This window comes from Gymnoscopelus microlampas (assembly GCF_963454915.1).
Source record: "Gymnoscopelus microlampas genome assembly, chromosome: 3".
NCBI lineage: Eukaryota > Metazoa > Chordata > Actinopteri > Myctophiformes > Myctophidae > Gymnoscopelus > Gymnoscopelus microlampas.
This window is the reverse complement of record NC_139940.1, coordinates 10,307,683-10,451,368: the sequence shown is the minus strand read 5'-3', so window position 1 is coordinate 10,451,368 and position 143,686 is coordinate 10,307,683. Positions and strand designations below refer to the sequence as shown.

At 42.2% G+C, this 143,686-nt stretch overlaps 9 protein-coding genes across 12 annotated transcripts; 5 read left to right on the top strand and 4 right to left on the bottom strand.

The window, feature by feature from the left end:
• The first annotated feature begins 116 nt into the window (after nt 1–116).
• On the top strand, nt 117–20,970 carry sphk2 (sphingosine kinase 2). The gene is made up of 8 exons (XM_084053400.1): nt 117–253; nt 3,319–4,874; nt 9,034–9,183; nt 10,190–10,284; nt 11,160–11,275; nt 12,438–12,641; nt 14,308–15,874; nt 17,337–20,970. The coding sequence occupies exons 2-8, from the start codon at nt 4,421–4,423 to the stop codon at nt 17,397–17,399; spliced, it is 2,649 nt and encodes an 882-aa protein (XP_083909526.1). The 5' UTR covers nt 117–253; nt 3,319–4,420; the 3' UTR covers nt 17,400–20,970.
• A 3,207-nt stretch (nt 20,971–24,177) lies between these two features.
• On the bottom strand, nt 24,178–25,710 carry LOC311041713 (fumarate hydratase, mitochondrial-like; the record flags this gene model as incomplete). The annotated part of the gene is made up of 1 exon (XM_084052192.1): nt 24,178–25,710. One exon carries the CDS (start codon nt 25,708–25,710, stop codon nt 24,178–24,180), a length of 1,533 nt encoding a protein of 510 aa, XP_083908318.1.
• Nucleotides 25,711–30,621: 4,911 nt separating this feature from the next.
• On the top strand, nt 30,622–49,101 carry cyth2 (cytohesin 2). The gene is made up of 12 exons (XM_084053405.1): nt 30,622–30,791; nt 36,659–36,809; nt 37,382–37,448; nt 37,788–37,906; nt 38,316–38,396; nt 38,621–38,733; nt 39,295–39,443; nt 40,217–40,328; nt 43,678–43,754; nt 43,887–43,958; nt 44,235–44,389; nt 45,110–49,101. The coding sequence occupies exons 1-12, from the start codon at nt 30,725–30,727 to the stop codon at nt 45,195–45,197; spliced, it is 1,251 nt and encodes a 416-aa protein (XP_083909531.1). The 5' UTR covers nt 30,622–30,724; the 3' UTR covers nt 45,198–49,101.
• A 1,272-nt stretch (nt 49,102–50,373) lies between these two features.
• LOC311041712 (uncharacterized protein) lies at nt 50,374–57,263 on the bottom strand (the record flags this gene model as incomplete). The annotated part of the gene is made up of 5 exons (XM_084052191.1): nt 50,374–50,583; nt 51,165–51,344; nt 53,225–53,478; nt 54,354–54,765; nt 56,553–57,263. The coding sequence occupies 5 exons, from the start codon at nt 57,261–57,263 to the stop codon at nt 50,374–50,376; spliced, it is 1,767 nt and encodes a 588-aa protein (XP_083908317.1).
• A 9,664-nt stretch (nt 57,264–66,927) lies between these two features.
• LOC311042589 (BAR/IMD domain-containing adapter protein 2) lies at nt 66,928–90,634 on the top strand. 2 transcript variants are annotated; one of them, XM_084053401.1, is made up of 15 exons: nt 66,928–66,994; nt 72,174–72,314; nt 72,749–72,824; nt 73,043–73,129; nt 75,620–75,681; nt 76,523–76,594; nt 77,609–77,746; nt 81,424–81,576; nt 82,192–82,368; nt 83,478–84,198; nt 84,510–84,723; nt 85,342–85,407; nt 87,063–87,318; nt 87,407–87,447; nt 87,687–90,634. In XM_084053401.1, exons 2-15 carry the CDS (start codon nt 72,267–72,269, stop codon nt 87,757–87,759), a joined length of 2,184 nt encoding a protein of 727 aa, XP_083909527.1. In that variant the 5' UTR covers nt 66,928–66,994; nt 72,174–72,266; the 3' UTR covers nt 87,760–90,634. The 2 variants fall into 2 exon arrangements, with proteins under 2 accessions (XP_083909527.1, XP_083909528.1); XM_084053402.1 differs by lacking the exon at nt 66,928–66,994 and adding an exon at nt 67,843–67,930.
• Nucleotides 90,635–92,116: 1,482 nt separating this feature from the next.
• LOC311042595 (NADH dehydrogenase [ubiquinone] 1 alpha subcomplex subunit 3-like) lies at nt 92,117–94,604 on the bottom strand. Its single transcript, XM_084053408.1, has 4 exons — nt 94,586–94,604; nt 94,258–94,326; nt 92,676–92,753; nt 92,117–92,297 (listed from the first exon to the last, which is right to left on the bottom strand). Exons 1-4 carry the CDS (start codon nt 94,590–94,592, stop codon nt 92,206–92,208), a joined length of 246 nt encoding a protein of 81 aa, XP_083909534.1. The 5' UTR covers nt 94,593–94,604; the 3' UTR covers nt 92,117–92,205.
• A 354-nt stretch (nt 94,605–94,958) lies between these two features.
• tfpt (TCF3 (E2A) fusion partner) lies at nt 94,959–110,496 on the top strand. The gene is made up of 7 exons (XM_084053406.1): nt 94,959–95,164; nt 96,098–96,199; nt 96,453–96,575; nt 97,313–97,383; nt 98,475–98,544; nt 99,595–99,753; nt 109,113–110,496. Exons 2-7 carry the CDS (start codon nt 96,098–96,100, stop codon nt 109,185–109,187), a joined length of 600 nt encoding a protein of 199 aa, XP_083909532.1. The 5' UTR covers nt 94,959–95,164; the 3' UTR covers nt 109,188–110,496.
• Nucleotides 101,094–107,699, bottom strand: LOC311042585 (activating signal cointegrator 1 complex subunit 3-like; the record flags this gene model as incomplete). Its single annotated transcript, XM_084053394.1, has 1 exon — nt 101,094–107,699. The coding sequence occupies one exon, from the start codon at nt 107,697–107,699 to the stop codon at nt 101,094–101,096; it is 6,606 nt and encodes a 2,201-aa protein (XP_083909520.1).
• Nucleotides 110,497–111,122: 626 nt separating the features above from the next.
• On the top strand, nt 111,123–126,448 carry cnot3a (CCR4-NOT transcription complex, subunit 3a). 3 transcript variants are annotated; one of them, XM_084053399.1, is made up of 19 exons: nt 111,123–111,264; nt 112,091–112,161; nt 112,602–112,669; nt 112,764–112,838; nt 112,966–113,055; nt 113,188–113,316; nt 114,388–114,483; nt 114,625–114,838; nt 115,840–115,967; nt 116,891–116,947; nt 117,343–117,411; nt 117,677–118,604; nt 119,203–119,308; nt 119,747–119,888; nt 120,873–120,972; nt 122,569–122,767; nt 123,217–123,349; nt 124,607–124,732; nt 125,674–126,448. In XM_084053399.1, exons 2-19 carry the CDS (start codon nt 112,137–112,139, stop codon nt 125,770–125,772), a joined length of 2,784 nt encoding a protein of 927 aa, XP_083909525.1. In that variant the 5' UTR covers nt 111,123–111,264; nt 112,091–112,136; the 3' UTR covers nt 125,773–126,448. The 3 variants fall into 3 exon arrangements, with proteins under 3 accessions (XP_083909525.1, XP_083909523.1, XP_083909524.1); XM_084053397.1 differs by having other exon boundaries at nt 114,619–114,838; XM_084053398.1 differs by having other exon boundaries at nt 111,130–111,264; nt 112,106–112,161; nt 114,619–114,838.
• Nucleotides 126,449–143,686: the final 17,238 nt, after the last annotated feature.

The window sequence follows — 143,686 nt, the reverse complement described above, 5'->3', positions numbered from 1 at the left end:
CTGTTCAGATATGGGAGGAGACAATATATTCTTTTACAGTAAGCAAGGCAAAGCTACCCTTTGTAGTGTAGCTGAACACTCACTGTGAGCAGTGAGAGCATGCACTTCCATGGTAAGGCAAGGCAAAAAAAGTTCCCTGTGTCGCTGAGCAGAGGGAGCGCAGACACTTCCTGAACAAGCAGTTCAGTCCAGAGGCTTCAGGGCCAAGAGGGTGCAAGCGACTTGTAACCGTCGCGGAGGGAGCAAAAATGAGGTAATTCTTTTCCGTCTTTTGTGTTTAGTCTACCGTATATTACATATTAGTCCAGCGCATGTCTCCTGTTTGTCCTGCTTTGGTAGATTTTAATTTAAGCCTTGTCTTGTTGGGCTTAGAACAATGAATAAGATGACTGATAGATAGTCTACAGGGAGAGAGATCAGATCACACGTTTCTTACAACACGGATAACGTTAATAACGACGGCTAGGCTAACCGTTATCATCTCCTCTCCTATCATCACATCTCCCGGTTGTCGAGCTTTAGGAGGCAGACTATGAACCTCCGACCCGTAGAGCCTACATGAGCTCTTTGTTTTTACCCACCAGCCCGTTAAACCTTGCGGCCAAGGAAGTTTAGAGAGTTGGTTGGTAGCTTTAGCCAACTAGCAAGACTGGCTGCTTGCTAGTGTACAGGCGTAACCTATTTATTGTTAAAATGTGAAGTATAAAACCTTCTGAAGCCAAAACCACAACAGTTACTGTATTTTGGCACTCCGTCAGTCATTGTTTTGGTTTGGGTCCAGGCACAATTAAGGGCCATTCACACTGAGCACTATAACTATAAAAATACAAATATAGTTTTAAAAATCGTTCTAAGTCAATTGTATGGCAGCGTTCACACCAACTATAAAAAAAATACAATGGTGAACTATATAGCTATATAGTTATAGTTATCTTTATAGTTATAGTACTCTGTGTGAATGGCACTTGGTAGCATGTTTCATTTGCTAACTAACTTGAGCTCACGTTAATATGATGGCACATATCGAGGGGAAAATATGTCTTTAAAAGTCTCACAAGCCTGAAAATGTAATTGTTGTTATTTTATTGGCCGTTGGCGTGAAACGTAGAATCCCCCTGCTGTTAATATGATGTCCACACAATATTTTGTTTTTAAAATTTCCTTCGAATATATACAAACATTTGCCTTTTTATTTTGCAACATTTTGATGCAACACACAAGGTACTTTTACACTTGACAGCTGTCAACAAGGTAACACTAGGTAGACCAGATGAACTAGTTTGTTTAGCTAGTTCACATGTTTAGCACAGTGTGAAGCCCACTTGTCTAAGCAGGTCTTTCTTGAGTCACAGCAATGGAAACAGGAGATGTTTTTTTGTGGCAAAAATGTTCCTTGCTTTGGTCACTCAGCAGGTCATTGTGTGCATGGGAGACAAAATTAGCCTGCTGGTATTATTGCTGCTGTGTCCCCGCCCTGTGTCAAGGACATTAAAAGTGCAACAATGGGCATCAGCAGAGTTGTATTATTTATCCGAACTGGACATCAGTCAAGTATTGATTTTGTCTGCAATGAAGTTTGCTTATCTCCCAGCTCTCATAAAACTTCATAGCAGGATTGAGGAACCTTATTTGTCTGGTGCTTTGAGTGACTGAAAAAATATTACAGCTACCCCTGATCTAATATTAATAACGTTTAGTCATCCCAAAGCCTAGGGCCCTGATGGCAAAGATCACCTTTAGTCTTCAGCCTGGACTTTGGAAGATGAAGGATTCTGATATAGATAGGAGGCAGACAGACCAAGTCGTGCTTTAAAAGTAATCAATATTTATGGATCATTCTGCTACAAGTTTAAACTGAACACACAAGTTTAGTTGAGATAGAATTAGAAATGAATCCTGTTGAGTGAAATATCTAGTGTACTATTTAACTTGGTTACTATCAATTGTATTAAATACATTGATAATTACTACAAGGGCTAATCGACAAAAGTCACTCTGGGTGATATGTTGCTTGCTGAGCTAAACTGTTATGAAAATATCATGACATCTCACACAAAAACCCAAGTGTTTTTAGACATTAGCCTAGAGCTGTCAAATTTGTAACTGCCATCAAACTTGAGACCAAATGTAGGCTACTTGTTCTAACTGTTGCTGACGTTTTAATTAAGGCGTTTCTTTGGAAAGGTATAGTAAATATCTTTTAACCACTTTAACACGGGCAAAGAAAATGGCATATCTACAAGTTCACAACACGTTGCAGTGCGATGTGTTGTGGGCTTGTAGATCAGCTAATATGGCTATTTGTTTCATCAATTATATACGGCTTGAATTGTCACGCAAAAGAAACCTAAAATAAAAATTAACAGTCAAGGCCGTCAAATGTGTATAATCTCAATTCAGGGTACAAATTGTAAAAGACATTGTGTTGTTGTAGGTCCCCTGGCAAATTAGAGAAGAAGAAAGTCTGTTATGTTCCTGTAACCTAACCTCTCATCCCAAAATGATGTGCTGCCTCAGCCGAGGCTGCTTGAGGATGTGTGATTCTGAGTCATTGTGGCTTTCATCAGTCACGACTGGGGTTAAAGTTCGTATCGGATAAATGGAGATCTTGTCTCTCTGTTTGCGTCACCCTCCTTGTACAATCTGTTCCACATATCAGGACGACTTTATTGTCCTACTTCCATTTCTGATAAATACTTTTGTGGCTATTCTCTAGTCAATGCCTCTTGCTTACTGCTGCTAAAGTTGATGTTGTGATCCAGGACTGCAGCCTTATTCCATGGATGCTCTTGTAAGGTTAATCTTTATAACGGCTTCAGTTCAATCTCAGAACAAAATTCAACAAATTGAAGGAAGTATCTGTGGGAAAACAGTGGGTTGGCATACCCAGTAATTTTTCTATGGTGTGGCTCTGTGAGTGTCTGTCTGTGTGTCCGGAGATAATCTCACAAACCAGTAGACCTATGTTGTTTATACTTATTGATTTGAAATACTTATTGATTTGAAATAATCTAACTTTAATTTTATAATGTAAGTCGAAGGGGCTCGCTGTGGGCTTGGCTGAAACCTTGCCAAAGTTTGGAGTCGTATGTCATAGATACATGAAAGATGACGGAAACACAGGTTAGCTACATGAGATCAACATTGGAGCCACACCGATCATGATTTAAAAAAAAAATCCTATTATAATATTGTAGATGAGAAAGTTGCCATGACCATGACCATGGATATATTTGTCTGTACTATTTGAACCACCAACAGTAAGTAAGTTTGTAGCAATGCTTGTTTAACCGTTTATCTCCTTCCTGTCCCCTACAGGAACACGCATCTATGGGAGGGAACATGAGGTTTGTCTCCAGCAGGACATGACCATGACTTAACACAGGGAACCGTCTGGAGCCGTCTCCGTTTTCTTTTTTCATGTATTCTTTTTTTGTTTTGTTTTGTTTGTCAACTGTTTACTTGTCCGGTGTCTTTCACCCTCCTGCTACGAGGAGCACATTCTAGAATGAAGCAAGGGTATTAATTTTGGATAAAGACTGCATCTGTGTCGCACTGCCTGCTGTTCACTCCGTGTATCTCAAGTTACGGGCACACGTATTATTATCTGTAGCATTAAATAATTATTTTTGGGCCAGCACTTACAACAAAATATTCCACACCAATATTTTTTTAAGTGTAAAATCTACGTAGCCTCCTTGTCAGAGCAAGGTGTGTTTTTTTATGTTTTTGTCTTAATAATCAGTGAATCCATTTTTAGGTCCAATGTTATGTTCCTGTATTGTCCCTTTTACTTTGTGCTTTATTTAAAAAGTCTGTATTGATGTCGCGTGACCGTTCTTAACTACAGTGAGCGCTTTTGAACTGTTAATTTAAACGTATCATTATTTGTACTTAAGTGATCTTTGTGTAAACACTCTTTAATTGACCTCCTACTGGAAAAAGTGGAATAGGGATTTGCCTGGGATCAGGTGTTTCTGAAGTGCTCTCCATCATTTGTCACTGGATAGTGCTGAGAAACTGTATAAACTGGTGGCACTTTAGACCAAACTGTCTCGGATTAGACAGGAGCTTTATGAATAAGACATAAGGACTGGCTATCAATAAGCTGCACTTAATGGAATTGCAGGATAAAACAGAAGCACCTTCAACTGGAAGCTGTTGTTTTGTTTCCCAGATCAATAAGCAAATGGCTACAAATAGTTTTTTGTCTTTTACATAATTTCTTGAATACAAGCACTGAAGAATGATTTTCAAGGACGATTCAGGGATGATGTTTAGTGACTGACTGACATCTTTAAAAGAGCGTGCCCAATTTACTCCTCCAAGACTCCTTTGAAACGGCTGCCGTCCGCTTGTTAGCAGAAACCTCTTACAGCCGTCCAAGGTCTTTTCCTTCGCTAAACCAAAAGCAGCCACCATGCGGTCCCCAGACCCACCTGTGCCATCCCCGTCAGAGGCCCTGCTCCACAGCCAGTTTGCAGACTGGGGGTCAGGCACTAACGGCAACAGCAACAGCTGTCCCAACAGCCCCGGCGGCCCCTCACCGGCTGCCTCCCCCACCACGGCACCGATCTCCAACTATGCCCTGACCCTCACCCACACGCACATCCACATTCAGCGCCTGTCGCCGCGGCCGGGCAAAGAGGCCCGTTTGCTGATGCCCCTGTCAGAGCTGGCCGGCTCCAGCTGCCCCCGGGCACCCGCGCCCCCGTTGCTGGTTCTGTACTGGTACCCCCCTGGCAAGAAGAGGAAAGGGGTGTCCAGACGCCGGCAGGTCAGGGCCTACCTGGCCGAGAGCAGGCCAGAGGCAGAGAAGTGGTCCGTGGCAGTGCAGTGTCTGCTGAGGGGGGTGGTCGTAAATCCTGAAACAGGTGAGTGTGCAATCTGTGCATATACGTGTGTGTGTGTGTGTGTGTGTGTGGGTATGTGTGTCAGTCCCCTTTTGTGGGGCTCAGTGCTTTTGACAGAAATGTTAATCCTAATTCCGTGATATTGGGACCATAATAATTGTTATCTATTGGGCAAACAGAATTGTTTTATTGGTGTTTTCACTTTGATGTCACGTTCAATCAACGGTTTCACCTTGATTGTCTTTCTTGACTTCAGTCAGTGACTGAGCTTGCTTTGTTAACAGTGTTTGGTGTATAGCAGCACTAACAGGAGTCACTCTGACAATTGTCGACTTGGCACATATGAATCTCTGGTTTATTTCTGTTACTGTACTACTAGAAGTCAAATGAGGTCTGTTTACCTCAGGTGACCAGGTTTATCCAGGTGTCTGATTCATGTTTGCTACAGTAGCTAGGCGACCTGCTTTCTCAAGAGCCTTCATGCAGGCAAGACGGTTGTATAAATACAGCAGTGTTAAAAAAAGCTAGACCTTTATTAATCCCGCCAGGATCAAGCTTCACCCAGATGATGGCTGCTTCATGTTGAGGGCACAGTGGAGGTGGGGGGGGGTGGCGGGTCTTGCTCAGGGACACACAGACTGGATGAATCGGTGACCTTCTGATTCCCACGTGGCCTCTCTACCCACTCAGCTATTGTCACCCATGTTGTGAATAACTTTAACCCAATATGCTTCGTTGACGGGGGACGGGGGGGTGGTCTCTACTTGTTCCCCTCCTTTTTTCCCTCTACACCAAATCTCTTTGCCGAAAATATACAAGCTCACAACGTTTTGTTTTGCAATGCGTTGTGAGCTTGTAGATCTACTATTTTCGTAGAATGTTCACCTAAGTTCACCTATTATGACATGTCCAGAAGGGAAGCTAGTGTTCATGTGGTTCAAGGATATGTAAACTAAGAGGAAACCAATGTTCTATGCCATAGTAGATGCCATAGATGCACTGGAAGGCAAACTGGGGCTCCCAAACTTCAACGCAATGCAGTTAATGAGAGCCGGCTGTACCAGCTTAAGAAAAAACACTTCTTAATGATTGCGACCTTTGTCAGATAATCGGTTAAGGAAAATAAAAGATAAAAGCAATAGTTGTTGTCTGATCTCTTGTTTTTTGATGTGTACACACTATATCATTTTATTGAGGCATATAAAGAGCACAGAGTACGTTTCTGACTGTATTCGCTCGAGCAGATTCCTCAGCTTTCCAGTCAGAAACGTACTGTGCTGTTTAAATACCTCAATAACATTTTGTACACACTTTAAAAAAAACAAGAGACCAGAACACAAAAGTGTGATAGGTCTTCTTTTATTTCTTTAAGGGTCACAATCATTAAAAGATGGTTTATTCATAATTTAATTGAAGTTGGTATTGCCGGAAGCTGGTATTGCCGGATCAAGAAAGTGATGTTTCTGTCTCCTCCTCCTTACCTACTGTATCTTTGATGTGGTTAAGGATGCATGCCAGATTCTATTCTTGCCATGCTAGCTTCATAGGACCACAATGAAAACAAGGCCACAGGGCTTTTTGTGTTATCCTTTAAGCAATGCTTGTTAAACTGTACTTGCCGTACGTAAGTATTCAATCAATCAATCAATCAATCAATCAATCAGATAAAGGTGGTCATGATGCAACTATTGCCAACACTAGTTACTTTTCCGAAATAGAAAGTATAAACACCTTTTTGGTGGTGGGGATTCATATTAACCAATCCCAACACAGGATGTCATACTTATTCCAAGCCTCAGGCACATTGATTTCTAACTTACTTTGTCTAACATTTAACCAATTCTCTCTCTCTTTCTCCATCCCTCTCTGGGTTGTTATCTGTCCTGCACTCATGGTCTGTATCATTGTAGTGTCCAGTGTAGAGACAGAAAGGGTGGGTCAGCTGCCATTTCCCACCCCTCCTACCCCACCAATAAACAGACAGACAGATACCACTGTCTACCCCTCTTGTCTGTGCGTAGGCCTCACCTTTCTCACCACTCCCATGGTTCTATTTACACGAGGCACATCCGACCGCCCGACCCCGTCTGTGTTTTCTTCCTGTCTTACTTCCTCCTTCCTATACCCACTCCTCTACCTCTCCCTAATCCCTCTGGCTCTATCTTTTGCTCCTCCATAGCAGCCTGACATGCACATCCGCGTACAGCTGATAACAGCCTGCCCATATCGGTAATTTGTCCCTTTTCTTAGAGCCTATCGCATTCCGTCGTCTTCCTCTCATCCCTGTCATACCTCCACTCTGTCACGGTACTGCCTGATGTCCACCGTTTTGCGCGCCCGCTTCCTTCCGTGATGTTCCTGTATGTGTGATTGAGTGAAAGAGTGCCGTTTGATCTCCCTCCCTGCATTCTTTGAGACATTGGGGAGACAGTGGCTCGGAGGGTTCCTATATCCTATTCGACCCTTGGGTTAGTTTCAAAGTGTACTTGAGCAAGGCACTTCACGCCTAACTGCTCATGATGAGCAAATTGGTGGCTTGCACGGTTTCCCCCGCCGTGTAATGCACAAAGCGCTCTGGATAAAGGTGCTATGTAAAAAGAAATGCACAATTTACAAACATACAGGAATGTGGGGGCATGGCCAAGCCAAATCAATCATTGTCTTGGAGGTGCAAACAATACCGGTATCTTGCCTTTGTGAGATTGCACACAGTGATATATTTTTCTGTCCTCTGGACAATAACAGTGTTTACGTATTGTAGTGCAGGGACCTGGAACAACATACACCGTCTTATGAAAAATGAAGATGGCACGTCCAAATATTTGTTTTTCAAGCCCACAAGCCACAAAAGGGAGCCAAATCCAATCCATTCAAGAAGTGCCTTTTGTTAGCATCTTCAACAACACTTTGACACTGTGGACAGCGATTCCCATCGCTTCCCCTATTCACACTTACTAGGGTGTGACGTAACTGTTGCTAAAAGAATACTGCGTGAACTTTGTGAACCCCCCCCCCCCATCTGAATAGTGCCATAACCACATTTAAACCGGGAAAGCATCCGTGTCATTTTTGAAAAATCTTGAAAGTGTGATAACTTCTGATTTAGAAGGCATTTGTAGAACTGGCCCCGTCTGTAGTGTCTCCTACTTTTTTCCTCTACACCAACTCCCCTCGCTGAAAATAGCCAATCTACAAGCTCACAATGCATCACAATGTGAGCTTGTAGATTGGCTATGTTCCCAAAATGTTTGCCTGTAGCATGACCCAGAATGGGGGCACTAGGGTTCATGTGGTTAATAATGACTGATAGATATTGGATACGCACCTCTCTCTGGCACTCTCAGTGATGGCTCATCTTGTTTCCCCACACCTGGGTAGTGGGTACTGTGTGCTATCTTTGTCTTCTTGAGTGTCTTACCTGAATGTAAATGATTCATAGATGCTGCTTCCTAAAGAGCAAGAGCGATGCACAGCAGTAAGCAGATCCTATGACATGAACAAGCAGTATTGAACTTGGATGTGCCAAAAGTCCCAGGCCGAGGGAACTCTGTAATGACAGCTAGAGAGGTTGATGAGGCTTTAGCAGTGTAATGACAATGTTTGTCCACTAAACATCCATACTTGAAATGCCTCCGAATTGTTGTATTTTCTCAAATTTTCCTTGGAACGCACAACTTTACAACATACCAACCCTATTTTCAAAAATGCCGATCGACAAGCTCACAACGTGTCATGGCGTGTTGTGAGCTTGTACATCACCTATTTTTGAAAATTATGAAATTATTCTGAAAACATTTAAAACATTTTTTTTTTACTTCTTGTATTGACAAAGTTATAAATAAGAGAATAATGGAGATGAGGTTATTTGGGTTAATTATGTTTCTTTGTACTGTTGAACATGCATTGATACTAAGAATATTTTTTATATCTTTAGTGAATAGGATATCTTTATCTGAATATTTTACGTTGTGTTTGTAGAAATCTGCCTCTGATGTAGAAGTATTTTAAATGCTTCCTTCCCAGCCATAATTAAATATTCCCCAGCCATAATTATAGTTTAGCTGACAACATCGGTAGCTTTCCTTTGCCAATGCAGTGAATTGCTGATTATGCCCTTTGCTTAGAATCAAGTTATTCTCACACTACATTTTGTAATGGACAAATATATTTTGCATTTCAGAATTCACACGAAGTCTGCTACCTCGACCCCGACGACTGATGCTATTGGTCAACCCTTTCAGTGGGCGGGGCCAGGCGATGCAGTGGTGTCAGACACACATCCTGCCAATGATCAGAGAGGCTAATATCAGCTACAACCTGATCCAGACCGGTAAACACACACGCACACACACACACACACACACACACACACACAGCAACATTAACTACAACCTGATCTAGATAGATTTAACACACACAGACAGACAGACACACACTCATACATCAAGTTTTGTTTGTGAGAAAGGTTGAGTGCCAGAGTGATTGAGCGTACAATTACATACTGTCAGAAAATTATTATTCCCTGGGAGGAAGGGGAGGGGTGGGTATGTTTACTGTCTAGTGTCAAACATCCATCTTGTTTTAGCCCAATTTGATCCACAGAGCCCCACAGAACTCTACACTGATGCATGCTATCTATGACTGGGGCGATATGGACAGAATCAAATCACTATATTTTTGTCTTGTGGCCATCCACAATGACATGAATCCATTTGAAAAAAAAGGATGGCTGATGCACAGAAAGTGGTGGCTTTTTACCCACCGAATAATCATTAAGAAATACCAGTTTCCATTGCATTAGTTTTGCTTTCCTGAACGGATTTGGATCGGATGCATCCCAAACGGACACACACACACGGACACACACACACACACACACACACACACACACACACACACACACACACACACACGGACACACACACACGGACACACACACGGACACACACACACCAAAATCACCAAAAACTCAAAAATCCGCTACAACCTGACAGATAACCACATAAAGCTTTATATACATCTCCGTACAACAAATAGGGAAAATAGCAAATATACAATGTCCCAACCCATCGTGATGTGATGTGAGATTGTAGATAATGCTATAGCTATTTTTGGGGAAAAAGTTAAATCTTCAGAAGATTTTCCCAACATTGGAACGCCAGGGTTAATATCGTTAAAACACACAGGTGTATTGATTGGCCTTAGTATATTTTCAGACCATGTGTCTGTTTTCAAACCAAGAAATACACTTTTAATGTCCACAAAACAAAAGCAGTGTTGTTGACTCCTGTGTGTTCAAACAAGTGCTTCATGTTTATCCTGTGTTGTTGTCTCAGAGCGCCAGAACCACGCCAGGGAGCTCATCAGAGAGATCCGTCTGCCGGAGTGGGACGGGATCATCATCATCTCTGGAGACGGCCTGCTGCATGAGGTGGGTCTCCAAGGGAGGGCAAATGTGCTTGTGTGTGTTTGCTTGTATTGCTATACTTGTATAGTACAATTTGGGAAATAGATATCGTGAAGACCATTTTCCTGGTCCTCACTAGAAAAAATGTTGTTTTATGGTTGGGGGGGAAAAAGATGTTTAGAGAAATGTTTACAATTAGAAAAAGGTTCAGGTTGGGGTTAGGATTAGTCACTTAGAACAGGGGTCTTCAACAGGGGGTCCGGGACCCCTAGGGGGTCCTCAGAGTTGCTACAGGGGGTCCGCCAAATCTCTCTGTGATAGGATCATTGTTTTTTACATTAACCACTTGAACCCTCGCATCCCTATTCTAAGGACAACTTTAGCCGAAAATAGCTGATCTACAAGCTCACAACGCCTCGCAGCGCGAGGCGTTGTGAGCTTGTAGATCGGCTATTTTCGGCGAAGAGGGGAAAAAAGAGCAGAGTGAAAGTGAAAGTATTGACGGTTTAAGTCGTTAAATGTCTGAAAATACACATTAACATGAATCCAAGATCTATGAAAAGCTTTAATAATCTGCAACACAATTTTATGTAATATATAGTGGGGGTCCCTGCTTCATCTCTCTCTCTCAGTTAAGGATCCTTGGCCTGAAAAGGTTGAAGACCCCTGACTTAGAAGTTAGGTTTAAGGATTAGAGTTATGCCTGATTCACGCATGTGTGTGTGTGTGTGTGTGTGTGTGTGTGGGGTCAGGTAAAAGGGCCTCGCATTTTGATGTGTACCTTTTTGTGTCAGTATTATGTGGGTGTTGATATGTCACTGCATCAATGTCCTCAGGACTAACTCCAGTACATCTAGACTAGAGACTAGAGTACAGGGTGACTGTGGCTGTGTGTGCAGGTAATCAATGGCCTGATGGAGCGACCGGACTGGGAACAAGCAATAAAGACCCCGGTGGGCATCCTGCCCTGCGGCTCTGGAAACGCCCTGGCTGGTGCCATCAACCACCATGCTGGGTAAGAGTTGCTTTCTGCAGGTCATTTTCCAGCTTGAGCTGAACATTTTTGTGACCCAGACACAACTATGTATCTGTTATGGAAGTCCTAGATGCGACACAAGGTAGCAATAGTGGTTAGGGCTGGGCAATATCGATATTTGTCTGGGGTTTCCATTGTAATATCTAATCCTGATAATGCATACCGGTAAGTGTATTTTCCTGGTTTCCCTATTTATACTTCCTAAAAGGTGTGTGTGTGGGGGGGGGGGGGGGGGGGGGTAATGACAACAATTGTGTGTATCTGCTGAGTCATGTGGACCAGCCCACTGTGAATTTATCAAGTGGTTTATAAATTTGTCAGCATTGATCAAGATAAATAGCCACTCTGTGAAGATGTGGAAAGTTTAATCAGGGCTGACCTTAGGACTCTAGACCCCTCCACACACACAACACAGATAAGTTGTGATATGTTGATATCGCTGTTAAGTCTGAAGTGATTGCACCATGTTAGTGTAATTGGGAAACTTACATAAGTGGTCACTTCCTCCCGATGACAACAATGTGTGAACAAATTCAAAGTTCGTTGGGGCCGCCGCTGGCCTAGTGGTTAAGGCGCATGCCACATATAGGCTCTAATGCAGCTTGACAGCGAGTCACGAGTTCGAGTCCCTAGCCTGACGACCTTTGCTGCGTGTTACTCCCTGTCCCTGTCAAAAAAGATATATTAAAAAATATTTCAATGTCAAGGCCATTGAGTTTGTGTGAGATGGGTTATGAGTTTTAGATTTTGTGTGTGTTATTTGCAGAATAACACTGTGCACAGGAATGCTTGGCACACCAAAGTCTTTGTAGTGGTGCTGGCCCACGGCAGAAGGATCCAAATGTCTAAGAGACAATAAAGTGGCCGCACACACTGGTAGCCAAAGTGCCAATATTTTATTCTGGACTGAATATTTGCAGAATAAACCACAGATCCTTTAACTTAAATCTGTTTGGCTGTCCCTTGTCCTCAGCAAAGAGAAAACAAGCATGTCTTTTTTTTTATCTCAATCTAGTTATCTGACAGTAAGTATATCTGTAAAGAGATAGAGAAAGGACTCTGTCTTGGGCTGTTGTTTGTCTTTTATCTGTATCTGCGGGCGATGGTGTGCAGTTTCACAGTTTGTTCTGTTGTTCCTCAGTTATGACATGTGCCTTCGCGAGCCACTCCTCCTCAACTGCTGCTTCCTGCTTTGTCGCGGCGGGGTCCGCCCCATGGACCTGGTCTCTGTGACAACCAGCCCCGACCCTTCGCATCACGGCCGCGGCCCCACCTCCAGACGACTGTTTTCCTTCCTGTCCGTGGCCTGGGGCTTCGTGTCCGACGTGGACATCGAGAGTGAGAGGTGTGTGTGGGAGGGACGGGGAGAGAGAAAACGAGAGAGGGAGGTTGGGAGAGAGGCGCTATGAGAGAGTAAGGTGTGTGTGTGTGTGGGTTTATGAGAGAGTAGGAGTAGTATGTGTAACTGCAGCATACTTGTTGTTGTTGTTGGACTTCATAAAGGTGGTGATCAGTCAGATTTAAATAATTATAGGCCAATATCAAAATTGTGCTGTCTAGCCAAGATCCTTGAATCCCTAGTCGGTTCCCAGTAACGTACATTCCTGAACACACACACCATACTCCAACCTCAACAGTCAGGGTTCAGACCAGGTCATAGTACTGTGACAGCTACAACGCTTGTCACAAATAACATACTAACTGGTCTAGATAATCACCATCACTGTGCAGCTATTTTTATTGATCTTTCTAAAGCGTTTGACACTGTGGACCATTATATTTTATTACAGAAGCTAGCCTCCATTGCCTTGGATGATCTCTCGGTGAGATGGTTTTCCAACTATCTGAAGGGTAAAACTCAAGCTGTTGTTGCTGATGGTTTTAAATCCAGTTCTTTGTCAATTGGTAAAGGTGTCCCTCAGGGTTCAATTTTGGGCACCCTTTTATTCACTCTTTATGTGAATAATATTGCACTGTGACTCACCTCTCCGGACTGGGATGTCCATTTTTATGCAGACGACACAATTTTATACAGTATTGGCCCAAGGCTGGAAGTGGCCACTAAAAATTTGCAGACTTCCTTCAATAGGTGTCAATGAGCTCTAATTAACCTAAAGCTTGTTTTAAACTCCAACAAAACAAAATGCATGGTATTTACTAGGTCTCCAAATATAAATCCCTTTACTGGTATTTACACTCTAAAAGGTGAACAAATTGAGCTGGTCACATCTTATAGATACCTGGGCGTTTGGCTAGATGCCAAACTCTCATTTAAGGTTCATGTGGAGAACCTAATAAAAAAAATGGACAAATTGGCTTCCTTTCCAGAAACGGGTCCTGTTTTTCTTTTACCAGCAGAAAGAGACAAAGGTTACTGGACATTCAACACGTTCACAAACACACATTAGATATACCAGTCCACGTAAGAGCAGTGAACAAGGAAAGACTGTTCCATGCAAACTTCAGGAATCTCTGAAACTGGTGCTTCTTGAGGACACACTACATAGTGACTGCACCTGTTTCATGTAACACTATGTTTATTTGCATCTGTGACATTGTAATGTGATTCAAATTCTTCAAGTTTGTTATCAGGGCTTCCTTGAAAAAGAGAGCTTGCTCTCAATGGGCTTACCTGAATAAATAAAGGAAAAAGAAAGAAAGAAGGACGACTTCGCCCATTATCAACCTATCTTCAAATAATTGGTTCTCACTAATGCTCATGATAATATGCTACCCTTTTTGTCTACTTGAAGTAGTGAAGTCGTCCTTTTAATTTTGCTTAGTTCTTGATAATTATTTAAAACTAGTCATTAAAATATTTAATGGATGCACCATGTGTGGTGTCTACTTATTTTATTCCACATATTTTACAGAACGATTGGCAAACTGGATCCAAAATTCCAAGTCCTCTTCACAATGGATAAACAAAGTTCTGGATGTATGTAAAATATGCTGTCAACACTGCTGATGTCTCGTAAAATAAAGATTTATCCCTCAACTTTCCCTTGCAGATATCGGGGCTTGGGCTCGGCCCGCTTCACCCTAGGCACTCTGGTGCGCATCGCCTCCCTGCGCTCCTACAAGGGCCGTCTGTCCTACCTGCCCCCCGCCATGGTCACCTCGTCACCCCAGGCCAGAAGGCCACTGTCCCGCAGCATCACAGAGGGGCTGGAGGGCTACTGCCGAACGCCCATCCACCGGACCTGCTCTGACATGGGCATCAGCGAACAGCTGAGCCTCCGCCGCGGCGAGGGAGAACGAGAACGCGAGCTGGAGAGGCAGAGGGAGAGAGAGCGGAGACGAGAGCGAGCCCGGGGTGGAAAAGCAGCAGGCGTGGTGCGGGCCAGCAGCCTGGCAGAAGACAGGGAGCGTGAGGGGGAGGCAGAGATGATGATGATGGGCATGGAGGATGGGGAGGAGAGGCCGGCCGCAGGATCCGAGGCGAACGAAAGGGACGGGAGGATGGAAGGAAGCCTGGAGGAGAGGGAAGACGAGGTTCGAGCGGAGCAGGACTCGAGTGAGATGGAAGAGGAGGAGGAGGAGGAAAGGGGGAGGGTGAGGGATGAGGGTAGCAGCGGCTCCGTAGAAGGAGAGGGCACTGTGCCGGCAAGGGAGCTGGGAAAGCATTACACGGCCGACGTCGGCCAAGGGGTGGACGGGGACCAGGAGGAGGAGTGTTACCCAGACAACCTGCAGGAGGCCAGGCAGGCGCTGAGGAAAAACTCAGCCCCTTCCAGCCAGATAGCCAACGCTCTATTCAGCCAGCCACTCAGCCAGCCGCTCAGCCAGGATGCCGACACGGAGTCTGGACCATACGGCGAGGAAGACACAGGTCTGAACGGCTCGTACTACCAGAAGGATCCCTACCCACGGGAACGATCCCTCACCATCTCCTCTCCCTTCCGCCACTCTCCCTTCTCCTTCAAGCCCAAGAAGCTGGACCAGAACCAGAACACCGTGCGACCCAGGCCCCTCTCCCTCCTCCAGCACCCCCACTCCAACACCCTGCCCCCCAAGATGCCCTCCCTGTCCCTCTCGCCCACACCCCCATCGTCGCCCTCCTGTGCCTCACCCCATTCCTCGTACCTCGCCCCGCGCCCCAACACGCCGGGCTCCACCTCGCCGTCGCCCTCTTTCCGCGTGCCGGCCTCCTCGTTCAACTTTGACCTCGCCGAGCCGGCCGGGCCCCTCGGCAACCGCCTGCCGCCGAACTCCCCCCGGGACGACCTGCTGCCCCCCCTCGACCAGCCACTCCCCACCCGAGACTGGGTGACCATCGAGGGGGACTTTGTCCTGGTGCTGGCCCTCTACCAGACCCACCTGGGGGCGGACCTCCACGCGGCGCCCCAGGCCCGCTTCGACGACGGCCTGATCCACCTCACGTTCGTGCGAGCGGGAATTTCCAGAGCCACGCTGCTGCGGCTGTTCTTTGCCATGGAGAGAGGGACCCACCACACTCTGAGCTCGCCCTACGTCAGCCACGTCTCCTGCAGGGCCTTCAGGCTGCAACCCCTGTCCACGAGAGGAACGCTGACCGTGGATGGAGAGCTGGTGCCCTACGGACCTCTCCAAGCACAGGTCAGAGACACTTCCGAGATGGTTCCTTGTGTTCACTGTACTTTTTAGTGTAGTGTGGTTGCTGTGGTGCTTTTTGTTTTTAGTGGCTAGAATTCAGATTTATTGGTCATTAGGATATGAGTTTGAAAACAACCGCACTCACAAATACATTAATAGTCTTTAGTAGTCTTTTAAGCTTTTAATGCAACAGAGCAGCAGCAGTCACAAAAATGAATGCGTTTAGGCCTATTGGCCAACGTCAGCTACTGCTCTTGGATTAAAAGCTTAAAAGACCATTACTTGTAAGTGCTGTTGCTTTTGATGTCAGTATTGCTTGGAATCTGCACCCGACTAAGTTCAAAGACTACAGTTATGGTCCTGTGTAGTAGAGCGCGCCGAGCCTTGAAGTGACTGATATGAGTTTGAACCCTGCTAGGGTCACTCATGCTGAAAGTACAAGTACCCATGCTGGGCACACTGTCAAATTTCACCTGGGTTTTATCTCTTCCATTTGTCTCCCTTTCAGCTTTCCTACCATCTCTCTCTCCTACACCGTCTCCTTCTCGGCTTCCCTGCTGTCCCTCTCCTACATTGTCTCCCTCTCCGCTTTCCTACTGTCCGCCCCTCCTACACTTTCTCCTTCTCAGCTTTCCTACTGTCCGCCCCTCCTACAATGTCTCCCTCATCTCCCACTCAGCATTCTTACTGTTGGTCACAAGTAAGAAAAAATGTGAAGGAGAATAGGGTTGCAAATATTGATTATTTTCTTAGCGATTATTCTATATTTAATGTGTGAGGTTCTTTCTATACTGTTTTAAAAAGTGCGTTTATTATTAATGTTATTGATTGCTTTTTCGATTAATTGAGAATTATGTTTTTTTAATACCTGTATTTCTTTATATAAACGAATCAACGCAAAAAAAATGGAAATTATCTTTTATAATTGATGTTGCACGTTTTGAGCTTGTAGATCTGCTACTTTTGAATTTGAATCCTGAAAAGTAACAGTTTTGAACATGTGAGGTTTCCACCCGACAGAGACGACAAGCAGATTTGCTCAGAAATATGTGAGGCTTGTCAGATCTATCCGAGCTACCGGAGTCTGTTTTTAAATATTACGTAATCCAGTGAGACGAGAAATGGAACCATTTTTAATTCAGCATCACTTCAGGCTCCCTGAGGGAGGATAAAAAGCTCTCTCTTACATTTATAACACTCAGCCTGAGAGATTTCTGCACGTGCAAGTGTTAAACAATGAAACTCTTTAGACTTGGTAAACTGGACCCGAGTTGGCTCTGTACTTGGACCACTTTATTCCGTCAACACCAAATCTCATCGCATCAGGCGTTGTGAGCTTGTAGATCTGCTATTTGTTTTGCAGAATATGGCTTCAAATGGTTAATCACTTGAAATGGGAGCATATCGGTGCTGTTGCTGTATTAATGTTCGCTTGTCCCATCCAACCCCTACCCCCACCCCGCAGGTTCATCCCTCCATGGCCCGTCTGATCGTAGGTGACCCTGGGGTGAAGATTACCAGATTCTGACCAGGGATTTGCTGAGCCGACCTGCTGATAGATGCAGCACCCTCCTGAATGATGTAATATCTGTTGGTATTTCTGCAGAGAGGAGGGGGGGGGGCGACGACGACTAAAGCAGCCTGGATTGCAGGGCGGTTTTAATGAAAAGGGATCACCCGCCCGCCGAGACACGAACACAGGGATTAATAGTGAATCTGAAAATGGATGGGAGAAATAGAAAACAAACGCGCCTCATTGCACAGCTGTCGCATTAGGATGAGCTTTCACACATAGCAGCCCCCCCCCCTCCCCATGACGCATTGAGGGGGATGATAAAAGCCAGCCCAGTCCCAGGATACCAAGAGGGAAGAACAAGTGAATGTTAATGGAATTGTTTTTTGTTTGTTTCGTTTGCAGTGCATGTGTTGGATGTATACATTCTAGTATGCACGCATGCAGAGGAAGCACTACCTGACGTTTTTATGCCTTACAGTGAGTCCGAGATGAGTATTGAGAAAGCCGTTCTCGGACAAGAATTTTGATGTTATTTGATCATTCGGTCATTTGAAAAATAGAATGAAATCGAAATCCTCCGTCCCCTGGAATGAAATGCCTTATCCAACACTGGGACAATACAATCGATGTGACTTTGTCCTTTTGTTCTTGGGTACATACACTAAGAAGTCTAAAATTGTCTTTGCTCAACAAATCTCCACGCTGCATATCGCCGTCCATCCCCAGAAGAGGAAAGACTTTGTTATATGAACTGATAGAACATGGGTAGAGTCACCGTAACATTATATCACAGCAACACTACTCTGTCCAGCACTAAGTCTCTGTCAGTCGACAAAGACGGGGGTTAAAAACCACTTGAATCCTAGCGAATGTTCCATGAAAATAGCTGATCTACAAGCTCTGGTGAGCTTGTAGATCAGCTATTTTCTGTGTAGAGGGACAAAAGGAGGGGACCTACTATAGACCCCTGGGGGACTATGGTCAACTAAGTTTATAGGGTTTAAGTGGTTAAGGGAAGCACCCAAGACAATTCTTGTTTTGTTTATTTTTTTTCTCATGAAAATGCCTGTCACGTTAGAGCAACACTGAAGGATCAATCTTTTCAGGGTTAATACAGTTGTAGGGTCAATGGAACTGTTGAACAGTGACCATTACCAATTTGTCTTTATTTTTTTGTATAATCTGCCTGTTTTTCTTAGGAAATGGATGCATGATGTTGATGATGTTAATGTTGATATCAGACTTATAACTGAAACATTATCGAACGTTTAAAAATATTGCCTGAGAAAAGCGAAGCTTCTCTTGTTAGTGGTTTTAGAGGCTGGCTCACTTTGAGAAATGTTCTAGAATCTTCACAACCATTGACCCCTCACTGCTAGTTCTCTCCTTTTATTTTACTCCAGAAATGGTCACTTCCTCTCTCGTAATCTGCCTTGGGAAGTGTAATAACAGGAGATTTTTTATTTTTTTATTTTTACCTCTGTTGTTCGTGTATGATGACAGTTGTAGTGGATATTTTAGTTTGTTTTGGAGCAAAGCAGAACGTGGAAACACTAACGTGGGTTCTAGATGTTTTGATAGACCGCAAAATCCTGAGTGTTAATTTAACCACATAGACCGGGAGTCCCTATTTTGGGTGTGTCATTATGTTGATTTAAGGGCAAAATTAAAATGACTAAAGGGAATAATTAACCACGGGATGAAACAATTTACACAATTATATTTATTTCTCCCCGCAATGATAAAACATGATATACTTGGTGCATGGTCCCAAACAACATGGAGCAACAAATGACATTAATAAAATATTATTTTAACTATGGAACGTATCAACATCTGATTAGGCCCCCCCCCCAACACCAGTCCAAGACTGTCTCAAAAAATATTAAAAAAAAAGAAGTTCCAAAAATAAATGCTTTTCAAAATTATAAAAAATGCCTGATAAGATTGGTCATAAGGCATAAGATGCCTCGCAAAATGGGACCCTCAGAGTTCAATTAACACTTAAGACTTTAGCCTACTGTGAAACCATAAGAAGTAGAACTATACCAGAGCAAGGTAACTCATCATAGGATAAGGATTTCTGCGTTATATGAAATGAAACACATGAGATGTCCTAGTAGTGGAGGGGGAGGGGGGAGGGGGGGGGACACTGAATTAGACTGCACAAGTTTTAACGGGTAGGATTCACTGATTTATTCTGAATCTGTCGGCAGCTCTGAAATCCCACCATAACTCAAAATAAAAGCGAATTTTCCCTCATTATATACATAAAATTAGAAACGTAATAGAATAGCCATCTCAAAAACTCCTGTTCAGATGTCGCATAACTGTTAGGCTATGTATCAGCTATTTAAGTGGCAGAAAAAAAAATCTAAATGGTGAAATAAACCAGAGTACGTCATGCCGGTAGTCTTGGTTCCACAGGCAGCGTTAAGCCTAACGTATACTCCATAGTACATCGGTGTTGCTTGCTTAAAATAGCAGATTTTCGAGCGGGTTGCGATGCGACACATTGTTAGCTTGTTAACTGTTAGTTATTCTCGGCACGCAACACCGTTGTGCAGTGGTGCATACATTTAAGCTTCAGATCTTTGCTCTGAATTAGAGGCCTTCATCTGTAACCTATCCATTATGTCTTTAAAAACTTAAGCTCTGTTCCTGTTTAATCTAAAATGGTGTGTGTACTGTAGCTACCTACTAGAAACTGTACACTTGCATATCGGCTGAGTCTTTGTACATTTGTAGAATTAAAAGAATTCTGCTTATGTGCTTGGTCAGACCCAACGATGAACCAGATGTCTATTTATCAGTATCATTCAATAACAAAATACTGTGTTTTTTTTTTTTCAGTGCCATCCCAAGCACCATCAAGAACCTGCTTTATACTTTGTTGCATGCCAGTGTTGCATGCAAAAATAGCAGATCTACAAGCTCAACACGCGCTGGTGTGCATGGGGAACCATGTTGCAGTCACCTTTTTGGAGGCAGCAGCGTACACTTTGAACATATTTATTTTCAGCGTGCGAAACTGGTGCCCAACGAAGTATAAATCAGGCTTATTTGTCAGGTCTTGGTATTGGTAAAATACCGTTGTGTTCTTATGCTTTCCAGTGTGGGATATTGAATCTATACTAGTCCATTTTTGTCATGTGCTGTAGGCAGACTACTCCAGTAATTCCACTGTACTTAAACACATAAAAAAAAGCAGAGCAGAGAATTTCTGATCTAGACGGCTATCATTAAAAATGCAAGAATCTTTATACATTTTTAATTCATTTATTGCAAGAACCCTGTTTACTCTCAATTTTAAGAGATTTGTGATGACTGAAACCTGCTGGACATTTTCTTTAGCCTTGCATTGGACCACAATGTTTTAAAGCAATTTGATACGACAATGTTGGAGGGGTACAACAAACACCCCTCCATTAATTGATAGTGCCAGTAAAATGTCTTGTCTATAGTCAACTGTCTGTAAGGAAATTGTAATTATTTACTAAACTGATGAAATATATAATATACGTATATAATGTACAGTTCATAGTTATATATGGTTTTGAATAAATTTAACTTGGAAAAAGTTCTTGAGCAAAATCCTCTGCTGTGTTTTTTTTTAAAAACCTCACCACAATGTTTCCTCATGTTGTGTAGATCGTGAACAGCCTGTGAAATGTTTGGTTTCATGTTCTGGACAGAGGAAAATGGGTCTTATCAACAACATTCTTTGGATATCTAATGCCATTGTGTTAACATGACATAATATATACACACAGATTATCATTCGCCTGGTGTTTCACTCAGTTGCAATACAATAACAAGCATGGAGGATAACCTATTAAGAATTTGTCGAGCATTCGTGGCATGACAGCCTCATGCAATATGTGCCTGTTCTACTTCCTCTCTCAATGTTTTTACACTTGTTGTTTAACCACTTTTAACCTGGAGTCCCTATTTAAGGCATAATGACATGCCAAAGATGGGGACTAAACCCCGACTGATGCCAGATTCTTGGGTTCCGGTCCCGATTTTGGAGAGTCCAAGACCACCATTTGATAATGTTTTGACCAATATTTTGTCCTTGAAATTTGGAAAACCTTGATAAAATGTTACTAAATTGTATTATCTTATATGCTAACAATTAAAAATAAACAAATCTTTTTGATAGATAAAATAATTAAGTGTAATTTTAAACTAAAATTATATGTAAAGAACATTTAAATTATACAATAAACAATTATATTTATCTACTAATTCAAAAATAGACAATCTACAAGCTCTCAATGTGAGCTGGTAGATCAGCTAGTTTTTAACCCTTTTAAAATAATTCGGATACACCATACCAGGATTAATGTGGTTTAGAATTTGTCAAGCATCCGTGGCATGACATTTACATGGAATATGCCTTTCCTACTACTTCTCAACGTTTTCCTTCTATACAAATGATGATTGGTTTCATTCCTTCTACACCTCTTTTGAAATACATCTACTTGTATTATGGCATCTTCCACAGTCTGTAACCCCCCGGGGGGAAAAAGCTCCCTTAGTTAGTTTAGAAGGTAACATTGTCCCTCAACATCATTGGCATTGATGCTCATCTGGTTTCACACAGGGACCTGAATTTTGCATTAAATGTGAAGCCGGGACCAAATAAAAGGTAATATTCCTCTGTTACGGTGCTTGTGCTGTCATTAACCAAACCGTTAAGATGTCACTGTTGAAATAGTGTTACTAGGGTCAGAGGAGGACGTACTGTATACGTGTGTTGGATGATTAGATTCCTTAACCATAATTCATATGTCAGATGCTACTCTCCCATGTATGTGAATAGAGAGTAAGTTCCTGTCAATATTTTTCCTTTAAAAAAGGATAATTGTATGTTTTACTTAGACAAACAGCTGAAAAGCTCAAGACAATGTTCAACATAAAGGTGTAATTGAGATGCATTAATAGGCCATTTTACATATATAAATATGATAGATTACAAATATAATTTCAATATATAAGTTTTACTGTAATCAAACTATGACACCCCTCCACATGCTCTCATCACTGCAAGCTAAGACGAATGAGACAAATGTCTCATTCGTCTTTCCAAAATATTAATATTGAATTCCTATTTAAAAATGTAATTCCCTTTAAATAATGTCAGAGTATGTCAGAGTATTAGTATCCAGTGTATTCCAATGGAAATGCAAGTAATTAACTTTCACATATTGTATATTGAATGAATCTACCGGACAAAGAAAGGGGATAACTAATATAATATAATATACAGATATATAAGAGCAATAAAAGAGGACAATGCAGAAAATCCCTTCTTTGACACCACAGGAATCAACCACCCGCCGAGTAATGCCAACCGCTTGTTACACCTCAATAGAGGTTTACCACCTGAGGTGGTGATGTTAGTACTTTTGCCTTACATGTTGTGTAGTTCAACTACTCAAATGGCTTTCAGAGAAAGTAATTTGTATAATCATGGAGCATTCATCGTCTGCAATAGTAGAATAAGGTAAAATAAAAGAAGACCTTCTGTGTAGCACCACTCCCAAAAGCAATGGGTTGTTTGACTTATTTGAATACTTTTGTGAACAACAAAACACTAATCATCAGTAGCCTAATATGCATTCAAACATAACATATTAACATGGAATTCAACATGGACCCCCTGTTACCCTGCCAGACAGTTGAAGTCAACCCAAAACATCATTACAGTATGTGTATTTGCCATTCCATGTCTAAAAACAGAACTGCTGTAAGAGTTTTGCAGTGCCAATCCAAAAATACAACAAATGTGCCTACTTCTTAGCAATGTATAAACCTATAACTAAACCCGAAGGGATTTTACTGTAGTGTTTTGGAGATTGTCTCTTGTAACACTGAAACAATTCTCAACTTTGGCTGTTGATAAAAACACAGCTTTAAATAGTTTGTTTACAAATGCAATGGATTCACATTCAGATCTGCAAAACCTCAACTCACCCACCTCCACAAGCGGTTGGCATTACTCGGCGGGTGGTTGATTCGGCATAACACCAACCACTCACTGCCTCTGCACATGCCTGCTCCTTTCCTTATACCACTTCATCAATGGCCACCAGCCCGCCCACATATGCACAATGCGCGTGCTCTGCCACGCGGACTGGTAGTAATGCCTGGTATCCTCTAGCTAGCTGCAGGCGTGCACACTCCTGAGAATGGGACGAATCCAGTGCCTGTTTCAGCTCCTGCATCATTCAGAGTTGAATTCAAAGTGTCCGTTGTTGCCTCCAACTCACTGATACATGGTTCCCCATCACCTGGGCTGCTACCATTGGTCATTGCCTCACACTGTGTGGGGTTCACCTTCTCTGGAATGATGCTGATTCTTCCTGGTTCATTCTCCAGCAAGATGATCTCTCCCGGGCCGGAGCGGTGTCCTGATCCCAGGAAGCAGATGACAGTGATTTCATAATACTCACAGCTACCGTGTTTAAAGCTCCACTCAGCTTCACCAAAGCATCGTGAGTCGACAGGGCCTCGAATTTGTTGGGAGCCGCCATGAAGAGCATAACGCCCGCCTGCACATGCCTGCTCCCGTCCTCGTACCACATCATCCGTGGCTGCCAGCCCACCACCTATGCACATGCTGTGCCACAGCCTGATGTGGTAGAGTTTGCCCAGTATCCTCCAGCTACTGTAGCTGCAGACGTGCAGACTCCTGAGAAAGGCTAAATCCAGCGCCGAATTCAGCTCCTGCATCAATTCTCAATTGGAAGGCCTTCATTCTTTGGGATCCAAAGTGTTGTTTTTACTTTGTTTGTTTTGTTGGTGTTTGCTTTGGCCCCAACATGTCGCTGGGTCTCACCCACTGGTCAAACTGCTCTTCTGTCAGGTAGCCCAGCTCTATAGCGGTAGCCTTTAATGTAGTGCCCATCTTATGGGCTGTCTTTGCAATGGTGGCTGATTTATCGTAACCTATGTGTGGGTTGAGTGCAGTCACCAGCATGAGAGACTCATTAACCATCTTGTTGATTCTAACTGTGTCGGCCTTGATTCCTGACACACAGTTATTAGAGAACGAGATGGACGCATCGCCCAGTAACCGCACTGAGTGTAGCACATTCTTAATAATCAACGGTTTGAAGACATTGAGTTCAAAGTGTCCATTGCTGCCGCCAATTGTTACTGCTACATTGTTACCCATCACCTGGGCTGCTACCATGGTTATTGCCTCACACTGTGTGGGGTTCACCTTCCCTGGCATGATGCTGCTTCCTGGTTCATTCTCGGGCAAGATGAGCTCTCCCAGGCCACAGCGGGGTCCTGATCCCAGGAAGCGGATGTCATTAGCAATTTTCATTATACTGACAGCCACTGTATTTAAAGCTCCACTCAGCTCCACCAGGGCATCATGAGCCGCCAGAGCCTCAAATTTGTTGGGAGCCGTCACGAAGGGCAGACCTGTGAGAGATGCAACAATGTCAGCAACTTTCTCCGCAAAGCCAATGTGGGTGTTGAGTCCCGTGCCAACTGCAGTACCACCTGCTGCCAACTCATACACCCTGGGCATGGCTGACTTCACCCTCTCTATGCTGTACTTCACCTGCTGCGCATAACCACCAAACTCCTGCCCAAGGGTGAGGGGCACAGCATCCTGTGTGTGTGTCCGTCCAATTTTGATAATGTCTTTAAATTCCTCTGCTTTAGTGGCCAGGGTGTCGTGGAGAGTTTGCAGGCCGGGCAGCAGAACATGGTGCACCTCTGTAGCTGCAGCGATATGCATGGCGGTGGGGAAGGTATCATTGGAGCTCTGGCTCTTATTGACGTGATCATTTGGGTGAACAGGGTCCTTGCTGCCAAGCTTTCCTCCCATTATCTCAATGGCCCTATTGCTGATCACCTCATTGGCGTTCATGTTGCTCTGAGTTCCAGATCCAGTCTGCCACACCACTAGAGGGAAATGGTCATTCAGCTTCCCAGCTGCTACCTCATCAGCAGCCTGGACAATGGCGTCAGCAATTTTGGGGTCGAGGCCGTAGTCCTTGTTGACCTCAGCAGCAGCTCTCTTTAGGGTGCCTAAGGCCTTAATGACCGGGATTGGCATCGTCTCACTGGGTCCTCCTATCTTGAAGTTCATGATGGATCTGACTGTCTGGGCACCGTAGTATTTGTCAACCGGCACATTGAGCTCCCCAAACGTGTCCCGTTCAATCCTATATTCTGAACCGGACATTCTGGAGGGAGTTAGGAGTGCAGGGCTGTGCTTTGTGGTGGCTAGGTGCCTTTGCAGAGCCAGGGGACTGCAGCTAAATCTGTGGACACTGTGCAGAGAGCGATACATTGAGGTGGAGAGAAGAGGAAGATGGACTCGCAGACACAGGTAGCGGTAACTCCTTATTGAAGAATCTCAAGACAGAGTAACAGGAACTTGGAAGTACAGGAAACAGGAACTCGGAACAGGAGTCTAGGAAACCACTGGAAGACTGAAAACGATCACACTGGGAAACATTGCTTACCAAGAGTTGTCATTGGGAAGCAATGTTGATTGTTTATGCTGGCCAGTGGTTGTTTATATAGGTACTGATGATGTCACACTCTAACATCATTCTGAGTCATCACTATGAGAAATCACTGGGAATGAGAGACCCCGATGGTGTCACTGATAATGTCACACTCTGATATCACACAAGACACACTGTTTCCAAGCAATAAGCATGCTTAACAACGCCGATTTGCGCAGGCGCCCTTGCCATTCCAAGTTAGAAAAGCTTTCACATCATCGTTTGTTTATATTAGGTTGCTATGTTGTAAGCAGTCCATGTTGTTATGGTTACCACTGTTACTCTAGCAACCACCCATTAGATCAATGGTTCCCAAACTGGGGGTTGGGACCCGCAGGGGGGTCCCCGAATGATTTTTGGGGGGTCCCCAGATGATTCGCTTAATGTGCAACATTGTTTTCTCACTCAACAGTAAACAAACCAACATACAGTATAAGTGTATACGGTATCTGCAAAAAAAAACACACGGTAGCCCGGGTTTTTCTGGAGGGTCTAAGTAGACCATAGCAACCACCTGTTTTACCTAAGCAACCACCTCTTAGACCCTAGCAATCGTCTATTAGACCCTTTTAACCCGTACAAAAATGCACACCAAAGCCCCAGTAGATGAGAAAATTACCCCAGAAGTGTAAATTCCTCTTTAACTATATTTTACATCGAACAGAGAAATAATTGACCATTCCACAAAAAGGGTTAAAAAACATCTCAACTCCTCCTCAAACTTGCCCTATTCCTATAAATATAATAAATATCACGCCTTTATAAGAGACAACAGGCTCATGTTGATTCTTTATCTTGTTTTCCCAACATTGCTACAGATTGTAATTACATTTTTCCCTTTTGCCCTCCAGTAAAATGGGAAATAAAATAAATTGTCTGAACTGTAGTCTACAATTGAAAGGAATGACTTCCATGCGCCACCAAGTGGTCATCAAAGGCAACTGGGAACGAGCAGAGATCTATTGAGCCTTGTCTACAATAACTGATTCCCCAGCAACACAGGTGTCTTCCATCCTGATAGTTTTTTTTACTTTGCTGGAGTATTTCCAATTTTTCTTCTTTTACTTCTACTCCACAACATCTCAAAGGCAAATATTGTACTTTTACTTCACCACAATTATTTGAAAACTTTAGTTACTAATTACTTTGTAGATTTTGATTATTATTACAAAACAACTTCTGACCTATTGGCTATATATACTTTGGCAATTGGAAAATTGCCGATCTACAAGCTCGTAGATCTGCTATTTTCAAAGGATTTTTATACATTTTAAAACTTGTTGAATGAATGCCATGCATTAGGTATTGATTTTGGTTGATGTGCTGGTAGAGACTAATTCTCGCCAGCGGGTGGTGCTATAGAGTTGCAAGGAAAGTACTAATTAAATTGTAGCCAGGTGTCACCTGGTGTCTCCAATCTGTAATCAATTAAGACCGTACCTTCTATCAGGTAAACATAGTCCAGTAGGCCATAAACACACCTCAAGAACAGAAGTCAGAAGCTTTGTGTTGAAACTGCATCCATTTATGCGTTGTTTATGGAAAAGTATTGCCTTTGAGTATTTTCACATTTAAAAAAGTCTATTTAGTAGATTACAGCTAATATGCAGCTATATTTTCTATGTATCCATGTTGTTTATTACAACATGAAACATACAACATATGTGACATCACTTAAGAAATGTTTTATTTTACTTTTCAGTTTAGCCCTTTAGCCATTAGGACGCTTCCAAAATAAACCCTGTCTCTTTAGTTTTTATGTCTGTATAGTTGTGCTCAGGTCAGCAGTGAAGGCACAGCAGTTTACATAAAATCTGACCTGATGTCAGATTAGCATGATAGCATCTGTAAACTCACTAACGTTAAATTATGCTTGTATCACAATACAGGTTCATGGACTACCTTCTGGCTCTGGGCACGGCTGTTTGACGTACTTCCAACGGTGCCTTTCATGCAGGTGTGCTCCTGGAAGGCCACTTGCCAGGGGACTCTTCACCAAACACTCCTGTGGGCCTAGACAGGTCATCAGTTCGGGAGCACCGGTCATTGATGTTTCACTCCTTTAACCCCAGTACATCTCCTGGTGGCAAAGCGATGGCAGGGATCGCTCCCTGCCATTCCCTGCTGATGCCCTGGCCTAAATGTTCTGCAGTCCCAAACCACATTGAGAACCATGTTGACAACAGGCCATTATACTCTGACCTCTGGCATCAACAAAGACCATTCTCTGTAAACCCTAGAGATGGTTGTGTGTGAAAATCCCAGTTTCTGAAATACTCAAACCAGCCCAGCATCACCAACTATGCCACATTCAGACACTTAAATCACCCCCCCCCCTCTTCATGCTCTGTTTGAACTGCAGTAGATCGTCTTAACCATATGTACATGCCTAAATGCATTGAGTTACTGCTGTGTGATTGGCTGATTCGAAAGGCCTCATGCTACTTTACACAGTCGCATATATTGACCTTGTTTTCCTCCGTGCCCTTATGCTATGCTGATGTGGATACTGCTGAAGGCTTCTACATACTTTTTATTCTATTTTATTTGTATTATCTTAGGGTTTTTTTCTATTGTTGTAGCAGAACAGTATTTTGTGGACCGCACAAAAAAAAGTTTTTTTTTTGTACTTGTGTGAGTAGTGACATATAAAACTTCTGATTCTAAGGAGTAGTTTTTGACAAGTGTACCTGACAAAGTGGCCTGTGTGGATATATAAATGTAGCACAAATGATTCAGACATTTTGGTTTGGTAGATTATTTCTCAATAATACATTTTATACTGTTGGAAAGCCTGTTTATTTCCCTTTTAAATGGTGTTTGTAAGGAACATGCATTTGTGGGATGAGCAGCACAGCTGAGTATACACGTTGCGCTCATGAAAAATCGTTCAATGGCAGACAACTTATTCTGCTGTTGCTTAATCTTCCCATATACTTGCTGGCCCGAGTCCCTCCGTCTTTGTTTCCTCCTAGAGAGGGGAGAGGGGGACAGCCTAGGACCTCCTGGGATCTGTGTCTCTCCATAGGATGGGCATGTCAAAATACGTAGGCGGAAAATAATTATTTCAAAATCTTTCTGAAATAATTAGAAAAGCTTTTAAAAGCAGCACGTCCACCTTTTTTGAAGACAGGTTTGCCACCAGTCTTTTTACAGACATGGTCAAGTGGGTATCTGTGTTTCAGACAGTAATTCAAGTGGCACTGGTCACATGTAACTGGAATAGCTTCCTTCTGTTTGCAACCCTCTTTCGAACATTTGTTTGTAAAAATCTTCACCTTTCTCTGGGCAGGGTCTAACTTGCAATCCCGATCAATGTGTTCCCCAACCTTGATGTCAGCCATTTCTCCTCTCTTGACTACAATGGGAGTGTTGCACAAAGGACACTGAGGGACCAGGACATCCTTCTTGTACGATGACACGCACTTGTGATTTGCATAGGTGAAGTGGTCTTTACAGAAGATGGCTTCACAGGAATCACATCTCATGGGAAGGAAATCCAACCGTTTGCAAGACTTATAAGAGCAATGCTCTCCAAGATCTGGAAACTCCATTATACAATTTCAAAACTGCCACAATAATGAAATCTAGGTGCCTTGACCACTGTTCTGTTTGTCTGACTCTGTTTAAATACAGAAATAGTAGCCGCCTACAGCAGCTGTGTGTGTTGTGATGTCATCCATGACGTATGATGTATGACTCCATATTTGGGCAAGGTAGCCTGATCCGACCGCCACTGTCATCCATTATTTAAAATAAAAGTTCAATATTTTAAGAAATAATTGACAACTACAAGTTCGGGCTGCTGAATGGCCATCAATTCTATGTCACACCATTGATCCGACAGATATGCCCATCAGGGGCCCACAGGGCCCACATACGCAAATCAGCGTAGTTAGGTAACGGTTTCTGTTCTGTCTGATAACAGTGCATGCATGTTACATGTGACATCCACCGTCCATATGGGTGTGTTTACATGTGTTTGTGACGCTACGTGACACCCACCTCTCCATATTGGGCATGTTAAGTTTGTGACGTCCACCGTCTGCCAACCCATGTTATGTTTGTGACATCCACCGTCGTCAAATTCAATAGGACCAGCGGGCCGCGGCCCTCACACCTAGAGTTCGGGTCACTACGCAGATCTCACACCTATGTTGCACCACCGATCCAACCAATACGCCCATATATGGAGATCTGTGTATCTGTCTGTCCATGTCCCTTTTATTCCCATATATGTAGATCGCTAATCTGAGTTCCCAGAAGTTTTCGCCAGCTCTCGCATACAAACGGTGATCGCTGATGTCATCAGTATATATATGGCTATATATGGGCATGCCCCCTTTTGTGCCCATATATGGAGCTGACTGATTTGTTTAAGCCTGATGATGCCATGACAACATTGAGGTTAGACAACAACACACTCCATATTTGGGGGTTGCTGCATTGGGAACTCCTTATATGGTTATGGCTGAGTCATAATGGGTCCATGTTCAGGGTACAACAAGTTTATTTCCAGTTCATGAGTATCAGCAGATGACAAGAAATAAACATGGACCCAAGGGGGTTCCCTAGCAACGCAATATGTCTCCCTGACAACCAACTATCCAATCGCTTGGCCGAATCCTTCGGGCACTAGAAATTAAAGTCCAGGGTGACGTGACGTCACTTCCTTCATCGCCACCTCCTTTGTCTCTGGCCCACAGAAGATACGCAAGGGGTTGTTATTTATTTATTTCCCTTTAATTTTGAGGATATATTTCCACATATATCCATATTTTTTCTGGTTATTGAATGACAGTCGACTCTGAAATATTGATGCCTAAAAGCAAAGCGCCCAAGATGGACGACCTGGACTACAGTAAGTGCCGTTTAAACAGACTGTTTGGCTAACGTGAAGCTAGCGCTGCTATCGTGTCTTTATGGGCTCCGTTTATGTGCTGGAATAATAAGACTCACAACAACAACAACTCAGTGAATAAGATGAAGTGTGGAATTATATAATGTGTTTTTGTACGACTTGGTCGTTGGACAGTACAAAAAACACATTATATAATTGCACATTATATGCATATTATACATATTATATGCATATTATACACATTATATACATATTATATACCACGGGTCATGGGTCTCGGTAGTTCTAGAAAGACATCTTTTATGATGCAAGTACCAACTAACACTAACAAATGGATGGTTTCCATTCAAAGGAGCAGACAGTCTGTGCAGGGATACTAGATCTATAGACTATAACCCTTTTTTTGATGCATTGTTCTGACTGATACACCTTTTTTTGTTGCAAAGCAGTTAAACTGGGCATTTGAAATGGTAGACGTCTGACTTTGGCTATTCTAGTTGTTTTTGTATCATAATCATCTCATCCTCATTCATGCCAGTCTACTGTGGGCGTGGTTGGTGCTGAAGTGCAGCTGTCATTTTTGCATAGTAAACACTCGTCTGGTCTATTGTTGGTGCTGAAAACATCACCATGGCTACGAAACCGACCATGTGTTTTAATATATTTAAGCTAATGGTTAGATTTGAACCTTTTACTCCAGCAGCACGACCAGGGGAGGTGCATTATAGCAGTGATTCTCAACCTTTTTAAAATTCAAGGACCTCCACTTTGATATGCGTTGCGATTGCTATCTCTGGGAGTGAATCTACACTGTAAAATGGTAATGGACGCTAAACTGAAAAAAAAGACTCACATAGGCTATGGTGCAATGTGAGGGTGTGATTTATAGTAACCCTAAAAAAACACAACAATAATAAATGGATCTTTAAATCCATGTTCAAATCAAGCAACAGTTCTATAACTTTGTTTACTCAGTGTGAATACACTGAATACAGTTGCACACTCTTGTGGTTTGATTTCTGTAGAAGCTGTGTGTGCTACTAATTTATTTACACTGAGGGGTTTGTGCATTGCAATGTGGTGCTATGCATTTAATTTGCGTCTATCCACAGTCACAGTATCTTGTCTCTTTCAAGCTCATGGCTGTCGTCAAATCTGAATTTCCCCTCAGGAACGATTACAATTCCATCTTATAAGTAGTGCATCATTGAACCTTCCATGGCTTGCAACCAGGCTATCAGAATCAACTTTATTGTCACATCACAGGTGTGCAGGTACAAAACAGTGGGTGAAATTCGTTTTTGTGCAAGCTCCATAGTTTTGGTTGTTTCCATCAAAAAGAGAAATGGAAGGGGGGGGGGGGGGTGACAGGTGGAGCAAGGGGAAGACGGATATCAATAAAAACTATGTATCTACATATTATTTACACATACTATTATATCTATCCGGTGCAGTAAGTACCTGAGTTTCGACATAAGCAGCATAGCAGTCGATCGACACGGTCACGACTTTTTTCTGTTCTGGCCCCACAGTGGTGGAATGAACTTCCCACTGATGTCAGGACAGCAGAGTCACTGCCCATCTTTCGCCGCAGGCTGAAAACCCACCTCTTCAGGAAACACTACGCTTCCTCTTTGCCTGGCCTACTTGTTGTTAACTAGTTGTACGAACTCTTGTTTTAGTTTTGTATTGGTTTATTGGATCTTGTTTAGTCGATACACTTATTTGTCTGAGCTCGTGCTCATTTGATTTTGCTATTTTGTCTCATCTGTTAAAGAAAGTAGGTAGCTGATATATTGCACTTTTACCTTAGCGCTAGGTATACTCTTGGTTGCTTGTTTTTTGCAGGAAATGCACTTAAGACTTCTGGTGATTAGTAGTTTTCGTTCCCTACCTATGTTGAATACACTTATTGTAAGTCGCTTTGGATAAAAGCGTCTGCTAAATGACTGTAATGTAATGTAATATACTGTACATGAAAAAGTGAAATCCTCAGTGTTTTGGCCCAAATTGACCAATGGGTGTGGTAGAATTAACAAAAGGAATCCAAGTTATCTGGCTCGAACTGGCAAATTACAGTACTATAATGTTTGCCATCTGTATAACTGAATAGATTGTCCTTGACTGTATGAATCCACCTCTTATCATTATACCATTGCTATCAGACATATTTACCAGTGCATGACGGCTGATGAAACTATCCCTTTGTGCTATTTTAAGTCGGAAGAAAGGGAGATAACACTTTATAGAGATGTACAGAATTTGCATCGTTGGCAGCTAAGACGCATGGGTACCTGTGATCATTCAAATGTTTTGTCCAAGTAAATGGAACTAGCCAAATTTGCATGAACACAGCCATTTAGCTGACGCTCTTACCTTGCACACCTTAGAACAAATGCAAACGTACCGTTGAAAGCCACAGATCATGGTAAGTTTATACATTTTTGCACAGAGAAGGCAAGGTGCACAGATGGGAAGACTTTTTTTAATCTCCCAGTGGATGGTCTTCAAAACATATTTTTATGATATTACCATCTGCGTTGTCTACAAAGCAGTGTTCTTATTTCTTATTAATGACAGATGGAGGACTTTAAGATTTGTTGTGTCTCTGGCACATGATTGGAATACTAGGCTTACATTTAAACTTTACCAGGACCCAGTATCTGATGTAAGCATCCCTGGTACTAATATTTAGGATGTACCTCTGCGTTTAAAGGTTTGTTAGCCTAGTTCAGGGCTCTCCAAATAAGTTTGGCCTTGGGCCAATTTACTTCGAGGTCATTAGATTGTGGGCTAGAACATAATCAATGGCTAATTTAAGAGCTGGGTAGAAACAAAAATGAGCACACTCAGTCCAATCAAATAACAATTTGCCAGGTGCACGGCTGTGTATAAAACAAAGGATACACGCTGAGGAAAGGCTTGACGCCGAACGTGTTTGTGTATGCCCGTGCCTTATTATGAATTCAAAAGTACCAGAAGGACTTCGGAGTGCTATTCTTTGTTTTATAATTTAACCCATTAAGACCGGGAACTGTGTCATTTTTAGATTTGAGCAAAAAGCATTATTTTACACTTTGGGCTATTCAAAAATAGCAGATATACAAGCTCATAGCGCGGCACCAAGTGCCGCGCTACGAGCTTGTAGATCTGCTATTTTTGAAAAATCGTGAAAATGTGTGCAAATCTTCTGAATATATATATTTTTAAAGCGAACATTTTTAACTCAAATCTTTGCTTCTGGGGGGTTCCTGGAACAAAATATTTTGATGGGGGTCCGCGGCCAAATACATATAATTTTGAGGGTTCTTGACATGAAAAAGATTGAGCACCACTGATATAGAAACATACGTTTTTCAGAATACTGTTGAGATAGCAGTGTTTAACACTTCAAATGGCCATACTTCGGTGACCATTGCTCTTATCAGCGCAACATAGGATTAGGTTTGAAGGCCGCATATCGGCCTGAAAATCTAGTGTTTGATAATATCACAATTTAACAATTTTATAAAACATTTTGACCACATTAACCCTGGCATCCCTATTTGTGTCAAATCTGTCACATTTGTGTCAAATTCAGACACACCCCAGAGGACACTGTTGAGACATGTAGAATCGGCTTCAGTTCTCAATGGGTTAAGAACTGGACCTTGCGGCAGACCATCTTATACAATAATAACTATTGCATATACTATTACAACTTTATATATATATAAAAGTTAATGAAGATTTGTGAGGTACAACTGCACACTGATAGAACTGTGTAATCAAAAGTTACGGGTGTAAATAGAAAATATTGAATAATCATTTTGTCCAGGCCACGTCCTTGAATGTTGCAACTAACAAGTTAAAAAGAAATAGCATTTCATCTGGACACAGTCAGTCGTACTCTTTTTTTCGAACAGAGATGAACAAGCTCTTTAATAGAAAAGAGCTCACGGTCTGTTCTTAGATATGGAGAGAAACAATGTGAAACACCTGCCCGTCATTCACTCTCAACATGGATAAATAAAAGCATCCTTCAGGTGGGGGGGGGATAGATTATCTATTTGGATATTGTAGCCTAAATGTTGGGACAGTCATATTTTGTAAATAATTTACCGGGCCAGATATCATTCCTAATGCCTACAACTAGCCTAGATGTTGACATGAGCACAAGATAACATTGAGCATGCTTGTACTTTTGGGCACTTCTTAACAATTTAAGCCCAGTTTTATACTTCGTCGTACGACGGTGTCATGGATAAATAGCAGACCTACAAGCTCACACAGTACTTATTATGAGCTTGTGTATCTGCCATTTCTGGTATTCTTTCGAGCAATGGTGATTTTCTTTTTGCCAGTTTGAAAGTGGTTAAACAGACGTGTGTATGTGTGTGGAGATACACATACATATACAGGTATAAATAGATATAGATATATTGTATGTGTATACTGTAGTGTAGATAATGAAAATGGGATTGTCATTTTTTGCTAATATTGCACAAAAGGTTCTGCTAAACAACGGTGTCTGTTGAATATGGTTATTGGCCCAATCCCCTATAAACCTACCTGTGTCATCTGATAATGTTTGAAAGAGAGTAAGTGTCTGACTGCCTATGAGTGGAGTCTGTGGTTGTCTGTGGTTGCAGTATACTTGTTTTGATTGTGCTAAATCCACTTAGTTGGTACCAAAACGTTTGAGGTCTTTCTGGCTGAATTTACTGTAACTCAAGGTGGTTAGTCGCTACAACTGTATGGTCTGTCTCGTAATGACTTAAATAATCTTTTATTATACTAGAAGAGCTAATTATTTATTGTTTCGCAGATGTGTTTTCCTATTAATTGATTGATATTAGTCAGTTAATGAATGTGTCTGTGTGTGGGTTTTTTGTATTGACTCCGCAAAGTCCCTCTTTAATAAGATTATTTTGATGGGTGAACTCTCAGAAATAAATGTTGTACTGTACCTCTACAGTGCTCACCACCACATAGGTATATTAACAAACTTTGCTTTGACAGATTAATGTATTACCAATTTAATAATGGGTATATGGTGTGGGGGTCTTGAATTGATATGGCAATTGGCAACAACCCAATCATCAACTGCCTGCTTTTCCATACATTTCCATACATTTCCATTTCAGTGCTCAAACTAAATGGGGACATTAGGAACAGGTCAGTGAGTGGATAGCATGGAGTAGAAGGGAATCTACAGGAAATGCCATCCTTGTTGAAATATGGAAGGACATTGATTAATGTCCAGCACTTGTTGTTGAAGAAAAGGCTTTTGTGATGCACAACATAGAAAGCAGCTCTTTTAACAAGCTCCACCTCACTCTGTGCCACATCTCTCTTGGTTACATTTTGATGTTAGTTAATCCAATTATAGCCTTTTTTATTATCCTGGTATCCCCTCCTGTGGTGCTTTATTTGAAATTGGTCACTGGATTGTGCCAGTACAATTACACATTATGATTCTGAATCAGAAAATGGTTACCATTATGTGATACATTTGTAACGGGTGAGATGTGTTTTCATAAAGGCCCCTCAATCACAAATACCTAATTTATTTATTATCTCTGTATCCTTCATGCCATTTCATCATCTGGCATAGACTCCAGTTGCTCCACCATACCAATAGAAACGACTCAATAATTTAGGCAACATTAGAAATGGGCAAATTTGTCATACCATACGAAACCCACCCTTTACAAAACAATTTCATTGTTAGATTCCGGTGTTGACTGTAGCCTAAAGCGTGAGTAATACTTTGTTGTGCATTGTATCTCGCAAGTAAGTATAAATCGGGGTCCAATGGTGCCAGAGACGGTGTGTCTAGCAATGGCAACTGTAATGATGTCATTGTGGTGCTCTTCCTGTCTCAGTCCCAGTGGACCTGAGCCCAGAGGAGCGCTCTGAGCTGGAGGACATCCGTCGCAGGAAGGGCGCTCTGCTGCAGGAGATCCAGAGGCTCCGCGACGAGCTCCGGGAGGCCATCTTAGAGGTGGAGGGCCTGGAGGCCAGCACCGAGGGCAGGTGAGGACTCTGCTACACAGGGTGCCATTTGTATTACAAAAACAAATATTATCATTATCATTTAATAGTAGATATACATACAACCTTAAAACGGTTGACTTGTGAGCTTGTACTGTATTTAAAAAAAAATACATTTTGTGACAAATTTGACACAAATAGGGATGCCAGGGTTAATGTGGTCAAAATGTTTTATAAAATTGTTAAATTGTGATATTATCAAACACTAGATTTTCAGGCCGATATGCGGCCTTCAAACCTAATCCTATGTTGCGCTGATAAGAGCAATGGTCACCGAAGTATGGCCATTTGAAGTGTTAAACACTGCTATAACACTGCTGCCGAGCAGCGATGCACTTGCAGCACCCAAGTCCACTTACATGTATGCATGTCATTCAGTCTGTTGTTTCAGTAAAAGCCTGTTCCTTGTGTCCTGTTGTACCTACATTGTATGCAAATGTGTTTATTTTGGGAACATACTTGTTAGACACAGTATTATGTGATGTATGGATGTGTCTGGATCACTACTCACTACCTGCTGTGCATGATCCTAAAATACTCTCCTCTCCATGCAGTAAAACTCTACAGAAGAGCAGACATGTGGCAATGGGAAGGAAGAAATTTAACATGGACCCCAAAAAGGTATCAGTTTTTAGTCCGAGGTGACTGCTCACAGTCACACACTTATCTGAGTTTGGTTTCTCTCAGGGAACATTTTTTTGTTTTTCTATGTGATTTATACTATTTTATACTTTGTTGTACAACAGCGTCATGCAAAAATAGAGTAAATTATACAAGCTCAGTTTTCGCCTCTTTTCCTGCCATTTTTGCCCCCATCGATTATTTTATTAAAAGCGATTATTTTTTAGAATCTATTAAATCGATGAGTTCGATTAACTGTTACACCCCTTGTGTAAAGCAATATTGCTGTGCATGAGTCGTGCGGTGATTTAATAAGTGGATATCTTTGTGTTTGTGCAGGGCATAGTATTTTTAGTGGAGAATGAGTTACTCAGACACACCCCAGAGGACATCGCCCAATTCCTCTATAAAGGAGAAGGCCTCAACAAGACGGCTATAGGAGATTACCTTGGAGAAAGGTAGTGTGTCAATCGATTTTCTCCTTCTCTCCTGTTTTTACTCTTGTATCCTTTAACTTTGGAGTTTACCGATTGACTGTATTTACCATTGTTTCTGTACTGATAGAAGCTAAAGGAATGTCCCTTGTGGACAATAAAGGACATCTAAACTAATAATCATTCTCCTACTATCTCTGTCATTTCATGGGCAAGTTTGGCTAGTGCTTTAAAGTCCCAAAAAGGAAAAATCTGCTTGCAGGGTACAAAACACATCACCAAAACGCTACACGACATACAGCATACAAGACCTAAGATGGAACATAGTATAGCCTCTGCTACAGTTGATGAACTTCACAGCACTCAAAATGAAAGAGAACTTTAGTCACCTACAGCAGGTTGCCTGACCATCTGTTGCTGTGTGCTCCTGCAGGGATGAATTAAACCTCAAAGTGCTGCAGGCCTTTGTTGACCTCCACGAGTTCACCGACCTCAATCTAGTCCAGGCCCTCAGGTAAGCTGGAAGCTACAACCCACTGCTCTACGTCGTGTGATAAAATACATTATGACTGCCTCTCCCCACTGCTCTGTTGTATGTCGATCTCAAAGCTAGTTGCTATTTTCCTAATTGCTGAAACATTTTGAACATAATTATTATTTTTTGAAGAATTTAGATGCCCAAATAGGGACACTAGGTTGAAAGTGCTTAAGTTGGACCCTGTCTTTAACCCCTTGTAGACAGTTCCTATGGAGCTTCCGTCTGCCTGGCGAAGCCCAGAAGATAGACAGAATGATGGAGGCTTTCGCTCAGAGATACTGCCACTGCAACCCGGGTGTCTTCCAGAGCACTGGTACACACACACACACACACACACACACACACACACACACACACACACACACACACACACACACACACACACACACACACACACTCTTACTTGTAGTATTACTATCCACATGGGAATGTCAAAACCATATTCTCTTTAAAAATTATATATTTACTTTTTTTCTCTTTTTTTTGCAGACATTTTTAACCCTAACCCCAATCATAACCTTGACCCCAACCTGAATCTTTTACTAGGCTGTAAAAATATTTCTTAGCCATGGAAAATGACCATTTCCCTCAAGATTACCAGAAAAAGAAATCGAAGATAATGTCTGCTCACAGTATATAACGTGGTCCTGTGCTTTATTCAACAAACGTTTCTCCCAGGAAGGTCTTCAATAGGCCCTTCCTGTGTGCGGACATTAACTTTCTTTAATTGTCCTGCACCAGTTATATCAAGAATTGTGGCGACGTTCATAATCATGCCTCTTTTCACTACAAAAATGTCTCCACTAGTCATGTTTGTCTGGTTTTGCTATCCTTCAGGAGGTGACGTAGGAAGTGTGTATTGTGTGTTTTCCAGACACGTGCTATGTGTTGTCATTTGCTATCATCATGCTGAATACCAGCCTCCACAACCCCAACGTTAGAGACAAGCCTGGACTGGACCGCTTCATCTCCATGAACCGAGGCATCAACGAGGGGGGAGACCTGCCCGAGGACCTGCTCAGGGTACGGCAGCCATGATGATGTTTCTGGAAGAATGCTCGTTTTCCAAGAGCAAGAGCTGCATTATTTATTTTGTGTACAGTCATATACTGTGTGGACCATGCAGCCTTTTATATATAGATGGTGTGGTTTGGGCTGAATCTGGGGCAGTATGTAACAGTGTGTGGAATAAACATGTTGGCAATGTTGAATAATTTAGAACACCCTACAGTTGATAAAACATTTAAAAATGTTTCAAATTGACTAGCAATATTTCTACATTTTTATAAAGTTGCGAAAAGCAGATCTACAAGCTTGTAGATCGGCTATTTCTGCTAAAAAGCAGATCTACAACACGTCACATTGTGCATTATTAAAATGGATGGGTCGTTAATATACTGTAATGTGCAAGAAATAGGACTTGTGGTTGCTCAATCTTGATAAATTTGGCATGTACAACTGCTATTTTATTACTTTATCAATATTTTATAGGCTACTTGGAGTTGTATTGAAGATAGCAGACACGATTTATCGTGATTGGTCAGTTGAAAAAAATTGTCCATGTGCAAATTTTGAAAGCACTCCGCTCTACGTATTGACCAGTACCTTTTGGTAATTTCTCATAGGTGTTAATGAAGAGACGCAGTGTGCCTATTTATTTTAAAAGACTGATTCTGTAAACATACTCTAATGGTGCATCTGTACTTTTGATCAGTTAAAAACAATCTTAATGAAATCTGAGTTTGAAAACGTGTAATTTCCTGTAAAACGAATAACTAATTTCCTTCCATCTCCAGAATCTGTATGAGAGCATTAAGAATGAGCCCTTCAAGATCCCCGAGGACGATGGCAATGACCTGACTCACACCTTCTTCAACCCCGACAGGGAGGGCTGGCTGCTCAAACTAGGTGAGAGGATGTTAGCAGAGGGCCTGCTGAGGGGGAGGTCCTGGGGATATATTTTTATCATGGCATTATATGCAGCTCTGTGTAAACACTGACTAAATAACCTTGTTTACTGTTGTGTGTGTGGTTGACTAATACCCAGGGGTCCTTAATCACTTAAACCCTATATACTTAATTGACCGTGTTCTCCCATGGGTCTACAGTATACTAAGCCCTCTACGTTTTTTCTCTCTCCCAATACATATCTTTGCCATAAAAAAGCAGAACTACAGATCGGGTATTTTCGCGTAATGTTTGCCCCATAATAGGAATGCTAGGGTTCATGTGGTTAAATGTCACGAAATACACTTCAATTTGAAATTAACGCACTCTTGATCAGCTTATTATCTGAAAGTACCCGTACTGTATGCTTGATTGACACATAATTACCATAACTCGTTGTGTCACGACAACCAATCGTTATTATTGATTATGTAGGGCAGAGGTTCACAATCACGTTCCACAGAGGTGGTGAGTGAGTGCACTGGTGTAGGGGGTTTTACTGCAGTGGCTGATTTGTGATTTCACAAACCGGTTCCTCAGCAGGGCTCCAGACTATGCCCAAAATGGTTGAATTATGTGGCCATTTTGAGTGCCTGATGACGGCTGTTAAGGTGCACCTCCGGCGTGGGTACTTGGCCATTGTGGTTGAAAGTAGCTCTTTTTCTACTTCACTGGCTCAGTGGGTCTCTCCCTGTCTGCAATTTCATCATCTGTGCACGTGTACGTAGCAGCGCTGATGATGAAACCTGTGAAACAATCCTGTTCTTCAAAGCGACCGTCGACTGTTATCAGACAGGACGCACATAAACCATACGAACCCTAGTATCTCTATTCTGAGGTGAACATTCTGCAAAAATGGCAGATTTACAAGCTGAGATAAAAAATAATGAGTCGCACACTTTAGTTGCTCCCTTAGTCAATAAACTTATTTTTCTATTTTGAGTGACATTTCGAGCCCACGCTCTTCTTCAGACTCTCCGATCTACAAGCTCACGATGCGATGTGTTGTGGCCTAGTATAAAAACCCCTTGGGGACTCTGGGCAATTAAGGATGTAGGGTTTAAGTGATTTAATTAGTTCTAGAAGTACTTGGTTCTAAAGTGGGACACACACTCACTGTTCTTTCTACTACAGTGGGGCATTGATGATGTACATCAGGCTTTAGGTCTTTAATTGGGTATGTTGAACCACCTAGAATTGAAATATTGATTGCTAGGAAGCCACCACAAAGTCTATGGTATTAACTCCTAAGCAAGCATAAAGTGTAGAGGGAAAGGCGCCTTTGTATGCTTTACTATACTAGAAACTCCAGGTAAGTTTGCGTTTTTGTTTTCACAGCATGGCTTTTAAAAACCCTATTTTGTACTTGGATGCATTGTGAGCTTGGTAGATATGCTATTTTTGAAAATCTTTCAGCAGGATGCAAGTGGTTAAAATAAACTAAAGACTTTGCTCTGTAGCTAATAAAGAGACAACTAGGAAACCACAAGGCAGTGTAACATTCTTCCAGAAAGACAGAGCAATGTTACATTTTATTTGAATGTTTGAACGCCTTGTAGGCTCTGTCGATACAGACAGTTATCTTCTCTGTTCACTCTGTTCAAGTACTGGTATCACTTGCACTACAAGCCTACTGCAGTGTGCATTGGTGAGTTGGAGTTGATCGGTCCAGTGGCTTGCGAGCTTAGCTCCGAACAGTAAAACACACACAGACAGACCAACCGTCTAAAGGCCAGACCGCACCAATGCAATTAGTCGCAACTCAACTTGCAACAAAACAGTTTCAAGGCCAGTCCACACTATGCAACTCCTTGCAACTGCCATTGGGGATAATGGTTGCAAGTAGTTGCATGTTGCAAGGAGTTGCATTGGTGTGGACTGGCCTTTTTATTGAAGGCCAGCCTCTTTTACGGCACGCTGTAAAAAGGGTGTGACCACACGTCCTAGAGCGACCAACTGAGAAAGATGGTTGCACCAAAGTTACCACAGTGGATAGATAGTCTGGAGCCCTGCTCAGTCTCTGTTTGTCGGGTTGGAATGCACACCTGCACCCACTCGGCACCTCTTCTTTGCACACAAGTTTCTGGCAGCTGTAAAACACCCTGTACTGCTGCTGTAATCTGCTCTGTCCTGAGGCTTTGTTCTGTAACGTGCCTGTCCTCCTCTTTCTGATGTTTATTTATGATTAAATCGTCATATACTGGCAGTGGGCTGCTGCTGAAGGTCAGTCATATCACAGCAGAGACCACTGCAATACCCTATGCTTAATTTAGACTTAATTGCACAGCGGTGTCACAGGCCGAAAACAGCCAACGATCTCACAACAGCGTGTCGCATAGATCGGATATTTAGGCCTGTGACACATGACTCGCAACTTAAGTATTGCCTGATTTATACTTGGTTGCGTGACACAATGCGCAACCAAGTATAAATCTGGCACATTAAATCAGGCTTTACTGTCTTATGGAGCCAATCATTCTCTTTTGCATGGTGGCGGGGGCGCCTGTGATCTGTTTTGTCACTAATAACATCTCCTCCCCCTGCTCTGTCTTTCCTCCCTCTATCTGTCCATTCTCTCCTCTCAATCCCCCCTCCTCCCTCCCACTGCGATTTCCACACTCTGCTGCCGCTGCTTGTTTCTCAGGAGGTATGTACTTGAAAGAGACATTATAGAAATTTAGCTGGAGAAAATGTAGCCTTTATTTAGACTTGGTCAGCTATAGAATATGCGGAGAGTTGTTGAAAGCTTTCCTCTGTAACTTCTAGATGTGGATCTCGGGTCGGCCATAGCTGAGTGGGTTGAGAGGGCCGTCTGGGAATCGGAAGGTAGCCGGTTGGACCTCTGGCTCACCCAGTACATGTAAAAGTGTCCCTGAGGAGAAAAAAAACGTAACCCCTAACATCCTTACCCCCCGGCGCTCATTCAAGCCATCTGAGCAGCCATCAGCTGGGTGAAGCTTTAAAAGCAATTTACCCTCCCTCAGGGACGAGAAAATACCTGCCCCCAATGCCCCTGTATTGCTATGAAATGCAAAACAGCAGTGACATCAACATCTATCTCCTTTTACAACACCGTCTCCTCAGTGTAAAAGTGAATAGTATTCTGTCCTGTATATCGTTGAGTAGCTTTCACAGATGTCATTTACGTTGATATGATACATCTGCTCCCCCCTTGACGCAGTTAGCAGTTAGTACTCTTTGCACTGTGTGAGGCAGGGTTCTGCCAGTCCTGTTTGTCATTGTTGTGACTGTATCGTTGTTGTTTTCCAGCCCTGTTTTTCATTGTTGTGCCTGCGTTGTTGTTTTCCAGGGGGACGGGTGAAAACATGGAAGAGACGGTGGTTCATTCTCACAGATAATTGCCTCTATTACTTTGAATACACCACAGTGAGTCTTCTGTCTGTCATTTATACTTCACTTACTTCACTTAATCTCATAACCATAATTAGATAAAATAATGAATTGATGCTAAAAGCATAACATAAACACAAAGTCAGTGCAAGTGTTGTGTCTGTCCAGGATAAAGAGCCAAGAGGAATCATTCCTCTGGAGAACCTCAGCATCCGGGAGGTAGAGGACCCCAGGAAACCGGTATGTTCTCCCAGTAGCTGGATCTCTTTAGTCATTTCTCAACCTTTTTTAATTTCAAGGACCAGCAGTTCGATATGGGTTAGGCAGCAGACCCCCCTTTTGATAAAAATGTGTATCTCTGGGAACCCAATCTAGTACACTGTAAAATACTGAGGTGTTAATTTAACTGAGAGTGTACAAATGTAACCAAATGGACCCATAAGGGCATGCTTATGTGCATGTAAATGTAGCCATCGATGGTCACCAGCACTTCCCTCTCTTCCGTGTTGTCACCAGAACTGCTTTGAGCTGTACATCCCCAATAACCGCGGCCAGCTGATCAAGGCCTGCAAGACGGAGGCAGACGGCCGAGTGGTGGAGGGCAACCATAACGTGTACCGCATCTCGGCCCCCACCCCCGAGGAGAAGGATGAGTGGATCCACAGCATCACGTATGTCCTGTAGCAGGCTGGTGGAGCAGACTCTTAGGGCCCTGAATGTTAGCTAGCCTAATGTGCATCAGTGTACGTCAAGTACTATTTGCAATTTGGAAACGGGTGATGACCTATTACATCGACCACGGCTTGCCATCTGTTACTCGGTTTTTAAACGGCAAATATATTTTTTTTTAAACTTTAAGAATCTTTTTTTTTAAGGCTCTAGTTTCTGGCTCGGTTGTTTTTTCAATCAAACAATGTTTCCCCATACCTTCCCAGCTCATATAATTGCCTATTATCAGCTTCGACAATATCATGCACACAAACATAGATGATTTTGCTGTTAATGCCTTTATAAAAGATTTTGTATTGGTTTACAATTTCTCCTCATTAAAACAGTGCCAAACTTAACGGAATCATTTGAGCATGTTGACATTACGCGGTTTATAATGAATATTATGATAATATATGAATTATGTCCCCAAATGAATATTTCTAATGCAAGTATTTTTGGCAAGTATCTAATGGCTTCCTTGGAAAATCAAACAAACCACCGCATGCATTGAAAAATGGTCGGATTCTGCAGTTACAGTATGTCCAGTAATGTCACTGACTCATCATAGTACAGTCAGTCAATGGACTTAACCTTCCAGACCATCGGTAGGATCCTTTCACCAAACTTGTCTTTTTCCCCACACGCCTCTCTCTCTCTCTTCTCTCTCTCTCTCTCTATAGTTCTGCTGTCAGTGTGGATCCCTTCTATGAGATGCTGGCTGCCAGGAAGAAACGTATATCCCTGAAGAAGAAAGAGGAGCAGCCCTAAAAGATGCATTCCCCCTCCCTCCCTCCCTCCCTTCGTCCATTCCCTTCTTTCTCCATGTCTCAACTCAATTCCAACAGTGAGGTACATTGGATTTTTTCCCCTTTGTTGTCCCCATGAGCTCTTCCATCACGTCATTCCCTACCTCCTCCGCTCCTCCCCTACCTCCTTGTCTCCCTGAAGGGAGGACTCGCTATCCTGTTTATAAGACTTTTTGAAAGGCACATTCAGCGAAAAGAGCTCCTCCACAGCGGCTGCCTTTGCTACCATGATTCTCTTAACACCAGTGCTTTCTCAAACTGGTTTCACACTGGGAGCCCGAATTTTGTGTTGACCATGAAGTCGAGGACCCAATACATCTACGAACACAATATTCATAACGTGTTTTTTGGGGGTTTTGTTTTGGTCACACGACCTGCCGGTTGAGAAGCACTGTGTTATGTTACTGCTCAGATATTCATACTGACACACTACAACCAGAGCACACTGTCCCTCTCCCCCTGTCCCCTCTGTCTCTTGTTTGTCATTGAAGTAAACTGTGAAGTTAGTGTCTTATTCAGGGTAGCAAGCGACTCTGGTACACTTAAAACAAACAACTAAGAACCATTGCAATCTTTTTTCACATTTTCACTTAACTGGCATCTCAGTAGCCTGAAGTTCTTTCTTGAGATTTCCATAAATAGTAGCTGCAATCACTATCAAATCATGTAAATGTTTCAGATAAAGTTCAACCACTTGAACCTTAGAAATCCTATTCTGGATTCACCGAAAAAAATATTTAGTGTAGTATAGTATTTAGTAAGTATAGGGCCAATGGGAAGGGTTTCATTGGTTATGGAATGAGTGGGAATCACTGGACTGTTGAGATGATGCTGTTGGTTTTGACTCTAAATGACTTGGCTACAGGTGGCGACATCTATATCGGCATTATTTTAGGTGAGGAAAATATCACTTGTCCATTGCTGTCTCTGTGTTTATACCCCGTTCATAGAGGATTGTTGGGTCTAAATACAAGCATTTTCGACTGCTCTTTGAGTTGGAAGCATTCCATAATATGCTGCAGAGCTCTCTCTGCGGAGGTAAGCTGATTGTGCCGGCTTGTTAAGGTGATCTATATATTTCTTAGTAACGTTTATGAGCAATAGTCTCCCGAGTAGAGTTAGTGCGGCCTCTTTGAGAATGTCCTGTTACGATGCCGTTATAACTACCAGGTGATCCTGGTCTGCAGCATGCTCAACTCGAGATGAACACACGCATCTTTGTCACCAACGCCACACACACTACCCCAGGTCCACTCGCTGTAAGTGGGTTTTCAGAAGAAGTAACGACGGCAGCTTATAATGTATATTTTGTTCTGTAAATAGAAGTTGGCATACTTGTTTACAACACACCGAAAGGATTTAATTTATTGTTTTTTTTTCGTTTGTTTTTTTCTCTTCGTACAAGCTACTGTAGAACTGCATGTCAATGAACTGAGGCATTGTTCCATAGGTGTACTGGTGAAACGTATGCCTGCTAGCACTGGGTGGAACACACACGTATGTATGTTTGATAAGGTGTGATTATGGGTTCACGAAACTAGAAGAAAATGAAGAAAAATGCGCACTCCTTTTTAATGCAAAAATGTATTGCGCTATTTTCCCAACAAGCTGACATATAAGTCATATAGTTGAAATAGGTTGTGTGAATTCATGTTTGAACAAAGGGGTGCATTTTTGTTGCCCTTTTTGGGGGGTTCCCCGATGACACAAGTTGAGTGGATGAGTTTTTCCTGAGCCATTCTGTTTGTCTTAAGTTCAATTTCATTTTTTATCCAGGGAATGACATTGTATTTTGTCAGCGGTGAAAGGACGTTTTGTAGTATGAATGAGTCCTGGTCTGAGCCTTTTTTAAGGGCCTATAACCACATGAACGCTAGCGTCCCTATTCTGTGGCGAGCAATCGGCGAAAATAGCTTATCTACAAGTTCACGATGCGTCACAGCACGACGCGTTGTGACCTTGTAGAGCGGCTATTTTCAGGGAAGATATTTGGTGTATAGGGGGGGAAATTGAGGGGCCTAGTATTGACCCCTGGAGGACTCCAGTCAACTAAGTATATATGGTTTAAGTAATTAATCACCTCTCCATAAAAGCACAAAAGATGGGTTGTATTGTAAATGTCAAAATGGTGTCCCTTCCTCGCTCCTGTCACTTCTCACCTTGTCCCCATGACTCCTTTGTTGTCAATCATGAAATGGAAGATACTTACAGCAGATCTATGGCCAAAATTCCTGTCATCCATTACAACAACACAATCCAGACAATGTCCCAAACGAAGAACTGTCCAATACGGCTGTTTCAAAATGGATAGATCTTTTCTTTATTATGTAATAGTAAAATTATTCCAAGTGTAATGAATCAGTAAAAAATATTAGATGTCTAATGATACATTTGCCTGTCTCTGCCCCTTAGATATTTAAATACACTATACTTTTTTTGTCAAACAGTATAGATTTAGTTAGGATAGGATAATTATGATCTTTTGCACTTTATTGATTTTCTTTTTGTTGCATTTTGAAGGTTAGTCAAAATGCTTTTCTTTTGAATAACACTACTAATATTCGTTAGCATCCTCTAGCGGTGGATCATGTGAAACTGCGATGGGAATGATGAGTGTGCTGTGAGCTGGACAGAAGTGCATCGCCATCTACAGGGCCAGTCCAGCTATAGCAGCCCAGATATTCTGATTTTGTTAGCCTTGTGTACTATTTCCAAATCAACTTCATTCTGCACAGAGGTGAATGGGGTCATAGAGTTCCCATCTGCTCTGTCATTGGCTGCTGAAAACACTCAATTGACAGAGGTTCTAACTTCCATATTCTACTGCAATAATATTCTAATACATACAACATTATGCTGTCACTGCATGGAGTGCCGTTTACTCTACTAGTAGTATTGTGTCGTCACTGTCGGGCGGAAACCTTGTATGTCCAAAAGCGTAACTTTTCAGGAAATGGGGGGGAAAAATAACCTGCTCCTGTGGATTTAATTTGGTCACAAGCTCTTGTTAATCCTCTTGTTAATGTAATATTTATAATAACCCAAAGCCAGAATTCGCGATGCAAATGCGCTGTGAGCCTGTCAGATCTTCTATTTTCGCTACTTTAACGTGTCACTCTTGTGTGACGAAGTAGGGCATACGTTTACAAAATAACATAAAATGTTGAACTATGGAGATGCAAGGTTTCTGCCCAACAGCAATGATATTTTACTGCACTTTCAATACACTTGCTATGCTGCCACAGCATAGAGTGCCGTTTACTCAACTAGTAGTATTATATGGAAGTAGTAAGGTCTGATGTGTCTAGCTAGCTACACTAGTGCAGAATTAGTCAAGCACACATTGCTCTGCTACGTAAGACAGACTCTGTGGGTCTCTACATTCTAGGTGTTCTTAAAAGTGTAAAGTTGCCAAAAAAAACTCTTAGGACCTTAATCACATTAACCCTGACGTCCCTATTTTGGGCCTTAAAAAACGTTTAAAAAAATAGCAGATCTACAAGCTCACAACGTGTCGTCATGCAACACGTTTTGAGCTTGTAGGTCAGTTATTTTCGAATAGCCGAAGTATAAAATAGGGCTTAAGTGGTTAATTGATGTTTTTTTTCTCTTTTCTTTTTTTTCTTCTCTGAACAAAGACTTGACCACTGGGCTGTTGAGATACAGGCCAGAAATTGGGGTTGTCTTTGTGATTCTATGACCCCTAAAAGCACCACCTCCTCTTTTCTTTAAGAAAAAAACAGTTTTTGTATTTATTTATTTTTATTTACAGCGAGGTAAAGATGGATAAGTCATCTGTAAATGTAGCAAAACAGAAACCACGGTACTCTGGTGCCAGTCAACTACTGTGTAACAATAAAAAAGTGAACTGACATGATATTTTGGTGTGTGTGTGTGTGTGTGTGTTTGGGGGGAAGGGGGATGGTTCCAAGCAATGTTCTTGCATTGCTTGAGAACTTTTTAAGATATTTGTCATTCTATTGGACACCTTTTAACAGCGTGGCTCTGTAGGATTAGGTGAGCTGATTGACACCACGTGTCTTGTGCACACTGCCAGTTGGCCAAATCAGTACCTGCAAATCAGTATCTGCAAAAATAGCCAATCTATAAGCTTACAACGTGTTGAACACAACGCGTTGTGAGCTTGTAGATTGGCTATTTTCAGCAAAGAGATTTGGTGTAGAAGGTAAAAGGGAGGGGGCCTAGTATAGAGCCCGGGAGGACCCCGGTCAACTATGTATATAGGGTTTTAAATAAATCAAGTACCAAACCGAATTTATGTTCAGAATCTCATGCAGTTCTCATGAAATGGACATAAATCCTAATAAACGTAAGCTGTCTAGGTTAATAAAAAAGAATAAAAAAACAATTATACAAGATAAAAACAAACAATTATACAAGATAAAAACATGTTCAAACAAAATAGTTCTAGTAATATGTACTATATCTTTGGTCTTTGGTCAGTTAGCTGTATTTTTCATGGAAACCATTTTCCAGCATCCGTTCACAACACTCATCTAGTACTAGTGACATTTTCTACCTCATTACAATGATAAGAAAACCCACATGAAGCCTGGTAATTTCATTATAAAATGCAAGTATCAATAATAATAATACATCCAATTTGTATATCGCTTTTCTCGGTACTCAGTCGCTTTACAAAATAAACTGAACAAATAAAAACAACTTTATTCTAGGAGAATAACTAGTTAAAGCTAAAAACTTAGCAAACATTCAAATCAAAAGGCAAATCTAGTATTTGATCTTATTCACAATATGACAATGTGTCATAGATAAACGGTTCACTTGTTCCCGTAAAGAAATTAAACAGAAATGTTTGTGCTACATCACCAATATCGAAGCCCAAACAAGTCCATTCACACAATTAACATAAATACATCATTCAACACATACCCCAGGCAGCACATGTAGGCCTACATTGTCAAATACATTACCACAAAATGTCTTTGGTTGAGTTCAAAGGAAGGCATTTAAATGTTTGTGTATTTTGACAGTATCACCGGTACTGTAGATGTAATACGTTTAGACAGAGCTCATGTTTTACATCCTCTGTCTCCTCCGGTGTCTATTATGGCTGTTTGGTGTAGACCACTGAGAACGTAGAGCGCTGTTGTCCGTTAGTGGCAGGGGTCAAAAGGGTATACTGAGACCCCTCCGTGAAGCTCAAGCTCCGTCTCGGACCAGGTGATGACGTCTCCGGTGAGGTGACTGCCACAGGAGGCCAGACTGTGGATGTCACTGGCCGTCAGGACATGGGACCACATCTGCAGGTCTGAGATCTCCCCCACAAAGGACTGGGTTGCATCGAAACGGCCGCCCAGGGTGTCCTGAAGAGGTCAAGCAGGATGCACAGGAAGAATTCAGGTAAGGGAACACTCTTTGTATTTTATTAGAGCAAGAAGGGAGGGATGGCAGAGCGGAAGATGGCTTAAACGGAATCAAAGGAGGGTGCTGCTGAATGCAAAATACTGCCAAGTGACTATATTGTGGGGAGTTCTGGCTGTGATTCAGACAGACATTATCTCTGGACACAAGTTCTTTCTTGAACCTGACAGTTCATATTAGACAATATGTAAAGAATGAAGAGGAACAACTCAACTTCAACTCAATGTTTTTGAGAACATTTCAAGGAACTGGGTGGACAGGAGATATGAGATGTGAACAGTGAAAACATTGATAATATCAATCCACTCAGTGAAAAGTATATTATGCTTTGCAGGTTTCAAAATGTTTACACTTGCCATTGAGAAAAAAACAGTGTTTTGGCTTATTCATATTCATATTTCTACTTGTTAAGTGAATGGTTTCAACTTACCTAAACGAACTGTTAAATTATAAATAAACAAAAACACTATCAACTGAACTTATTGTATAAAGACTGATGTGTCATAATATAGTACATCTTTACCTGTTCCTGTCCAATGATGAAGACCCCTCCAGGTTTGATGGGGTGCCAGGGAGAAAGGCTGTCCCCGGATCCTCTTTGGACACCGTCCTGGTAGGCCTCCCACTGTCCTTCCCGCGTTGACCATGTCACACACACGTGGTGCCACTTCTCGTCACTCAGAGACAGGGGCAACGTCACCGCCTGAGAGCAGAGGTCAAGGTGGACATGGTGAGTCACTCCATAGCACATCTCTGTAGAGATGGTCACTTAAACCCTACAGTATATACTTAGTTGACCGGGGCCCCCCAGGGTTCTATAATTGATATACTCCTTTTTTCCCTCTACACCAAGGGGGAGGGGGGAAGAGAGACCTCAGGCAGAGCTTCAATATGAAATATTTTTACTTGGAGTAATATCCTTCATATGGATATAATAACATTCAGGTCCAGAGTGACGTAGGAGACAACTAGAGAATGAGCCTAGAAGACTGACAGTATGGAGTATGAATCTATGTTTCTACCACAGTCTGCTATGGCCAAAACACTGACAAAGAGTCACTAAGGATCCCTACATAATACAGAATATATCCATGCTGTTTATATTGCCAAATGTACTTATCCATACAGAGTTTGTCTGACTTTTTTGAAGAGAACACTAGTTGCCAGCAAGCCTACTTTGCACATTGGTGATGTTTTTCTTCAGCTGAACTGAAAAATATGTTTTCCCCCCTCAGAGCACATCCGTTGTCATAATGGGGACAGAATTAACAATATACATGCCAACAAAAAGCTATTTCTTTTTCATATCAAAAGTCCAATCTCAATTACTTCCTGACAAACAAAAATATTATGCCTGCTTACATCAGCAGGTACCAACCAATTTGACCCAATAATGTCACATGCACTTATCAATAAGTCTTCCACACAAAGCTATAATTCTGTATAATTCATTATACTACTACTACTACTAATAATAATAATAATAATAATAATAATAATAATAATAATAATAATAATAATAATAATGAATTGCATTTTTATAGCGCTTTTCCAAGTGCTCAAAGGCTTTACAATGGTTCATTCATTCATACAGGGGGGGACATTGGGAGGTCATTGGGACATTAGTAGACACCAGAGGGCAGTGCTGCATCTTGAATGGAGCAAACATGGCTGCTAGAGTCTCTGTTTAAAGCTGAATACATGCTAAAATGTTTATGAAAACATTTGAGGTGAGAAATGGGCACTCCAGTAACAGAAACTTGATTCAGCACTGCCTTGCTTGGTTTTTCTTTTTTTTACTTTGTGGTCCGACGTGACCTCCAGGCGGGTCATAGTACTCGCATGCCCAGTATTCATAGCTCAGCTACCTCATAGCTGGGTAAAATATGTTCATTTGCATGGTGTATGGAGGTTGGAAGCTCCATGTGGGTCAACCTCAACCCCCCATCTCTGCGATTGGCTGAGACGGGCACTGCTCCAGTTTCACAAGGAAATACGTCACAATACGGAAATTAAGTACTATAAAATACACTTTCAGGTCGTCTTTAAGTGGTTAAGGACTGCTCTTGTTGCCAGTGTAGTGGTTCAACACTGAGCTAAAGCAGCCCAGTGACCTTTGAGTCAACCATGTTCTACTGCCCCACTGGCCTTATGCTATTGGTTCATCCCTCTTAATGACATGTGAAGCAGCTTAGACAGCAGGTGGAGGGTGGTAGTCACATACAGGTACAGTGGCCCACGGTGAGGGGGTTAACCTCAAAAGAGAGTGATTGTTTTGTTGTTTGTTTTGAAACCTCTTTCTTTCTTTTGAACCCTATTTTATTCTACAACCTCACAACGTGCTGCGATGCAAATTTGGAAAAATAAACACAAAGCTTCTCTTATGGCAGTCCCTGGCACAAAATATTTTCAAATGGGGGTCCGCAGCCGAATACATATCAATATGGGCGTCTTTTATATGAAAATGATTGAGAGCTACAGCAGTAGACAAAGTGTAACAGCCTCATCCCAATAGCTTTAGTTTGCACTCATATTTGTCCAGTCAGACTAACTACTGTAGTAAGTTCTAGTCTCCTCTCTCACCTTGTCGTCTACCAGAAGCTCCATGGGGTTGCTCCCCCACTCGATCAGCACCAGTTCGTTGGCCTGTCCCGGGACGGAGTAGGAGAACGGGGTCCCCAGACCAGGGCCGGCGCCACCCTTGATCCACAGACATAGAGTCAGGGCAAAGATCTCATTCAGCAGGGTCCTCTTCACCCGGCTGTACATGTAGTTTGTCCGCATGGGGAAGCCGATCTGGAAGGAGTCAGGACTCTCTGCCTTCTTCCTGTTGGGACCTGCAGGATAAAGGACAGAGGTAAGTATATGATTTAGTCATTGGAAATGACTACTACTGTAAAGACACATCATCATCGTCATGTCTTACACAAAACCACCTCAACAGCATTAGTTAACCCCATTAACCCTGACGTCCCTATTGAGGAACACATTTTCAAAGACTTAAAAGGGTAAAAGTTATTAAACGTTATCGCAAACCTACAAGCCCGCAACGTGTCACAAGATCAGCTATTTTCGCTAGTTGTCGTACAGCAAAGTATATAGGGTATTAAGTAGTTAACCCATTTAGACGATTCTAAAAACGCCTTCTAAATCATGACCTAAGTTTTCTGAAAAACTTCAAATATTTATTCAAACGTTACAACAGATGTATGTTGCTATATACTGTACATAGCAACAAGAACCCCAAAAGGGGTTCCCGTCCTGAAAGGTATAGTTAGGGGTTCCCGCCCAAAATGGGTTGGTAAGTGTTCACTTTTGTACCTTTTTGTCTTAAGTGTGTGTAGCTAGTGTATACACATGTACACATACATTGTATTTTTCTTGTTTACGGTCATTAATGTTTCTACTTAAATATTATAATTTCCATTTTCCTGTTGCTGCATTGGCAGTAGACCCTTTTCACAGCAGACATTTTGATCATGTGCGTATGGCTAAATGCATTGAATTAACACTAATTGTGGGTGTGTTTCATGTAGGTGTGTGCCAGCATGGACAGCAGCTGTACAGTTAACTTCATGCAGACACACAGAAACGCCTGAATGAAACAGTCCCGGATTTATAACCCTGAGCTTTTTGTTTACCTGTCTATGACAAGTCAAAATGTCTAACGCACTGATATAATATTGTGTATCAGTCCAGAGTGTTTAGGTACCTGACAGGTGGAGCTGGCTCAATAGGGTCTCCAGTTTGTTTGAGTGCGGCCTGTATCCCGTCTGCGCCACGTAACCGTAGCCGTCGTCTTCGTTACCATGGTGACCGTCGTCGTGGTCGTCGTCGTGGTTACCGTCGACATCTCCATCATCATAGTCTTTGTGAGGGTCTCCGTGCTCCATGTCCTCATGGTGACCATCGTCGTCGTGGTCGTCTGGGTGGCTGTCATCGTGGCCGTCGTCGTGGTCATGGTGACCTCCGTCATCATCATCGTCATGGTCGTCGTGGTGATCGGGGCTGCTGAGGGCCGAGGTGTCGGGGTGTGGTGGGTGGAGCTGCTGCTCCAGGGTTGTGATCTTCCTCTGGAGGAGGTCCTTCAGAGAGCTGGAGTACGCACTGGACATGTTCCTCTTCTGCTGACACACACACACACACACACACACACACACACACACACACACACACACACACACACACACACACACACACACACACACACACACACACACACACACACACACACACACACACACACACACACACACACACACACACACACTATTAACCACTTAAACCCTCTAGACTTGGGTTAGACCCAGTTACAACTGTACTTGGACTGCTTTTTTCCATCTACATCAAATGTCTTTGCCAAAAATAGCCAATCTAGATCTGCTATTTTTGGGCCAATGTTCCCGCCCAGAATAATGGATGCGGGGGTTCAACTGGTTAACACCAGGTGATGGGAACACATTCACAGCAGGCAGGATTGAGCATGTAGGGGACTGTGTCCGATTTTCAGATGTGTATATTTGAATGCTTATTACAAATCAGTATTTCTTGTCATCTTATGCTGACATGCACTGGAATTCATGTGGGCCACATGCTTAAAATAGAGCTTAAGTAGTCAAATGAAGGGGCACCTTCTAGTGTGTACTGTACCACACCATTACAACGTCTGTCCTGGGTTCAATACAATCTTTCTCTCTCTTTCTCTTCGACCGGCTAGGACTAGGTAATCCAAGCAAGCTTTTAGCTGGTGTGTGGCCTGATTACCAGTCTGTCAATGGAGATCACTGTAATCAGTGCTGATTATCTTAAACCTGCACAGCCCTACACCCCCTGTGGCTACTGTGATCACGGTCCAAGAAAGAGGTGGATGGATGGAGACTGAGAGAGAGAGAGAGAGAGATTATAGCTGGAGGGGAAGACAGACAGTCAAATGTTTGCCAAATCTATGTAAGCCAACTTTCTCGAGGCCAATTAAAAGAAGTTACATGGTGCTTTGTCTGTCCTTTCTAGAGCTTATACTGTATGTACAGTATAATATAATACTTCCTGATCCATTTCTCTCATGATGGGGACACAGATAGACAGTAGTTTCCAATAGTAGTTTTACGCAAAGTAATGGATAATTTGTGTGTTTGTTGTACTATTGTGGGACTCTGGTTGATTTGATCAAACACAAAAAGTCCTCTGACTTCAAATGAGAAGGAATCTAAGGTCACTTAGGTCCCATTGTTACAGTAGCTTGTAAATCAGCTATTTTCTTGAAGTAATTTGGTGTAAAGAGGAAAAAAAGGAGCTGACCTACTATAGAGCCAGCTAAATAACAATTTAGGTGTTTAATGAATGGAGTAAATGGGGTCTCAGAGCCAGATTTGATACAATTAGTTCCTCTGCATTTATTTTAAGAAATCATACATTTCTTGCTTTTATTTTACTTTGTTCGCATAGATGCTTCTTTTCACTGTGACCCCATTTATTCCGTAGTATTACCATTCAGTTCCACATTCCACTGCTTGAGGCTGCAGTGTTGTAAGCATGTGACAATAAAACCCTTGAAATGTATTCTTTGATATATTTCAACTTTTTATGTTACTACACCCTACTACTACTGCCTACTACTACTGCCCTACTTTACCGTACAAGAGTGTTGTGCAAAAATATCTGATCTACAAGCTTACAACGCTTCGCAGCGCGTTGTGACCTTGTAAATCTACTATTTTAAAAAGTCTGTTTGTGGGTTTTATAAATAATTATATGAAAAGTAGTAACAAGAGCTTGTGACTAAATAATAACTATACATTGGATCCATTGGAATTCAGGTAATTTTTTCCAGTTGCTGAAAAGTGACCATTTTGGACATAGAAGTTTTCCACCTGACAGCAACGATATGATATTTCCCGTTTGTGTTTCTCACCTGGAGGTTACCCAGCCGCTCCTTGAGGGCCTGCAGCATGCGGTCCATCTGCTCTGGCGATGAAGTCATCTCCCCTGCTGTCGTCATGGTGACGGTATGTTTATCCTTCCTGGCGCCGCTGTTACTGTCTCCGACGTGACCCGTGCTTGACCGGTGCCCCCCCAATGCGGAGTGTTGTGGTGCGTCCGGTAAGAGGTTGCTACCGCGATGACCTGGCTGGTTGCTACCGCGGTGACCGCCCAACCTCAGCCCTACACCGCCGTGTCGGGAGCGCAAGGCCGGCCCCTGGAGGCGGTGGTGGGTGAGGCCGCTGTGGTCGTCGTCAGCCGTCATGTGCCTACCAAAGCCCTCGCACAGGGTGAGCTTGGCGTTCAGCTCCCTGATGGTCTCCCGCTGCTCCAAGACGGTCTCCCTCTCCTTGAGCAGGCTCTCCCTAAGGTGGAGGATGGTGGCTTTGGCCTCCTCTGGCATCCCCCACCAGCCCGAAGGGGAAGGTCCTCCCGCAGCTGCCCCTGGTGTCCCGTGGGGCCCTGGGCCCCCGCTGGCACCTGATCCCCCCATGCCTGGCCCCCCGAAGCATGCGGGGTCCGCGTCCACGGGGATAGGGGTGCATATGAAGCGCGGGTGGGCCCCGTAGTCGGGGCCCGTACTCGCAGACACAGTGCAGAGGAGGAGTGAAAGTACAGCGCTCAGGAATAGAGAACTCCTCATGTTTCCTCTATTCCCTTCAGATAAAAGAAACAACAAGCTAGACTTTTTCATTTCAGATGAGCTATGCCACCGACGTTAGCGGTTATGCTGATTGTCTTCTAGTTGTGGCATCTGATCTGGGAGTGAGGTAACAAAGACATCCAGACCTCTTAGCGTAGATATAATTCTCTCATCTTATGTGTGGCAAGAACTTTGAACAACCCTGTAAGTCAAACATCAGAAGTTAGCCACTTGAATCCTAGCATCCCTATTCTGGGGGCAAACATTCAGCGGAAATTGACAAATCTACAAGCCCACACGCTTTATGTGCTTGTAGATCAGCTATTTTCAGTGAAGATATTTGGTGTAGAGGGGAAAAAGCTGGTGTAGTAGTACTTATTGAGCCCTGGGGGACCCCGGTCCTCTAGGCTGAAGGATGATATCTTGACCAGTTCAAGGCCACATTCGCCAAGGCCACATACTGCCCTGAATATTTAGTGGAAGTCCTTCAAACATTTGTGATTTTTTTCAGCCTTTTGCTTGATCAAACACCACCCACAGTATATTTGCTGCATAATATGTTAAATAGCAGTATTTCATGGTAGTATATGCTAACTGCACCAAGGTAGATGTACTAATTGGCTTTAGGGATTAATTGAGGGATTGGCCTGGAAGAAAACGGATTGGGCTGTATGGAGGATGAGATATGAGCCTAGAACACAGAGCTGGTGTAGACAACAAGACATTGAACAGGCAATAAAGGCTATTGCTATATTGTTTGACACCTACAGTGGGTTGTAGGGTGTATGTGCTGTACTGTTAACTACTGTACTTATATATAATATTTTAGTCACCTTGTTGTTTTGGGGGTATTTGTGACTGTACATTTGCACATGTGTGAAATTTGTCCTCTGCATTTAACTCGTATTGGGGGTGCAGTGCCATTAATATGACACTTGGGAAGCAGTTGGGGGTTAGTGCCTTTCTCAGGGACACTTCAACACAGACTGACCAGACCGCATGATGAACCAAATCGTATGACAAATAGACGATCTACAAGCTCACAATGCGTCGAGATAATATGCGTTGTGAGCTTTACATTTTAAACATTTGAATTAGGATGTAGTTAACATCCTTTGTGTGTTACAAACGGTCATTTAAAATGGAGGGCACATGAGGTGACAGTTATGGCTTAGACACCACCTGTTGCTGTGTGTGTGTGTGTGTGTGTGTGTGTGTGTGTGTGTGTGTGTGTGTGTGTGTGTGTGTGTGTGTGTGTGTGTGTGTGTGTGTGTGTGTGTGTGTGTGTGTGTGTGTGTGTGTGTGTGTGTGTGTGTGTGTGTGTGTGTATTTTGAGTGTGGATAAACCTTCCCTTAACTGTTGGAGTCATGTTTTGTGAATGTGCTGTGAGGAATGGCAATCAATCTATTCCGCAAAGAAATTGTTCACGCTTATGGTGGTTGAAATTCCATGCCATGAATTCAAAGACAGAGTTTGAGAGTAACTCATTTTGGAAATCAAGAGGCATTTTACATGATCCACTTCCATCCAAAATTCTACAATTTTACCTGAGCTGAGAAAACGAGCTCTGTATAATGAAGGTTATTACACTAATCTGAAATGGTAAACAAAAAGAAAGAAAAAACTAAAATAACATTGCTCTGTATACAGTTCAGTAATCAGCATAGACTTCACCACCTGTAGCTTCAACCCCTTTGCTTGTCTGTGTTAAGCCCGATTTATACTTCGCCGTAAAACACTGTCGTACAACAGAGCATAAATGAAGCCTTTATTCACAGGCTTTAAAGCAGAGACAGATGGTCAGGCAGAGGACTGTCACTGTCACACTCAATCTCCATTATTTAGCGCTAAGTTTATTATCTCTCACAGGTCACTCAATTAGCCTAATTGCAACCATTTGTTGGGAGTAACTTGGTCAGAGATAAGTGGGCTTCCTTGACCTTGCGTGTGTGTGTGCGTGCGCGCATGTGTGTGCGGACAGTGCGCTCTCATGCATACATAGGTTATGCTTGCCTGCGTGTACATGTGCCTGCTTATCCATGCATGTGTAGTGTGAGTTCAAGTGTGTATGCCTTTGTAAGTAATCCATGAATCCTGGTTGTGTGCCATATGGTCAAAGTGGGCATTAAGGTAGTGTGATTAGTCCCAAATGAAATCCTGATTGCCTCATTCAGCTGTGTGATTAACAACATTAACCCTGGCATCCCTATTTTGGGCAAATTCTCAAAATATAAAAAAAAGATATTATTATTTAAAAAATATATTTCCAATCATATCTACAAGGTTGCATCACGATGGCTATTTCTTGCTATTTGTTGCAAGTTGGAGGTATATAGGACTGGGGTGTTTAACAAAATCTGAAATCTAAGTAGATGTGGGATTGGCAGGTTCAATAATCTGTATTTTGGTAGAAAAAGGTATTGAAGTTACAGTATTAGGCAATAGTCCTATTTTTTCCACTTTCTCAATAGTTTTATAGCCTATACTCTTCTCAATGAAGACTTCTGTAAGATATTTAGTGTAATATGATCAAACTCTGTGTGTAGATTAGATAAAGTTGACCAAAACGCTACGTTACCTATAGTTACCTTTTATTTCACATACAGGTCCTCTCCTTTCATCTCACAAAGGCCAGCTTTTGAGGCACCTATACAGTACAATGTAGAGTCAATTTGTTCCATTCCAATTATCTATGAATGTAGCTGGATAAGTAGAGCAAAATCTTCATATGTGACTCTGACATTAGGTATACAGTATGTGGCCACTTGTCAGTTCAGATGACTTCTGCAAAGTGTCTTGTCCAAAAAAGACAATGCACTTGCTACAGGCTACTATGTATGTGGATGAGAACATCTGCTTCTGGCAAGCTGTGACACATTCGTTTTAGTCAGAATATATATGACATGAGGATAGTACGATCATGTAGAACAGGTATTTCTGTGATTGAGTCATTTAAAGCGAAAAAGAGCCTTCATATCCACAAAAGAAGTAGGCTACAGTAGTGCTCAGCCTCCTTATTAACCACTTAAACCCTAGAGTCTAGACTTGGCCATAGCTGAATGGGTAGAGCCGACCTGTGGTTTGATTCCCAGCCCTGGCAATGTGTCGAGGTGTCCCTGAGCAAGACACTTAACCCCTAACTGCTCTCCGTGGGCAGCACTGAATTTCCCCAGCAGGATGAAATAGGGCAAATTATTTATGACATTGGACCGGAGTTGCTCTGTACTTTGACCCCTTCTTCTCTCCTCTACACCAACTTTCTTCTCCCAAAACGTAGGAACATATGAATATGATCCTGTCCTGATACTTGTTCCTGTGACTACATCAGTATTGAACATTTCTTGTCATTTAGCTGATGTTTCACCAGAGACTTAACAGAAAAATGCAATCATAGTGTAAACATCCATTCTTAGAACACCAACATTACAAGTGACTAGTACACACCACCAAACTAGACTAGATCCAGTCCTTAATGAAGCATCTCCATACCTTAGTACTGCTCTGTGGATGAAGTCTTGTAGCTAGACATGCAGCGTGTTAGTGAGTGGCTATAGTTAGTAGTCCTGTTCAAGCCCTGACCAGATTGACAGAGATTTACTCCAGGGGAGTGATATCATCTCTCTCTCTCTAACCCTCCTTCATCCTCTCCACCTCTCCTTTTCTTTATGCCTCCTCCATCCCTACCTCCTTCTGGGATGACCACTCCCTCTTGGCCCATCTGGATGTGTTGACATTATTGGCACCTCTGCACGGCATTGGCATTTAGGAGGCACTGATCATCAATTAATTCATCAAACCATTAACCTTTATTGTTTGATGTGCATACAACAGTTCTCCCCATGATAGTAAGAATTGATCTTACCTTTATTATTCATATTCAATTGTTGACTTATTATGTGCTTGTATTATTCTAATTAGTAGCCTATAATAAGATGTAAAAGCAGTGGTGGTTTATACCGTCTGGCTTTGGGTGATCACGCCAGCCGTGGAAAACCTGAAAAGGTTGCCGACCCTGATGAAGGGAAACACTGACACTGGGGCAATTTGGAAGAGTGAATTGTGGTTTGTCATTGTAGTACTTCATTATGGTGTCACGGGAAAATAGCCGATCTACAAGCTCACAACACGTGAGTTGCGATGCGTTGTGAGCTTGTAGCTCGGCTATTTTTGTTTTGTTTTGTTTAAGCAAAATTGGGCCTATAATGAGTAATGACATGCCCAAAATAGGTTGAAAGTGGTTAAGAAACATAAGAAATCCGGTGACTCATTGCCAACACAGCACACATACTGTACCGCAGCTATTAATCCCCCCCCAACACACACTTGTCCTTCGTCCTAACCAGGGCGTACTGTAGCTGGCCAGCTTAATTCCCTGTGTCTGAGATAGAGGTTGCTGGACAAGAGAGCAGATGGCTGCTGCTCATATTGGGGTCAGAGAGAATCAGACGGTAACACGGCAGCCAACACACAAATGACCTGTTGATAATTACACTCTGACACCTTCTTTTATTTTCAATCTACCTTCCCACCATGTCAACACTCAATTAGTCTCTTTAGTGAGTAGATGTGCGTGCTTTATTGTTTGTTTCTAACATTCAATTAGTCTCACATTCCAACCGCATGGATTCCAGCAGGGACAAGTTGCCTCATAAGTCCTGACATGTAGGTTTTTATGATTTAAATGTTTTATTGAATTTTCAGTTTTTACAAAACATATCCCATCAGCAAAGGGATCATAATAAAAGTTAAAGGGTCTACACCATGAATTTTAACTTTTTCTTCATTTTTGTGTGTTTTTGGTCTCCCCCACCTCTCTTCTGTTCCAAAAAATACCCGACTTCGAGCAAGCAGGGTTTCATAGGCTATCTGTGGTTTCTATGTAAATTGGTCTGAAAAAACAGTCCGTCAGATTTGTTCCCCCTGCCTACGTCACGTCTGGGAACAATTCCTCCCGTTTTTCAGTTCTAACCCCCCCCCCCCCCCCCCCAAAAAAAAAAGAAACGAAAAAAAGTTTTTTTTTTTTTTATATATATTTTTTTTTTACTTTTTCCACACAGAACCAGGAGATAACATGCATACAAACTGACTCAATAGCACCCCGTGCCAAACAGGACAATGTGGTATTGCAGGTGAAAGTGCTTTATAAGCCTGAGAGAATTGACTTGGGATGAGTATATCTGAGTGTTGATTTAGGCTCAAACCTTTTGAAAATGGTTTGAGGGACATACACCATATGATATTAAATATCAAATATTTTTTTTTAATTCATTTCAGTTGATCCAAGGGCCCCTGCAGACCAGACCCTCTTGTCCCATGGGATCCATCTGTTGAAATGTACATCGATTTAAACAACCACAGTATGACAAAAAACATTGACATAGAATTGGCAGATATTGCCTAACCACACAGAATGAACTTGTCTAGCACCATTTCATATAGTAAAAAAAAATCTGTCTATCTATAATCTATCTATAATATGTTTGTACATGAAGGAAGAGAATAAGGAATACATATTTACATCAATTAATGTACTTTCTATATTGCACTATACACACAGGAGTAGCAAATAGTTAAAACAATTCTGAAAGTAATAGCCAGCTGGTTCAGTTGAGCAAAGCATCTTCTATTTACTGGCTTAAATTAAACTAGTTTACAACATTGATGAAACAATGCATTGAGCGCAAACAGGTAAATCTTTGAAATGTAACTTTAAATTGCGCATGCCAATACTTTCAGGGACGGAAAGGTGCAAGGACATTGGACATTTGACAAGGTGACAAGAACAGACAGCAGAGGTTTAGTTCACATCTTTCGTTGTTGAGCACAATCTTCCTTTCCAAGTCTGCAAACACACTGGAAAGCTGTTTAAAAAAAGACATTTCCAGATTCAGAAATGGCAAAAAGACTATGCTGCTTTGTCAATCATTTAAGTGAGAGGCAATTGTTGATATGGCACAAGAACGTGAATCCTCATGTGCTCTTTTCAGGTCGCACTCAAAAAGGGGGAGTGTGTCAGTACAGAGACTTGAGAGGATGAGCAGAGCAAGAGACGGTGTGTGTGTGTCTGTGTCTCTGTGGGTGCCAAAGTTCACAAGTTCCGCAGTCACTTGTACTAACATGGCCTGAGGGTAAGCTGTCCCTGAACCAGTTGTTTCGAGAGAGCCCTGGAGCTGTGGTACACGTTACCTGATGGTATTTACCCTGTGTTGAGTCATAGATCATTCTGATTTCAATACATGAAGTGAATCTGCATGTAACTGCAACTTGTTCTTCTTTGCGGATGGAGGCTCTCCTGGTTTCGGACGGGGGAAAGTTGCTGGCTGAAAGGGTCATTGTCTTTGGCTTTCTGATAACAAATTGTCATTGTCACCTGGGAAAAACAGAATCCATACTCTTTGGGTCAAATGTCAACCTCAGCAAGTCCCCAGGCTTCACGATTAGTTAGAGTCGGTGACAATGTAGTCACAAGCAAGGACAAAGTCACTTATTTGGGTTGTATTACAGATATAGACTTACAGGTGAAAAATGCTACTGAAAGTGATTTAGAAAGTCAATACACGAACAAGATTCTTGGGTAGGATATCCTCTCTCATCAACAGAAATGCACCGAGGACTCTAACCGGTGCCGCTATTCAGTGCCACTTTGAATACGCTTGCACTTGATGGTACACTGGCATCTCCAAATCTCTGAAGACAAAATTGCAGACCTCTCAAAATAAGCATGTCAGGTTGCTACTTAAGTTGCACTCCAGCACTCACTTAACCTCTGATCACTTCAGCAGTCTATATGGCGCAGAGTGGAAGAGAGAGTCTCCCACCTTTCATTGTGTCTGGTTTTCAAGATCCTCATTAGTTCCCATTTTCCCAAGTACTTGCTCAACTACTTATCCAGAGTAAGAGATGCTATAGGTACTCCACCAGGGGGAGTTCCTATGACCTTTACCCCCCAAATTCAAAACGCTCAAGGGTAAGAATGCTTTCTATTATGCAGCCACTACTCAGTGGAATGCGCTGCCAGTGATCTTAAATCCCTGAATTCCCTACTGAATTTGAAAGTTGATCTTAAATCATGGCTTCATTTACATACAAATTGGACCTGGCTTAAAGGTAGGGTAAGTGATATTTTTTTTGTTTTGTTTTGTTAAAAAGGTTAAAGTACCTATATTCTGATAGTAATCATTGCTACAGATCGTTTGTTCCGTCACAGGGGTCTCTCCAGCTCTTTAGTGAACAGAATATAGTACATTTTCAGGTAGGTGACAACATTTAAGCCAATCAGGAGAGGGCACTGAAAGTGCATTTTCTGTTTAATAAAGAGATGGAGAGACATGGGAGACAACTTTTAGTGAACAAACACACTATAGCAATGAGTACTATCAGAATATAGAGGTATTTAACACTTATTTTAACCAAAGTAAATCACTTACCCTACCTTAAGTTTTCCCTGGCTGGCATCAATGGTTGTTGGATCTCCTTGTGTCTGCATCCCTGGCCCCATGTCTTTTGTTGAGTATGACATAATTGTGTTATAATCTGTTTATATTTTAGTGTTCTCTTTTGTTTGCTCTGTTTTTGTGACTTGAGCCATGTTGGTGCTTTTAAGGTGCACAGTTTTATTTTAAATTGATTGCCAATAAAATGCTCTATCTCTGATCTTGCTGACAAGCTTGGTATGGAGGGCAAAATGGTCATGAATGCTGAACTCTGTTTGATTGCTAATGCCTGAATAGTCAAGTCATAAACAAATCAAAAAATAAATTGAATACAAGAATACATTGGGTAAAAAATGTAATATGAAAAGTAATTAATATAAAAATAAGTAGCTGTCAAAAATAAATGAATGTATTTATTTATTTTTCCATTTCAGTGTTCAAATTAACCAGCACTTTTATTTGATATAATTAAGCCTTTTTACTTTACATTCATTCAACATTTTACCAAAACCCTTCATGCCCTCCATCAACCCCTCTCTGAGTGCATGATGGTTGACTTTATTACTTCACTCTAACGCCACCTCTTGGGGAAATCTTGCAACTACATCACCAGTAGCCTAATTAGCCTGGAACAACCGTGCCCGTCTCTTTGTGCTCTTTGTTCTCACCCTGGCAGCATACAATTAGCCTAACTGTCCTCCCAACTTTTAAATAAAAAAAATCCTCCCATGATTGTACCAATTTAATAGCATATTTTACACATTTGGATGGTGTCAAGTTAGAAGGTTTATGCCATTAGTCTATCCTGGCAATCACATTTCATGACCTGTCATTGTCTCCGCCAGGCCGAAAGGCATGGCTGAGATTATGTTTTGCACCCTGTCTGTCCGTCCGTGTGTCTGTCATTCTGTCTGTGAACAGCTAATCTCCGGCACCATTGGCTTGATGGCAGCGAAACTGTGATATACACACACTCCCTGATAGAACATCTTCCTCAAATCTTTCACATGGGCCTGTTGTAGCGCCACCAGGAGGCAGATTTTTGCAAAACACATTTGTTGACAGTACTCCTACAGATTTGATCCAAACATCACGCAAATCGATAGCAGTATCTCTATAGTCATTAAACAAAACAGGTCAGATTTTTCATATTCCATCCTGATTGGCTAAGATTGGCTTCCAAAGTTTGCAGGAGTGCTCAGTTTTGAACAAAATGCCTAAAATCATGAACACAGCATGCAATTTCCATGACATTCTGCACAGAATCAGCCTCATGGTGGTGCTATAACAGTTTTTGCAAAACACTTTTTATATTACTCAAATATTACTAAAAGAATTGTCCAAACATCATGCAAATCGGTACACATTATCTCTATAGTCAAGTGATCAAGACTGATCCGTCCGATTTTTCATATTACATCCTTGCATTCCGAATTTCCGAACATTGCTGGCCCACAATAACCTACCTGACCTGGCGGAGACCTGTGCTCTGAGGAGCACTTTTTCTAGTTTCATTTGGTTTTAGGGTTGATTGTGTCATGGATTTTTAGGCCTAAATTAAATTAATTCCAACATGTAATGAATGCATGACTGTGTAGCTACAAGCCACATATTTTGTGTTTAACTATTAAGACCTATAGTTAAACACAACTTGTCCTTTGTTTGGACAAGTTGGCCATGCATGATATGTATTCCTTAATTCTGCTGAGGTCCCTGCGTCTTGTAAAGTAGCCTATGTTTCCTCAAACTAAATTAATGGCTTCTGTGTTCTGTTCAGTGTTCTTTTGAGAACGAATTGAGAGGAATGCGTGCTGCTGGCATAAGAGAGAGAGGGCCCAGGGTATGGTATGGCTGCAGTCAGAGAGAGGCCGGTGTGATTATGGCCGTGTGTCTTCTGTGAGTTGCGCGGGATCCGGATCCGCTCGCTGTCTTGGGTCTAAAAAAAAAGAAAAAAGTTCAAGTCATTATTCTTCTACCCCCTGGTCGTCTATTCAGCCGGGCTCCCCGTTACCTCATTGTTATTCTGCCCGAGTGAGGGAGAGAGGGAGAGAGAGGAGTGTTGAAAGAGAGAGTACATTGTCTGTCAGGGGAGAGAGAGTGTGTGTGCTGTGTGGTGGTTGAGGGAGAAGGAGGTTTTCAGCGGTACAGGCTCAGGGATCCTAACGGTTCTGAGCTGAGGTCTGATGGTGGTCTCTCTCCCCTGGTCCTGGTCCTGGTCCCTGGAGGCATGCTGCTGATAATCGGCTCAATGATGAGGAGAGGTACTGAACGGCACCAAAAATCTGACCCCGATTCCTGTGAGTAAAAAAAGAGAGAGAGAGTGGGAGAAAGTGTGTGTGTGTGTGTGTGTGTGTGTGTGTGTGTGTGTGTGTGTGTGTGTGTGTGTGTGTGTGTGTGTGTGTGTGTGTGTGTGTGTGTGTGTGTGTGTGTGTGTGTGTGTGTGTGTGTGTGTGTGTGTGTGTGTGTGTGTGTGTGTGTGTGTGCGCGCGTGTGTGTGCGTTGCCATCTTTTGTGAGAGGAATAGGCAAACAGGTCTAGGAAACCAAGCCTAAAAGAAGCAAGTAGGCCACATGAGCACTTATAATACTATATGTTGCATCGGCTATTTTCTAAAACTATTGAAATAAAATGTGGAATATTTGGAATATTTTTGAAACATTCTAAGAACACAAATGCTCCCTGGCACAAACAAAACACTTTTATTTGAGAACCTCTGGTTTAAAAAAAAAATTAATTAAACATTTGGGAGCAAGCCTAAATAAGCAACACGTTTAGAAACGATAAGGCCAAAAGACCGCAACTACCAATCTTTACAAGCAACTTTACAAAAAAATGAAGCCCAAAGTCGCTTATAATACGCTGACATGGCAACACTGGTGAGCGAGAGAGAGTGGGAGAAAGTGTGTGTGTGTGTGTGTGTGTGTGTGTGTGTGTGTGTGTGTGTGTGTGTGTGTGTGTGTGTGTGTGTGTGTGTGTGTGTGTGTGTGTGTTGGGGGGGGGGGGGGTCGAGGGGGTAGGCAGGCAAAGAGAGAGAGAGAGAGGGGCATTGGAGAGGAGGGGGGTTGAGATTTAGTGCAGGGGCGAATGAAACAACCCCCACTAAACGAATAAAGGGGTCGGGAAAGAATTTGACAGAAAAGAAGGGGTGTTTTTACTGTTCATTAAACACTGTTAAGGCACGATCAGGATTCAGGAGGTATTTTTGGTTTCCAACAATAATGAGCACAGAAAAGGTATGTAGACACTTTTTTTCATCAACTGTTGCATTTTATGAAGTGATATTGTTTGAGATCAACAGGTAGCGGCCAGAGAGAGAACTGCCCACGTTTTACATAGAAAAGCCGTTGCCCCTGTTAACAGTGATGGAAGAAGTACTCACATTTTTTTTACTTAAGTAAAAGTATCAATACCCTATTGCAGAAATAGTCTGTTACAAGTGTACGTTTGGTAATACAAATTTATTTGAGTAAAAGTACAAAAGTATTGGCATCAAAATATACTTAAAGTACCAAAAGTAAAAGTACTCATTATGTTGAAGGTCCCATTTCACAAGTCTTCAATGTATAAAATTCCTTTGAAAATAGCAGATATACAAGCTCACAATGGCAAGGCATGGCAAGGCATTGTGAGCTTGTATTGGCTGTTTTCAAATGGCCGAAATGTATATGGCTGAAGTGGTTAATGTATATGTTACTATATAATAATCAAGTAACTAAGTCATTAAAGAGTAGAAGTAAACGTAGTGACATTTTAAATATTCCAGTAAAGTAAAAGTAGGCTACATCAAAATTGTACTTAAGTACAGTACTTGAGTAAATGTACTTAGTTACTTTACACCACTGGAAATAAGCAGGTCCCTGACATTATCACTATTCCATTTTAGTTTACTTACTTGCAGGCTTCAGTAATTTGAATGACTTTTACCCAGCAGACTGAATTATTTTCAGGAGATAGTCATGTAAAGCAGTGGTTCTCAACCACTAGTGGTCCGAGACCACTAGTGGTCCTTGAGGGGGTTCCAAGGGGTCCCCAGCCAAATTTATAGTTAGGGACCAAATTGACCTTTATGTGTCTGTAACTCTGAGAGTGTACAAATGGAACCAAATGGACCCTACCGGGTCCATTTGGTTCCATTTGTACAGTCTCAGAGTTAAATGAACACTAATGATGATGATACAGTGTAGATTTGGGACCCCAAGAAATGAAAATGGTTGAGTCCCTGGCATGTCTTTTCAAATGGGGGTCCGTAGGCTAATATGTGTCAATTTGGGGGTCCTTGACACGAAAAAGGTTGAAAACCACTGATGTAAAGAATGGAAAATGTTTCAGTCATGCTTATTTCCTTTTTTTTCTTTCTTCTGATTTCAGAGAGCAATAGTTGTGCTGTTGTTATTGCACAGCTTCATCAACTATCTATGTTATACAGCACCATAAAAAAGAAGAACGTTTTTTGTTTTGATACAAACTTTAATCAGCTAATTTATGTTACCATCCACTGAGTAGGCTGCTGTATCCATTTGAAAATCAACTAAATGAAAGGTACACAGATTTGTATCAACCACCCCCCCCCCCTCCCTCATCTGATGTTTCATTAGACAAATAATTATGACAGATCTTTATTATCCTCCTCTGCAACTCTGACAACAGGACATTGTGGAGATTCATTCCACAATATCCCCATTGAAAGGTAGTCAGCTGAGGTTCATTGCCCAATATTTAAGAACCCTTACTTACCACATTCCTTACAGTGTTACTACTGGCTAATAACTGTAGTATGTGTTACAGTTTCAAATGAATGTGAATCTTTCATTTTGGCAGAAAGAGGACCGGCACCTAACAGAAACTGAACATATTTGGATGTGTACCTAACCCTGTTTGTTTGATAAGTTTTATCTTCCTTTATACGTGTTGCATTATCATCGCAGCCAGAAAAATACAACTTTATTTCAATACAATAATAAATCAATAATACTACAATAATACAAGGTTCTTGTGCACGCTAGAAACAAAAACATTTTGCTTACATATTTGGTTCTCAAAGTGGGGTCCGGAGACCGCCAGGGGTCCTTGGGGGGTTTCCAGGGGGTCCCCAGCAAAATGTGGTAATATAGCGTCACAATCATTTTAATGTCTCTAACCATATTTTATACATTGGCTATGAGCTTGTAGATCTGCTATCTTTGAAAAATCTTAAAAATGTGTGCAAATCTTTGAATATATATATTTTTTTTAAAGCGAACATTTTAACTGAAATCTTTGCTTATGGGGGTCCCTGGCACAAAACGTTTTTGAGATGGGGGGTCCGGAGCCAAATACATATCATTTATTTTTGGGGGTCCTTGACATGAAAAAGTTTCAGAAGCATTGGCTTAGATAATGTAGTTAGCAAATGATTGACCACTAACCAGTTGCTCACAGACAAACATTGTTCCTTTATTGATGCAGCCTCCTAGAGGTTGGAAACCAAATGTTTTTGATCATACCCCATAGGCTTATCTGTTAACTAAGACAATGAGAAAATAGCATTTGATCATTATTAACGATTAACGTGATTGCGAACAAGGAACTGCCCCAGCGAATGGAACACACTGTCGGGATTTCCCGACAGTGTGGGGAGGGAGTCGGCTTGAACCATACACTATAAAGTGGACGACTGAAGGTAGCTGTTTGGCACTCTGTGTTTGGGTTACTTTGAGCAAAGATCAAATCCAGTGTCTCCTCAGCCATGAATTTGACCGAAACATCCACAGTAACCGTGATTGGTGGCTGAGATTTTCCCATGTTTGATATGTCAAGTTCCTGGAGCAGCTGATTTTTCTGAGCAATATGGCTCTGACACCTGTACTGTTTGCTACTGGCTGCTTGGAATGTTGGTGAAACAAAAACAATTGAAATTGTATCATTAGTGGCTTACTGTACGCCAACCACCCTTCCTCTGAATTACTGCTGCTACTGTAGGCTTGCGCATTGAGTTGAACTTATTCATTCACTGCAGGACTAAACGGTGGCTTTAATGAACAGGAGTCTGGAAATGTTTTCTTTGTCATATAACATTACTTGATATGGGTCAAAGTTTTCCCCTGTAATCGGTCTGTGATAACAAAGGAGGGCTGTGCGAAGGAAAGTTGGGTTGAGTGAGCCTTTTGGCCACCTAATCCAGGCCGAGGAATTCCTTTGGCCTCAGAAGCGCTTTGCCTTGATCGTCCCCTCTGCCAAGGAAGCACGTCTGTCCCCATGTTTGTTCAGCGTCCTGACACTCGGGTCCTGGATTGGAAAAGTCCATTGTTCTTATCTGAAATGGTACAACTGCTCTGACACACAGACACAGAGAGAAATATTTGGGTTGCCTTAATGCTGTAAAGTGATAATGGTGGAACTGGCAAGTGAGACGTGTGAAGTAAGGACAAGCCGGGGACAATAACATTGTTGACTTCAGTGCAAGCATAACACAGTCTGGCTGGTCCTAGTTGCGATCTGGTCATGGATTCCTAAACCCAACCCCTTCGAACAAGTGACGCTCGGCAAACAGGATGCATTTTCAACTGCAAGGTGTTGAGATGTGGGAAAAAAACCCTTCATTTTGACCGGTAAACACAGCTTTCATAATAGGTGTTTCTATGGGCCAGCATGAAGTTAGCTGTAGGATACAATTGATATCCATGCTGGCACACCCTGACACCTAAATGAAGCACACCCACAATTAATGTCATTACCTTCTGCATTTACCTGTCAAAATGTATTTTGTGAAAAGGCTCCATGGCACTTGACTCACTGCACTGTCTCTTGCCTGTAGGCTACTCACACAGGGCTCTTTCAATCACTCAGTCATCATCTGTGTGTGTTTGTGACTGCAAGCCAAACTGCAAAGCCATTGTGGATGTGATCACTGTGTGTGTGTGTGTGTGTGTGTGTGTGTGTGTGTGTGTGTGTGTGTGTGTGTGTGTGTGTGTGTGTGTGTGTGTGTGTGTGTGTGTGTGTGTGTGTGTGTGTGTGTGTGTGTGTGTGTGTGTGTGTGTGTGTGTGTGTGTGTGTGTGTGTGTGTGTGTGTGTGCGCGCGCTGCTGTATTTGTGATTGTACTGTTTCATAGGATGGGGTCACAGAAGGGCAGTGGCAGTGAGATGTGGACGTGTACAAGCAGAGTCAAATATTCCCCCTATCATTTGATCCACATTGTAGAACTGCATCGCAGATTTCATTTGGTAGCATACCTACGTCCCCACTGTCCTTTGTTCCCAGGACGGGTTGAGGGGGCGCTCGCTTTGGTTCACATGACCACCTATTCTGTGCACCACGGCTTGACAACTCGGGACGGGGCACTCGATGCGCAAGGCCACCGACTGCTTGGTTTGGTGCACCTGCCTTGCTGAGTGAACCGAAAAACATGGCAATGACAGACCTACATATTTCTATGCAAATAGTCTGACGATGATGGCATTTATGTAACCTATGACTTTGTATCTTTTTGTTGTTTTTAGGGGATTGCTGTTTGTCATAAAGCCTAGGGTCGTGGGCAGCAGGTGGAGAAGACAGTACAACACATAAAGACAGCAGTACATTAGGAACCAATCATGTCTCGCACCGAAGAGGTCAACAAGATGACAGAAAATGTTTATAAGGTAGGATAAACCCGTCCATCACTATGTCTGTCTTGTGCATAATTTACACGCCCACCGAAAAGAGCTTATCTACAAGCTCGCAACACATCGCGAGCTTGTTGATCAGCTATTTTTGGCACGTGACACTGGTGCACAACTACATATAAATCAGGCTTTACTGTGTGTGTGTGACTGTCTGTCAGTATTTTTGTTTGTCTGCCTGTTTTGTCATTGTCAGTCTATATACAGTATGTCTCTCTGCCTTTCTGTTGATCTGTCTATCTTCTCCTGTTTGTCTTCAAACAATGAAATCTGTGTATGAACGTAGCGAGGCGAGTGCCCTAATTTTGTGCTCCTAATGGAAGTGATGTCCCCTTTTGGCGACACATTCTCCAGACCGGCATCCAATTTGGCCTCCATAAAAACACGCTGTATGTTTGTGCTCTTTCACACAGGGCATCTTGGACCAGTTCAACCCCAGTCTGAAGAACTTTGTGACGATGGGAAAGAACTATGAGAGAGCCCTGACAGGTCCGTGAACCTCATTAAGAAGAAAAACATCGGGAAAACATTTCCGTTAATTTGTTTGACTATTTTAAGAATACGTTTTTTTTTATACACAATGTAGCAATATGAACAACAGCAAACTGTTCACGGGAAAGACCCATGAGTCCAAACCTGAGCATGTCATATAATGATGGTCAAACCATGTAGTAGCATTCTTCTAAAGCGTGCTATATCTTCCTCAGGAGTGACGGTTGCTGCCAAGGGATACTTCGACGCGCTGGTGAAACTGGGAGAACTTGCCAGCGACAGCCAGGGTTCCAAAGAGCTGGGTGAGTGTGTGGGCGGGCGAGAGAGAGAAAGAGAGAAAGGGAGAGAGAGAGAGAAAGGCAGAGAGAGAGAGAGAGAGAGAGAGGGAGAGAGAGAGAGATGGAAATTTGGATTTTGGATTGGATTTGTTGGATCTAAAAGCCAAAGGTGTGAAGAGTAAAGCCTAAATTACATTAATGAATTCACTACAGAGACTTAAGTGGGAGGTTGAAACAATGTTACTGTACTAGTACACGCATTCAACAAATGGAAGCGGAGTGCGGTTTGAAGGGATGAGACGGCATGAGGAACAGAGAGAGAGAGAGAGAGAGAGAGAGAGAGAGAGAGAGAGAGAGAGAGAGAGAGAGAGAGAGAGAGAGAGAGAGAGAGAGAGAGAGAGAGAGAGAGAGAGAGAGAGAGAGAGAGAGAGAGAGAGAGAGAGAGAGAGAGAGAGAGAGAGAGAGAGAGAGAGAGCCGAAAGGGAGAGAGGGAGTGAGTAGAGTCATTGTTGAGAGATTAACAACACCACATGATCTCATTGTAATGCTGAAAACAGTGGGGGAGGCAGGCGGGAGGGGAGGGGAGGGGGTCACCACAGACCACTGTGCTGTGCTGTGTGAGGGTGGGAGGCAAGGAGGGGAGAGACACAGACAGACTCACAGCTGAGCTGACATCCAGAGACCCAGGGGCGGGGGCTGAAACCATGCAGCCTCACACAGTGCAATAACACGTTCAGATCAGATAAAAATGGCACGATAAGACATAATTTATGCAGCATATTCACTGATTTAACCACTTTCAACCTGGAGTCCCCAGTCTGGGCATGTCATTGTAGGTGAAGGTTTCAAAATATTGGAAAATAAGAATTTGAATATTTTCAAAACATATCCAAATTAACAACTATCAAAAAAGTTTACAGTATAGGTAGTACTGTATATCGTTGCTGTCGGGCAGAAACCTTGTATGTCCTTTTTATGTTTTTTCATACTTCCCGTATCACACAAAAGTAGCACAAATTGCCATATCTAGCAAAAAGTAGCAGGTACATAAAATCACAGTATCGTGTGCATGGTTAAAGTGACATTGTTAAAGAAAAGAAAAAAAAACAGAGCATCAGGTATATATAAAATAAAATAAAAAACAGCAGCAGGTAGCCTATGTCATTTGATGTAAATGTGAAAATATGACAAAATTGGTGTAAACATAATATAGATTTGATTGTTCTCACACAACATCAATTCAATATGTTTTACACCACTGTTGGGCAAGCTACTTTACTCTTCTTATAAAGTAAGTGAGCTAAAACCTTTGAAATAAGTACCTATAGTTAGTTACACTTCAAGTTATGTAGTAAAAGTAGCTACCGGTAGCAACATTTAATCTACTTCGTACCTCCTGATGTGGTTGCTATGTGGCAGAGGACATGTTTACGACATTGAGTAATTGAATAAAACATTCAGCTGTACATGGAGACAGAGAATTCTCTCTAGTGATATAAAACTTTTGTCAAGCTACCCAGGCACAAAGATAAATGGTGGAAGAAATAGCTGAACTACAGTACGTGAAAGTCGTGAAGCTATCCACCATGCAGCTTCTGGGAAATATACTACCGCCCAACACTGTTTACACCAGTCTCACCAAGACAAGTTATTGTACACCTGTTTAAATAAGATGATTATGATTATTTTGAGAAATTGTCGTAGGTGCCTATTCAGCCATTATGATACACGTATGCAAGACCATAGTGATGCGCGGGTTGACCCGTAACCCGCGGGACCCGCGGGTCAACCCGCGGCGCGGGTGGGTCAAGTCAGAATTTCGGAGGCAATTATGCGGGCTGCGGGTGAGCGGGTCAGCCGCTCACACACGAAAAAAAATAAAATAAATCACATGCTCTTGTTTTGTCTTTATTCCTAATAAGAATAAGAATAATAACAATAAAACTGTTTGAATACACTTGGGGATTATTTTCTAACCATGATTTTACAGAATAAAAGAAAAATCGCGGGTCGCGGGGCGGGTTGAGCCATAGATTTATATATGGGTTCGCGGGGCGGGTTGAGGCGGGTTGGGTTCCGTCGCGGGGCGGGGCGGGTCATGGAAAAACCCGACCCGCGCATCACTACAAGACCAGTATGAGTGCTCCCCCCCAACACATTTAAAAAAGAAAAAAGTGAAAATAGTGGATCTACTTGCAGATCCACTATATTAGCTATATTGGAAATGGGCTTAAGTGATAACATATTTTTCCACCCCCAATTCTTTCTGAAATTACACCTTTGCTTGAAAGCAAATTGTTTGAGAACCACTGATGTGAAGAACCAGTTATAATAGTGCTCAAACACAACTCTCAGTTTCCAGAAATGAACATCCCGTCAGCTACTGTATAACCGCTTCTGGAGGTTGTCAGGAATGACAAGCAGCAGCAGCAGCAGCAGGCTGTTTCTGCTTCCACAATCCTGTGTTTTATAAAACGTCTCCTTTGTTTCCTGTGCTCCTCCGTCTCCTTCCAGGAGACACCCTGTTTCAAATGGCTGAGGTCCACAGACAGATCCAGGTGCAACTGGAAGACGTGGTGAGTGTGTTCAAGCACTGTTCAAGTGCCAGTAGGTTACAGTGTTCATAGGCTATAGTGCTGATATTTGCTGTATATCTAAATTATATAAAGGTTCTGGTATTCTCAGTGGTGGAAAAAGTACTCAAATTCTTTACTTAAGTAAAAGTACCAATACTGCAATATAAAAATACTCTGTTACAAGTAAAAGTCCAGAATTCAAAATTTACTTGAGTAAAAGTACAAAAGTGTTGGCATCAAAATGTAGGGGATGTGGGCTTGTAGATCGTCTATTTTCAAATAGCCTAGGTATAAAATAGGGCTAAAGTGGTTAATGTATGTTTCATTATGTCATAATTTATATCTGAAAAGTAACTAGTAACTAAAGTTTTCAAATATATGTAGTGGAGTAAAAGTACAATATTTGCCTCTGAGATGTAGTGGAGTAGAAGGAAAAGTATTGGAAATACTCAAGTAAAGTACAAATACCTCAAAATTGTACTTAAGTAGAGTACTTGAGTAAATGTACTTAGTTAATTTCCACCACTGGGTATGCTGTACATCATCGCTAGTGGGTAGTTCCAATGTAATTATATAGTCACAAGCTCTTATTAATGCTTTTCATTGGATACATATTTATAAAACCCACAGATGATTTAACCACTTTAACTTTCACTTTGAATTTTCTTTTTTTAAATAGCGAAAAATAGCAGATCTGCAAGCTCTGTGTTGTGAGTTTATAGACGGATTGTTTTTTCTAATTTTGTGCGACACTGCTGTACAACGAAGTAGGGCGTTAATGCAAATAAAAACCTAAAACGTTTAAATATGTATACCGTATGTGGATAATGTCCCTCAACAGTTGAAGCTGTTTCATTCGGAGCTGCTGGCCCAGCTGGAGCAGAAGTTGGAGTTGGACATCAAATACCTTACAGTAAGTTGAGCTGCAAAGCGATTGTTAAACTACTGTCTGTCCTTGTGTAGCATGTCTGTGAAACTGTATGTGTACACGACTACAGTATGTCATTCTGTCCACAATGACTCCATACACTGTATCATTCATTAAATCACAACACAAGGCCATGAAACGTCATATATTAGATCAGGGTTTGATTTGTAGAAAAAAATTAAAGGGGGGAGGGCATTTTCTTAACCACTTAAACCCTTTTAAGTGGTTAACCCTACTTTGACAAGGGCTCTATACTTAGTCAGATCCTTTTTTCCCTCTACACCAAATCTCGTCAGTGAAAATAGCCGATCTACAAGCTCTACAAGCTTGTGACCTTGTAGATCGTCAATTTTGCCGAATGTTCCCTTAAGAATAGGGTTCAAGTGTTTAAGCCCTCTATACATCATTGTATGATGAATGGCGATAACCGATCTACAAGCTCACATTGTGACTTGTTGTGAGCTTGTAGATTTGTTATTTTTGAAATTTTGCAAAAAAGAAAAGAAAATTTGCCCAAAAGAGCAACATCAGGGTTAATGTATTTATTTTGTGTGTGATTTGAGATTTTATCAAACATATTAGACAGTCACATTTCTTAAAAGGAAATGCATGTATCTAATTCAGTCTGACCAGGGATAAAACATATCCCCATATCAAAAGCAGAGGCTGGGATGAGGGATGTATAGATGGTGCAATTTGATGGTCACGGTCAAGAAGGTCAATTATTGATGAACACATTGTTGTACCTAGTCACTTCTGATCTCTTCGTGGGAGAAGCTGTGATTGTAATTTGCATCATTAGGTATTTCTCCAAGCCATTTTCTGACACTTATCAATCATCACTCCTTCTCTGTCTCCCTGTCTCTCTCTATCTGTTACTCTTTCTCTCCATGTCTGTCTATCTTTCTCAATCTCTCTCTCTATATATATACATATCACCCCCCCTCCCCCTCTCTCTCTCTCACCCTCACCCTCTCTTGCTCTGCCTGTGTGTCTCAGGCCACATTAAAAAAGTACCAGAGTGAGCGGAAGTCTAAGACGGAGTCCATCGAGCGCTGCCAGTCTCAGCTGAAGAAGCTGCGCAGGAAAAGCCAGGGCAGCCGCCACCCCAACAAATATGGTGACAGAGAGATGCAGGTAACGGAGCCTACACCTGCCCAACAGTTCTGTGTACTCTGTCTCTCTTAAAGCTGTAAAACTGTTCTTTAGTCATTAAATACTTATTTTATTTAAAAGGTACGTGCACAACTGCTGTGGTTCCAGTTGGTCTTCTATTGAGACAAAGATCAAAGTGTAATTTCCCCCAAGCTCAACAGTAGAAATCTTAGCACTCGTGTGTAGGACCCGGGTTCAAATCCCGGGCACGACATGAACGTCATGCATTGCGGCTTTAAATGGGTGACTTAGGCAGTTTTGAACCTGAATCCCATGGTTCTATTGTGAGGAGGACGAGAAAGCTGTCATAATATAATATATAATATCTTTGCTGTCGGGCAGAAACCTCTTATATCCATATTTTTTTCATAAATTAATGCCATACTTCGTCATACTACAGTGTCACACAAAATTTGCAAGAATAGCCGATCTACAAGCTCAAAATGCTCAAAATGAATTTGAATCCTGAAAAGCAACAGTTTTGGACATTTGAGGTTTCCACCTGATAGCAACGATATACAAATAAAGGTTATTATTATTATTATAACACCAATCCAACACAAATTCCCAATCCCAATGTGTTCTGGAGTTGAGAGAGATGGCTCACAAAGGCCTCTGGAAAGATTCCTGCGTTTTACGTAGGTTGACAAAGTCTTTCCAGAGGCCTTTGAGAGCGGAACACATTTGGAGGTTTTATGTGTGTGTGTGTGTGTGTTGACATATTTTCCTGAACCATAGCTGAAGTCGCCCCTTGAGTGAAGTTTCACACCCTTTCAATGTTCTTTTTTGTTTTGTTATTTTCAAGGAGCTGTACTTACCATTACACTGAATATCGTTGCTGCCGGGTCCCTGAAAACCGTTACTTTTCAGGAAATGGAAAAAAAGAACCTGTGTTCCAATGGATCCAATGTAGTTATTATTTAGTCACAAGCTCTTGTTAATACTTTTAATTAGTGAAATATTTAAAAAAAAACACAAAGAAACGTGCCCACATTCAACCTGGCGACCCTATTTTGGGCATGTCATTATAGGTGCAAACTTATAATCTTCAAAACATTCAAAAACAGCTGATCTACAAGCACAGTTTGAACCACTAACTCAAGATAGACAAGTTAACAGTGTGTGTGTGTGCTTGTACAGTATAGTATGAATACGAGTGTGAGTGTGCATAGCCTATTATAAGCATGTTTCATAAGGATCATTATTACAGTATGCATCACAGAACAGATACATAGCATAGAGAGGTGCAGCCTAAAGTCTTATTCAGTGGTTCTCAACCTGGATCTGGATCAGGGCTCACTTGAAAAATATTGAAAGCGTTCATGGCCCACCCATCTGACCACTGAACAAGGCAGCCATTCGGCCAATCGATTGTGTTGCTGCTTGGATCAATGGAACTAACATAATATACTTCAAGTTCCTATTCAACTGTAACACAATGAAAACAAAGTTTTCAAGGTTTTGACGAAAAAACACCATGTATTTGTTTAATATTAATGTCAGATTTATATGATTAAAATCTTACTTGCAATATCTTCACGGCCCACCAATGTGCCCCGCCCATTGGTTGAGCATCACTGATCTCATTTATAGTTCAGGGTATGACTGTGTTGTTATCAGTAGTGGAAAAAGTACTCAAATGTTTGAAAATAGCCGATCTACAAGCTCACACCTATTTTCAAATAGCCTAGGTATAAAATAGGGCTCAAGTGGTTAATGTATGTTTAATATAATAATGTATGTATATCTGCAAAGTAACTAGTAACTAAAGTAGTGGAGTAAAAGTACAATATTTTCCCCAGAGATGTTGTGGAGTAAAAGTATTGAAAATTGGAAATACCCCAGCAAAGTAAAAGTACCTAAAAATTGTACTCAAGTACAGTACTTGAGTAAATGTACTTAGTTAATTTACACCACTGGTTGTTATGAGAAAATTATGCAATGATTGTTCATTTTTCAGTGAGCTACTGTAGGTGACAAGGGCACGGTGACTGCTTTTATTTGAGAGTAGAGAACGAAGCACTGATATAATCCTTCACACACTTGGATCCTCTTTTATGCAGCCGGATAACCAGCTTTACTCCAGCATTATGGGGATTAAAAGGTAGAGTTATGCGTGTGTTTGTTTGTGTGAGAGAACCAGGGACCTTTTGTTAATAAGATTAATGAACGACGCGCAATCTGACTCAGCTGATCTCCCTGGAGAACAAGTAACTTAGTATTTTTTTTTACTTGGAGAAATCAGGGCGATATCAGAGGCAGGGAGGGGCGTTCAGAGATCTGGAGCGAACGAATGGGGAATTGAACGGGAGGAGAGAACAAGGGAAGGAAAAGGTCAGGGGGGGTTGAGGGACAATATTTGGCGATTTGGATTTTGTTATCATTGCTCAGCAGACAGGATGTGATGTCACAACTTCCTCTCTGTCCCGCGTTGTCCCTTTCTGTCCTTACAATATGTGTTAAAGTACGTTATGAATGGGCATGTATTTATAAAGTGATTGTGCATGCTGTGTGTGTGTGTGTGTGTGTGTGTGTGTGTGTGTGTGTGTGTGTGTGTGTGTGTGTGTGTGTGTGTGTGTGTGTGTGTGTGTGTGTGTGTGTGTGTGTGTGTGTGTGTGTGTGTGTGTGTGTGTGTGTGTGTGTGTGTGTGTGTGTGTAACGTGCATACGTTTGTGTTTGTGTGTAGACGTTACTGTGTATTCACATGTGTTGGAGTGTATCTGTTCTTTAAAGTTCAAGCTGCCTGTGAGTTTGTCTGTCTAGTCCTATGGGCTGGTGCCCAGTCCATAGGACCAATATGGAAATCCCTGACGTCAGTGCAAATTCTCTTGTGTGTAATGTCAGACCAGAGCTCGATCAGTGAGAGAGAGGTAGTGAGGGAGAGGGAGAACCTATATTACCCACGCAATAACCTGGCCAATACTGGTCACTGACACCAGGCAACGCTGATCAGCGCATTGCTTTGCAGCGTGTTGTCAGCACAGGCAAGCTGAATTTCTGCATGTGTACTGCAGTGTTGATTTTGACAAAAAAAAAAGATATAGTTTTAGTCATAGTCTTTTGAATAAAATCCCATTTAGTTTTTGTCATATTTTTATCGTCTGAAATGTTTTCGTTTTTGTCTAGTTTTAATCGACTAAATATAAGATTTTAGTCGACTAAATCTACAGTTGATTTAGTCGACTAAAATGTATTTTGTCGGGCCTTGATGGCGTCGTAATGGCTGATTTTACACTTGGTTGCATGCTGAAAATAGTAGATCTGTTGTGAGCTTGTAGATCGACTATTTTCAGAGCGCAACACCCGAGCGCAACCAAACATAAAATTACTTGTCTTTTAGTTCTACTGGATCTCTTCTCCACTATAGTCCCTCCCTAACATTTTAGTGTAGTTTATATTTGTTGACAAAACTGTCAATATATTTAGTCTTAGTTTTAGTCATCATAGCTTGGTTTTATTTAGTCTTTATTTAGTAGAAATCAACACTGGTGTACTGTATGTATATTTGTGTTTCTGTGCGCACCTGTGTGTATGCATACTGTGTGTACGTGTTTATACACATGACATGTTTGTGTGAGCGCCTATGTGCACATGTTTTGTTCTGTCTGTGCATGTACGCATGTCATTTGAACTGCAATGTGTCCAACTCTTTCTCTCAGTTTGTGGAGTTGATGAGTCGTCGCCAAGGTGAGCTGGACACGCTCGTCGCCGTGGGTTACAAGTCTGCGCTGACAGAGGAGCGGAGGAGATACTGTTTCCTGGTAGACAGACAGTGTTCTGTCACCAAGCTGCTCATGAACTACCACTGCAAGGTGAGACACATCAACAGACATGGCTGTAATCTTCATACATCCCAAATGTTCTTATACGTACTGACAATCCAAATCCTTCCCTGTACTGAAAATACGACGGCCCATTATTCCGACGTTCCGTACGTCCGAATGGCCACATTATAACTAACCCTATCCCTAACCCTAAGCTCACACTAACCTAACGGATATAGAATAATGGGATGTCGGAATTATGAGCAGACCCCGGAAATAAATGGTTGGAGAATTACCTTAAAATCATCTACCTCTTTGGTGATTGATCTGTCTTTTGTCAGGATTGGTTGATAATCTCAGTGAAAATCGTGCATTCCGTCTTTGTTAGCTGTTATTTGTCTGCATGGTTGTGGTGATCCATGGTTCGGCGTCGACCATTTATTTATGTTTTTGTTAAACAAGTCGATTACTTTGGCTTTCCATACCAAATGAAGGTACTTGCGACATATACTTCATGCACCTAATAGCAGCCTATAGTGTCTGGACGACACAGATGATAGATTAAATATAAAAGATTAGTAAAGCATGCAATGGCATTGTTTTTGGGTGGACCTTTAAGATGTCCATAACATTGTCCGTGTATGCTTTTAAACATTGTCACAGGTGAGAGAGCTCCTGTCTCAGAAACTATCGTCTTGGCAGCAGTCGTGTTCTCAGCCAACCAAGCTCCCGGAGCGGGCCCTCAACCTGCTGCGTCACACCGCCCCTCAGGGCTCTGGGGCTGCTGGGATGGCCGAGGCCCTCCGACACACCAAGCTGGGCTCCGCCCAGGCAGAGCAGGTGAGATGATCAGTGGAGGTTGTTCAGTGGTGGAAAAAGTATATACTGTACTCACATTTATTACTTAAGTAAAAGTATCAATACTGCAATGTAGATACTCTGTTACAAGTAAAAGTCCGGAATTCAACATTTACTTGAGTAAAAGTACAAAAGTATTGGTTTCAAAATGTACTTAAAGTACCAAAATTAGAAAGTACTCATTATGCAGAATGTCCCGTTTCACACGTTTTCAAATGCATAAAATGTAGATTAATCTTTTGAAAATAGCAGATCTACAAGCTCACAATGCGTCACGGCATTGTGAGCTCGTAGATCGGCTATTTACAAATGGACGAAATATTTATAGGGCTGAAGTGGTGAAAGTTTTCAAGTAATTGTAGTGGAGTAAAAGTACAATATTTGCCTCTGAGATGTAGTGGAGTAGAAGTAAAAGTACTGAAAATTGGAAATACTCCAGAAAAGTAAAAAATACCTCAGAATTGTACTTAAGTACAGTACTTGAGTAAATGTACTTAGTCACTTTACACCACTGGAGTTGTTTATATTGCGACAAAGGTTAGTCTCAGTTATTCAGCCAGACAGACTAGTGTTGCAATGAAGACCGCTCCATTCAGATATCATTCTTTACGCACCAGACACTTTTGCGCCCATGTTAATGAATGCCACAGTTCTGCATGGCTGTGCACGGACACTCTGCTTGCGCGCGTGAAGACATTTTTTTCAGCTCTGGGCGGAAGAAAACGCGAGGTCTGGCAAGCAGCAAATGACTCCATTGATATCAAGGGCAAACCATACCAATAAATGAATAGCTACACATTTTAGTTGGCCATTAGAACGGGAACATTTAGTAAGTCATTTACACTATCGACGGCATACTAGCTAGTCTACTGTAACACAAAAAAGAAAACTCATTCTGAAAAGTAATGAGTTATGTGAATAATGCTGATATCATAAATTTGAATATGACAACTATGCACACCGGCTGCTTTCTGTGAGCCACAAGTGTGCGCTCTCAGCTGTGTGACAGCTGAGAGGGTCTAAATGCTCATATTCTCTCTCTCTCTCTCTCTCTCTCTCTCTGTGTCTCTCTGTCTCTCTCTCTCTCTCAGAGGCTGTCAGTTCAGGAAGTCCCTCCGCTTTTGAATGGAGATTCCAACCGCTCCCACCAGCAGCAATCGCCACGCCCGCTCCCCTCCTCCTCTACCGCGCCAAGTGACACCTCCTCCTCCCCACCCGCCCAGGGCTCCCCTCAGACCACCTTCCACTCACTGGGCTCTGCTGGAGGAGATGATGGCGCTGCCGGTGCTGCTGGGGGCAGCAGTACCAGCACCAGCAGCGCTGGCGGCGGCTCGGCCAGTGCTTCCCCCCAACACACCAGCACGCCTCTGAGCGCCTCTGCCAGCCTACTGGCAGAGAGCAGCGCTGGCGGCACCACCAGCCCTAGCCCTGGTACATCCACCCTCACCACCTCCGCCTGTGCCACCAACCATCAGAGTACTCTCCTCCTGGCCACCAGCACCTCCAATCTGTCCCCCAGCCTCATCCCGTCCACGGTGCTGTCCCTCAGCCAGGCCAGCCCTGCGCATGGCACCCAGGCCGTCACCCTGTCCATCTCCCACAGTGCCCCACACAGTCCGCCGCTGCCCCATAGCGCCCCTCTCTCCAGGGCCATGACACCGGTGCAGCTGCTGCACCAGCAGGTCGGGGGGTGCGGCGCTGCGCCTCCGTCCCATAATCCCTTGCTGATGAAGGCGGCGGAGGTGTACGCGACAGCCACACTGCCACTGCCCAGGAGACCTGGCAACGAGATGAGGATGGGCGGCTTTGGGGGTACGTTCCACGTCTGCTCTGGCCCTTGTTTTCAAAATGAGAAATATTTCACATTTTATTCGAGGTGAAAAATCTACATCGCATACATTGTTCTTTACAATATATTCCTCACGTTCACACACACACACACACACACACACACACACACACACACACACACACACACACACACACACACACACACACACACACACACACACACACACACACACACACACACACACACACACATACTGAGCCTCTGGTGGTGCCCCATGATGTCTCCTCAGATAATGTCTCCTCAGATAAACACCTTCATCCTCTCCCTCTAGGATCCAGTCTCCCAAGGATGCTGCCCCTGACTGGACCAACTCGAGTGGAGGCTGTATTTGCTCACACCCCCGGAGTGTCAGACGGTGGAGCGGTTAGCGGTGGAGTCGTTAGCGGTGCTTGCTTACTTCACTTCCTGCCTGGCGATGGCATAACCCTCCTCATCTCAGAGCCAAGAGATGGGTGGCATTATGGTCAGCATGAACGGACCGGGCGGTATGTTTCCCTACATTACTAAACCCTTTAAAGAAGGATGGAACACAGCAATTGAATACAGAAATAACATATTCTACTGTATTTGTGGCACATTGATGTAGTAGGTATAAGACGCAATAGAAAACTCATTGAAATACCGTAATTACAGTGAATGATGTCTTCAGCAGTATTATGGTTGCCCTAAAAGCTTTTCATAGACGAGACAAGACAGCCTGCAGAGAGGAGTTAGCATTGTGGCCTAAAGCAATGCTGGCTATTTTATCTCATGTGTTTATGAAAGTAGGTAGCTGATATATTGCACTTTTACCTTAGCGCTAGGTATACTCTTGGTTGCTTGTTTTTACAGGAAATGCACTTAAGACCTCTGGTGATTAGTAGTTTCGTTCCCTACCTATGTTGAATGCACTTATTAAGTCGCTTTGGATAAAAGCGTCTGCTAAATGACTGTAATGTAATGGCCGTGCTTATGGGAGTTAACAGTGTGGGGTGGAACATGTGATTTTACCTATTGCTTATATGAAAGTAGTCTTTGCATAATAACGGATCACACTTGAATGCCTTTCTTTTTTGATTGTTTGTTGGTCATGATATGAATTGTAATGTATCCCTCATCAACAGGAAAGGCTGGTTCCCTTTCTCCTACACTCAAGCACACCCCAGTAACCATGACAACCTCAGCAGCAGGTCAGTCACACCAGAAACACACCGTATTCACAATATACTGAAACCTGCCATAGTTGAAAATATACTGACAAACGTATGTCAGAGTTAAGGCCTTAGCAGACAGGGTGTGATTTTTTAAATGAACACATGGTTCTCTATAACCTCATGGACACCGGCTACGAATTTGCCGTGCGGAAAGTGGCTGCGGCGGTGCGTTTTTTTTTTTCAATCGAACCCAGTTCGATTTGTACGTCTTTTCGCATGCGGTAAAAGCTGATTGACCAATCGCACCCTGTCTGCAAAGGCCTTTACAATGTACTGAAATATGTCATAGTTACTATATACTGAAATATGTCATAGTTTAAAAACACTAAAACATAGAAGAGAGACACACTGAAATATCTAACTTATAAATACAGAAATTCACCTTAGACAGACACCTTAGGAGGAACCATTAATGCCCTGAGCAAATCCTGAGTGTTCATTTTTACTTACACGTCTCTTTGTACACTTTCAGAGTTTTACTAAGAGTGCTGTGTATAATATCTGATTCACAGCAATCTGAATTGATGTTGTTGATGATTGATGTTGAAATCAATGTGGCTTTGATCCCGTTTCCATGCTTTGATCTCCGCAATATTCATGACATTCAGAGACATAAATGTGTTAGCTGCTCTGCTCACAGATTGTGGAATAATAACGTAGTTATTATTTTCCATGCTCTCCACCTTTCCGCTCTCTTAAGTCCACATCTTTCACCACCCTGTCTCGAAAGACTTCCTCTGCTCTCCAACAGCAACAGTGCTGACCAATTGACAAGAAATTGTGGTCTCTTCCTTCGCCGAACATATCCTGCCTCTCAAAAAAAGGACGCAAAGACACTTGAGGCTTCCAGATAAAACAGAGCACCTAGTAGAAACACCTCTATAAAGTCTCTCAAGCCAGATCTTTGACTATGGACTTAAAGTCTGGACCACATTATTTCTTAACAGGTTCAAGAGCCGCCTAATTTGACAGGAAGGGGTATTTTAACTGACATGCAAAACATCCAAATACAGTAGTGGTGGTTTACCGCCGGTTGATTCTGAAACGGTATTAACGTGTATCGTCAATAAGTGTGTACAAACTGTTCTGACAAACAAGTTGTTTCAATACTTGAAGCAGCTCCACTTTGAGTGCTAAACGTTATGGTGATTTTGCCACCTGGATTTCCACTTTTTGTTTTCAATATTTGTCTGTGAGATTTAGCCATTTCTGGCAGACACACTCTTCAGTGGACAAAGTGTGTGCCATCTCATTCTCTCCATGAATTAATTGCTATCTGGTTCCTCAGAGAGGAATTATAGAAGCTTGTACATCCTAACCTCCTCAGATAGCCTTTCTTTAGAACTGTCCATGGTACAATGCCGGCAGATTGATGAAATAAATAAACCTTGAATTTCTGACCATTGACACACAATGTTCGCGTTGGTGTCATTTGAGGTGATGTTCAGCTAGTTAGAAAATCTTCAAGGTGAAAAGAACTTTGGCAAGGGAATGCATTGGTTTTTCTCTGCAATTACTTCATTTTGTTTCCACAACAATTATGCCTTTAGGTTGAGAATGATATCACGGTGATAAAGGATTTCCTTTTTTTGTGTCTTACCTGTTCTTTCTGTGATACGCCTCCATAACAGCTCCCTGCTGTTGTCCAAGGCTAATAGTACCAGTACCGGTCAGCTAGACAAGCTTGGGTCTGGGGGTCTCCCAGCCCTTACCCCGGAGTCCGAGGAGGAGCGCTCCCTTCCTCCCCAGAGGGTCAGCACCTTCCGCCCACGCCCCTACAGCATGGCCGACACCAACCAGGTCAGCCTGAGGCCTCTCGGGAAAGGTCAAGGGGTGGAGTGGATGAGGCCACCCAGCCGACCCACCCTGTCAATGCTAATGCAAGAGGTACAGTATAAGTGCTTTGTCATAATGGAAGTTTAAGCTTATGTTTGACAAGGTGCTAATTTTTTTTATACCTCCTTCTGCATTCCAGCTCTCCTCCGATTTGGCTTCCCCACCACCCTCCCCAACCAGGTAAATATATTAAGGATCTATATTTATGATTATTATTATAAGATTGAGCTCCTTCAAATTTGATCAAAAACTCATGATGCCATCCTTAAAAATGTTGTTTGCACGCAAAGGTTATAAGGTCAGTTTGAGGCATCAGTGGCCCCTTGTGTTCTTTATTTTTGATATAATGTACTTGTGGATATTATTGCAGATAATATATTTTATGTGTGTCTTATACTTTTATCATCTCCTCCCTTTAGGACCAATCCATTTGCCCACGTCCGACTCAGAAAAACGGTCACCAACGATCGCTCAGCTCCCATCATTGAGTAAACAGTCCACACTCAACCCATGTGAAAATTAAATAGGCCTATAGAGTATATTTTGAACATTACTCCTGAAGGTAGCATATTGGTTTATTTAGATTATTTGGCGTAATATTTTAAATGTTTAATTTTACATTACAAGTACAAGGATTCAACAAGTTTTCAGAACAATTATACATGTGTGTCTGAGTGTAGACAAGAGTAGACAAGAAAATATTCAGAAATGGAAATGATCACATGTCCATATGTACTGTCTTTCATGGTTGATCTAACTGATGTCAGTTAGGTTTTAGTTAAAAAAAAATCTTCCAGGCTGTATTGATTCCACAGCTGTTGCCGAGAAGTTTTTTTATATTTAAAATTTAGCGTTAAAACACACTATAATATCGGATGTCTTGGAATTAAGTGTGGGGAGAGATATGGATATATCAAGGTTAGTCTTGTGTTATAAAACACAAGTGTAATGTAGTATGTTGATAGTGAGTAGGTCGTGCAGTATTAACTATCAACATAGCTAGCTCATGAACAACTAAATATAACACGTTTTTTCAACACATTTGTTGGGCAAAGTAAATTTAGCCTCAACATTATGAACCCTTAAACTGGGGTGTAAGCCTTTTTTGTATAGATTTTATTCTCCCTTTCACATAATCTGTATTTAGTTTTGTTTGTTTGTCTTTGTGCCAATATTGAAAAAGCATTATTATTTTTTAGTTCAACCCATTTAGGGACTGGCTCCTGATGGCAGGCTGTTCATTTGTGGTCAAATTTAAACTCACCACTATGAAGTAACAAGGAAAAGGACAGGTTCCTCCTTTAGAGTAAATGTTTGTTTTTCTTTTGTTTGCTTAGAATAGTCAAATAGTTTGTTTCATGGTTCCAAATTCAACGAAGGTGGCCGAGGAACATGAAATATGCTAATTTCATTTTTGATTTTAAATATTGTACAAATTGTTTCTATTTAAAATTAGGTTGATTGCTGTCTCTATATGTTCTATAACATTTACAACCATCTCTCTATTTTGAGTTTAGTTTCATTTTCACTTCACCAGTATATACGTATACGCAGTTAAAATACATATGATGGATGATTTGTGAATAATATGATTCCTAAAACTGGATTCCAGTTAATAAGATAAATTAATATTAATGTTAAGTGTTAGTGTATGTCAAGTTACTTATAAGTCTATCTTTTATGAGTGTGAACAACATTGTAGTACATACAATAGATCTAATAGATATCAGTGCATTAAATAAGCTGATGAATGTTTTATTTGATCTTTGAAGATCAAGTGCAAAAACAAATTCTACCCTTTAGTAGATCAGAGAAATAATTGTATTATTATAATTTTACAAAGTTAAAAACCCTCAACATTCCCTTCGCTGCAAGTGGAGCAAATGCTGCAAGGAAAATAGCTGAAATATCTCCACAGAAGCTTATTTCTGGGGTTTTACCTTGATAATTGACAGTTGAGAGATTGGATTATGTGTTTTTTTAATAAACAAGAGACGTGTTTTAGAAAAGGGTATTTGGTTGAGGGTATAATGTGTAAAGAATGAGGGAATGCAGCACCTAGGCTTTGGGTTTTGAGCCACCTTGATTCATTTTCAGTCCCAGATAAATACATAAAAAGATAGACAACATCTAGCTGATTGTAGTTGCACATTTTCCAAATCCAACTGCACAGAATCTTTCTAGAGAGACGTGAAAGCCAAGACTGACATCGGGATTGTGTTTGAAGTGGAGGAAGAACGTAACTTTGAAAGTGATGAAGAGAGTGTTTTGGAAGTTGAACGGCGTCTAAGCAAGTGTTAATGGTAAACTAGAGATAGCCACAGTAGTGTTTCTGCCCTGCCCAGTAGCTCTGTAGTCATTTTAACCATTTGAATTTCAGTCATTGTAAACTAAGACAGTTTCTTCTGTCCGGATTGCCATGTCTGGTGTATCATCAAAGCTGTCTTGCAGCAGAATTTCTATGATTTTCTCTATTTGTTTGCTGTGATATTATATTCAACAGATCACCCACCAGTGTTCTGTGGTAATGTTAGATCTTCTAACAGTACCTAAATGCCTTATTATGTCAATGTTAATGGTTATAGCAAAATCATAGAGCTAATGCTGATTTATGTTTGTAAAAAAAAAAAGTGCTTAAGAACAACCTATGACTGTATAACTTTGATTTGCCTTCTTTAAAGTGGCATTGCATTATGAGAACATTTTCACCTTTTAGCACTCAGCCCTGTAGTTCAGGAGCAATAAGCCTCCAGGGACCCAGACGCACGCGGTTCGATTAAAAAAAAACAACAAAAAAACAGCCTACTCCTTTGTACAACAAATGACCAAAATAGCCAATCTACAAGCTCACAATGTGTTGCATTGCGATGCGCTGTGAGCTTGTATTTCTGCTATTTTGACCAAAATAGGGACACCAAGGTTACTGTGGCTAACATCGATTTTTTATTAAATTATTAAACTGGGATATTATCAAATATGCAGTATGTCAAACTTATTAGACAGTCTACATTTCCCGAAAGGAAATGCATGTATTTAGTCTGGCCAGAAGTAGGGATATTCCCACCTGACATAAAAATAATGGCAGGTGAGATAATTAAATATTATTACATTGCGTGAACTTTTCCAAGTTATAACTATACGATATGTTTTTGTTCTTAGTTTTTGTGGTGGTAAATTTGGAACTCAGAGGCTTGATCACAGAAAAAGTGAAAATGTTCTACCGAGGTGAAATATTGATTTAACACTGCACACTAATTTCTACACTGTTCCTTGAGTCTGTCAAAGTGTATGGCAATGTAAACTGGCTGTACTTTTGTTGAATCTATAGAAACTTCTGGTGATTATTCAAGGCATTATTACAGTACATGCGGAATACTGTTAGGAAGGATGTTCCTCTCATGGAATATTGAATACTGACTTGTCTTTAAATAAATATTCTATAAAGGAAAAAAACAACCAGGTCCCTCCACTGTTACTAATGACTTTAATGTTGGGAAAGCAACCCAGCAATATTGTCTGTCTTTAATAGAAGAATCATTTAGTCATTACTGTCAGGGCCTTCCACAAGCAATATTGTCTGTCTTTAATAGATGAATCATTGAGTTATTACTGTCAGGGGCTTCCACAAGCAATATTGGCTGTCTTTAATAGAAAAATCATTGAGTCATTACTGTCAGGGCCTTCCACAAGCAATATTGTCTTTAATAGTAGAATCATAGAATCATCCATAAGGATACTGGACAAAAAAAGACATCCAAATAAACCACCCACAGTACTTCAGGTGTCTAGTATACTGTATGCCATAGCAGAAGTGGATTTTCTTGGTCTGCACTAAAATCCTGAGTGTTAATTTAACTCTGCGTGTGCAAATGGAACCCAATGGACCCGTAATTTAAAGCTGAGATTTACGTCCTACACGGGATTCGAACCCTGGTCTCCCGCGTATGTGTAGACATTTCTACTGCTAAGACAAGCTCATCTGCAGGTGAGATATTACGCTTTGAGCTCCATACCTGTTAGGGCCGGCCGTAGCTAACCTTGGTGGGTAGAGGCCTTCTGGTAGTCAGAAGTCACTGGTTCGCCTCCCTGCCCACCCATGTCTGTATGTCAGTGTCCTTGAGCAAGACACTTAACCTTAAAAGCTTACCCCACGCACTCATGACCATCTGAGCACCAATCATCTGGGATTGATTGATTGAATACTTTATTTAGAAAAGACAGAAAAAACAGAATTTCCCCCATGGGATTAATGCTTAATGCTTAACTGCTTCTCCTCTTGTGTGTGGTCCTACCAACCACAGGATCTACATTTCTCAACAGAAGAGCAGGCAGACCAACTACAACCATCACATTAGTATCAACATACTCTACCATACAGATGGGTCAAAATGTCTTATTCGCTAAAATAGTATTTATGAACATATCAAGAACACAGGACCGATCAGCACCAAATGCTATGTAAACTGCCAATGGGTTCACTTAGTATGTCTACTAATTTCTTTTCACATGTATAGCTTTTGAAAATGTTAACTCAAATTTAAGTCAAAGCGGCTCAAATCGGGCTGAAACCTTGCCCACATTTGGAGTAATACGTCAAAGATATGTGATAGATGACCGACGTCAAAAGCTGGCCACATAAAATCTACGCTGGAGCCATGACGTTCCCATGTGGATTTTTCCCCCTCAAAGCGCCCTAACCGCTTTAGCATTTGGTGGGAGTTGCCTGGTCAGAGTAAAAATAATGAAAAAAAGAAGCATGGTGGTGTTCACTCTAGTCTAGAAGGTTTTACTTCTCATCCAGATTTTGTGAAAGTATGATCCAACCTAGAGCCATAAAATACAAAAGTGGTATCAAATAGGGAATCTTTATTGTGGGTCATTGATAGACAGAGCAGCTATATACTGTACAGATAAACAGGAACAACTCAGTCCCAAGCTTCATAGGTTTTTCATCCAATCAAGGTTATTTCCTTTCGGTTCAGCTGGGTGTGCAGGAACATCAGGCATGTTTCCATCATCTCTCACAGGGACTGGAAGCAGGTAGAAAAAGAAAGGAGCTTTGTTTAGAACAGTGATTTTCAACCTTTTCAATTTCAAGTAGGGGTGCAACAGTTAATCGAACCAATAGATTTATTTGATTATATATTTAAAAAATATTAATAATACACTTTTTAGGGAAAGAATAAAGTGTTCTTTTTGGTTCGTTTTCTCAAATAGCAAAAATAGAAGATCTACAAGCTCACAAGATCACAGTAAAACTCAGATCAAAATAGACCTTGTTCATGTTATAATGGTATCAATCATTTAGTTGTGGACCCGGCTACAGTAAATATCACTTCACTACTATGCTACATAAACAGACGAATAAATAAATAAATGAATAGAAATTGTTCAGGAGCTCTGCTTACCTGGGTAGTTGTATGGAGTAGCGGAATTCATCATTCCACTGTACTTCGTCCAGGGACTGACCAATGGAAGGGCCATGCCTGATGAGAAAAATATCACATACTGTATGAGAATCATACAGCTCATGTTTTACACCATTACAATTCTTCTAAATACAAGAAACACGTTTACTTGGTGTTATTTGATATTAAAGGCTATGAACATTTTCATTGCATCTGCACTTTGCCATCACTAATCCCAGTCTAAATGTATTCAAATAAAGTACAGCAGTGGGGTGCATAACCTAACATTATATGCTTTGTTTACCGGATAATAACAAATAACAGATGGTCACTGGGGATCAAAACAGTTAGGATAAGGATAAGGATAATTCCTTTTAACAGGTCGTTCATGAAAGTCCTTGCGGTCTTGTTTCCAATGAGAACCCGTGAGCAATTTGGGGTTAAGAGTCTTGCTCAGGGACAAATTTCATTTCATCGACACATATGCTGGCCTTGCCGCGAATCGAACCTGCGGCAACCAGGGCCTCTGGCTCCTTAGGCGGACTCACTAGCCACTCAGCTATGGCCGCCCCCAGTTCAGACAGTGACTGAAGTTAGCAGCCCAACACTCACTGCTTTAAGATGAATATGATACAGTGTAATGTACAGTTTAGAGTTTTGATTGTGACAATAACAACACGTGCACATCAGCAATTCAATTTCAACATTTCATAATTTCAACAGAGACTACCAACACCTAACCTCGCTCTCTCAGATACTAGAACAATGTACCAGTTCACTGCATAGAATATACATGTTTATTAGCCTTGGATCAATACTGTCATAGATATATTTTATTGATTTTGACATTTGACATATATATACTTACAAGGCTACATGTTAAATTAATGAATGTGGGGGACAGACACACACACACACACACACACACACACACACACACACACACACACACACACACACAGCCTTTGATCAAGACTATTGTAGATGTATTTCTCTTTTTTTATATTATATATACGAGTCTTAGCGACCAACCCCCCAGTTTGCCCTGGAGTTTCACCAGTAAAGCCCGTATTTCTCCGAACATGTACAAATGCAAAATATAAGGTAGTTACCCACTTGCCCCAAATGTTAGCTAGGTGTCCGGTGTGTTTGTGCAACGTATTAGTCCATATTTCTCAATAAAGAAGTGTTTTAATCCCGTCTGTGGCCGAAGCCATTTCCCCCCCCCTCGTTTACTTCCTGTTTACATTGAGTGTAAGTCCAGTTTTCACTGGATGCGCCCCGTCACTACCGCCCATTGGGGAATTCCGACAGAATCGGCCACAGACGGGATTAAAACACTTCTTTATTGAAGAATATGGACTAATACATTGCACAAACACACCGGACACCGAGTTAACATTTGGGGCAAGCACCTTATATTTTGCATTTGTACATGTTCGGAGAAATACGGGCTTTACTGGTGGATTTCTAGGCCAAACTAGGGGGTAGTCGCTAAGACTCGTAGATACGAGAGTAAAATACATTACGATAGTCTGGATCTAAGGCTAACACAGAGAGAGAGAGTGACAGGTTGACTGACCTAGAAGCCCAAGGGCGCAGGATGCAAAGATCACTGGCTCTTTATTCCACGCATTCTTCAGAAATGCTCCTGTAAAGAAAAGAGACATTTAACCAACACAACAAACAATCCACCCAGTCAGCTAACCAGCAGCTATCCAACATTAGCAACACACCCCAAGGTCACGTCTATTCTTTAGATGAATAAATATCATAGACTTTAAAAGGAATCAGCTGTACGTTGGAATACATGCTAATATTCAAACTATTAAGTTGTGCGACTAGTAAATCAAATAATTTACTAAATATTGCCTAAGTGTACGAATGCTACAAAACAGATATGTTCGCACCTGCCATGTTGACTTGTAGTTTGACGCTGTGGTCGCTAGGGCTCATGGGACATGTAGTCAGTGGTGGAAAAAATACTCAATTTTTTTACTCAAGTAAAAGTATCAATACTGCATTGTAGAAACACAAGTAAAAGTCCGGTACGGTGTTGTGGAGTAAAAAGTACAATATTTGCCTTTGAGATGTAGTGGAGTAGAAGTAAAAGTATTGGAAATTGTGAATACTGAAGAAAGTAAAAATGCCTTAAAATTGTACTTAAGTACAGTACTTGAGTAAATATACTCAGTTACTTTATGCCACTGCATGTAGTCGGTAGATGGTGACGTACATTTATCGCGACCGTCGCGTATAAACAATGTGATTCCGTAATGTGAGTGTGTGAGTGTGCAACCAGAAGGTTTTTTGCGATTAAACATTCATTTTTAACTGATAGAGTGTTTTCAATTGGCGTGTCATTCACGTTTCACTGATCTGTGAAGATGTACCCGATGCGATGACATAACAGTTAGTTAAGCAGAGGATCTTTGAAAACGCAAGACAGTTTCCACTGCAGAGAATCAGTGATCTGAGCCATAAGAAATGTAAGTATGGTTTAATACTGTAGCAGTGGGGGAAAAAGTACTAAAATTTTAAGTAAAAGTACCAATATTGCAATATAAAAATACTCTGTTACAAGTAAAAGTCCAGAATTCTAAATTTACCAAAAGTAAAAGTACTCAAATATTTGAAAATAGCAGATCTACAATAGGGTTAGGGTTAACCCTAGCTTCGCGACGCGTTGTGAGCTTGTAGATTGGCTATTTTCAAATAGCCTAGGTATAGAATAGGGCTAAAGTGGTTAATGTATGGTTTATAATGTAATAATTGATATCTGAAAAGTAACTAGTAACTAAAGTTTTCAAATAATTGTAGTGGAGTAAAAGTACAATATTTGCCTCTGAGATGTAGTGGAGTAGAAGTAAAAGTATTGAAAATTGAAAATACTCAAGTAAAGTACAAATACCTCAAAATTGTACTTAAGTACAGTACTTAAGTAAATATACTTAGTTACTTTCCACCACTGTGTACCAACAATTATTTCAAGCCACGTTGTACAACAAACTCAATCCACTGATGCTCCTGTATCATCTGTAGATCTGACAGGTTTATCATTATGATGTTGTTATTTCACCAGAAATGCATTTGGACAAATGCTTTGTACATTATTATTAGACCTAAATTTACCCTTCAACTTCTCGGTTATGCCCAAAATGACTGCCTATCCACAGGTTTGTTGCCAAACCTGTGGACGACTTATAAAATATTTAAAAAATGGTGCCCAGAGTTCTCAGGTGCTTACCATTTCACTGCTGCTAGTTTGAGGTTCTTTCTTTTCTTTTTTTCAATATCAGTTTTTTTGTTGTTTGTTGCTGATGCATCACATTAGTGTGTCTGTATTGATTGCCTGTGTCTGTGTATTTTATGTTTCTCTGGGTGGCGTGGCTGGCTGTGTTTGCCTTTGCTGTCCTCTATAGATGATGGAGGATTTTTCTGGCTTGGCGCTGCCTCCTCTTTTTGGAGGCCACATCCTGGAGGCAGAACTAGAACCTGGTGGTGTGGAGTTGGGCCCGGGGGAGGTAATGTTAAGCAGCCGATACATGTCTTTGACCAATCAAAGACCAATCTGAAACAAACCGTAGACTTACAGTATATGATAATAAGTGCTTGCCCACCACTGCGGAGGCTGGGGGTTCGAATCATTTGATTTTTTTCGAGTGTCAATACGAACACAATTGGCCCGTGTTTGGGGCCAATTCGGCAGCATCAGACCCAAAAATGTGGCATTGGTTGGGCTCTATTCCAACACCTTTTTCTTTTGTTTCCACGAAGGTGGAGCTGGGTCCGGCAGGAACTGAGCTCTTAGAGGATCAAGGACAAGAGGATGAAGAGACGAGAGCACTGAATAAAAGAAAATACCTGGCTCTCAGTAAGAGATGCAAAGAAATAGAACAGGTTCGTGAACATGGGATCATTTCATGTATATTATTAGGGCTGCAACTGTCAATTATTTTCTTAGGGATTATTCTATCGATTACTTTTTTGAACAATTGAGAAGCCGTTTTTTTTCTTTTCTGCCTTTATTGATTGATAGTATACAGTAGACTGACAGGAAATGGGGAGAGGGAGATGGAGAGTGACATGCAGCAACGGTCGTCGGGATTCAAACCCGCGACAGGCTGTCAGGCTGCATTAGCAGCCTAAGTGCCTGGACCGCTATGCCAGCCGTCCGGGCCAGTAGTTTTTTTTTTTTTTTTCTTTTACGCAAACATTTAACGTTTTTTTATAAGCGACTAAATAGATTATTCTGATTCACAAAATCAGCTGTGAATCAGAATGTTTATACTTTGTATATACTTTGCCATACAACAGTGTCGCGCAAAAACGTGTCGCGTTAAGTGACACGTTAGCTTTAGATTTGTTATTTTTGCCGAACATATTAAGTGTTGAGAGAAAAAGGGAGTGGACCAAGTATTGATCCAAGTATCAATGTATTTAGGGGTTTAAGTGGTTAATTAACCACTTAAGCTGTATACTGTTTACATACATATATACTGGTTGTATAGATGATTAGTGAAACTAGCCTATAGTGACATAACCAAAAAGTGATTAAATAGCACCAACAATTGAAACAGATATTGAGTTTGCTTCTCAAATAATTAATTCCAAGTGATCCCTCATGTCTGTCTCAGGTGAACCAGAAGGTCCTTGGTCGTCTTCACCAGGTTCAGAGACTAACACGGCGCATGAAGAAAGAGAGACGGTACATTTTATTCCAGCGATTCCGAACCTGTGGATCCACAGGCCCACTGGTGGACCATGAGGATATTGCATAATTGGCAAAACACTACGATTTAATGATAATATAACATTAATATTAAAGCTGCACTATGTAACTTTCCTCTTCTACCCTGGATTTGAACCGGGGTCTCCTACGCAAGTGCTGATTTTTTTTACTATTGAGCTATTAAAGCCTGTCTGCTTGCCCAGGGGATAAATTGAATCTTGACTTTCAGGTCAAACTTTGTGTCAGATCCTGTGTCTAGGTGAGACATGACCTTTGACACGATCTAAATGTCTCAATAGAAGAGCAGGGAGTCGAAATACAACCACCCCTATTATATACGTTATATTGTATTAACATACTCTACTATACAGATTGGACAAAATTACATTTTATTCATTAAAGAAAAGTTACATTAATTAATGTATTAACCGCTTTAATGTAAAAAAATGTCATGGTATTTCTTTATTTTCCCATTGTGATACAGATGAATAGGAACTTAAAGTATACTATGTTAGTTCCATTGATCCAAGCCGTAACACGATCGATTGATTGATCATGAAAATGCACGTGGTGGTGGCCCCCCATCTGACCACTTAACACGGCAACCCTACAAAGATCATTTATGATCTTTCCAGTTCCAATTTTGTTTCATCGCTCCCTGCTTCACTTGTTTATGCTGTATGATTTCTTTCTCCTGATTGGATGTTGGTATGCCGACCGAACAGTTATTTTATGTTTACTAAAGAGCTGGAGAGATAGGGAGACCCCTGTTACTAAACAAGCACTCTATCGCAATGAATACTATCAGAGCATAGAATTAAATAACACTTACTTTAACTTTAACTGATATATATATACGTAGGTGTTGTTTGAGATCGTGTACGATAATTCTACAATTCTCCTTTTTTCGGTGGTTGCAAATCAGAAGTATGCAATGCCATTGGTTGTTTCATAGTGTCTTACTTTAAGTCCGACTGCATAATCATGTGGCGATAGTCCTTCAGCCTGTTTAGTCCTCACCTCTTTACTGCTGATCTCTCAACATCCATTTCATCGCATTCCTGTAGGTTTCTTATGAAGACTCTTGACACTCATGGTGATAACTACAGGAATGCCCAGCTCACCATACTACTGGAGGTGAGAATATGTGCATGAGTGATGTTTACATATATGTATTAATTATGAAAAATACACTATATCATCTGGGATTGCACACAGCCAGTGGCATAGATGCAAACAACTTGCTAATTTCTGTCACACTCATTTGAGTACAGTACACTGAGTGCAATGCACTCAAGCTCGCATTATGTAACTGCTTAGTTCAGTTGTTTGGTTACACTCATTATGGCGGTGCGAGCGAGAAAAAGTGATTGGCATCTATCAGACTATCCTGACCTGCAACAGCGAATCGAGCAGAAATGTCATTCACCCCTCACATTAGTTCACTATGTCTCTTGTTTGTTGTGTCACAACCCCAAACACATTATTTGTGTTTGGGCTAGAAAGGAGGGGGAGCAGACTGAAGTAACATTAATGTAAATGAGAAAATACATTTGTTGAGCATTATTTTCAAACGTGCACTTGTACAATCCAGTTTTTGGCATTAAAAGAAACAGAGTTTCAATAGGTGCTGATGTCTGCACAGATTTAATTCTGTCCATTTCCAGCACTGGTTATTATATTATTAATTTTTGTTTATATGTGTATGGCTGCAATTAATATGGAACTACAGGAAATAAAGAACATAATTAACTTGTAATCCATATATCTCTTATTGATCTGAAAACATTAAATAGTATTTCCAATTCATTTTAGCATAAAACAAGTGTTTTTCACATAGTTATAGTATCAAAGGTAAAGGTGCCCGCTACATGTTGTCCCATAACTCTTGAACCGTAGGTCATACACCCAAACTTGAATCACATATATAGGGGCCTCTTCACAACACACTGCAGAGCCAAAAGCAATTTCACTTAGACCCATAAGGGCGTGACAAATGTGGAATGTTAAACCGCATGTTGTAGAGACGCTATTTCCTCCCACAGCTTTCTCGGGTCCTGACAGCTGTAAACCAAAACTTACATAGCCCTGGGTAGGCCACGTGGCCTTGCAAAGAAGTGTGCCCATTTCTAGTTGTCACTGCATCACTTGGGGCAGGGACATCATGTTGTGTCGATTTCATTTCAGGATGAGTCTGGTGCCCAATTAGACTCCGCTCCTGGAGTGGAGGATGATAGGCCCAATGGTGTGTCTGGCTCCTCCTCCTCCACTGTGTTCCATCCTTCCGGCGGTCCGAAGAAGAGGAGACATCGCTTGCCAAAGCAGGAGAAGGACAAAGACCAACAGGTAGGTGAAGACACTTTAAACAAGGTTTTCTGCATGGCTGGCTTCCACTTTGGAGGTAATGGACTCTTCACAGAAGCCATTTGCAAGTGCATTAAAGGAATCTCATATCTTTACCGGTGGGAGTAAAGCTCAATATATGGTGCCTACTGCCTAGGGGCATCCAGGTGGTGCAGGGGTAAAGTTCTGCCAACAACCGTGGAGACTGGAGTTCGAATCTTCCATGGAGCATCCACCTTGGCCAGGCACTCCAGCAAACACAATTGGCCGGGTTTGCGGGTGGTCAGGGAGACTGTTCAGTGGGGAGCAGAACTGGGAATAACATAGATTATCTTTCTTTTTTTTTCTTTTTTTTTTCTCCCAATTTAATAGCCTGGTAAACCCTCCCTCCGGAAATCTCATTTGTAATTCATTTCAGGAGTGAGTCTGGCATGATCGCCCATTCGGCAATTTGGCTGTGGGCTGGAGTTGGGCGGGAGTAATACCGTTGACTGACAACCCCTTCAGCCAATCAGCAGTGTTCCCCTTCAGCCAGTGCATTTTTACCACCTCCAGACTAATGTGACGCAACGGGACTTTTGAGACGGCCATGCCCAAAATAGGTTGCCTTATTCGGATACATGCGTGTCACTGCCCGCCCCTGCCGGTTCTCAGAATTTTTATTTTTAAAGGCTCTGTCATGATTAATTGACCACATATATGAAGTTAAACAACTAAATTCTATCCAAAAGCTATCTTAAAAGTAAATTCCGTGCCTCAAAATAGAAGTTTCAGAGCGTTTTGAAGTTTAAAAGAGAGTAGAAAACACTGCGGTCAAAAAAGATGGCTACCGTTCGTTTTTGGTCGGCTGCACTCGGTTCCACTCAGGCAGCACTCGGTTTCATTCTGGCTCACTCGCCATCTGATTGGCCAACTTTCGCTGTCAATCACAGAACGATGAGCGACGACGCTGATAGGCTTGTCCATTTGGTGAACGGGCTAGAAACGCCCAGACAAGCCTTCAGGCCAGACTCCTTCCTGAAATCAAATGGAAATGAGATTTTCCGGAGGGAGGGGCTTTACCAGGCTACCAATTTAATGCCAGTTCTCAATTATCCCATGTAGTCTGTGTCACCTCTCACTCCCATTACTGGGTAGAGTAAGGTGACGTGGCCTGCGGGCCACCAGTTTGACATCCCAATGTTACAACTATCAAACCGTGGTCTTTCTCCAAATACATGAACAGTTTGTAAATATCGTGTCATCGCATTGTAGACCCCCACCCAGACCCCACCTATTATCGTATTGCATGCCCAGTTAAGGCAGACGCAATGGTGAATGGTGGCCGATGCTGGTATGTTGTGTCACTTGAGGGACAAATCACTCATGGCGTCTGTCACCTCGGTTTGGGTGGTGATCCTGGCAGGGGTCACGTTGAGGTGGATGTCATATTGCTGGTCCAGACCCAGGTAGCAGTCACTCATCAGGTACAGGGTGTAAATACACTTTCCAGTCTTCTCTGGGGTGTAGAAGGCCACGGAGACAACTCTCTGGTTGCGTACATATCCAACCCGTTTGACAGCCAGCAACTCCTTGTGGTCCACTTCTCCTAGAACCAGGAACCAGCCCTCATCTTTCGCCTTAGGGAATCGGGGGGCCTGGGCCTTACTGTCTTGCTTTCTCCTCTGCTGTCCAATATTGACGCGTCTCAGTGACACCTGGAGGACGTATTCCTGGTCAGCATGGACATCTATCCAACTTCTTTCCCTCAGACTCCCCTCCACAACGGCAGGAACAGGGTGCTCCATCTGCTCCCGGCGCTCCTCCCACCAGCCTTTCACACTCAGCCCCACCTCCACCACTGGCAGATGGCTGAGGAATGACCACGCCTGGCTGATCTGATTTGGTTGCAGCTCCTGACCAAAGATGGCAGCGAACGTACTCTCTCTCCCTTCGCAGGTGGTAATAAGCTCAGGCAGGCCTTGGATTGGTCCGTTGAAGCCTCCAGCCCCGCCTCTCTCCTTCTTGTTAGCCCACTGGCTGAACAGGTAGAGGTCGTTTTGTTCAATATGGGGGAGTGTCAGTAATGATGACTCGTGCAGCCACCTGCCTTGGACAATCATCTGCACCAGGTTACATATGCTGAGAGCAGTCACTAGCCAGCCCTCACTGGCAACAACATCCAGCATAGCCTGGCAGACACGGATGGTGTTGTCCAGCACTGTTTTGGTGTCTGTGGCATAGTCGCTGCAGGGCAGCGGGGTGCGGCTGAAGTGGGCCTGTAGCAGCAGGTGGGTCTTGGTGTGGGGGCTGTCATAGGAGTGTGGTTTCACAGGCAGAGGGAGCTGCTGAGCCAGCTGGCTGTTCAGCTGGTCCTCATTGTGTCTGACAGGGAGCTCTGCGTACTCCTTTGCATCCGTGAGAACAGAGAGGATCTCTTGGATGGGCAGCTCGTCCCTCAGCCGCTCTTTGAACATGCGGATAGTCTGGTGCTTCAGGTAGTAGTAAGAGGAGATGCGACCATACGTCAGCGGCTTGATGGTGCGCTCATCCTCTTGTATCTCTATGCAGTAGGAGCACTCCAGATCCCTCAGGTTTATCTCCACCAGGTTGGACAGGTACTTATTGATGGACTTGTGGCTGATGTCTTCCAGTTTGTAATAGTTGGGGTTCATGACTAGTCGTCTGAAGAAGTACGTCCAGGTGATATAGTCTAAGGCATCGTTCTTGGAGGTGATGGTCCCTGCAGCGATCTCGGCATTCAGATGGTCTGACAACACGCTCAGGAGACTGGATTCCACAGGGAAAGGCTCATAGAGGAATTTCTTGTAGAAATCCTTTTTGATATCTTGGACCAGGATGACTGCTTTGCCCTGGTTGTCAAACTGTGGCCTGCCTGCACGGCCCATCATCTGCAGAACATCTGTGATGGGATAGTCGATGTAGCGCCTGGTTTTTCCATCAAAGTACTCTGTTCCCTTGACGATCACCAAGTGAGCAGGGAAATTGACCCCCCATGCTAGTGTGCTTGTGGCGATCAGTACCTGGATCTTGCTGTTAAGAAACAATTCCTCCACGGTTTTCCTGTCTCTCTCATGCAGGCCGGCGTGGTGCATGCCAATCCCAAACGCCAGCGTGAGTTTCAAGTTGGATTCCTTCACCGTTGCAATGATGGCCTCCATCTCTCTCTCATCCTGATGCAGCCACTGTTTGGGGTCGTCCTCGGAGGCCAGGTAGGCAATCAGGTCCAGCGCTGTGAGGCGTGTCTGACGGCGTGAGGACACGAAGATCAGCACTGGTTTGGCTGGAGAGTGGCTGCGGATTGCTTGGAAGGTAGGCTTGTTCATACTGGCCATGCGGGGGCAATAGTGCTGTCCTGGGAAACCATTGATGTGAACCTCAAGGGGCACCGGACGCACAGAAGGACGGAAATTAAACAAGCCCGCCTGTTTAATCCCCAGCCAGTCGGCCAGGTCTCGCGCATTGGCCAGAGCAGTGGAGAGGCCAACCACACGCACACTCCTGGAGGTATGGGAGGAGATGAAGTTAGTTCGGGATACAATGACCTCCAGCACTGGACCTCTGTCCTCCCCGAGCAGGTGGATCTCGTCGATGATGAGGATGGCCACTTTCTGGACATAGCTGCGGTTCTGCCAACTGCGGCTCACCCCATCCCACTTCTCTGGTGTGGTGACAATGAGGTCAGCCTGCGCGATTGCTCTCATGTCAGGGGTCACGTCACCCGTCAGCTCCACCACTTTCTTTCCCAGCTTTTTCTCTATTCGGAACTTCCAGTCCTCAATCCTCTCTTTCACCAGGGCCTTCATTGGGGCGATATACACCACCTTGGATGTTGGATACTTGTTGAACACACGGAACATGGCCATCTCTGCAGCAAGGGTTTTTCCGGAGCCTGTTGGTGCCCCCAGCAGGACGTTGGTGTCTGTGTGGTAGAGCGTGTGGAATATCTGTGTCTGGATGGGGTTGTAGTGGGTGAAATTGTACAGGCTCTCATACTCTCTGTTCCCCAGGGCTGTTATGGGCAGTGGCTGGAGGTCCAGCAGCTCTGTGTGAGGGGGATGCCTCTCTGGCAGTATGAGGTGCTGGAAGTTGATAGTGCAGACAGCCTCAGCACCCAGCCAGCGGTCCGACACAGCTCTGATGTAGTACTGGGAGGGCAGAGGCTCAAAGATGGGGATGCTGAACACAATGTGCAGGGGCTCTTCTGTCACCACCTGTTTCTTCTGCAGGAGGAAGTACTCAGAGTGGTAGATGTGGTCGTTGATTGGGTCCTCCACCCACAGCCACCAGGGTTCACCCACTGATCCGTGCACCTGGTCCTTCCAGCTGAAATCAGGGGTGATGACGAGGCACACACGGAGGATGGTACGAGTGATTGGCTGGATGCTGGCTTCGATCATGATTGAGGGGATCTGGTCGGCACACTGCTTAACCTTCAACCCGATGTTGACGTGGTGCAGCATGTGACCGATCTCATCCTTACTCATCTCTTTCAGTCTATCCAGGCTAAGCTTTTTCTCCTCCAGGCGTGACAGCACTGTGTGGGGAAGGGTAGGGAACTGTCGGAGGGGGTGAGAAAAGCTCCACAGCTGCTTGTCGATCACCTTACAGAGAGTGAGCAGACGGTAGGTCATAGCTGGCCAGCGCTTCCTCAGGGCGATCTCAAACAGGGCCCTGACGATACGAGCAGCATTCTGTGCCACATAGGAGAGGTCTGAGATTAGGGAGAAGCTGTCCACATCTCCTCGGCCGATGTAGGTCTGCAGCAGGATGTTGATCTTGCCGTAGCTGTTCTCCACCCCACCCGCAGCCGGCAACTGACAGTACTTACTCAGCAACTGTTCCAGTTCCTCCAACTCCTCATCACGCACCTTGACCTGGTCAAACTCTTCTGCCTTGGACACAATGCTGAGGATGTCGGCCTCAGACTTCTGAGAGTTGAACACCTCATTGAACGTCTCCATGGTGTTGTGTTTGATGTAGAAGTGGCTGGCCGTCCGGCCCAGGTCTGTGGAGGAGAAGTAGCCGGTGCGTTCCTCAAAGCGAATCATCCGGGCCTTATCCAGCTTCCTGGCTGACTGCACCACCAGTTCCCTCCTGTACATCTCCAAGCCTGGGTCCATCTGGTAAGCCTTGTGGTTGATGCCGTATACCAGTGGGTTGGCCCTCATCCGTACATACAAGTAGGTATAACTCAGCCATTTCACTGCCTCATCTACATTGGTGACAGTCCCCAGGGCAACCTCGGCATTGAGGTTATCTGACAGGTTTTTGAGGAACTGGCTTTCAATAGGATTCTGTTGGGTGAGCAGGGTGAGGTAATGGCTCAGCTTGTCGTGAGTGGTGATGATGATTCCCTCACCATGCTTGTCGAACTGTGGCCGCCCAGCTCGCCCAAAGATCTGCATGATGTTTAGAATGCCCAGGTCCACCAGGGAGCCACGTGTGTTGTCGTAGATCTGTGTTCCCTTAATGATGACAGCGTGGGCAGGCAGGTTGACACCCCAGGCCAGCGTTGCCGTGCACACTAGCACCTTTATGCGCCCCCTGGAGAACATGCTCTCCATCAGGCTGCGGTCAGAGCGAAGCATGCCAGCATGGTGGATCCCAAAGCCTTCAGGGAACATCTCCCTCATCTGCTTGTTCCTGGAGCGCTGGACCTGCTTCTCACACTGGCCATATTCTGGTCCCTGGTTGGGTTGGAAAAGGGTGATGTCGCCTTGGTTCTTGGCCATCTCGATCAGACCCATGGCAGTCCTCACTGTGGCATTACGGGCGTGGACAAACACCATCACCTGATGCCCGTCTCTGATATGCTGCAGGACTTTCTTATAGCACACCTCCTCCATGTCATGCAGCTGCTGAATCTTGTTGGTGGTTTTGATGCCAACAAAGGTCTGGCCGAGGGGCACCGGCCTGAAACGCCCATCAAAGTAAAAAAGGCCTCTGTAGGGGTTGACGTGGAGGAAGGTTGCCACGTCCAGGTAGTTGGGAAGCGTGGCTGACAGACCCAGGATCCTAATCATACTCTGGGTGGACTCCACCTGTCTGATGGTCCTGGCCACCAGGCTCTCCAGGACGGGCCCTCTGTCCTCGTGGAGCAGATGCACTTCATCTAGGATTAGCAGACGGACAATCTGGGACAGGGCCACATCTCCGACACCCTTCCTAGTTACGATGTCCCACTTCTCAGGCGTGGTCACCAGCATCTGTGTTCGAATGATCTCCGCTTTGGTTAGCTGCATGTCTCCAGTGAGCTCTTTGACAGTGATTCCCAGTGGTTCCAACCGCTTACTGAAGTAATTAGACATTTCAGCTGCCAGGGCCTTCATAGGAGCCACATACACAATCTTGAACTCGTCCTTACTGATGACCCCTCCAGGCTGGAGATGCTGGCGGATCTCATGCAGGACAGTGAGCATGGCGACATTGGTCTTGCCAGCTCCAGTGGGGGCGCAGATGAGCAGGTTCTCATTGGTGTTGTAGGCCATCTCGAAGATTATGGACTGGATCCTGTTCAGGCTCTTCATCCCCTTGAACACCAGCTGCCCTATCTCATCCAGCTCAGAGATGTAGATGGGCTTCTCCTCGATGCCTATGGGCAAGGGTGCGCTGGGTGGGATCTCCACCTCCTCATACATCTTAGTGTTGTCTCTGCGGATACCCTCTGGCAACAGCATCTTTGCTCCTCCCACAAAGGCAGGGGTCTTTGCGGCCTCAGCATAACAGTCGTAAACGTTGGGGTAGCGGACATGTTCGTACACCCTCTCCCTGCAGAACACAGGCTCCTGGCGTGCAGTCAGCAGGGCCTGCTCCCTCTGGGCTCTTATCTCTTTGGGGTCCAAGCAGAAGGTGGCGTCTGAAGAGTCATCATAAAATTTCACTCTCTTTCTCTCCCTCTTCTCATTCTTCCAATTCATCTTCATCATCTGTCTCTCCTGCTCGGACTGGATGGTGACTTGGCAGGCAAAGATGGGCTTGGAACCCTCGCCAACGCCTTTCCGGCTACCATCTGTCAGGTGGCTGAGCGAGTCGGGTGGAAGGAAGCGAAGAGCGTTTACGATTGCCACCCTGCGCTGAAGGAGGTTGGAGATAATCTCGAACCCCTCTGGGCCCAGCAGCTCAAATAGCCCATTCTGCAGCTCTTCGTCACTCTTGTGGGAGGCCAGCATCTCGTACAGGGAGGTGCAGAGCTCTTCTCTGCTGGAGATCATGTTACCTGCTTTTAGGTACTTCTCTACCTCTGCAATCAAAATAGCTCCGTCCACAGATCCCTGGTTGTGAGCCCTTGATGTTGACCCATCCTCCTGACCCCTGATCCTCCCGGCACCCTGGTGGTTGTTGAGGAAGCTGTTAAAATCCAGGCTGACGTCCTTCTCTGAGTCCTCGACCAGGGGCAAGTTCTCCACGGGGTCGATGGGGTAGCAGTCATAGGAGAAGCCGATGTTGCATCCAAAGGCAGAGCCACGTTGATGGTTGTGGCGGGAGATCTGGGCCCGGACAAAGTCCTCCACTTGGGACTCTCCGAGCGGAGCCACTGCCCGTACCACCGCAGCACAAGAGGCCTCAGCTGCAGAGGCGGGGAAAGGGCCGAACATCTGCTTGATTGCCTGTGTTTCCTCAGTCCCCACATGGTCTTTGTTGTGGAAGATCTCAAAGAGAAAAACTGCAGCGCTTTCGATGGTCTCCTGGCCATTTTCAGTCCCCACTATTTGTTTAGCGGCCTGAAGGATGCTCCTCAGCTCCTGAGTGGCAGCCTGCTGCTCTGCCCTGTCCTGGCTCTGTGTGCAAAACTGAACAATCTTCTGCCACGTCAGGCCAGCTTTGGCAAACAGCTCCTGTCTTTTCAACCGCTTTGTCCTCAAATCATAGACATGTTCAGCTAAATCCTCCTTTTTGCTGACTTTGGAGAAGGACCGCAGTGCATCTGTGAGCCGTGGTGGAGACATCATTATTGCTATTTCATTGCTTTGCTATGAAATGTTTAACCATCAAACTATTATTCTTAAATGAGATGTAAATTCTGTTTGTTGGCTTGCCGTTTTTGCGTTAATATTTCTATTATTATGCATATCCTTGTATTCTTGTATATTATTAAATTATTGTATTATACGTAGTATGTTGATTATATGATTCAATGAAGAGTCCTTCATCTATAAGGAAGTGAATTCCAGGTGAATCGGGCTGAAACCTTGCCCATACGTATATGGAGTCATGTGTCATAGATACGTCATAGCCGATTGGCGTCATAGACTGGTCACATGAAGTCCGAGATCCACATGAAAGCCATGCGTGCTGGCCTGGACCACTGGTCCACTGGTCCAGGCACCTAGGCCCAATGTAGCCTGACAACGTGTCGCGGGTTCGAGTCCCGATACAACGGCCTTTGCTGCATGTCACTCCCCATCTCTCTCCCCATTTCCTGTCAGTCTACTGTCCTATCCATAAAGGCATAAAAGCCCCCAAAAAATATTTAAAAAATGTAAGCCATGCATGCTGTTATTGGACCAAGTCCTGTTTTACTATTATTTATTGTTAACCCTATACTGTACCTTGGGCCCTCACAAATTCATAACAAGCACCCCCAACTCAGGGCTGTTTGGTCTCCGTCCACGACAGCCGTGGCCGGAAGCAATGTTTCTTCCACACAAGTAAACATCTTTACACACCAGTGGAATGATGAATAAACAATATGAAAATCGCTGGCGAGTATTTAAAATGATGCCGTTGTTCATTGTGAAAAATCAACCTTGTTCCGAATAAAACAACCAAATTTGGATACTGTTATGGATTGATATGCTGTAGGGCTACGGAAAACATTTCGGTGTAATCCTGTATCGCGATTTTGCTTTCCACCATGAATACTTTTTGCATATTTAATATTAATATAGTGATTATTATTATTGTCATATCAGCCATAATGAATCTTTGCAGTAATAGAATTGTATTGTTTTGTTTTATCGAGACTAATAGTTGGTGATTGCAATATTTAATGAACTAATTATCATTTGATGCTTAATCATTGTGCCCTATTGTTGAGAAGGAGATCATGTGTTTGTGTTGGACACATACAGTATACAGCAGAGAATTCTAGGGCTGCAACTAGTGGTTATTTTGTTAGTGATTATTATATTACTTTCATACTTAAATTATTTTTATATTTCAGCTTGTAATTATATGTATTACAAGCTCACAACGCATTGTGATGCATTGTGAGCTTGTATATTGGATGATTTTTTATTGATTATTTTATCAAAAAACATTTTTTTAATTAATTCAATCGATTAGTTCGATTAACTGTTGCACCCCTAGAGCATTCTTCTTTAATTGGTGTTAACTGAGTTTCCGTTCCCCATCCACAGACTGAAGGAGATATATCCATGTTGGCTGAAACACAGTTTGGAGACTTTCCCAGCCCGACCTCTCTGTCCCACTAACGGGGAAGAGAGCTCTGCATGCCCTCCTCTGAGGAATCACACCGGCGCACTCGATTGCTTCAGTTTAATAAGACCTGATGAGACACATGGCTTTTTTTTTTTTTTTTTTTTCTTCTTTTTTTTTACCTTTTAGTCGTGTAGCTACAGTAGCAATTCAAAGTGAGTTGGCACAGGGAGGAGTTCCAGTGCCTTGCACAAACACGTTTTGAAAGGACACCTGGCTGCAGCGGAGAATGAACCTGAGACCAGTCAGTTGTGTGAAGCTCTGTGTTGATATTATAAGTCAGCCCATAACCATAATCACTTCATTTGTTTTGGTGTATATATGTGTATATAACTGTTGTGTAAATATTTTGCATTGGTAGTTGATGACAACACCGAGATTACAAACCAGTAAGTGTAATCTATGTCTCGCAGGAGCCAGACAATTGGATAGATACCTAATGTCTCGGGCACAACTATAGAAAAATGGTTAAGGAGGAAAGAAATTACATGAATTGACCAATCATGGACGTCTGTTACAGACCAGCCAATCAAGAGACTTCTGAGATTTTCTCTGGCAAAACAGACATGTTGACTTGTGAATCAGACCCTCCATCGCTGGAATTTATGACGTACTGTAAGGCTGTGGGTCTGACCCCATGAGACTAATGGCAGACTAACCAGCTTGGGCTGAATCTGTAATCAAAGTATTGCACGCCACAACGCCGTGCTCTCCAGTACGTTTACTATTTCACTGTTTGAGAATCGATATCCGTACGTAGCTCTCAAGCTGAGCTCCTTTGTTAACGTACTAGTTCTCAACCCTGCCTTGATTATTAAGCTGCACAGTAAAATGTGAAACGTTCTATAATTATATTTGTCTTTATTTTTATTGAGGAAGACTGAAAAAAGGAGGCGTAGTAGGGGAAGTAGAGGAGAAAAGGTTTTAGTTCAACATATGCCTCAAGTACAGGAGAATATGTTGACCGCTTATATTTTGACAAATGGCCCAGAGACAACAGGAACTCACATTATTTTAAAGAGGCAATGCAGTAACAATATATGTACTGTATGAAGAAGAACAGAACTGCACACTTGCATGCTCCACTACATTTTTATAACATTTATAGCCTGGGCACTTGGGTCAAAGAATTTGACCTGACGAGCCCAGGCTCAAAATGTTGTTAGGATTTGCTGGAGCATGTGAGTGTGCAGGTTATATTCTTTTTCATGAAACTTTTTTAACACAGGCAGCACTCCAACAAGTTATATCTGTATTCTATTCTTTACTAAGAATATATATTAAATTTAACATCTGATCAAGTCATCCACATGTTTGTGTACTTTTGGTTTTGGTTAGAATAAAGAGTTGATTTTTTTTTCATTGTTGGAAGACAAGAAACACATAATTAATACATTTACTTTATATATATTCTGCTTAACCACTTAAACCCCAGCATCGGTATTGTGGGGAAAGTTTTCACTGAAAATAGCCGACCGACAAGCCAAGCCCACAACGCGACGCATTGTGAGCTTGTCGATCGGCTATTCTCAGCAAAAGCTTTCCCCACAATAACAGAAAATACACTAGTGTTAATCCCTGAGGGACTCCAGTGACCCATATGGGGTTTAAGTGGTTAATATATTGTCCTCCTCAGCAACACATGTGTAATCTTATCAATGGAGTCAGATTGTTTGTATGTTTACAACATAATGAATGGACTGGTGATATTGATGATGATACCCAGCTGGATGAAGAAGGTGAAAACTGCTCCAACAGAATGTCCAATGTGTACATTCTGATCCAATGTTTGAGGGTTGGGGGGGTGCTGTCAATCATAACCCCTCAGTCCGCTAAACCAATCGCCGCGCTCCGTCCCAGCGGATGTTTCCCGGCCGTCCGTCCAATCACATGCCACGGACGGGATTTAGGGGCGGGACCCAAAGTTGGAGGTGGGATTTAGCTACCGTCCATCTTTAGCTAGAGCACAACGAGAGTGTCGAAAAGAAAACATAATTTGGAAGTAAAAGAAGACTTTTGGGGGAATTAGCATTGCCTATAATTGACAAGGACAAACGAAAGCCCAGACCCTAGGTAAATGTCGAAGACAAGCGTGACTAGACGCTCGGGTTGACCCAGTTTCCCTTTTTTTTCTCCTAAATGTGGCTAACTAGCTAGCTAAGCTGCTATGTAGTGTTTTATGCAGTGGCTAGCCCGTTAGCCACATTAGCTAGTAGGCTAGCGAGTGATATTTATATTATGAACCACTGCACACAACGCAACAACCACCATAACACGGCAGTAATGCACCCTGATATATTAATGCACGAATATGAACTCTACCCACTGAACACGAGTTATAAATGTGATTATTGTTGACCCAACTAGCTTGTCGAGCTAAGCTTGATTAGCATGTTAGCCCAGCAGTTAAACGTTAGCTGGCTATACTCGCTAGGTGGGCTAACGTTAGCCGACGAGCATGTCAGTCAGTCACAGTGAGCTCCTGGAGCTAGCGCGTTAATGTGAAACTGAATTAAATGAGATCGTGTTGTCTGGAATGCATCGATACACAAAGGTTACGTTGGTGTTTTCGGCTTCCAATTTGCATTTCCGTGGAGGTAACGGTTAACTGTGTGTGTGTGTGTGTGTGTGTGTGTGTGTATATCTCTGCAAGCGAGCTAACGTTAACGTCAGCTCACTTGCAGAGATATACACCTGAAATAAACAGGACTTGTTGTTGTTTGCTCTGACTCTTGACTTGGACTTGACTCTCTGGGACTCGACTGAAAAACTTTAACAACAAAGACAAAAAAAAAGACAGCTCAGATGATCAGCTCAAAGGGTCCGGAGTTGAGGGTGTTTTTTGTGGTTATCTTTCCCGTTGCACTGTTCACAGTTACATCTGTACTTTTCCCCCTAGCTAACTGTGTGACAGACGGAATGTGGACATTGTCGTAGTCAAAGCCATGGCTGACAAGAGAAAACTACAAGGTAAGAGGCTTGAGTTAGACTGACATAGAGTGGTGTGTGTGTGTGTGTGTGTGTGTGTGTGTGTGTGTGTGTGTGAGGGGGTGAGGGGGTGAGGGGGTGGTGGGGGGCTCTGCTACAGCACGTTTTGTTCATAATCTGTTGTCTTTCACAAGGGAGAGACCAAATGATACCACCAAATAGTCCTGTTCCAACAGGCACATTGTGTGTAGTGTTGCATCTCATATTTACTTTGCCATAGTGTGTAGCCCCCAGGTACTGGACCCTTTGGTTGAATAATAATCTGTTGTCTCTATAGGACCAAAGGTTCCAGAGTTACATTTGTGTCAAATCTCATCTTCTCTTTGGTCAGAATCGTGGTTTTATTAGTGGCTTATTAGTGACTTGTGATTAACTTTGTAATAAATGCATGTATAAATTGCAATCCTCTTTAATTTCCGCAGGTGAAATCGACAGATGTTTGAAAAAGGTAGCTGAAGGAGTAGAACAGTTTGAAGATATTTGGCAAAAGGTGAGAACATACTTAACTTTTAATGTAGGCCCCATTTTAAAAATGTTTTTTTTAGAAAACTGACAGTGTTGCAATTTGTTTACATGTTTTCCAGCTTCACAATGCAGCGAATGCTAACCAGAAGGAAAAATATGAGGCTGACCTCAAAAAAGAGATTAAAAAACTACAAGTAAGAAATCAGTGCAACACTCAATTTCTTTCAGAGGGTCATCTCTTTTCCAGTCTTACCACGTTTGTGGTTGCATTTGCCATTTGCGAGTTCTAACGTTTTCATCCCCTCTCCCCTCCCTGTGTAGCGATTGAGAGATCAGATAAAGACATGGGTAGCCTCAAACGAGATCAAAGACAAACGGCAGCTAGTGGAGAACCGTAAACTCATCGAGACGGTACTTTTCTCTCACTCTTATTTTTGGTTGTTTCTGTTGATGTTAATCGACTCATGTGAAGAAACTTAACAATGGAGGTTGGCGATTGTAGCCCATCTCTAATGTAACCATTTGTGACTTGTCTCGCCTCAGCAAATGGAGCGGTTCAAAGTGGTGGAGCGAGAAACAAAAACAAAGGCGTACTCGAAAGAAGGTTTGGGGCTCGCTCAGAAGGTTGATCCAGCTCAGAGGGAAAAGGAGGAAACGGGACAGTGGCTAACAGTAAGATGTGCACTATTCAGCTACACCTATTGCATTTTTTTTTACTCAAAGGGCAACGTCAACCAACTTTTAACCTGAGTCCTGTGATTCGATTGTGAGAAATTCGCCCATTTTCAAGTGCCTAGAGAGCGAGCTCTCAAGACACATTGCATTGGGGAAGTGTTATGTCAGATTTTCACATGTCCACCTCACAAGAGAACGATAGGATTCAGTAATCCTTTTATTTGTCATTCCCTCATCCGCACAGAAAGGACAGAAGAGTTAATCTGATAATGGAAAACTTGGGAATGAATGATTAGCCTTACAATAGGCTGCAATCATAAATCATTTCAGCTCTCTCAATGATGCCATGAGTCTTCCTGATCACCCCCCACGGTGCACCACACAGCATCCAGACTGTCTTGGCTTTTTGAGTAGAATTCCAAATCTAATCTGACACTTGAACAAGAAAGGACTCTGTTTGAAAGCATCAATAACAAAACATGGGGGACTTAATGTGCTGGTTCTGAAGGCAATTACAACTAAGGGAAGATGACAGTGATAAATTAGTCACAGATATATGCTAATAAACCTTTTTATCCTCCTTAAACATTCAAAAGGCTGTGGCAGGCAGGTTGTGACCTGAGGAAGAATTACTCTCACAATGTTGAGTGGCAGCTAGCTGGCTGTCCGACAGACCTAATTAGCCTAAGTATTTGGCTGCCATTGTGAACACATACGCTCTGCTGCATGGTCTCCTTGGTCTTAATGGCCAGAGTTCACTCCGAACACTCCAAGAATGCAATGTTCTGAATAACATACAACTATCATTTGCTGCCCTGAATATCCAATGGGTCAAATGTGGAAACGGTGTAACCCACAAGTTGGGTAGGCATTCATTTGTCATATTTAGTTTAATATGCATAAAAAAGTAACACAATCCGCAGAACAACCGCCAATCCCTGGTTCTGTTCCCCGAATTCTAGATGCAGAATGCCCAGACATAGAGGCAAGACCACTGGAGTGTAATTTTTGGTCAGAAAAAAAAGATGTTCCGTTCACTCTTACAACTTTTCCTTTTTTCCCATCTAGAATACAATAGACACTCTAAATATGCAGGTAGACCAGTTCGAAAGCGAGGTGGAGTCTCTCTCGGTGCAGACGCGAAAGAAGAAGGGAGACAAGGAGGTGAGTATTGCTTTCTCTTGCTCCTGATTCACAAGTGCAATCTTCAATATTTTGTCTCTCTGTGATGCTGCCTCAAAAAACACTCAAATATTCAGTCCTGCACAATGTTGTTTGACCCCTTTGTGTGCAACGTAGAAACAGGATCGCATTGAAGAACTCAAGAGGTTGATCGAAAGGCATCGGTTCCACATCCGCATGTTGGAGACCATCTTGCGAATGCTGGACAACGACTCAGTCCAGGTGGATTCAGTCCAGAAGATCAAGGACGACGTGGAGTATTACATCGACTCGTCGCAGGACCCCGACTTCGAGGAGAACGAGTTCCTGTATGACGACCTGGACCTGGAAGACATACGTACGTAGAACTGTCTATTTGTTTACTATTTTCAGTGGCCCTTGGACACACAATTACATTTTTTTTAAAATATTATACATTTGTAAGGATCGGGTGCATTTACATCTGGATCTTCCTGTGTTTTAGCTCTTGTCCATTTGCACATCTGCAGTTGTATGTTGATGGCAGGTGTATATGAGGGTCCCTGTAAACTATGTAAAATATAATATACCGGTATGTAAAAAACAAGATTCATTTCAACAAAATGTACAATATCTCCACATTGAAAGGGGAACAACATCATTGGTTGAGTTTCCTCCAACCCTGACCTATAGGATTCTTGCCCAGAAGAATGCTGTTGCTTTTTCAACCGTTAGTTTAACAAGCAATGTGACCATAACATTATGATTGCATTCTTAAAAGTCAATTCAGACAATTTTTTACCTGAATTCTGACACTATTGTGAGTATAGGGCGACATAAAAGTCTGACACAAAACTTCCCAATGTGTTTGTGTTATGAAGACACAGAATGCATTGGGACATTTTATGTCCATGTCCTTCTCACAATAATATTAGGATTCAGTATAAAAAACACCAAAGTGGCAGTTTAAAGCAAGACTGGAATAGTGATGGATTGTTGTGTGAAGCTTTATGGAGAGGTTAGGGTAATGCTCTGAATGGTTAGGGGCTGCGTGATCATGGCTAATGTAATAACTTTGGTATACATTCAAGATGATTAATCAGGACTATGGGAAACAATGAATTCAAGTGTTTCAATAATGTCACTAAGTATATTAAACATTCAACTGTTGTTCAGTTATGAGAACAAACATTGCAATATTCATACATATATATATTCATGTAGTCCTACTTTGTGGCCATTTAAAGGGCCGTGCGTAGAAGTGGGGACCAAAAATCTAAAAAAAAATGTATTCATTTTGCAGTCATAGTGGGCTTGAACACTGTCAGAGCTTTAACACTGTAACTTTAGTGTTTCTCATCTCTTTCCCCCTCTCCGCAGCGTTAGTAGCCACGTCTCCGTCGGGTCAGGGAAACATCGAGGACGAAATGTTCCTCCACTCCAGCAGCACTCCCACCTCCACCACCTCCTCCTCACCTATCCCCCCATCCCCAGCCACATGCACTGGCGTGAGTTTTGGCCCTTGTTACGCATCTTCAGTTAACGGGATAACAGGATGTTTACCTGAATCCTGTCGTTCTACTGTGAGGAAGACACAAACATATCAGACTTGGGGCTTATCAATGTGTTCTGTGTCTCCAGAGCTCAGAAGCTTTATGTCAGATATTTGCGCCCTCTTCGAAATAGAATGTCAGGATTCAGGTTTTGAAGGAATACTTACTATCAATTACTCACCCCATGAAGCCTTGAATACATGGAAATTCTAGTTGTTGTCGCTTTCCGGAGCCAATAATCCAATATTTGATTAATTGAAGTTAATAGAAGGCCATCTTAACACATTGACTGCCTGAATTATTTTCACTGCCTATTGCTATTCCTGCCAGAGATTTTTCAATGAAAAAAAAAAAGTACTCAGGAGCCGAGATACACAATTTTACAGTTTTAAGTTAACAAGGAAGTGGATGAGAGTAAAGATCTTCAAAAAATCATATCTCCTTGGTCTTTGGGTCAAATAAAAAAAAAAGAAAAGTAAAAAAATGTTTTTTTTTGCTAAAATCGAGTTAACTCGATCTTGGCGGGCAAGTGATGAAAAGCTAATATCGAGTTAACTCGATCTAGGCAGTCAATGTGTTAACAAGAGCAATAATATATTTAAAACATTCTCTTTGAACCTGGATCATCAGTAGGCCTCTCAGTGATTACACTGTGAGAGTTGTTTTGGAGTTTATATTCTTTTATATAGTTTTCCAAAGGTCTCCTACCACAGCAACTTCTAATATAGAATTATTGGCTCAGGATTGCGACAAAAACAGTCTGTGTTCACATAACTCTATATGCATGTCCAGTTACTGTGCTATATAGAGTCCACGCACGCTAAATTGATGACACATTTGAAAAGTGGATTGTCATACCAAGGTGTCTCCTCCTATAGGAGAACTCGGAGGAGGATAAGAAAAGGGCCCGGTGGACAGACAGTGAAGTTAGTCAGGTAAGAGGCTGTGATCTTTAATGTCAGTAGATGAACACATTAGCTCTTCATCTTTGGTTATTTGGAGTAGAGCCCAACCGATATATATCGGTTTGGCTGATATATCGGTCATTATTGGACTTTTTGGATGACATTGGTATCGGCAATTATGCAGCCGATTTTTAGCTACTTTCCCTACTTTCCCTGGTTTCCCTATTTTGGGCATGTCATTATAGGTGGACATTTGATATATAATTAATGTAATTGTTTTTAATCTATTCATCTATATCTGTGTTTATTTTCATTTGTTTGTTAGCTCAGTTAAGTTAAATGTTCTCAAAATCGAAACTGTAATCACATGAAAATTGTCTAATCCATTTAAAACTAATCTTTTAAACAACATATCGATGGTCTAGGACTATCCAAAACCGGGAGCAACATCAGACCCAAACATCTGGCATTGGTCGGGCTCTACTTTGGACACAGTGAGCCAATGTTTATGTTCTCTCCTTGTCATGACTCATGAATGAAATGAAATAAAGTCACACTTTTGCTCTGTTGGACCAGAGTTGGATGGTGATGTACTGTACTGCTGATGTAGTTGTACCATCTACCCTCTCCATGGGCCTCCATTGCTTATTGAAATGTAACTCTGTTCCTCTTAAGCTATATTCTGTATTTCAGTTGCCATGAGTTCGTTTCTCTAAGAAATACTTTTTTTTGTTTTTTTGCTGTCCTGTCATTTTGTAGTCACCTGTGAAAAACGGCACCCCCTCCTTGCTTTCTTCTTTATCTTCCTCCACCACCTCTGGCTCCTCATCGTCGTCCTCGCTGGTGTCCATGGCGAGCATCGTTGGGGGCATCCCAATCGTTCCCACGAGCAACAGTCTTATAGGAAGCTTCAGCAGCGCGGTGCAGCAACATCAGCATCAGCCTCCACAACCACAACAACAACAGCAGCAGCAACAAGCCCAGCCACCAAGCCAGCAACAACAGCAGCAACAGCCACCACAAACAAAACCCTCTGTTCCCTCAAACACCCCCAGCCCGCCCAGCCATCCCCTCTTACCAGCCTCCACCACCCCATCTCTCCCCACCCCCAGCACGCCCAGTTCGGTGGCACCCATCTCCCAAGCCCAGCCTTTGCCCGGGCCGTCCCCGGCCTCCAGCCTGGGACTTGGGCTCGGACTGGGTCTGAGCAAAGGTGGCATGACGGGGACCAGCACTGCCAACCAGCTAACCAGTTTAGGTCTGGGTGGCATGCCATCTTCCCTGAACACCATGGCGGGGCTGATTTCCGGCTCCACCCCCGCCCCTTACGCCCAGGCGGCGGCATCGGGCGGCTTGGGTCTGAGCGGCATCGGCCAGTCGAGCATATCCGTAGAGAGCAGCGTCTCCATCCCCACCTCTGGCTCCAGTGGAGTCACCACCAACGGCGCTGGCACGGGCCTGGGTTTGCTGGGTTCGAGCCCTGCCCACAGCTCTTTGACTGGAGGGATCCTGGGTCTGGTCCCTGGGCAAAACGTGGCCACTGGAACACCTCAGGTGCCCCCCAGCCCCATCAGTGCAGCTCCCATAGGGGTCGTAGGCATGATGGGAGGGAATGGAGGTGTAGTCGGAGGAGTAAATGCTGCTCCAGCTAGACCGCCAAGTGGACTGAAACAAAATGGAAGCACAAGTAGGTCAACTTACTTGTCCTTTTGGTTTTAATTTATCTTTGTATGAAAAGTACGAACATGCTGCTATCAATTTGTTTTACAGTGGCCTTGTTACATTGTATTAACCAGTAAAGTATTGTATGTACACAAGTACTTGAGCATTTAAAGGTGATGTAAGTGATATTATTCTGTTAAAATAAGTGTCAAATAGCTCTATATTGCCATAGTAATTATTGCTATAGAGTGTTTGTTCAGTCTCCAGCTCTTTAGTAAACCGAAAACACATCTTCAGGTTAGGATACCAACTTGAAAGTGATGAAACAAAAAACTGAACAGACAAAATTGGAACACTATAAAAGTGAAGCTGATAAAGGGGTTCTCTCTCCTGATTGAATGACATTGGTGGCCTAACTGTAAATGTATTTTATGTTTATCATGTCATCCAAATTCATGTAAAGTTGCTCTTTTACCATACTGTTGGAGTGCAGGCTTTACCTCTCTATATTGTGGTAGCCTTATTGGCCCAGCACCCAGTGTCCATGTGCGTATATTTAAGTATGCTTTGAGATTATTAATAACGTGGTCACTTTTTGACCTTCTCCCTTCACCTTCTTTCAGGTTACAGTGCCGTAGTGGCAGAGAGTTCTACAGAGTCAGCGCTAAGCACACCTAGCCAATCACAGAGCAGCCAGCCCTCATCACTCACCTCCTCAGCCAGTCAGCCGTGAGTTGTCCAATTCATAGACATAGTTGTAAGGCTACAACTATCTATTAGTTTCTTTGCGATTATTCTATCGATTACATGTAGATTAATTTAACTTAAGGGTTGACATTAACGAGGACTATACACTTGGGCAGTAATTGGCATATTGCCTAAATTGGGAGAAAATTGTAATAAAAAAAGTTATTTTCCTATGCATGAAATGTGGATTACATGGTGTGGTACTGCAAGAGCTCGACTGTATGGCTTAAAAGTGATGATGTTTCATCTTTATTGAACTTGAACTCTTATTTTTCTTCAGATCGACAGTAGTGTGTTTGAATAGGACAGTGTTTGATCCACCTGGCACATTGTGCTGCAAAGTGGCGACCACATGACAAACGTAACTCTGCCTTTCTCTTCTCTTCTCTCCGCTCTTGCCACTTCTCGCCCTGTTGACAGGATGGACAACGGCCCCAGTCTGATCAGCTCCATCACCCTGCCCCCGAGCTCTCCGTCCCCCTCGTTTTCTGACAGCACACCCGGAGGAGGGAGCCTGCTCAACGGGCCCCACTCCTATACACAGCCCTCTGAGGGCCTAAAGGTGAGCAGCGTCAAGCTATGGCTTTAACCCATTTAGACCTGAGACCAATTCTAAAAACGCTTTTTAAAACCTAACCATAGTTTTCTGAAAACGTTCAAATTCTTACTAAAAATGAAAAATAAAAAATTATGTTACTATATTATAGCAACAACTAATGAGACACAGAGGTGGCATCCGGATTGAAAGGTATAACAACGTATAGGTAGCAGCAGGTCTCAATGGGTTGGTTTATGTTAAGTCTTTTCACATTAGCCACTTAAGCCCTATATACAGTACTTTGTCATATGTCAAATATCAAAAATAGCTTCATTGTGATGCGTTGAGCCCTCTTTTAAGGCAAGTTAGCCTTTCTGGTCATCTGGTCTGAACATGGAGATGAACATGGTGGCCTTGATAGCAGGTCGACCTGCACTATGTCAAATAAAATATCCAATTCTAAGCCTACGAAAAAATTTGAAGCTCCATCTCGTAGGAATAAAGTGAGTTAAATCGTATGCGAGAAAGGTGATATCAATTTTTACATACAGTATATAAACGTTTTCATTGGCATAAAACATCGCTTGGTACTTCCATTAAGGCTAATTGACATGCATTTTGACGGAAGCTTTCATCCAACCTCAAAAGTAATAACATCTTCTTTTTTGCACTAGAGGTCCCATGGGAATGCATCCCATAACCCAGTGGTATTGTTAGTGCCTTGCTCAACATATTGAGCTAAGCAAAATCCATACCGTGATAGTATGTAGGGGATAGCACAGCACTCAAATTACTTTAATTTTGTTAATAGTTGGTAGATTGTGTTGCGTTGTTCTTACCGTTTGCCTTTCCCACACACACACACACACACACACACACACACACACACACACACACACACACATCTCATTCTTTATGCTCATATCCTCATGTTCTAATACAACTTAACCATACTCTTTCTATCCTTCCTTCCTGTTATTCTCTGTGCTCCGTGCTCCAAATCTCCAGGCCCCTGAGCCTCTCAGTTCTCTCAAGGCGATGGCTGAGAGAGCAGCGCTAGGATCTCGTCTGGATGGAGACATCTCAAACCTGCACCTACCAGACAGAGGTCAGCATCATCACCACACGCTGATAACACACGGTTTACAAAATGTACAATGTGTACACACTGACTGACTACACACGGTGTACATTCTGTACAGTCCTATCAGACAGAGGTCATCTATCTACCCTGCTAAGCAAGTATTGCATGTGTAGTGACACTGAGAAACATGACCTCAAATTTGATGTTGTTTCCCTTAACCCTTTAAGACCTGAAGCCGATTCTACAAATGTCTTTTAAATCCCAACAGTTTTCTGAAAAACGTATGTTTCTATATCAGTGGTTCTCAAACTTTTTCATGTCAAGGACCCCCAAAATGATATGTATTTGGCCGCGGACCCCCGTCTCAATTTATTTTTTCCAGGGACCCCCAGAAGCAAACATTTGAGTTAAAAGTGTTCACTCAGAGTTCACTCAATAATATATATTCAAATATTTTCACACATTTCTAAGATTTTTCAAAAATAGCAGATCTACAAGCTCGTAGCGCGGCACTCGGTGCCACGCTATGAGCTTGTATTTTTGAATAGCCCAAAGTGTAAAATAATGCTTTTTAACTCAAATCTAAAAAAAATGACACAGATGCGTCCCAAGTCTTAATGGGTTAAGTACTCTTGGGGGAGAACTGGCCAGTATTATTTTGTTTATATGGTGTATGAGTGTAATTTTTGTCAATAAGAATTGCTGAATCTTAGTTGTGACCTGTGACCCTTTAAGCCCTATATAATCCATTGTAAGACAAATGGCAAAACTATCCAATCTGCAGGGTCAACATCTGTAGGAACATCTGGAGAAGGTGAAATATGATACAGAATCATAGAAAAACAAGACGGGGTCCCATAACGACATGGCTCCTATGTGGATTTCTGACATCATATTGATGATGACATTATTTTTGCCCAAATATGCAGAGACGGCGAGACGTTCTGCGCTCGTATGATTCGCTTTCATTTGTAGCATACTGTTGTAGGGCCTACAACAAAGGCAGCACTATCTCTTACAGAGCTCCCCATGCTGTAATGAAAACAAAGGCACATGTACACGGCCTTGAAAATGTATTTCTGGCATATCAATGATGTCATTGATGATATCAGTAGACTTTGGGCAAGGTGTCGGCCCAATCAGAGACACTTTGACTCCAATTATAAAATGTAAGTTAAAATTTTCATTTATTGTTTTTGTGTGAATGAAATGGGTGCCTGTACTATGTTGGCCTACTGTCAGTGTGCACAAGCAATTCGGCACTGGTCCGTTGTGTGATTTGCAAGATTAGCTACGGACACACACAGACCTTGTTATAGACGGCTAGCCTCCTTCAGAGCAACGCCGTAATAAATAGACATAGAAACATGTTGTTGCCTCTGCCAACCGAGTTGGACGGGTTAATGTTTGTTATGCCATTACATTTGTTTTAGTAAAATAACAGAAAAGATTTTCCGATTTTCGTGAACCTTGGTGGGAATAAGCAGCAGGCTACCCCAAAGTGAATATATGATTGACATCTTTCGAAAGGGTCAAGGTCAAAGTCACAAACAATGTCAGGTCAAAATGACGTGAAAATGGCACATCCTGACAAACCTGCACCTTTTCTTCTTCTTGTAGACATCTTCTCTAGTTCGTCTGCAGCCCCCGGGACTCCTGCTGCCCCCCAGCCGTCCTTGTCAGAAGTCAGCATCCCCCCCTCGCTGGGGGTGTGTCCGCTGGGCCCCACACCTCTCTCTAAAGACCAGCTTTACCAGCAGGCCATGCAGGAGTCAGCGTGGACACACATGCCTCACCCCTCGGACTCCGAGAGGATCAGGTAAAATCATCGTAGCTGGTTATGTTTCATGAATGTTCTTTGATTTTATACTTCAGCGTACAATGCTGTCATGCCCCGGAAATAGCCGGTCTACAAGCTCACAATGCATTGTGCGCAAAATGGCAGAAGATCTTGTAAGCCTTCGGCCGTCCGGCCTGGCGGAGACAATGAAAATAGTGGCTAGTGTTTGCTAACATGGTATTTCAAAAAAATAAACATGATTGTCATTTCAATCTTCATTTTGTATTCATTTATTTTTGCCATCTATTTGTGACTGTCCGTAAACGTTTTATAAATATTTGTTGATGAAGCTTCATTACATTCTTGTGTCTTGTATTGTTTGTATTTGATTTGTTTGTTTTTAATATTGTACTGCAGTGGAGCTAAACACATGTTCATGTGGAAACGTATTTGATTGTTATTGTTTTTTCCATTTGATGGTTTTCCAGGCAGTACCTGATGAGGAACCCCTGTCCCACCTTGCCCTTCCATCATCAGATGCCACCTCACCATTCAGACTCTATAGAGTTCTACCAGAGACTGTCAACAGAAACACTCTTCTTCATCTTCTACTACCTGGAGGTATGGAACAACTACACAAGCGTGTATATGTAACCACATGAACCATAGAATTGCTGATCAACAAGCTCACCACCCTTCGCAATCACAGCTTGTAGATTGGCTCTTTTCGGCAAAGAGATTTTGTGTGAGGGAAATAAATAGGGGACCAGGTATAGACCGGTCAACAACATATATGGGGTTTAAGTGGTTATGTATATATTATACTTATAACGAATAGAGAAAATAGCAGATCTAACAAGCTCACGACATGTAATATAATTACAATATATCATCATGGCCTCATAAGTTATTGCATAACTACTTTCAACCTGGCGTCCCTATTTGGGCATGTAATTATAGCTGAAATCTTAAGAAATGTTTTCCTAAATTGAAAAATTGGCTAAATGTTCAAAAATGGCACATCTACAAGCTCACACAGCTGCCTACAATAAGAGATAATGACATTAAATGGCATGTTTTTACCTCAGTGAAGAAGAAATTCATGATCGTGTACCTTTGAGCCCATGGAGGTATAGTTTGATCCACTCTCCCACAACTCCCTTGAACTCAGCTGGTGGCCTGGCATGTGTTTGCAGCTCAACGATTTCCACCCTTATTTTGCACTATAGTAATCTGATCTTGCTCAGCCTAATCACACAGCACTTCATTCTTTTTTCTCCTGATCAATGCTGATCACACAGCACTTCATTCTTTTTTTCTCCTAATCAATGCTAATCACTCAGCACTTCATTCTTTTTTCTCCTGGTCAATGCTGAGCAGCAGTCTTCTCAGATCCTAGTAAATAGACTTGGGTCCCCAGATGTTAGAATCTGAACCAACCTGGACGCAGTTGACCATAATAAAACACAGACCTGAAACCGCACTGGTCTCGGGTTTTGTTGCGTACAGTGACAGCAGAACCTAATCTTAAGTCATCATAATGACCTTATGTCATTTTACGCATCGTTCAGTGTGGCACGGTACACTCTTAACTCTTGTCCTGTGTCTTCATGTTTTATTTTAACTTAACCATGTGAACCCCATTTTGTGCACATCATAATAGTGTGGGATCTATAAGCTCATGTTGTGCTATGACACGTTAGCTTGCAGGTGAGCTATTTTCAAATTAAGAGATTTGGTGTAGAGGTGAAAAGGAGTGGGCTATGGATTCCCCTGGGGGACCCCGGTTACCAAAGTATATAGGGTTAACCCTATATGCTTTGTATACTATTAAATGTTAAATATATTAATCCTGTTATTGTGGCTTCCCTCTCCCAGGGCACCAAGGCTCAGTATCTGTCTGCTAAGGCTCTGAAGAAACAATCATGGAGGTTCCACACCAAGTACATGATGTGGTTCCAGAGACACGAGGAACCGAAGACTATCACTGATGAGTTTGAACAGGTGAAAGACCTATGGCTGTTAAATCTTTTTATATCTGTTATTTACACAGATATAATTTGATAAAGCATAGATACAAACAATCTGTTTCAAAGTGACACAAAATACAGAGTGATGATCTATGAATTGCTGCTATGCTGAGTGGTAAATACAAAAAAAACACATGGTTTTCAAAGAACTTCTAAAAATGTGAAATTTAGCGATTGAAACTGCCTGTCTGCCCACACACACAAGAGGCAGCAACTACACACAACACCTACCATGCACACATGATACTTTGTATATTAAGACTGCACACAAACAAATGCTCACATTGTGTGCATAGTATACACATATGGGTATGTACATAGATACATACTGTACAATACAACGGATACCTGCACAGTATTGTTGAGTATTTTAGTAATGGAGGCACAAATCAGGGAAACGACAAACCTTTTGCAACAGAGGTGTTGTATGTGCGACATGTAGTGACTGAAAGTTGTCTATTGCACCTTTTAACCCATTAAGACCTGGAACTGTGTCATTTTTAGATTTGAGCTAAAAAGCATTATTTTATACTTTGGGCTATTCAAAAATAGCAGATATACAAGCTCATAGCGCGGCACCGAGTGCCGCGCTATGAGCTTGTAGAACTGCTATTTTTGAAAATTCATGAAAATGTGTGCAAATCTTTGAATATATATATATTTTAAAGCGAACATTTTTAACTCAAATCTTTGCTTCTGGGGGTCCCTGGAACAAAACATTTTGATGGGGTCCGCTGCCAAATACATATCATTTTGGGGGTCCTTGACATGAAAAAGATTGAGCACCACTGATATAGAAACATAATGTTTTAAGAATACTGTTGAGATTTAGGAGACATGTAGAATCGGCTTCAGGTCTCAATGGGTTAATGAAATGATCTGACTGCTCCTCTCATTTCTCTCCCTCCATTCCAGGGCACTTACATTTACTTTGACTATGAGAAATGGGGCCAGAGGAAGAAGGAGGGCTTCACCTTTGAGTATAGGTACCTCGAAGACAGAGACCTCCAGTGACGGACAAAAAAGGGGACTGATGGCGGAAAGACAGAGAGGGAGAACGTGCTGCTGTTGACATTCCGAGACTGAACTCCATACTGTGGCTAGAGATTGTGATGTGTAGTAGAAGCCCCTCTCCTATAACGGAGACCGGTGTCCGTATAGGCTGCATCTCATGTGAAGCCCCATGCCCTCCCTCACACCACCGCGCCAGCCGTGGTCAGAACCCCTGTTGGCGTGCCCAAGTGGGGGAGGGTCTAAGGGTATCATTGGAGATCTTGCGTTTGTGCCTGTCTTTGTGCACACTCAGTATGTGGCATTAAGCCTGATTTATACTTTGGCGTACGGCGGTGGTGCAAGACTAGAAATAGCCCATCCACAAGCTCGCAACTGCGTTGAGAGCTTGTAGATGGGCTATTTTTCGGCGTGCAACACCGTCGTGCAACGGAGCATACATTAGGCATTAGGAAAGCCTAACCCATGCATGTTTCTCATGTTTTAAGTTTTTCCTTTTTTCTTTTTTTCATATCCCCCCAACCCTTTCCGTTTTCATCAAGATGATTTCTCTGTACCACGCTCCTACCCCAACACAAGCCTGGAAGCCTTTGACTTGACAAAACGAAATACATTTGGATTAAATCTTGTTCCGTTAAAATTGGCCAAGTTGTACTTACTGTAATTCGGTGGTGTAGAAATGGGGGGGGGGGGGGGGAGGGGGGGGTTAAGCAGACATGTAGGAAAATGGCTTCATTTGAGGCCCTACGATGCCTGTTGAATATGGTCACTATTAGAGATAGTGAGCGATTATCAATAGTTCTATTGATATTGTCTTGGTCGATTTAAAAACACTGATTGAGAATGACCACAGGGCCTCTCCCTGTGCCAGGGAAAGAGTCCTTATTGGACATGAATTAAATTGCTATGCAATTGAACTCGTCTCCGACTCCCTCTCTCTTTACAAATAAAGTGTTTTTAAGTTTACCTGTAAAAAGAGAACGCTTCATCCTTTATTGGGGGCATTCATGTTTGTGAAAAATAAAATCTAAATCTAAAAAACAAAAGCGTTTTTGAGAAATCTAACCGATCATTTTGTTTTCACCCTCAACGCAGAAGTAACTGCGCAGCCATTTCCAGCCCAGTGAATGTGTCTATGCCCTTGTTCACTCAATACAACCGTACCACCTCCCTCAAAATGACACTGAGTCAGCTTCTACCCAGTCAGTACCTTGATTTAAAGTCCTCTATGCCCCTACATTCTTTTGTCGTTACCTCATCATCACAACTTAAATTTCCACTGCTGTGTTGAATTTACCACCTGATATTTCAAGTTCTGAAGAAAACCCCTATCTATACAGTGAAATGGTGAATGTGCACTGATTAAACTGTTTACATGTCGACTGAAAAGCACGTACCAATCTGCTCCAAGTAACTTGATGGTGGATTGAACCTGTAGGGGGTTTTGCGTTGAAACTGAAGAGAAACCCCATGTCTGGTCTGTAGTGATTGTTCATGTGCTACTCCTGAGGAACTATGGATTTTCACTGGCACATTTGAGCTGGCTTTTAAAACCTTTTTTGTGAGACAGGGGGCGATCTTTTCTTGGATGGTGAAACGATGAGCAATTATGAATAATTTGGCCAATGAAAAGGTCTCGTCTGTGAAACTAAAGGAGTTAAAAGTGAAATGTTGTGTCTCGTGTGATCCAGCCCTTGACATATTTGCAGTTTTCTTTAAGGATGAGAAAAAAAGGATGTGAGAGGGAGGGGGGAGAATAGAGCAAAGTTATGAGAGATTTGCCTTTTATAGAATCTATTTTTGGGCTTTTGAGAAAAGGAGGGTCAGGTAGAAAATTGCTAAAATGTGAATTTCAAGATAAATATTTACAAGTTTTTTCTCATATTTACTTGTCAAGGTTCTGCATGGGCGACGTCATAAAGTGGGGTTAAAACAGGATTGTAAAATTTCAATAAATACTTTTCAGAAATTACAAGGCAAGTGTGTGATGTCATGTCCTGTCATTTAATTGTGTGACCAATGACCATCAGAGCTAAGCCTGTAACTTCCTCTCATCTTGGTATCTGTCTTCAATTGTGACAGACAGAAGAACGGAACAGATAGGATTTTATGTTTCACACCAGAAAGGAGCACATTTAGATGCAAAGAAGGACCCATACTGTTGTTTTGTGATTCCTTTCAACGTATACTTACTGGATCAATTATTTATTAATAATAACGCCATTCAGTGCCTTATTAATCACACCAAACCCATTCCTAAATGAACCAGGGTTTACTGAAAAAAACAGAGGCATAATGTATGCAACACTGCCACCTCCTGTCCATAATAATTTACTACAATAATTAACTACCTGACTTATAGACGGATTTCCGCGCGACGTCCAAGATATATTTAAAGAAGGTAGAGTCATCTACGTCATTTTCGCTATCATGCAATTCCTGCCAGCAGATTCGTCGCACCATGGGAGCCAGACTGCAGCCGTGAGTTCAGTGGAATGCATTGGACTTAATGAGAGCCCGGTGGATCAGCTCATGAACAAAGTATATTTCTGAATGACTGAGACCTTTGTAAAGTAATTGCTTCTGGAAAATAAAAGAAGACATATCACACATTGTTTTCTGCTGTGTTGCTTTTCGATGTGTCCACTGTATAAGTGTATTGAGCTGTCTAAAGAGCACAAAGTAGGCGATACTGCCGAGACAGAAACCAGTGTTGCCATGTCCACTTATTATAAGCGACTTTGGGCTTATTTTTCTGTGAAGTTGCTTGTAAATATTGGTAGTTGCGGGTTGCGGTTTTATGGGCTTTTTTCTAAAGTGTAGTTGATTATTTGGACTTGGGCTTCACAATTTTTAAATTATTTTAACCAGTGGTTCTTAATTATGTTTATGTCATGGACCCTCAAATTAAAATGTATTTGTCCCTAACCCCCATCTGAAAGTACCAGATTTGTGTTGTTAGTGTTTCAAAAATCCTCAATATTTCACATTTTACTTCAAGATTTTTTTTTAAATAGCAGATCTACAAGCTCACAACGCGTTGTGAGCTTGTAGATCGGCTATTTTCAATGTATATAAGTATATAAGTAGGGGTCGAGGTAGGGTAGGGGGTCCCTGCTCCATCTCCCCATCCCCTGGCCCCCGGTGCTTCTTTTGGGCTTGTTTTCCTAGACCTAGTTGCTTATTTCCCTCTCACAATCTGGCAACACTGCCAGAGAGGATTTTTGTACAGTCTATGGACGATACATTCCACTGTTTAGATGCCTCAATAAAATTATACAGCGTGCTAAAAAAATCCGAATTGATTGGATAAAAACCTGTGATATGTCTTCTTTTATATTCCTGAGCCGATTATCTGACAAAGGACATAATGGTTCAGAAATAGTGTTTGTTCACAAGCTGGTCCAGCTGTCTGCCATAGACTTCATAGTATTTCACCAAACTTCCTGTTCCAGTTTTGCCTCCCATGAGCATCAATGGCGTCTGCTATGCGAGCAATGGCGTCGGCCCGCCCCCTAGGCTGTCCCTTCCTTGTTTTCTAATTTCCTTGGCGACGTCATCACAGAGCAGAATGCGCAATCTGCGCATGCTCGGGGGAAACGAATTGTTGCGCCGTTCACTCTGTTGTTATGTTCGGGAGTTAGATAAGTTAGCCATAATTCTGCTATTATAGGCATAATAGGCATAATGCTGCTATTATATACAAACAGATCCAACTAACGACAAATCATTTTTATTGAGTAAACAAGGTATTACAAACTGCATAATTTAATCTACTTTCATTAAACCCGGTGAAGATCATTTCTTTTATGAATGGACATTTGACCAGAGCTGCTGCGGGTAATGGCGCCCTCTATAGGCTTCCCCCTCCTGCGCGGTCATATCCTCTCATGTTTACTAACAGGAAACCTGTCTATTGTATATTAGTAGACCCATTAGTAATATTTCAAAAACTACAAATCATTTCAAAGTAAAACATCTCAAGGATGCAGCATGTCCACAGTAAGGTGGAATTTTTTAACTGTGAATGGAGTTTCTAGGTGAAAGTGTTTTTTTGAGGTCCCAAACTCTTCCATCTTCAAAAACTATGAAACATTTCAAAGATTCCTTTTCAGGCAAACATGTCCACATTAAGATGAACATTTTAAAGTTTGAATGGGGGTTCTAGGTGTAAGTAGTAGCCTGCCACAGTTTGTACTTTTTCCCCTTTAAATGTCCATTGTTCCATAATTCAAGTGCATAACGACAAATATGACGTCTTTATAACGAACCTCTGGCCCCACCCCCTTCTTTTTCTTCCCTGTCTTTTTTTCTATGGAAATAATATGATGGGAACTATGCACAAAAACAAATTTCACCCACTTTTTTACTTCTGTAAACCTGTGATGTGACAATAAAGCTGATTCTGAAGGGACCGGGCCGAGTTCGTAGTCAAAGAGGGCAGAGAGCTCCATTCTTTTCTTGCTCCCCTGATGAAGCACTCCACCCATAGCTATAGCCTGTGGGGTGCTCTCTCGCTTTCTCCAGGAATACCATTATCTACTCATGAGTCTTTTCTCCCTCCTCTAAGAAGTCTTGAAGAAGAACAGACACTACCATGCAGAAGGCACAGCCTTGGGCCAGGCCTTTCCATTAAAGATGGACTCCAAATGACACACCTACTAGCTCCTCCACCTCCACAGCTGTTGAATCAATCTGTTATCGGGTTAAGCCGACAAAAGACATTAGAGTGTGCATCATCCCAGGTCTGAGTACCACTGATGACCATCGCTGTGGATCACTCCACTAGATCAGGCAAGCGACCATACAGCTGCATGTCAAACGTTATATGACTGTAGCTCATGCTGAGTGATGTATCTTAAGTAGGCAGTGGTACTGAGCACTGTATCAGGATGGGCAGGGGGCAAGTCAAGCAGCGGACAAAGACACTTATTGTTTTCAGCTTCATCACCATTGTGATCTTGCACAACATTATAGGCCAACCAGCCCAGGGGAAGAGCGGAGCTGACAGAGCCAGGCAAGCAGTGTCCTCCTTCTGTGCTCTTGAAACACTGTGGTTGATGGCATCTTGGATAGCATCAGTTCTTGGTACTTGTTTTAGAGCTGGTATATAGAGACATCTTATTGGGGCCTGTATAATGCTCAATCTCTCTTATCAGCAAGACAAAGTTTCCCCGCTTCGAGGTACGAGGACGGGGGTTGTTTTAGTGATATGACCCCAGTACCAAGAGTGGCTCCTCCAGTGAAGAGGATATCTGCTAGATTCTGCATAAACTGACTGGCTATGGCATGATTCGTGTGGTGACCATTGGCTGTGAAGACCACAAAATCAACATTATCCAACTGTGTATAGTCCCAAATTGTAAGATTTCAGTGACAGTTCCATACAGGTTCTGAGATAACATGCTTATAAGTAAGCCTTGCCGAGCCCTGAGGCCCATAGGGCAGGAGCCTGTTTCCTTAGCGTAAGGCAGCTTGATGTACAAGCACATCCCCTGGACATGACGCTAGTATGTCGCAGGGACTTACCCCAATCCAACCATTGATGCTGAGTGCCAATCAGGGAGGCACTGGAACTGTCGGTGTCCGTCGATAACCATCATCTGGAACACCAACAAGCCCCCAAGTACCTCGGGGTTCGGCTGGACAGGACGCTGTCCAACAAACAACACCTGGAAGACGTCAGAGCCAAAGTAACATCTAGGGTCTCACTTATCCGCCGCCTCGCTGGCACAACCTGGGGTGCCTCTGCCAGGACACTGCGCATCTCTACGCAAGCCCTGGTGTTCTCTGCCGCAGAATACTGTGCCCCAGTCTGGAGTAGAAGCACGCATGTGAAGAAGGTTGATCCTGTTATCAACAATGCCCTTCGGATCATAACAGGCTGTCTAAAACCCACCCCTGTGCCCTACCTGTCAGTCATAGCGGGAATTGCCCCAGCCAGCCTAAGACGAGAGGCCGCTACCCTCGCGCTTGCTAGGAAAGCCAACGAACATGACTGGCATATCCTGCACGAAACAACAACTAAGGCAGTGCCCCCAAGCAGGCTGAAGTCCCGCCACCCCTTCAGCAGGACAGCACAACAGATGCTTGGAACCATCCCTGAGGACATGTCTGTAAGAGCATGGCTGGCAAATGCCTGGAGACGGGAGTGGGAGTCGGCTGAGCCGTCACGGATGCACCATCACATCCTAGACCCTGGGGATGGAGTCCAAGGAGAACACCTACCACGCCGGCAGTGGACACTGCTGAACCGCCTCCGTACTGGGGTTGGCCGGTTCAAGTCGCCCATGAAGAAGTGGGGCCTGACAGACAGCGCAGTATGCGAGTGTGGCGAGCCTGAGCAGACTGCCGACCACATCATCCCCACCTGTCCTCTGTACAGACCTCCTTCAGAGGACGGCCTCTTCCAAGTGGGACCAGAGACATTGGCGTGGCTTTGCGACACTGAGCTGGACATATGACGATGATACACGAAAGAAGAAGAAGAAGGCACTGGGTCCCATTAATAGTCTTTGGTATGACCCGGCCGGGGATCGAAGCCCGACCTCCCAGTCTCACGGCAGACACTCTAACCACTGAGCTGGGCTGGTGCGTATAGTGGAATTTTACAGCAAGACCCAGAGTTGTCCGATTCCAATTTGTTCATTTATTATTAATATAAACATGGTTATTCATATCTTTTCATTCGTTTTCATGCAAGTATGCAATATGGTGTCAACATGGCAAAAAAGCGCTGGTAGTCGGTACACCGGGTTTCTGATGGGAACAGGGTTCGATTCCCTGCGCTGTGCTTACTGTTTCACCTTCGTCCTGTTGTGTATGTTTACATTAAAAGTTAGCACTCAATTCATTGATTCATAATACCTGAATGCACCTTAATTACCTGAATGCTAACCCTAACCTTCCATCCGCCTCCATTATAAATCTCTGAACTTTTAAAGGAGTACATCAAATTTCTCTTTTGGCCCTTGAGTCCCAAGACTCAAAGGCCCAAAAGAGAAATGTAATGTCTCCGCGGGAGTAATTGGTTCGACTCAAGACCCAAAAGAGAAATTTGATGTCTCCCCGGAATCATACGAGGAAGTAAAATGTATATTAAGCAAGAAAGGAAACATGGCCGCAATAAATGGATCCAGGGAGAAAAGGTGGCAAAGTATTGCCGACAAATTAAATGCACAAGTCTTCCAAAAATATGTACAATTTATATACAAGTCCATAAATATATAATTCAGTTAGGCTTAAACATGAGGAGTGTATAGTGAATATTGGAATGATCGCCTACTAATCTACAATGCGATGTTCTTTATGGTAGTTAGTTAATCACAATCATAGCTTTGATTTATTGAAGTGAGGGAATGTATTCTACTATTTCTTGATACATTTCCAGTAATCCCATGAGTGTGTTTTTGCGACGAGGTCTGACTTTTTGATGGTTACAGCCTGTAAGAGACATCAAATTTCTCTTTTGGGCCTTGAGTCCCAAGACTCAAGGTCTTGAGTCGAACCAATTACTCCCGCGAACGCATTAGATCCAAGTAGACATCAAATTTCTCTTTTGGGCCTCTAAGTGTGGAGGCCAAAATCGTCCCCCCAAAAACCTGTTAGGAGTACGTTTCAGGCAATTTAGAGTTGATTGGTAGTACTTTGTAGTGACACTTTTTTTGGTCCCTAACATTCATCGAGCTCTGGACTTAGTACATTTTTTTTCGTTTCGGTAGTGACACCATTGTGTCACTACCGAAACGAAGTTAAATCCGAAAAAATCATTAAGTGTGGAGGCCAAAATCGTTCTCCCAAAAACCTGTTAGGAGTACGTTTCAGGCAATTTAGAGTTGATTGGTAGTACTTTGTAGTGACACTTTTTTTGGTCCCTAACATTCATCGAGCTCTGGACTTAGTACATTTTTTTTCGTTTCGGTAGTGACACCATTGTGTCACTACCGAAACGAAGTTAAATCCGAAAAAATCACTAAGTGTGGAGGCCAAAATTGTTCCCCCAAAAACCTGTTAGGAGTACGTTTCAGGCAATTTAAAGTTGATTGGTATTACTGTAGTGACTTTTTTTGGTCCCTAACATTCATCGAGCTCTGGACTTAGTAAAAAAAAAATCGTTTCGGTAGTGACACCATTGTGTCACTACCGAAACGAAGTTAAATCCGAAAAAATCACTAAGTGTGGAGGCCAAAATTGTTCCCCCAAAAACCTGTTAGGAGTACATTTCAGGCAATTTAAAGTTGATTGGTAGTACTTTGTAGTGACTTTTTTTTTTTGTCCCTAACATTCATCGAGCTCTGGACTTAGTAATTTTTTTTCCGTTTCGGTAGTGACACCATTGTGTCACTACCGAAACGAAGTTAAATCCGAAAAAATCACTAAGTGTGGAGGCCAAAATTGTTCCCCCAAAAACCTGTTAGGAGTACGTTTCAGGCAATTTAAAGTTGATTGGTATTACTGTAGTGACTTTTTTTGGTCCCTAACATTCATCGAGCTCTGGACTTAGTAAAAAAAAAATCGTTTCGGTAGTGACACCATTGTGTCACTACCGAAACGAAGTTAAATCCGAAAAAATCACTAAGTGTGGAGGCCAAAATTGTTCCCCCAAAAACCTGTTAGGAGTACATTTCAGGCAATTTAAAGTTGATTGGTAGTACTTTGTAGTGACTTTTTTTTTTTGTCCCTAACATTCATCGAGCTCTGGACTTAGTAATTTTTTTTCCGTTTCGGTAGTGACACCATTGTGTCACTACCGAAACGAAGTTAAATCCGAAAAAATCACTAAGTGTGGAGGCTAAAATCGTTCCCCCAACAACCTGTTAGGAGTACGTTTCAGGCAATTTAGAGTTGATTGGTAGTACTTTGTAGTGACTTTTTTTTTTGGTCCCTAACATTCATCGAGCTCTGGACTTGATAATTTTTTTTCCGTTTCGGTAGTGACACCATTGTGTCACTACCGAAACGAAGTTAAATCCGAAAAAATCACTAAGTGTGGAGGCCAAAATTGTTCCCCCAAAAACCTGTTAGGAGTACGTTTCATGCAATTTAAAGTTGATTGGTAGGCCTAGTACTTTGTAGTGACTTTTTTTTTTTTTTGGTCCCTAACATTCATCGAGCTCTGGACTTAGTCATTTTTTTTTCCTTTCGGCACCATTGTGTCACTACCGAAACGAAGTTTAATCCGAAAAAATCATTAAGTGTGGAGGCCAAAATCGTTCTCCCAAAAACCTGTTAGGAGTACGTTTCAGGCAATTTAGAGTTGATTGGTAGTACTTTGTAGTGACTTTTTTTTTGGTCCCTAACATTCATCGAGCTCTGGACTTAGTAAAAAAAAAATCGTTTCGGTAGTGACACCATTGTGTCACTACCGAAACGAAGTTTAATCCGAAAAAATCATTAAGTGTGGAGGCCAAAATTGTTCCCCCAAAAACCTGTTAGGAGTACATTTCAGGCAATTTAAAGTTGATTGGTAGTACTTTGTAGTGACTTTTTTTTTTTGTCCCTAACATTCATCGAGCTCTGGACTTAGTAATTTTTTTTCCGTTTCGGTAGTGACACCATTGTGTCACTACCGAAACGAAGTTAAATCCGAAAAAATCACTAAGTGTGGAGGCTAAAATCGTTCCCCCAACAACCTGTTAGGAGTACGTTTCAGGCAATTTAGAGTTGATTGGTAGTACTTTGTAGTGACTTTTTTTTTTGGTCCCTAACATTCATCGAGCTCTGGACTTGATAATTTTTTTTCCGTTTCGGTAGTGACACCATTGTGTCACTACCGAAACGAAGTTAAATCCGAAAAAATCACTAAGTGTGGAGGCCAAAATTGTTCCCCCAAAAACCTGTTAGGAGTACGTTTCATGCAATTTAAAGTTGATTGGTAGGCCTAGTACTTTGTAGTGACTTTTTTTTTTTTTTGGTCCCTAACATTCATCGAGCTCTGGACTTAGTCATTTTTTTTTCCTTTCGGCACCATTGTGTCACTACCGAAACGAAGTTTAATCCGAAAAAATCATTAAGTGTGGAGGCCAAAATCGTTCTCCCAAAAACCTGTTAGGAGTACGTTTCAGGCAATTTAGAGTTGATTGGTAGTACTTTGTAGTGACTTTTTTTTTGGTCCCTAACATTCATCGAGCTCTGGACTTAGTAAAAAAAAAATCGTTTCGGTAGTGACACCATTGTGTCACTACCGAAACGAAGTTAATTCCGAAAAAATCACTAAGTGTGGAGGCCAAAATTGTTCCCCCAAAAACCTGTTAGGAGTACATTTCAGGCAATTTAAAGTTGATTGGTAGTACTTTGTAGTGACTTTTTTTTTTGTCCCTAACATTCATCGAGCTCTGGACTTAGTAATTTTTTTTCCGTTTCGGTAGTGACACCATTGTGTCACTACCGAAACGAAGTTAAATCCGAAAAAATCACTAAGTGTGGAGGCTAAAATCGTTCCCCCAACAACCTGTTAGGAGTACGTTTCAGGCAATTTAGAGTTGATTGGTAGTACTTTGTAGTGACTTTTTTTTTTGGTCCCTAACATTCATCGAGCTCTGGACTTGATAATTTTTTTTCCGTTTCGGTAGTGACACCATTGTGTCACTACCGAAACGAAGTTAAATCCGAAAAAATCACTAAGTGTGGAGGCCAAAATTGTTCCCCCAAAAACCTGTTAGGAGTACGTTTCATGCAATTTAAAGTTGATTGGTAGGCCTAGTACTTTGTAGTGACTTTTTTTTTTTTTTGGTCCCTAACATTCATCGAGCTCTGGACTTAGTCATTTTTTTTTCCTTTCGGCACCATTGTGTCACTACCGAAACGAAGTTTAATCCGAAAAAATCATTAAGTGTGGAGGCCAAAATCGTTCTCCCAAAAACCTGTTAGGAGTACGTTTCAGGCAATTTAGAGTTGATTGGTAGTACTTTGTAGTGACTTTTTTTTTGGTCCCTAACATTCATCGAGCTCTGGACTTAGTAAAAAAAAAATCGTTTCGGTAGTGACACCATTGTGTCACTACCGAAACGAGGTTAATTCCGAAAAAATCACTAAGTGTGGAGGCCAAAATTGTTCCCCCAAAAACCTGTTAGGAGTACATTTCAGGCAATTTAAAGTTGATTGGTAGTACTTTGTAGTGACTTTTTTTTTTGTCCCTAACATTCATCGAGCTCTGGACTTAGTCATGTTTTTTCCGTTTCGGTAGTGACACCATTGTGTCACTACCGAAACGAAGTTAAATCCGAAAAAATCACTAAGTGTGGAGGCCAAAATCGTTCCCCCAACAACCTGTTAGGAGTACGTTTCAGGCAATTTAGAGTTGATTGGTAGTACTTTGTAGTGACTTTTTTTTTTGGTCCCTAACATTCATCGAGCTCTGGACTTGATAATTTTTTTTCCGAAACGAAGTTAAATCCGAAAAAATCACGGTAGCACTTTACAATAATGACCCGTTATAAAGCATTTATAAACGTTTATAAGTAGTTTGTAGACTATTAACAAATCATTAACAACCTGTTTGTTGACATTCGTAAATGATTACTAAAACCTTTATAAATACAGTTACAAATCATTTGTAAAGTATTAGTAAGTAGTGAACTATTCATGAATAAGCCATTTATATACATCTGTAAAAGATTATTAAATCATTTGTAACGACCCATTCTAAAGCATTTATAAACGTTTATAAGCAGTTTGTAGACTATTAACAAATCATTAACAACCTGTTTATTGACATTCGTAAATGATTACTAAAACCTTTATAACTACTACTACACTTTTTTTTTTAAAGTTATTTGTCTTGTTTGTTGTTCAAGTCAAAGCACCAGGAAGGCTGTACTTGTCAGCCATCTGTTAGCTCAATGGGTTGAGACGCAGTATTCATGATCCAGAGGCCATGAGTTCAAATCCCATTGTTGTCTTTCCTATGATTCTTTCCTTTGCAGACTGGCTTCCAGAAGATCAACTGAAAACTACCAGGAAGGCTATATTTGTCATCCAACTGTTAGCTCAATGGGTTGAGACGCAGTATACATGATCCAGAGGCCATGAGTTCAAATCCCATTGATGTCTTTCCTATGATTCTTTCCTTTGCAGACTGGCTTCCAGAAGATCAACTGAAAACTACCAGGAAGGCTGTACTTGTCAGCCATCTGTTAGCTCAATGGGTTGAGACGCAGTATTCATGATCCAGAGGCCATGAGTTCAAATCCCATTGATGTCTTTCCTATGATTCTTTCCTTTGCAGACTGGCTTCCAGAAGATCAACTGAAAACTACCAGGAAGGCTGTACTTGTCAGCCATCTGTTAGCTCAATGGGTTGAGACGCAGTATTCATGATCCAGAGGCCATGAGTTCAAATCCCATTGATGTCTTTACTATGATTCTTTCCTTTGCAGACTGGCTTCCAGAAGATCAACTGAAAACTACCAGGAAGGCTGTACTGTTCAGCCATCTGTTAGCTCAATGGGTTGAGACGCAGTATACATGATCCAGAGGCCATGAGTTCAAATCCCACTGGTGTCTTTACTGTGATGCTTTCCTTTGCAGACTAACTTCTAGAAAAACAAGTTAAAACCACCAGGAAACCTGTAACTCTCAGCCAACAGCTTAGCTCAACTGATAGAGCGTCTGTCCAATAACATGACTTGACTTGACTTGAGTGGGTTCGATTCCCACTCGAGTCAAGTGTCCCCGGTAACTTGGGGCAACGGATAAATTGACTGATATCCTTAGTGATGCTTCCCTTTGCAGACTAACTTCTAGAAAAACAAGTTAAAACCACCAGAAAACCTGTAACTCTCAGCCAACAGCATAGCTCAACTGGTAGAGCGTCTGTCCAATAACATGACTTGACTTGACTTGAGTTGCCTCAAGTTACCGGGGACACTTGACTCGAGTGGGAATCGAACCCACTCAAGTCAAGTCAAGTCACCGGGGACACTTGACTCAAGTTACCGGGGACACTTGACTCGAGTGGGAATCGAACCCACTCAAGTCAAGTCAAGTCATGTTATTGGACAGACGCTCTACCAGTTGAGCTAAGCTGTTGGCTGAGAGTTAAAGGTTTCCTGGTGGTTTTAACTTGTTTTTCTAGAAGTTAGTCTGCAAAGGAAAGCATCACAGTAAAGACACCAGTGGGATTTGAACTCATGGCCTCTGGATCATGTATACTGCGTCTCAACCCATTGAGCTAACAGATGGCTGACAAGTACAGCCTTCCTGGAAGTTTTCAGTTGATCTTCTGGAAGCCAGTCTGCAAAGGAAAGAATCATAGGAAAGACATCAATGGGATTTGAACTCATGGCCTCTGGATCATGAATACTGCGTCTCAACCCATTGAGCTAACAGATGGCTGACAAGTACAGCCTTCCTGGTAGTTTTCAGTTGATCTTCTGGAAGCCAGTCTGCAAAGGAAAGAATCATAGGAAAGACATCAATGGGATTTGAACTCATGGCCTCTGGATCATGTATACTGCGTCTCAACCCATTGAGCTAACAGTTGGATGACAAATATAGCCTTCCTGGTAGTTTTCAGTTGATCTTCTGGAAGCCAGTCTGCAAAGGAAAGAATCATAGGAAAGACAACAATGGGATTTGAACTCATGGCCTCTGGATCATGAATACTGCGTCTCAACCCATTGAGCTAACAGATGGCTGACAAGTACAGCCTTCCTGGTGCTTTGACTTGAACAACAAACAAGACAAATAACTTTAAAAAGAATGTGTTACAGCATAAATATAAATCTTTTTCATGGGGGGCCCTGACACTACATCTTTTCACATTGGGGTCCACTGCCCAAATACATGTCAATTTGGGGGGTTAACAACAAAAGGTTTCAGAACCACAGATTCCAAGGAAACAGCTGTAGGTGAATGGATAGAGTCACTGACTAGTGAGCCGCAGGTAACAGGTTCAAGCCTCAGTTACAGCAGCAAGTCAGGATGTCAAATCAAATAGGTATTATTAGGAGTGAAATGGTTGTGTTTCTTCACCCCAACTGCACATGACATCAGTTTACATGTACGTTATTTTCAGTGATGAAGACAAACCGCACAGACGTTCACTGTACTTTAGTACATTTTGTAAACTTATGACTCTGAGTAGAGTATAGCCTGACTTAAACAAACAAATAACAACTTAGTATAGTCAGATTATTTTTTACACAACTTACATTTTGTAATCAAACTACCGAAACGAAAGTTGGTCACCACCGAAACGAAAGTTAAATCCGAAATAATCACTAAGTGTGGAGGCCAAAATAGTCCCCCCAAAAACTTGTTAGGAGTACGTTTCAGGCAATTTAGAGTTGATTGGTAGTACTTTGTAGTGACTTTTTTGGTCCCTAACACCACAAATGGTTTACATACTCTTTACGAATGTCTTACGCATCATTTGCTTAACATGAATGATAATTCTAGTAATTGTTTGGTGTCTGCATTCATGAAAGCCAGGTAGTTTGCAACAGGTAAGGAGAAAGTCCACATTAACAGACAGTAAATGATGAACTGTCTTCACTTTACTGTAGGGCACATAATAACATGTACAAAGGATTTATAGATATTTTAGGAATGTTTTACAAAGCATGTTAAACATGAACAAACACATTAACAGACAGCTGTAAATGATGAACTGTCTTCACTTTACTATAGGGCACATAATAACATGTACTAAGGATTTATAGATACTTTAGGAATGTTTAACAAAGCATATGTTAAACATGAACAAGCTACCAATAGCTTGTATATATTATGTAACATCAGTTACAAATGATTTAATAATCATTTACAGATGTATTATACATGGCTTATTCATGAATAGTTACTAATACCTTTATAGATGATTTGTAACCATAGTTATAAAGGTTTTAGTAATCATTTACGAATGTCAATAAACAGGTTGTTAATGATTTGTTAATAGTCTACAAACTGCTTATAAACGTTTATAAATGCTTTAGAATGGGTCGTTACAAATTATTTAATAATCTTTTACAGATGTATATAAATGGCTTATTCATGAATAGTTCACTACTTACTAATACTTTACAAATGATTTGTAACTGTAGTTATAAAGGTTTTAATAATCATTTACAAATGTCAACAAACAGGTTGTTAATGATTTGTTAATAGTTTACAAACTACTTATAAACGTTTATAAATGCTTTATAACGGGTCATTATTGTAAAGTGCTACCAAAATCACTAAGTGTGGAGGCCAAAATTGTTCCCCCAAAAACCTGTTAGGAGTACGTTTCATGCAATTGAAAGTTGATTGGTAGTACTTTGTAGTGACTTTTTTTTTGGTCCCTAACATTCATCGAGCTCTGGACTTAGTAATTTTTTTTTCGTTTCGGTAGTGACACCATTGTGTCACTGCCGAAACGAAGTTAAATCCGAAAAAATCACTATGTGGAGGCCAAAAAAAAATGGTTCCCCCAAAAACCTGTTAGGAGTACGTTTCAGGCAATTTAAAGTTGATTGGTAGTGACTTTTTTTTTGGTCCCTAACATTCATCGAGCTCTGGACTTAGTAATTTTTTTTTTCGTTTCGGTAGTGACACCATTGTGTCACTACCGAAACGAAGTTAAATCCGAAAAAATCACTAAGTGTGGAGGCCAAAAAAAAATTTGTTTCCCCAAAAACCTGTTAGGAGTACGTTTCAGACAATTTAAAGTTGATTGGTAGTGACTTTTTTTTTGGTCCCTAACATTCATCGAGCTCTGGACTTAGTAACTTTTTTTTCGTTTCAGTAGTGACACCATTGTGTCACTACCGAAACGAAGTTAAATCCGAAAAAATCACTAAGTGTGGAGGCCAAAAAAAAAATTTGTTCCCCCAAAAACCTGTTAGGAGTACGTTTCAGGCAAAAACCTGTTAGGAGTACGTTTCAGGCAATTTAAAGTTGATTGGTAGTGACTTTTTTTTTGGTCCCTAACATTCATCGAGCTCTGGACTTAGTAATTTTTTTTCCGGTTCGGTAGTGACACCATTGTGTCACTACCGAAACGAAGTTAAATCCGAAAAAATCACTAAGTGTGGAGGCCAAAAAAAAAATGGTTCCCCCAAAAACCTGTTAGGAGTACGTTTCAGGCAATTTAAAGTTGATTGGTAGTGACTTTTTCTTTGGTCCGTAACATTCATCGAGCTCTGGACTTAGTAATTTTTTTTTTCGTTTCGGTAGTGACACTACCGAAACGAAAAAAAAAATGTTCCCCCAAAAACCTGTTAGGAGTACGTTTCAGGCAATTTAAAGTTGATTGGTAGTGACTTTTTTTTTGGTCCCTAACATTCATCGAGCTCTGGACTTAGTAATTTTTTTTCCGTTTCGGTAGTGACACAATGGTGTCACTACCGAAACGAAAAAAAAAATGTTCCCCCAAAAACCTGTTAGGAGTACGTTTCAGGCAATTTAAAGTTGATTGGTAGTGACTTTTTTTTTGGTCCCTATCATTCATCGAGCTCTGGACTTAGTAATTTTTTTTCCGTTTCGGTCACTACCGAAACGGTAGTGTTACTCCTAACAGGTTTTTGGGGGAACATTTTTTTTTTCGTTTCGGTAGTGACACCATTGTGTCACTACCGAAACGGAAAAAAAATTACTAAGTGCAGAGCTCGATGAATGTTAGGGACCAAAAAAAAAGTCACTACCAATCAACTTTTTTCCGTTTCGGTAGTGACACAATGGTGTCACTACCGAAACGAAAAAAAAATTGTTCCCCCAAAAACCTGTTAGGAGTACGTTTCAGGCAATATAAAGTTGATTGGTAGTGACTTTTTTTTTGGTCCCTATCATTCATCGAGCTCTGGACTTAGTAATTTTTTTTCCGTTTCGGTCACTACCGAAACGGTAGTGTTACTCCTAACAGGTTTTTGGGGGAACATTTTTTTTTTCGTTTCGGTGTCACTACCGAAACGGAAAAAAAATTACTAAGTGCAGAGCTCGATGAATGTTAGGGACCAAAAAAAAAGTCACTACCAATCAACTTTAAATTGCCTGAAACGTACTCCTAACAGGTTTTTGGGGGAACAATTTTTTTTTAGTTTCGGTAGTGACACCATTGTGTCACTACCGAAACGGAAAAAAAATTACTAAGTCCAGAGCTCGATGAATGTTAGGGACCAAAAAAAAAGTCACTACCAATCAACTTTAAATTGCCTGAAACGTACTCCTAACAGGTTTTTGGGGGAACATTTTTTTTTTCGTTTCGGTAGTGTCACTACCGAAACGGAAAAAAAATTACTAAGTCCAGAGCTCGATGAATGTTAGGGACCAAAAAAAAAGTCACTACCAATCAACTTTAAATTGCCTGAAACGTACTCCTAACAGGTTTTTGGGGGAACTTTTTTTTTTTCGTTTCGGTAGTGTCACTACCGAAACGGAAAAAAAATTACTAAGTCCAGAGCTCGATGAATGTTAGGGACCAAAAAAAAAGTCACTACCAATCAACTTTAAATTGCCTGAAACGTACTCCTAACAGGTTTTTGGGGGAACAATTTTTTTTTCGTTTCGGTAGTGACACCATTGTGTCACTACCGAAACGGAAAAAAAATTACTAAGTCCAGAGCTCGATGAATGTTAGGGACCCAAAAAAAAGTCACTAGCAATCAACTTTAAATTGCCTGAAACGTACTCCTAACAGGTTTTTGGGGGAACTTTTTTTTTTTCGTTTCGGTAGTGTCACTACCGAAACGGAAAAAAAATTACTAAGTCCAGAGCTCGATGAATGTTAGGGACCAAAAAAAAAGTCACTACCAATCAACTTTAAATTGCCTGAAACGTACTCCTAACAGGTTTTAGGGGGAACAATTTTTTTTTCTCGTTTCGGTAGTGTCACTACCGAAACGGAAAAAAAAATACTAAGTCCAGAGCTCGATGAATGTTAGGGACCAAAAAAAAAGTCACTACCAATCAACTTTAAATTGCCTGAAACGTACTCCTA

Excerpts from the sequence above, each read along its gene's own strand:
- sphk2 (XM_084053400.1), top strand. The coding sequence starts at position 4,421 with ATGCGGTCCCCAGACCCACCTGTGCCATCCCCGTCAGAGGCCCTGCTC. Across the intron at positions 4,875-9,033 it reads GGTCGTAAATCCTGAAACAG|AATTCACACGAAGTCTGCTA; the intron begins GTGAGTGTGCAA and ends TTTGCATTTCAG. Across the intron at positions 15,875-17,336 it reads ACGGACCTCTCCAAGCACAG|GTTCATCCCTCCATGGCCCG; the intron begins GTCAGAGACACT and ends CCCACCCCGCAG.
- cyth2 (XM_084053405.1), top strand. The coding sequence starts at position 30,725 with ATGACAGTCGACTCTGAAATATTGATGCCTAAAAGCAAAGCGCCCAAG. Across the intron at positions 36,810-37,381 it reads GAGGCCAGCACCGAGGGCAG|TAAAACTCTACAGAAGAGCA; the intron begins GTGAGGACTCTG and ends CTCTCCATGCAG. Across the intron at positions 43,755-43,886 it reads ATTACTTTGAATACACCACA|GATAAAGAGCCAAGAGGAAT; the intron begins GTGAGTCTTCTG and ends GTGTCTGTCCAG.
- LOC311042589 (XM_084053401.1), top strand. The coding sequence starts at position 72,267 with ATGTCTCGCACCGAAGAGGTCAACAAGATGACAGAAAATGTTTATAAG. Across the intron at positions 73,130-75,619 it reads CCAGGGTTCCAAAGAGCTGG|GAGACACCCTGTTTCAAATG; the intron begins GTGAGTGTGTGG and ends GTCTCCTTCCAG. Across the intron at positions 84,724-85,341 it reads CAGCATGAACGGACCGGGCG|GAAAGGCTGGTTCCCTTTCT; the intron begins GTATGTTTCCCT and ends CCTCATCAACAG.
- LOC311042595 (XM_084053408.1), bottom strand. Across the intron at positions 92,754-94,257 it reads CTGCGCCCTTGGGCTTCTAG|GCATGGCCCTTCCATTGGTC; the intron begins GTCAGTCAACCT and ends TTTTCTCATCAG. Across the intron at positions 92,298-92,675 it reads TACTCCATACAACTACCCAG|TCCCTGTGAGAGATGATGGA; the intron begins GTAAGCAGAGCT and ends ACCTGCTTCCAG.
- tfpt (XM_084053406.1), top strand. The coding sequence starts at position 96,098 with ATGATGGAGGATTTTTCTGGCTTGGCGCTGCCTCCTCTTTTTGGAGGC. Across the intron at positions 96,200-96,452 it reads TGGAGTTGGGCCCGGGGGAG|GTGGAGCTGGGTCCGGCAGG; the intron begins GTAATGTTAAGC and ends GTTTCCACGAAG. Across the intron at positions 98,545-99,594 it reads AGCTCACCATACTACTGGAG|GATGAGTCTGGTGCCCAATT; the intron begins GTGAGAATATGT and ends ATTTCATTTCAG.
- cnot3a (XM_084053397.1), top strand. The coding sequence starts at position 112,137 with ATGGCTGACAAGAGAAAACTACAAG. Across the intron at positions 120,973-122,568 it reads CCTGCACCTACCAGACAGAG|ACATCTTCTCTAGTTCGTCT; the intron begins GTCAGCATCATC and ends TTCTTCTTGTAG. Across the intron at positions 123,350-124,606 it reads TCATCTTCTACTACCTGGAG|GGCACCAAGGCTCAGTATCT; the intron begins GTATGGAACAAC and ends TCCCTCTCCCAG.